The following is a 132,252-nucleotide window of genomic DNA, read 5'->3' as shown; positions in this document are numbered from 1 at the left end:
TGAAAAGCAATCTACACATCAGAAATCAACTAACTCCAAGTAAGTTAAACTCAAAGAGATCCACACACAGATAAATCATAGTAAAAGTCCTGAAAGGCAAAGACAAAATCTTATAAGCGGCAAGAGAAAGATAACTTGTCACATGTAAGGGAACTCCAATGAGATTATTTGCTGACTTCTCATTAGAAACTGTGGATGCCATAAGGCTATGAGATAACATTATCTGAAGTGCCAAAAAGTAGGGGGAACTGTCAACCAAAAACCTTATATCCAGCAAAATGATTTTTAAAATGAAGGTGAAATAAAGTCGCTCCCAGATAAACAAAATCTGAGATAATTCGTTTACAGCAGAACCACAAGAATAAAGGAAGTTCTTCAGGCTGAAAGCAAGTGACTCCAGGCAGTGATTCAAAACTCACAATAAAAAAAAAAAAAAAGAGCACCAATAAAGGCATTAATGCAAAAGACAATATAAGTGAGTATTTTTTACTCTTTATTCTCTGGATTGATTTTAAAAACAATTGTATAAAACATTATGTATATAATAATCATGTGTTGAGCCTGTACCATAGAAATGTAATATAAATATATAAATATGAATATAAATAAATATATATATATATATATATAATAGCACAAAGGAGGTTGGAATGGAGGAAAAATTGTATGGAATAAGAAAATGACACCAGATAGTAACTTGAATCCACAGGAACAAATGAAGAAAATTAAAAATGGCATATGAAAAAGTTAATATAACAAACTCCATAAATATATACTTGCTCTTCTTCCTCTCTCAGCTTCTTTAAACACATAAAATTGTAAGAAGTAGCAATTATACTGCTGGGTTTGTAACAGTATAGACGTAATATGTACAACAATGTCATAAAATGGAGAAGAGGGAATAGAATTATATATGACTAACATTTGTATATCTCACTGGAATGAAGTTAGTATAAATCTGAAGTGTATTCTGATAAGATATATATGTTAATCTCTAGGGCAACTGCCAAGGAAATATCTCAAAAAATATGGTGAAAAAATGTATTAAAATGCTATGTTAGAAAATACTCAGTGTAGAAGAAAGCAGTTAAAAGAAGACTACAGGAATAAAAAAGACATGCGATATTGAAAACAAAATTAAAATAGCAGACATAAGCTCAACTGTATCTATAATAACATTAAATAAGAATGGGTAAAATTCCAATCAAAAGAAAGAAATTGCCAGAGATAGATGATAAAGAATACAATCCAACTGTGTGCTGTTTACAGGAGACACACCTTAGATTCAAAATACAAATAGGTTGGAAGCAAAAGGATGGAAAAAGATATGTCAATCAAACAGCAACCACAAGAAAGCTGTAGTGGCTATACTAGTATCAGATAAAATCGAATATAATATGCAACATTATTAGAGAAAAACAGAAACATTTTATAATGATGAATGTGTTAGTCCACAAAGAAAATATAACAGTTGTAAGCATTCATGCACCTAACAACAGAGCCCCCACAATACTTGAAGCAAAAGCTGACAGAATTAGAGGGAGAAATAGGTAATCCACCAGTAAGAGTAGGAGATTTCAGTGCCTCACGTTCAATAATGGATTAAGCAGTAGTCAGAACATTGACAAGAGAATAGAAGACTTGAACAACATTATAAACCAGCTGGACCAACAGACATCTGTAGAACAGTCCACCCAATACGAGCAGAACACACATCCATCTGAGTGCATATGGAGCGTTCTCCAGGATAGACCATATGTTAGGCCATATAAAAGCCTCAGTAAACTTGCAGAAACTGACAAGCTAATCCGAAAATTTATATGGAAATTCAAGGATCTTTGAAGTCAATAAGCCTCTAGCGAAGTTATAAATAAAAGAAATGACACAAATTACTCATATCAGAAATGAAAAAGGGGCATTACTACAGATTCTTTCTAATGGACATTAAAAGTACAATTTAAAAAATACTATGAACAACTCTTATGACCACAAACTTCATAACCTAAATGAAATGGACCAATTCCTTGAAAGACGCAATCTGTCAAAAGTCACCCAAGAGGAAACAGATGTTCTTAATAGGCCTATATCTATTAAAGAAATTGAATCAATAATTAATAACCTTCCGAATAGAAAGCACCATGCCCAAATGGGTTTGCTGGTGAATTCTACCAAACATTTAAGAAAGATGTTATACCAGTTCATAGAAATAGAACCTTAAATAGATCAATGGAACAGGATAGAGAGTCCAGAAATAGACCCACATAAATATAGTCAATTGATCTTTGACAAAGGCGCAAAGGCAATACAATAGAGCAAAGATAGTCTCTTCAACAAATGGTGCTGGAACAACTGGACGACCACATACAAAATAATGAATATAGACACACACCTTACACACTACAAAAATTAACTCAAAATGGATCATGTAAATGTAAAATGCGAAACTATAAAACTCTTACAAGATAGCATAGGGGAAAACCTAAATGACCTTGGGTATGGTGATGTCTTTTTGACAACAGTAAGGACACAATCCATGAAGGAAAAAATTGATAAACTAGACTTCATTATAATTCAAAACTTCTGCTCTGTGAAAGACAACATCAAGAGAATGAGAAGACAAGCTACAGACTGGGTCAAAATATTTGCAAAAGACACACCTGATAAAGGACTGTTACCTAAAGTACACAAAGAAGTCTTAAAACTCAACAACAGGAGTATAAATAACCTGATTTTAAAATGGGTGAAAGACCTTAACAGACGCCTCATCAAAGAAGATATACAGGTGGCAAATAAGTATATGAAAATGTGCTCTGCATCATATGTCATCAGAGAAATACAAAGTAAAACAACAGTGAGATACCACTGCATACTTATCAGAATGACCCAAATCTGGAATACTGACAACACCAAATGCTATCAAGGATGTGGACCAACAGGCATTGTCATACATTGCTGGTGGGAATGCAAAATGGTACAGCCTCTTTGGAAGACAGTGTGGCAGTTTCTAACAAAACTAAATCTATGCTTACCATATGACCCAGCAGTAGTGCTCACTGGTATTTACCCAGAGGAGCTGAAAACTTATGTCTACCTGCACTTGGATCTTTATAGCAGCTTTATTTATAATTGTAAAAACTTGGAAGCAACCAAGATATCCTTCATGAGGTAAATGGATAAATAAACTGTGGTGCATGCAGACAGTGGAATATTATTCAGTGCTAAAATGAAATGAGCCAGCAAACCATAAAAAGTCACGGAGGAATCTTAAATGCATGTTACTAAGTGAAAGAAGCCAATTTGAAAAGGCCAAATACGATATGATTCCAACTATATGACATTGTGGAAAAGGCAAACCTATGGAGACAGTAAAAAGTGTTTGCCTGGGGTTTGGAGAGGGGGAATGGATGAATATGTGGTGCTCAGAGGATTTGTAAGGCAGTGATAATATGCTGTATGATATTATAATGATGAATATATGTCATTATACCTTTGTCCAAACCCATAAAATGTATAACACCAAGAGTGAACCCTAATGTAAACTATGGACTTTGGGTGATTATGATGAGTCACTATAGGTTCATCCTTAGCAACAAATATACCACTCTGGTGAGTGACGTTGATAATAGGGGAGCCTATGCTTGTGTGGAGGCAGGGCATGTATGGGAAATCTCTGTACCTTCCTCTCAATTTTGTTGTGAACCTAAAACTGCTAAATATATATATATATAAAGTTTGTTTTTAAATTCAAGACACCCAAAATATCCAAAACAATCTTGGAAAAGAAGAACAACCTTGGAAGACTCTCACTTCCTGATTTCAAAATTTACAACAAAAGTACAGTAACTATGCCAGTGTAGTACTGGCATAAAGGTAGAGGTATAGATCAGTGGAAGAGATTTGAGAGTCCAGAAATAAACCCTCATATTCACAGTCCATTTATTTTAGATGAAGGTTCCCAGGCAATTCAGTTGGGGAAAGAGTAATCTTTTCAACAGATGGTGTTGGAAGAACTGGATATCCACATTCAAAAGAATGAAGTTATATTCTGTACCTTATAGTATACGTAAAATTTAATTCAAATGGATCAAAGACCTAATATAAGAGCTGAAAATATAAAAGTCTTAGAAGAAAATATAGGAGTAAATCTTCAAGACCTTGGATTAGACAGTGGTTTCTTAGATGTGATACCAAAAGCACAAGCAACAAAAGAAAAACTAGATAACTTGGACTACATCAAAATTGAAAACTTTTGTGCTTCAGAGAGCACCATCAAGAAAGCAAAAAGATATCTACAAAATAGGAGAAAATATTCGCATATCATATATCTGATAAAGTACTTTTCTCTAGAATATACAAAGAACTCTTACAACTCAGTAATCAAAGACAAATGACCCAACTAAAAATGGGCAATGGATCTGAATAGACAGGTCTCCAAAGAAGATTCAAAAATGGGCAATACACGTGTGAAAAGATGCTCAATATCATTAGTCATCAGGGAAATGCAATCAAAACCACATTGAGGGGCTTCCCTGGTGGCGCAGTGGTTGAGAGTCCGCCTGCCAATGCAGGGGACACGGGTTCAAGCCCTGGTCCGGGAAGACCCCACATGCCATGGAGCAACTAAGCCCGCGAGCCACAACTACTGAGCCTGCTCTCTAAAGCCCATGAGCCAAAACTACTGAGCCCGCGTGCCACAACTACTGAAGCCCACACGCCTAGAACCCGTGCTCCGCAACAAGAGAAGCCACCGCAGTGAGAAGCCCGCGCACCGCAACAAAGAGTAGCCCTGCTCGCCGCAACTAGAGAAAACCCATGCGCAGCAACGAAGACCCAACGCAGCCAAAAATAAATTAAAAAATAAGTTAATTAATTTTTAAAAAATGCATTGAGATGCCACTTCACACTACTAGGATGGCTTTAAACAAAAAGACATAGTAACAAGTGTTAGCAAGGATGTGGAAAAATTGGAACCCTCATGCACTACTAGTAGGAATGTAAAATGGTGTGGCTGCTTTGGAAAACAGTCTGCCACTTCCCCAAAAGATTAAACATAGAGTTACCATATGACCCAGCAAGTCTACTCCTAGATAATGGAGAGAAATGAAAACACATGTACACAAATATTCATAGCAACATGATTCATAAGAGCCAAAAGATAAAAGATGGAAGCAACCCAAACATCCATCAACTGTTGACTGGATGAATAAAATGTAGTATATTCATACAATGGAGTAATATGTTGCTGTAAATAGGAATGAAGTACTGATACAAGCTACAACACTGGGTGTGCTTTGAAAACACTACGCAAAGTGAAAGGAGCCATTCAAAAAAGGACATATATTCTATGATCTTATTTATATGAAATCTCCTAAGTAGGCAAATCTATTTATAGAGATAGAAAGTAGATTAACAATGGAGAAAAGACAGCCTCTTCAATAAGTGGTGCTGGGAAAACTGGACAGCTACATGTAAAAGAATGAAATTTGAACACTCCCTAACACCATACACAAAAATAAACTCAAAATGGATTAATGACCTAAATGTAAGGCCAGACACTATCAAACTCTTAGAGGAAAACATAGGGAGAACACTGTATGACATACATCACAGCAAGATCCTTTTTGACCCACCTCCTAGAGAAATGGAAATAAAAACAGAAATAAACAAATGGGACCTAATGAAACTTAAAAGCTTTTGCATAGCAAAGGAAGCCATAAACAAGACGAAAAGACAACCCTCAGAATGGGAGAAAATATTTGCAAACAAAGCAACTGACAAAGGATTAATCTCCAAAATTTACAAGCAGCTCATGCAGCTCAGTATCAAAAAAAACAAACAACTCAATCCAAAAATGGGTGGAAGACCTAAACAGACATTTCTCCAAAGAAGATGTACAGATAGCCAACAAACACAAGAAAGGATGCTCAACATCACTAATCATTAGAGAAATGCAAATCAAATATACAATGAGGTATCACCTCACAACGGTCAGAATGGCTATCATCAAAAAATCTACAAACAATAAATGCTGAAGAGGGTGTAGAGAAAGGGGAACTCTCTTGCACTGTTGGTGGGAATGTAAATTGGTACAGCCACTATGGAAAACAGTGTGGAGGTTCCTTAAAAAACTAAAAAAAAAAACTATCATACGGCCCAGCAATCCCACTACTGGGCGTATACCCTGAGAAAACCATAACTCAAAAAGAGTCATGTACCACAATGTTCATTGCAGTTCTATTTACAATAGCCAGGACATGGAAGCAACCTAAGTGTCCATCGACAGATGAATGGATAAAGAAGATGTGGCACATATATACAGTGGAATATTACCCAGCCATAAAAAGAAATGAAACTGAGTTATTTGTAGTGAGGTGGATGGACCTAGAGACTGTCATAGAGTGAAGTAAGTCAGAAAGAGAAAAATAAATACCGTATGCTAACACATATATATGGAATCTAAAAAAAAAAAAAAACGTTCTGAAGAACCTAGGAGCAGGACAGGAATAAAGACGCAGATGTAGAGAACGGACCTGAGGACACAGGGAGGGGGGAAGCGTAAGCTGGGACGAAGTGAGAGAGTGGCATGGACATATATACACTACCAAATGTAAAATAGATAGCTAGTGGGAAACAGCTGCATAGCACAGGGAGATCAGCTTCGTGCTTTGTGACCACCTAGAGGGGTGGGATAGGGAGACACAAGAGGGAGGAGATATGGGGATATATGAATACTACAGCTGATTCACTTTGTTATAAAGCAGAAACTAACACACCATTGTAAAGAAATTATACTCCAATAAAGATGTTAAAAAAAAGAAAAGAAAAAAAGAAAGTAGATTAGTACTTGCCTAGGGCTACAGGTTGGGCGAAATGGGGAGTGACTGCTAGTGGGTACAGAATTTCTTTTTGAGGTGCTGAAGATGCTCTAAATTTAGATTCTGATGGTGGTTGCACACCTCTGTGAATATACTAAAAACCACTGAATTGTTTACTATGAATGGGTGAATTCTCTGATGTGTAAATTATGTTTCAATAAAGATATTAAGAGAGGATAAAAGCATGGTCTCTAATAACTCTATCATAAAAATCGTGGTGTATATTTTGACTGGCCCCTCATGGTTCATGTTCTTGTCCCTGAACAATTACTGTGGCCAGGAAAATAGGATACTCTGATTAGCCCAACTTAAGTCACATTCTCTCCTTTGGACGACAGGGACCAATTGCATCGGAACCATATGGATTCAGTTTTTCCACAGGAGAGAGGGTAGATATAATGTTTATATATATATATATAGAGAGAGAGAGAGAGAGAGAGAAGTAACTTTTCTTTGCCTCAATTTACTTATCTGTAAAATGGGAATAAGAATTTTACTAACTCATAGTGTGGTGAACACTTAAATTAGTTAATAAATGTAACACCCTTAGGAATAATGCACAGTACATAATAAGTGTTATCTGTAATTCTTATTATTATTGCTGTTATTATGAGTACTGATAAGTAGCATCAAACTACTGAGATCATTAACTGTTTTCCCCAAAGGACCTTATCTTGCTTAACAGCAGCAAAAGTTTTTTCCGTCTAGTTGGCCAAGTCATAACCAGCACAGAACAATTACAACATGCCCCAGCAGAGGATGCTCCTATTTTGATATCAGACACATCGTAGTCTTTTTGACCAACGTGATTACCATCTTAGTAATTCTGGAATTACCGTGTTTGTTATGAAGCATAGTACAAGAATCGTGACTAATATTTGTTGATTACTTACTGTTACATAATTCTTTGATTGCAAGCAATTATAATTGACTTAGGCTGAGTTAATCAGAAGAGGACTTGATTGGAAGGATGTTAGGGACTCTCAGAATGGAAAAGAAGTTTAGCACACTAGGCTTGTGTCTGATTAGAGACTGCAAGCGAAACATCTGATTTATATTCGTTCTTTCCCCAAACTATACTAAAATGGATAATTAATTTTTTAAGTAGCATAAACCTTCTATTCTAGGATAGAAAGTACAGAAGAGGAGGCAATTAAAGCTTGAAGTAGATTTTACCACTAAGTTGGTGGTAACCAACTTGGTCTGCTTGAGACATCTGTATCATTAACCAGCAATGGAGAAAGCCCAGGAGCAAATAACTCACATGACACAATCCCAAAAGGCCAGTGAACTGGTGGCATCAGCCGGAATTGGCAGTGAAAATATGCCTAAAATCAGTGGTTTCATTGCAAGATTCTTTGAGAAACACTTAGACCCCCAGATTGCCAATTTTACATCATGTAACTGGGATTCCGCCTCTCTCTTTCCCTGGGCAAAAGATTGGCGGTTCCATTTCTAGAGAAGATAAAATAGATTATTTCTGGACTATAGGAATCCAGGCACAGTAGTGGGCATCATGTTGAAACATGAGGTTCAGTCTAAAATTTAAATATGAATGCTGAGACCACAGACCTTTCCTCCCATATAGCTCTCAGAACCTTGCAAGGAAAATTATGTCTTCCAAACAGGGATTTGAAAGAAATATCTTTGGGGATTTAAGGGCACTGACATCAGGAGTTTCCCCATTAAGGTGGCCCAGCCAGAGCTTCCTACGCTGAAGCATACAGCTGACAAGTTCCCTCCACATACTTCCAAACTCCTCTTAAATCTCAATGGAAATCCAGAAATCACTAGATATTTGGAGAAACTCTCTACTAGGAAAGAGAGAAGTCAAGACAAATAAAGAGAAAAACATCAATATAGAGAACATCATCTAAGAAGGATGAATGAAACTTCTAAAAAAATTATCATCAGTATTCTCAGAGAAATAAAAGAAGGTATTACATGAAGAAGCATAGGACTCTATTTTAAAAATGAAACATTTAGGGACTTCCCTGGTGGTGCAGTGGTTAAGAATCCGCCTGCCAATGAAGGGGGCACGGGTTCGAGCCCTGGTCCGGGAGGATCCCACATGCCGCGGAGCAGCTGAGCCCGTGCGCCACAACTGCTGAGCCTGCGCTCTAGAGCCCGCGAGCCACAAGTAGAGAAAGCCTGCACACAGCAACAAAGACCCAACACAGCCAAATATAAATAAAATAAATAAATTTATTTAAAAAAAACATTTAGAGGATTTTAAAAACCTCATAAATTCAAACTGTGGTAGTAGAAATGAACAAATCAATAGAAGAATTGGGAGAAAAAGGTTTTTATTCAGAAAGTAGAATAAAAAAACAATAAAAACCAATGATATGGAGGATAGCAATACAATGTTTAGAAAATTAGAGGATAGATCAAACATCTAAAGAACAGGAGCCCTGGAAAGAGAACATAGAACAGAAAGGATAGGAAATCAGCAGTGAAACTAATTCAAGAAAATTTCGGGACTTCCCTGGTGGTCCAGCGGGTAAGATGCCACGCTTCCAGTGCAGGACACCTGGGTTCGATACCTAGTCAGGGAACTAGATCCTGCACACATGCCACAACTAAGAAGGCTGCAGGGCGCAATGAAGATCCCGAGTACTGCAGCTAAATTCTCTTCCAGGACAAGAAGTCAGTAGATGAGGCGTATGTGACATGAGAAATATATATTTCGTCTCTGGTCCCGGTTCCTGACACAGAGTTCCTAAAACCCTTGTAATTTCTTGAATAATGGGTGTGATAGAGGCATCTTACATAGAGCTTCTCAGTCCCTTGGGATTTCCTGGTTAATAGGCATGTCTTTTTTTTCTAATGAGGTGACTCTTGGTGGGCTTCTGGATGGGGGCCGGTCACTAGAAAGACCAAGACATGATTGGAACTTTCAGCCCTACTCCCCATCCTCTAGGAGGGGAGAGGGAGATTGGAGATTGAGTTAATGACTGATCATGCCTACGTGATGAAGCCTCCATTAAAATCTGTAAACGATGAGGTCCAGAGAGATTTTGGATTGGTGAACGCATCCATGTGCTGGGAGGGTGGTGCAAACGTTATGGAGACAGAAGCTCCTGGGCTCAGGACCCTTCTGGACCTCACCCTACGTAGTCAGTGTCATAACTGAATTGTAGGACAGCCAGTTGGTGTCTGGAGTGTTGGCGAATTGGTTGGTGTGGGGGAAAGCCCCACACATTTGGTGCCAGAAGTTGTGAGTTCAGAGAATTGTTTTTCTTTTAGCGTGTTATTTAGAGATGTGGAGGTACCTACCCAAAGAATCAGTTTTAAAGGATTGGAATTGGTTGTTTTTGGTGAGAGAGGGAAATGTGGTGGGAGATGTTGAGGACATTTTTTATGTATTTGTTCATATGTCTGTTTGTCTGTCTATCTACATTAAATTATTTACCAAGCCTTTGTTAACGGTTCGACCCTTGTGTTTCTCAAATACTAGAAAATTACTCACTGGTAACTCTTGAAATCAGTTTAGTGGCTAATGATCAGTTCTTTAAAAAATTAAATAACTAAAGTAGTATCAAATAAGGGATATGCGTTACTATAGTAAGGACAAATATATATTTGAAAATGTTTCTGTTTTATATATTTATGTGTGCACGTACTACTAGTATCATGATATAAATGCATGTCTTACTGTGGGGTGCAGTTGAAAACAGCGTGAGAAATGAGGCTTTAAGACAGGTCTTCAGGACATACAACTGAAAGGAGAGATCTGAATGGTTGGTGGTCAATGACCAGACAGTGACTGTCACACTAGTACATTCTGGGATCCTCAGGTTCATGATTTCATCAACTCTTCACTTTTTGAGGAATGTACCGATTGGTACCATTTTTTTCTAACAAGGAAACTGAAGTCGAGGGAAGTTAATCATTTTCCTGGAGTAAATCTTAGAGCCTGGATTGGAGCCCAAGTTTCTCCCATAGTATAGTCTTTCTGCCCTGCTTCTTGTAGTTTCTAAATGCCAGAATTTTCTCCTGTATTTGTAGAAAAGATTCCCAAAATTTTCCAAAATACCTCCTTTGGAAGATTCCCTGGAACCTTCCATCCTTATCTGTTAAATGGGTATAAAAATAGTACACATGTCTTTGTTCACACTCACTTGTTCAGTGAAGCTATTGTATTTAAAATTGCTCCCCTCCCTCGCTTTATTTTTTCCTCTATGCTACTATCTTTAAAGTTAGAATACTACATACTTTACTTATTCGTTTTATTTTTGGGTTTCTCTCACTAACATGTAAGCCCTATCATGGGAAAGGTTTTTGGTCTCCAATAAGTAGAGTAGTGCACTGCACATATTAGCGGAAGGCACTCAGTAAAACTATTGGGATGTTTGGATGAGAAGGAAGGAAGGCAAGGAAGGATGGAAGGGTGGGAAAGAGGGAGGGAGGACGGACATCGGATGCATGAATGAATGGACTTAAAATAAGGGCTTTACCAAGTTCATCAAAGGGTCGTAGAGAGGATTTGAAGATTTAACACTTATAACTTGCTAGACTTGAACCCAGTATATATTCAGTACACGTTAGTTGGATTTGATTTCAAATACAAGGAAAATGAAAACATTTGTTGAAAACCAGTCCAATTCGAGGGAAGAGCTACAGTTCCTTGTGACCCAGTGATCCTGTTTCCAGCAACTCCCTAGCAGACAGCATATTCTCTGGGACGGCATCATCTGACTAAGAAACTGGTCTCTGCTTTAAATGACAGTTGCCAGGGCTAACAGGATGTCTACAGCCTGCAGGAGAAGATAGTGTGTACTTGCTGGCCGGGATTGCAACACCTGATAAGAGGAGGAAGCAAGCCAAAGGGATGGAAGCAGATGGAAGATCTGAGAGAGCCATTATCTCAGAGCATGCCAGAGAAACCAGACACCTTCAGTAACGCAAGGCCTGTGGAAAACGTCCTGCATGCAGTTATAACAGCTGACCCAACAGCTGAGATGATGAAATCAAAGACCAAACACAAGCTTGACGAGCCAGACTTTTAGGAGAAGCGTCCTGAACAAAGCCATCATTGATTTGCTCAACTCAGAGGCAATCTGAATCTTGTTTGCATGGAGATCAGAGATTAAACTGATCAGAAGAGTCTACTGCGTTGATGGGAACATGTGTGAATGTAGTAGCCAGGACATGGGTACAATCTGCTCTTTGTTAAAACTTCACAAAAATGAGTATGTAAGTTATATATCATTCCACAAGAGGGCACAATAGAGGCAAAAATAAAAATGGATGTAATTTTTCTCCTGGGCCACTGCATTTTTTTTTAAAATTATTTATTTAATTAATTTATTTTTGGCCGTGTTGGGTCTTCATTGCTGCGCACGGGCTTTCTCTAGCTGTGGTGAGCGGGGGGCTGCTCTTCGTTGCAGTGTGTCGGCTTCTCATTGCGGTGGCTTCCCTTGTTGCAGAGCACAGGCTCTAGGCGCGCGGGCTTCAGTAGTTGTGGCGCACGGGCTTAGTTGCTCCGCGGCATGTGGGATCTTCCCGGACCAGGGATCAAACCCATGTCCCCTGCATTGGCAGGCGGATTCTCAACCACTGCACCACCAGGGAAGCCCCCACTGCATTTTAAGCTAGCCATTTAGTGACCCTGAAAAATCTCAAAACAGTTTAAGTGGTGCGTCACTATTTAATCAAGAGTGGGTATTTATTTTTGTACAAGTTCCCAATGGAACAGGGAAGAAAACACTATATGGGAATGATACATTTCAAGTGTTCATAATTCCCTCCCCTGCCTTAAACTATTTTCACATTATAAAGGATGTTTGAGAATATGTAGAATCAAACAGAAAGTTTTTTGTTCTCTGCACATCCAAAACAAAAGGGAAATATCTCAAAAGAGAAAATTAGAAAGTATGTATAGAGTGAATCCATTGGTATTTTTAAAAATCCAAAAGTATGTGTTAGTGGGAACATAAATTGGTGCAGCCACTATGGAAAACAGTAGGGAGGTTCCTTAAAAACTAAAACTAGAGTTACCATATGATCCAGGAATCCCAGTCCTGGGCATATACTGGAGAAAAGTCTAATTCAAAAAGATACATGCACCCCAATGTTCATAGCAGCACTATTTATAATAGCCAAGACGTGGAAGCAACCTCAGTGTCCATTGCCAGATGAATGGATAAAGAAAATGTGATACATATATACAATGGAATATTACTCAGCCATAAAAAAAGAATGAAATAATGCCATTTGCAGCAACATGGATAGACCTAGAGATTATCATACTAAATGAAGTAAGTCAGAGAAAGACAAATATATGATAGCACTTATATGTGGAATCTAAAAAATGATACAGATGAACTTATTTACAAAACAGAGACAGACTCACAGACATAGAAAACAAACTTATGGTTACGAAAGGAGAAAAGAGTGGGGAGGGATAAATTAGGAGTTTGGGATTAGCGGATACAAACTACTATATGTAAAATAGGTAAACAACAACATCCTACTATATATAGCACTGGAAACTATATTCAATATTTTGTAATAAACTATAATGGAAAAGAATATGAAAAAGAATATATATATGTATATATTTGAATCACTGTACTGTACACCAATAAAACACAACATTGTAAATCAACTGTACCTCAATTTAAAAAAATCCAAAAGTATGTGCATTTGTGTGTGTGTATATATACACACAAACGTTCATATATACAAACATTCATTCAGTAATACTTATTCAGCCCCAACTATGTGACTGGCCCTAGAAATATGACTGTGAGCAAGTTATCCAAATGTCCTGCTTTCACGGAGCTTACATCCTAGTCAGGGAAGAATGACAAAAACAATTAAAGTTCATTTCAGGTAGTAATAAGAATAATGGGGGAAAATTAAAGTGTTTAGAGAGTGATGGGGAGTGGGGCTCTCTGAGGAGGTAACAGTTGAGTTGAGATCTGAATTCCTGGCCTTGCAAAGGTCACATATATAGATAAATGTGTAGAAACTGTCTGGGGTGATATTCACTGAACCGTTATGGTTAGTTAATGCAAAAAAGAGGAGAGAGGGTTGCAGGGGCATGGAGTGATGGTGTGGTGGGGATAGGCAGAAAAAGAAAAATTTGAATTTCTTATTCTGTGGATTGCTAAATTGTCCATACTTTTATAACACACAAGCATGAATTTGTATATTGTATAATTTAGACAATTTTTTAAAATGGCAAACCAGTCAGAAAAAAAAAAAGAGCATCAAAGCTTTTCGTAATGTATAGAAACTTTTTGTTCACATTTGCAAATACATACAGGCATGCCAGAATTACAGAAGGTGCTGGCCTCTTTCTGGCCAGGTGTTCTGGTTCTGGGTATATTTACATTAATACAAACAGTAAGTGTGGCAATGATAACAGAGAAAATGATGATGGTACTGATCTATTTGTCTCCCTGCCATCTGAGTCCCTTCCCTCCTGCATGCCACTCCTGGATTTTGGTTTCTGAATGATATTCCCATGTGGATTCTCAGCCCAGAGCCTTCCCAGAGTCTCTGTAGGATCAATTCGCACCCCCTCAGCCTGGTGTTCAGGGCCCTTTGAATTCTGACCGAGTGCACCTATTAACTTTTCAGCATTATTCCAAATCATGAATTCCCATTCCAGCCAGGCTGCTCTGCCATTGTCTTTCCGAGACGCTGTGTGTATTACCCCCCTCCATACTGTTGCTTGGGGACCACGCCTCTCCACTCTTCCACCTCCAGCCTCGCTTATTAAAATCATGCCCAGTAATTCAAAACTCAGCCCAATACCCTGATAATCTAAGCTCAAAATTTTCTGTTTCTTTAACAGATTATTTTTCAAAGGCACATACAGGCTCGTGAGATCAGGTATCAATGTGAATTCATGTTTTTTTTAATAGATAGATAGGTAGTCAACTAGATAGATAGAGATATGTATGTATACCTTGGGTAGTATACATACATGTACTTCCTAGAGATCCACTGAGAGAGGCTAGAAGCAGTGACACCCCAGTAGCAATGAGCAAACCTTGCACCCAAATCTTGGTTTCTAAATTCCATCCTCCAATAATAGGAACCAGGGCTCCTTGTAGAACTTGTTGATTCTAGAACAGAGGGCAGGGAAAGTGCAAGACCAGCCTGGAGTGTCTTGTGGTGCTAGAAGGTAAGGATGTGGAAAAAAAGGAAGGGCGTGCATATTGAAAGCGCACAGGAGCCAATCTGAAAGAGCTCCAAATGACCAAAGTTGAAACAGCTTGAGCAACAAAATAAATAATTATTTATTTAAGAATATATATCTGGGGCTTCCCTGGTGGCGCAGTGGTTGAGAGTCTGCCTGCCGATGCAGAGGACACGGGTTCGTGACCCGGTCCGGGAAGATCCCACATGCCGCGGAGTGGCTGGGCCCGTGAGCCATGGCCGCTGAGCCTGCGCGTCCGGAGCCTGTGCTCCACAACGGGAGAGGCCGCAACAGTGAGAGGCCCGTGTACCGCAAAAAAAAAAAAAAAAAAGAATATATATCTGGGCTTCTCTGGTGGCGCAGTGGTTGAGAGTCCGCCTGCCGATGCAGGGGACACGGGTTCGTGCCCTGGTCCGGGAAGATCCCACATGCCGTGGAGCGGCTGGGCCTGTGAGCCAAGATCCAACTCCGCAACGGGAGAGGCCACAACAGTGAGAGGCCCGCATACCACAAAAAAAAAAAAAAAAAGAATATATATCAAATTTTAACCCCCAAATAAAATAATTTTCATAAGTCCATACTAATACAAATAAATAACTGAACAAATAACTGGATGGGGAGAAATGACAACTCTTTCTTACAGAAGAATTCAATTAATGTAGAAAGAAATGAGGGAAATAGAAAATCACCATTAGAATACTACAGTACTAATTACTGCAGGTAAGATCTGCCAGTGAATACTAAAATTAGGGGGTGTAAGTTGAACCAGAAACAGGATATTTTCATGGTTTCAAAGTGTCTCCTTTACAATATTTAGTAATTACCAAGGAGAAATAGTAAGTTTACTGTGAAGAATACTGATAGACAGAACCTTAGCCAGCCAAGGGATCAAGGCTTACGTCACCAGTAACATATTGATATATCAACATCATGTACACCCAGAGACGGGCACACACAGAGAAAGGACACTTCACCTCTGTAGTATTTTTCCTGACAGTGCATACCCTCAGTCTAATCCTGAGAAAACACCCTAATTGAGAGACTTTGTGCAAAATAGCTGAGCAGTATTCTTCAAAGCTGTCAAGCTCATGAATAGACAAGGAAAGACTGAAGAACTGTCACAGACTGGAGAAGAGAAAGTACTCCTAACAGCTCAAGGCACTGTGAGATACCAATTGGATTTTGGAACAGAAAGAAGACATTAGTGGAAAAACTGGTAAAATCAGAGTAACTCTGTGGTTAATAGAATTGTACCAAGGTTAATTTCTTAGTCTTAACAAATGTTGGGCGCTTATGTGAGATATTAACACAGGAGAAGCTCAGTGAAGAGTACCTGGGAGCTCTCTGGAGTTTTTGCAACTCTTCCGTAAGTCTGAAATGATCTCAAAATTAAAAATTAAAAAAACACACACATACATACATACAGGCACATTCTAGGGGTCCAGGTCAGACCTAATAATTCAGAATCTGGAGGTAGGGCCTAGGAATCTGCATTTCAACCCAGCTTCTTAAATGAATCTCATGTACGCTGAGGTTTAAGAACAATTGTTCTAGCACTAGTCACATCCATCATTCCCGTTGTGAACAAGCACAATTACTGCTTTGTGGTGGATGAAAAACAACATGGTAGAGCACAAGGAGTGTGAGCTTTGGTGTCAGAGAGCCCTGGTTTCATCCAGGTGCTGCCATTTACTACTGCTAACCTTAGGTAAGTTATTTAAGCTCATCTATTAAATGAGAGTAATAATACCACACTGGCAGGGTTGTTGAGGCACTGGAAACAAGGTACTATGTATAGGAAATGGCTGGAATGATGCTTAGCACATAACACGTGCTAAAAAAAAACAGAGGGATCATTATTCCTTTATGTTTGTAAGTTACTTTATTGACAAAAATATCTACCGATTGAATATTTTCTATAGCTGTGTGACCTTGGGAAAGGAACTTAACCTCTCTCTGTCTCAGTCTCCTCATCCATAAAATGGGGGTCATAATAGTACTACCCCATTAGGTTGTCGTGAGGATGAAATGAGGATTAAATTACCATGATTTTTGCATCTTTCAGATTTCCACTCTGTTTACTAGAGGATCTCTGAGAGGTTACCCAGCCATCAGTGGACATGTCTGTCATTACCTGACCTTCTCCCTTTCCTCAATAATTATTTTCTCTGTAGTAGCTTCAAGATAGGTCCAGTGTGCGTTTTTTGAAAAGGAATGTGACATGATGGTAGAGGAAAAGGGAATTTATTTTGATCAATTTGCAAATATGTATTGAAACGTAGAATTTCCTTTTTGTTCTGATTTTGATTTGGAGACTTGGGAATTTTGGTCCCAGAGGAGAAAGTCCAAGAAGCTTGAGAAATTCTATCCCATTCAATTTATCTTTCTGTAGAATGAGAAGGGGCACGGGACCCCAAAAATTTTCCCCGGAATCTACCCCCTTAGGGGAAGGTTCTCTGTTAGAGAGAGGAGGCAGGTGGCAGGGGACGTTGCCCAGGCTCCTTCATTGGCAAAGGTGGGCTCTCGGTCAGCTTTGAAGGACATCTCACCTGGAGAGGTGTGTGCTCTAGGAACGAATTACTCTTCAAAACAGGAAAAGAAGAAAATATAAAGGACAGGAACCTGATAGAATTGTGGAAATTAAAGATCGTCTTAGAATAACTCCTGGAGGGTTTCCCTGGTGGCGCAGTGGTTGAGAGTCCGCCTGCCGATGCAGGGGATACGGGTTCGTGCCCCAGTCCGGGAAGATCCCACATGCCGCGGAGCGGCTAGGCCCGTGAGCCATGGCCACTGAGCCTGCGCGTCCGGAGCCTGTGCTCCGCAACGGGAGAGGCCGCAACAGTGAGAGGCCCACGTACCGTAAAAAAAAAAAAAAAAAAAGAATAACTCCTAAAATGAATAACTCCTAGAATACATTTTGTTTAGGGAAATAAAAATTCACAAAGGTAGAAATAGGTGAGTAAACACCATTGAGTACATTGTTTAAAGCCAACTTTATTTGAATTGAAAAAATGTAAGAGTGGTATCTGTATTTCGTTTTTTCCCATTTTTATTGTGGTAAGATATGCATAACATAAAATGTTTTAATTAATCATTTTTAAGTGTACAGGTCAGTGGCATTCAGTACATTGTTGGGCAAACCACTACCACCGTCCATCTCCAGAGCTGCTTCATCTTCCCAGACTGAAACAGTGGCTGCATTTCTTGGGCCTTTCCATGGAGACCTTCGTTTCTTTAGTCATGACCTGACTTAGTGTATATGGAGACTGTGGCTTTCAGACCGTACGGATAAATTGTTGCTATTTTAGTTATATTCAACTCTCTATTTTTCATAAATGTAGGAGATGTTTCCCCTTGGTAAGAAAACAAACAAAAAAATACGTGTTTCTTTTTTACTTCCTCTTGAAACTTGTCCTTTCCTCCTCTCTGTTTCCACTTCCTGCTTTAACCCTCTTTGAATATTTTTTCCTTCTCCTAATTATCACTAACATCATTTAACAAAGATTCCCTCCTCTGGAATTCAGTCCTACTTGAATCTAAATGGCGTTTTTGTCTTTGCTTCTGTTCTGTCCTTTGCCTCCTGCAGCTCCCTTTCCATTCCTTTAGCTTTTAGGGTCTTTTAAAAATGCTAGTGAGGAACCTAAGTGTTCACCAGCAGATGAAGGGATAAAGAAGATGTGGCACATATACACAATGGAATATTACTCAACCATAAAAAGAAACGTTATTGAGTTATTTGTAGTGAGGTGGATGGACCTAGAGACTGTCATACAGAGTGAAGTAAGTCAGAAAGAGAAAAACAAATACCGTATGCTAACACATATATATGGAATCTAAGAAAAAAAAAAAAGGTCATGAAGAACCTAGGGGTAAGATGGGAATAAAGACACAGACCTACTAAAGCATGGACTTGAGGATACAGGGAGGGGGAAGGGTAAAGCCGTGACAAAGTGAGAGAGTGGCATGGACATATATACACTACCAAACGTAAAATAGATAGCTAGTGGGAAGCAGCCGCATAGCACAGGGAGATCAGCTCGGTGGTTTGTGACCACCTAGAGGGGTGGGATGAGACGCAAGAGGGAAGAGATATGGGAACATATGTATAACTGATTCACTTCGTTATAAAGCAGAAATTAACACACCATTGTAAAGCAATTATACTCCAATAAAGATGTTAAAAAAAATGCTAGCAAGGTAAGGAAATGGGATGATATACATACGAAGTGACTTAGCTGTACCATCAACAGAGGCCTGAAGGGTGACGCACTGGACCACACCCGCAAAAGAATGATATTCAGCATGGTAGGTGTTATGTTAGTTTTCTCTTCAGGAACTTAGGTCTTCTATTCTTCAACTATTCACAGACCTTCTTATTTCTCAGGACCTGTCCTTTCTTCTGCAATCAGCCTTGAAACATACTTAAAGTTACAATGTTTCTGAGACAGTTCAGCAGTTGAATTCCTTACTTTGTGTAAATATTTATTGGATGCCTAATATAGCTATTAGGCATTGCGTTAGGCACATAAACTTTTAGGAGTTAACTAGACCCAGAAGGTCTCTGTCTTCATGGAACTTCTATTGTAATTGGAGGAGGCAAGCAACAGATGAGAAAATAATTTAACAAAAGGCCACTGGTTGCAGACAGAGGTACGTAGAGTGGTGTGATGGGGAGCCTGGAGGCAGAGAGGAAGGAGGCTCTTGGGTAAGCCTTTCTGAGGAGGTCACACCTGAGCTCAGACCTACAGCGTGAGTTAGAGCTGGCCATTCGAGAATGGTAACTGGAAAGCTCTGCCTCACATCCCGGAGGCAGAGGCTGGGGAAGATGCTTATCCTAGATCACAGGAGCTCCCTAGAGCTTAATCTCAGACCCAAGGAAAGGGGGAGAAATGTGAAGTTACTGCTAATTGATTTACATCAACAGATACAATTTGGGGACATCATTAATTTTCACCCTAATCACAGTTTTGATACTTTAGGCAATTATCTAAGAGGAGAACTCACAAACAATGAAACTGAATAAAGCATCAGGGCTGCACAAGTATTTCATAATTGATAGTGTTTTTCAGCAAATTTGAGTACAGTATCTTCTTTACCTTGGGTGCATTGAATTTCCGGAATGAAGTGAGAAGGAACATTCCAAAAGATGATTCCATTGTTAAATGAGATAGTTTCTACTTTATGTTTTCTTTCCGAAAGGGGGAAACTAACTGTGTTACTTTCTATCTAAAGAAAGACTTAAGAGCATCTCCCACAGAGGAAACCCTGGCTGTAGGCAAGAAGAGAAGTAGGAGCTCGTTAACTTCCCATTAAGTCCATTTTCCTCCTCACCCTCTGTTGATTTTGACAGTAACTGAGCCATAATGAAAAGTTGTGCTAGGAGGTGAAAGATCACCACTGATAGGAACTCGGTCCCCTGTAGGGACAGAGTGTGTCCATCCTGCAGAGCCTTTTAGGGACCATGGTTCATGTGTAATGAAAGCACAGTGAAAAGTCTTGAAGGGGTTTAAAGATGAAAGTGACATCCTCTAATGTAAGGTTTTTTAAGAAGCCCTCTGGATCTTTCATAACAATCAGGCTCAGTCCATCAGGAAGGTGTATCTACCCTAAATGAGTATGCACCTAACAACAGAGCTTCCAAATCTACAAAGCAAAACCTTGCTTAGAGAAATAGACAAATCCACAATCAGAGGAGAGACTTCAACACTCCTCTTTTGATAATTGTCTGTTAGTGTGAAAATAAATGATGGCTCGCAAATCATATCTGTTTTTTGTGTGTTTGTTTGTTTTTGCCTGTGCCACGTGGCTTGTGGGATCTCAGTTCCCCACCCAGGGATTGAACCCAGGCCATGGCAGTGAAAGTCCGGAATCCTAAACACTAGGCCACCAGGGAACTCTCCCAAATCATATCTGTTGATGTTAATGAATTTGCAGTAACTTCCTATTTCTCCCCTCTTTCTTTGTGTCTGAAGATAAAACTCCATAGAGCTCCTGTGGTTATAATAAGCAAACAGAAAATCAGTTAGCACCTAGAAATGCTTGACAACACTATCAACCAACTGACCTAATTGGCAGCTACAGAATTTACAGAATGCTCCACCCAACAACTGCAGAATAATAAACCTTCAGCATTCACCAGGATACACCATATGTGGGCCATAAAACAAGTCTCAGTGAATTTGAGAGGATTGAAATCATGCAGAGTGTGCTCCCTGACCACAAGGAAATTAGATTAGAAATGAATAATAAAAAGATATCTGGAAAATCCCAAATATTTGGAAATTAAACAACCACCCTTGTAAATAACCCATGGGTCAAAGAAGAAATGACACTGGAGATTAAAAATCCCTCTGGCCGCTCTGTGAGGAACAGATTGAAGGGGAAAGTGTGTACACAGGGAGGCCAGTGAATGGACCCTTCCGGAATTCTAGGGGAGCTGTAATGGTGCCTTGAACTCAGGGTAAGGCAGTGGAAAGGGAGAGAAATGGGCAGATTCAGATGTATTTTGGAGGAAGAGCATATGGGACTTGCTGAGGATTGGATGTGGGCAATGGGGATAGGAGAGGAAACATCAGACCTCAAGGTTTCTGGTTCATGTCATTTCACATCTCCCCATGGCTCTTAGGATCACGTCCAAATTTGTCAGCATAGCTCCTGATTGGGCCCCTGCCCACTTAGACAGCCTAATCTCTCCCCACCCCTGGCTCCTGGCTCTCCCACTGTAAGCTCCAGCCCCGCCAACCAATTTGCTATCCTCCCTGGTGTGTTGCTCCCTCCTGGTCTCTGGGCCTTTTCACATGCTGTTCTATTTATCTTCAGTACTGTGTTTTGTTTTGTTTTTTTGTGGTTTTTTTTAGCGGTACGCGGGCCTCTCACTGTTGTGGCCTCTCCCGTTGCAGAGCACAGGCTCCGGACGCACAGGCTCAGCGGCCATGGCTCACGGGCCCAGCCGCTCCGCGGCATGTGGGATCTTCCCAGACCGGGGCACGAACCTGCGTCCCCCGTATCGGCAGGCGGACTCTCAACCACTGTGCCACCAGGGAAGCCCTATCTTCAGTACTCTTTGCCCTGCTCTTCACTTGCCTATCTCTCAGCTTAGTTGTCACTTCTGTCATTTTTTTCAATCCAGAATGGTTTAGTAGCCCTGCCAAGTGCTTCTGTGCTACTCCTACCATTAGCCACATCTTATTTTGCTTTGCCTCTTATCTGTCTCCCCCACTAAAGCTCTTTGAGAACAGAGCACATGCCTCATTCTTTTACTACCACCACTACTGCAGCCAGTTACTGGGCTAGGGATCAAGGAACTAGCCATCCTGAGAGTGAGCCCATAAGAATGTCACATAGCATTTACTGAGTCCTTACTGTGTGTATGTCAGGGGCTTCACATGCATTACCTCTTTTAATCATCCCGGAAGCACTCTGAAGTGAGTGACCAATCCCATCTACAAGATGAGGAAACAGGGAGTTCCCTGGTGGTCCAGTGGTTAAGACTCCGTGCTTCCACTGCAGGTGGCACGCGTTCGATCCCTGGTCGGGGAACTAAGATTCTGCATGCCGCACAGCACGGCCAAAAAAAAGATAAGGAAACTAAGGCTTAGAAGGCTTAAAGCAGCTTGCCCAAGACCGCAGTTTGTAGTAGAAACAGAATCCAAACACAAATGGTTAGATTTCAAACCCCGAACTTTCAACCACAAAGTTGTACTGTCAAAGTCAGAACAAGGTTGCAGCAAAATGAACTTGAAGGAGTGCCAGTGGCCCCTGATAATCTTGCTGCTGGTGGCCAGAGCCAGCTGCCCAGGTTGGGGTGGTGAATGGAGGCAGAGCAGCATTGTATACAAATAGCTATTGTCTGTCCTCTATTTGCTCTTCTCTGAGAAAACAGAGGCCTCATTTCTAGTGCTAATTTCCATAAGGGAATTAGAATGGCTAATTTTATATCCTTTCGGTAAATATTCCTCTGCCCATTATAAAGTGGCCACAGTGATCCTCTTCAAATTAATACCACCAATAATTGCTGCAGAATTAGCCTCCAGAGACGCAATGTTATAAGAAGAGTGGAGTTTTTCTCCTGGTCTTTTATTTTTTCAGATAAAGAGTAAAAAGCCCTGGTGCTCTTGTTTTCAGTCGAGGTAATATGTGGATTATGATATTAGAGATGTTCGAAAACTTCAACTTTTCTCAGCTTAACTTTGTTTATATAAAAGACACTTTGTGGTCGACACATGCTTTGAAGTGCTGTGAGCATTGATGTGCATGGTAACTAATTACACGTGAGATTTAAAAGAAAAAAACACGGAGACTTCTTATAGTAGCAACACCGCTATTTACTGAGTACTTACTACGTACCAGCCACTGTACCGAGTTCCCTGTGTGTGTTTTATTTCACTGGATGTTAGTGACAACCCAAAGACAGGGGACGTGGTGGAGGTCTTGCTTTCCACTTTTTATGCATGGGGAACTGAGGAACTTGTCCAGAGTCACAGGGCACATGATGCCAGGATTTGAACTCAGGAATGCCAGACTCAGTATTCCTAAGGACTATCTTCCATTCCGTCTCTGAGATGTACCATTAGGGCTACTTTTGTGTGTCAGTTTTGAAATATGATCTACCTACCACAAAGAGCCCACCAAAACACTTTATGCTTAATTTACCACACTCACACCTCTGTAACCACGACTGTGGTCAAGAACTAGAGAAACGACCATCACCCCAGAAATCCGCCATCAATGCATCCCTTCCTAGGACCACTACTATTTTCTTTATATTTCAGGAAGGGCAGATGCAGAGGAGGAGGCAGGGAGCGAGGCTTTAGCATCTGCCAACTCCAGTACATATGTGCCAGGGCCAGGCAGGTACTTCGGGAGTGACACACATCAGGTGCAATCTCAGTTAAAGGCGATTCCATCATACCTGTTGCTCAGGTTAAAATCCATGGAGTTGCCCTTGACTTTTCTCTTAGTCTCACATTCCACATCCAATCTGTTGCGGAAATCCTGTTGGCTCCATTTCAAACTGTGTTATGGATTCAGCCACTTCTCACTCCCTGGGTTGTTACCACCTGAGCCAAGCCGCCATCGCATCTCACTTGAATTATTAAAATAGCATCCTAACTGGTCTCCCCGCTTCCCCTGTGTGCCCTAATTGTCTTTTCTCCGTGTAGCATCCAAAGTGATCCTTAATCTAAGTCAGACCATGGCACTCCTCTGGTAAAAGCCCTTCAATGGCTTCCATCTCACTGACAGTGAAAGAACAAGTTCTTTCAAAGGCAAACAAAGCCCTAAGTGAAGTGACCGGCCCCCGCTCAGCCCCCGCTCTGCTCCATCCTCATCCCTGGCTCTTCGTTGCCCACTGTGGTCCAGCCGCCCTGGCTCCCTGCTGTTCTAAGAGTGGTCCAGCCTCCGCTATTTGTACTTGCCCTCTTTCTTCTCAGTGAGTCCTTCCCAATATCCCTAATTAAAATTGCAAGCCCCTTCCTACCTGGGACCCCCGCCCCTCTCCCTGCTTTATTTTTAACCAGCTTCTATACTGTATAATCAATATATTTATCTTGCTTATTATTTCACGATGGAATGCCTCCATCCTGAAGGGTTTTTTAGTTTTCCTTTTCCAAACCTTTTTTCAAGTCTTTTTGTTTTCTTTTTTGTTTTGATGAAAGATGGTAACACTTTTATTTTATTGAAGAAAGTGATGATAACTTTAACAATAGTATTGATTTAAGACTGAGAAAAAAATTAATCAAGTCAGTGAGCTTGAATTTAGGGACTAGATGTCTGCATAACCCTTAATTGATTAAAACATTAATATTAATACAGTTTTATTTAGGCCTTATTAGATAATCAGCCATAAAGAGAAATCTGTTCTCTTTCACATGGGTTGAAATAGCTTTCTCGTCCTCTGATTCTCTAATTCTAAATTAGCTTTTTAGTGAAACACTGTGCAGTCTCTCATTTCCTTAAACACATTCTAGAAAGCGACTTTACCGTGTTGCAACTTTATTAGCTCCAAATCCAGCAATTGTTAGCATTATTTGACACATTAACTTGGACAGAACACTTTTCTGTGCATTAGTTTTCCTTCCCAGTAAAATAGGATTGGCAGGATGTTGAGTTCTTATGGGTGGTCTTGAACATCAAAATTGTATTTACATGTGATAAGTAACTTGTATCATGATTGTATAATTTATTATTACTTTTGTAGAGAGTTTGCCCTTCTTCCACAGTACTCTGGAGTTGTGATTTAAAAAAAAAAAAACAACTCAGCAGGCTAGTGCTAATCCGTGGCAAAGTTTTTACCTGTCCATGGTTAAATAAGAAAAAATAAGTGTAGTGTGGTAGATGTTTGTTTAAGTTTGTGTATTCATTTTAAAGAATTCATCCTAATTCTGGAATTAGGATCTTTAAACTGTTAAGACGGATGTCTTCTTTTATGACATGGTAGATGATCATTATTTTTTTTATTTCATTTTATTGATTTGTCAATTCTATTCCTCTAGTAGATGAGGAAGGAAAGATAAATCCTGCAGTTAATCATGTAAGTTTTGAAATTATTCAAGACTGAAATCTCCATGATGCCTGTGCCATACAGTGCCCATGTTCATCAGTTTCAAATATTAGGATCTCAGTGGAGTGGTGTCTTAACTTGCCATAACGAAATACCGTAACTGGATGGCTTAAACCACAGAAATTTATTTTCTTATAGTTCTGGAGGCTAGAAGTCTGAGATTGGTGCTGACATGGTTGGGTTCTGGTGAGGACACTCTCCCTGGCATGCAGACTGCTGCCTTCTCACTATGTTCTAATGTAGCAGAGAGAGAGAGAGAAAGAGAGCAAGCTGTCTGGTGTCTCTTTTAATGAGGACATGAATCCCATCTTGAGGGTTCCACCGTCAGGACCTCATCTAACCCTAATTACTTCCCAAAGACCCCATCTCCAAATACCCTCACATTGGGGAGTTAGGACTTCAACATACGCATTTTGTAAAGACACATTCAGTCCATAACAAGTGTTGTTGTAGTTTTAGGATGATGATCCTTCTTTGGTTAAGCTACCTCTCAATTGGGGGAACAATGGCAAAACAAGGCAAAGAACTCTATTACTAACTATGACTTTAAAGTCTCAAACCCCAGGGCAAAATTCTGGTAAACTAAGCATCTAGCATAGCAAAACTTATTTACTTAAGGTGGCTGACTTGAACGATCTACAACAGAGGTTGACAAACCACAGCCTTTGAGTCAAGAATGGCTTTTACATTTCAGATGGTTGAAAAAAATCAAAAGAAGAAGGCTTTGTGACATCTGAAGATTAAACGAAATTCCAATTTTATTGTCTCTAAATAGTTCTATTGGAAACACCCATGCTCATTTGTTTATATATTGTCCTTGGCTGCTTTTATGCTAACAGCAGTTTAGTAGCTACAACAGAGCCTAAAATATTTACTCTCTGGCCCTTTAGAAAAAGACGTTCGGCCAATCCTTGCAGACAAAGCTGGCCAATGACTTGTTTTGCCTGTTTCCAAGTCTAAATCTTAGCTGAAAATACTATTTCAAAAAGATGCAGAGCCATGTCCATCAACACTAAAAGAAATGGATCCAGAAACAGAGTATTTACCCTAAAGCTTGGCATGAGCTAATCTACGGATTGTCCACTTCAAGTAGTCTAATGCTAGCCCTAGCTTTTCCAGGAAAAAACTGAGAAAGACAGATGGCCTTATTGGAGGATGGAGGAGAAGAAAGCCACAGTCATTTGCTAATGTTTTCATTCCTTGTGACGTTCAACCCTTACCAGATGTAATCCAGGATCCTGGAACTGGACCAATCTGGATCAAGATGGATCTTCCTTTGAGTCTCTACCCTTTGACTGACCCTTATCCCTGAAGTCCAAGGAGAAGGGAGGAATGGAAGCTAAGAGTGGGACCCTTTCTAGCATTAACATTAATCAACAAAATCATTGGCAGTGTTGACTTATCAGGCCGCTTCCTTTGTTTCTTGTTTTCTCCCTCCTCACCCAATACACACAAAGGTGATTTTAAAGGATGTGGACTCCCTTCTCTACGTGGACACCGATGTTCTCTTTCTGAGACCTGTTGATGACATCTGGAAGCTTCTGAGGCAATTTAATTCCACGCAGCTTGCGGCCATGGCCCCCGAGCATGAAATCCCCAAGATCGGCTGGTACAGCCGCTTTGCTCGGCACCCTTTCTATGGCTCTGCGGGAGTTAACTCAGGAGTCATGCTGATGAACTTAACTCGAATAAGAAGTGCCCAGTTCAAGGTAAGGAAGTATGTTATATATCCTTGTTTAAATATCGGGATTTTGTCTCCTCAACGGTGGCGTTCCAGGAGTGTCAGTGTATTGATTTTGGAAGTAGCTGGCTTGCAGGTGAGAATGGAAGAAGCCAGGGAAGAGAAAAGTATTTGGAGAGTTATGGAATATTTGCTGGCTTAGGAGAATTCCAGGTGATTATGGAATTTAAACTGTTCAGCAGAGTTACTATTGGGGAATATTATGTTGCATTTCTGAATTCCATGTTTAAACACTCTGTGTATCCCAGGCTTCAAAAACCCTGGAAAACTTTTTGGAGTTACCCTAGGGATATATTTATGTAAATGTACAGAGATAAACATACAAGGCTGTTCATGGCCTTGTCTTTTATCCTAGCAAAAAACTGGAAGAACCTAAGTGAACATCAGTAGAGAACAAGTCAAAAAAATTATCCTCCTATTGAAAAGAATTAGATCAAATCTATAAGTGAGATAAGAGCTGTAAAAAATATTAAGTGAAAAAATTAAAATGCAACAGAGCATGATGCCATAGAGGTGATCCCTTTTATGCCTTAGAAACTTCCAAAAGAATATCTAAGAGACTGTTCATTAATTGTGGATACATCTAGGGAAGGTGGGAATGGGAATTGCAGGAGGCAGGAGGAAAAATATTTTTACTTTTTACATCTTTTTGTGCTGGTTGAATATTTAGTCTGAATATGTTGCTTTTGTCTTAAAAGTAAATAATTTTTAAAAAAATTTTTTTGGAGTGTAGCTGATTTACTATGTTGTGTTAGTTTCAGATGTACAGCAAAGTGAATCAGTTGTACATATATGTATATCCACTCTTTTTCAGATTCTTTTCCCATACAGGCCATTAACAGAATACTGAGTAGAGTTCCCTGTGGTCTGCAGTAGGTCTTTGTTGGTTATCTATCTTATATACACTAGTGTGTGTATGTTCATCCCAAGCTCCTGATTTATGCCTCCACCACATGGGGCGTGATTTTCTGAGCAGAAGCCATAGGCCCAACTGCCAGTTTCTGGTCCATCTACCATCCATGTGTACACCTGTAATCGTCAGCCCTAGTTCTGCTTTGTCCTATGCCTTGAGGCCAACAGGTCCCCTCCTCTGCTGATTTCATTTTCATTCTGGGGAGCGGGGCGGTGAAGGGGAGAACCCGTCCCTGTACATTGATTCTCAGCGGGTGAGATGTATTTGCCGTGCTTTAGCCACTCTGATGGTTTTCTCTTTTCCAGAACAGCATGATTCCAACAGGCTTGGCTTGGGAGGACATGCTATACCCTCTGTACCAGAAGTACAAGAATGCCATCACGTGGGGAGACCAGGACTTATTAAATATTATTTTTTATTTCAACCCAGGTAGGTTCTCTTTCAAGAATGCAGTTCTCGGAGGATTCCGCCCACCTCGCCCCACAGAGCACATTCCAGCCCGGGCTGTATTGGCGAAGCCTGAATTGTGCCTGTGTCCCCTGCAAAGGGTGCCTTTTCATTGCCCACCCCACCCCCTCCCCGGGGTCTTACGCGGGCGGTCCTTGCGCTGCTGACACAAAAGGCCAAATGTTGAAACCCCCAACACTGGGCTCCGTTCTTCAAGAATATCTTTTAGGTTTTGCCACGCCATTCTTCCAAGAAGTACAGGCAAAATCAATGGGTGGCACAGAACTAAATGAAAACATTATAATCTAGGCACAAGGCCCGCCGTAGCCTGAACAATTGCTAGATTGAAGGGAATTGATTCTTGGGATCCTTACAATAAAGTGACTTGTTCAGGGTTAAAAGGGTCTAGAAGAAGGACTTGGATTCCCACATCCCTCTTTCTTTTCACCTAGGGCTAAAGAAATTCCTCTTATATTGTTAAGTCAGTGTTTGGGTAGTTGGGGAAGGAAAGGAGATGTAAATTTCTGGTCTGTGTTTTTGTATTGACACCTAAAGCTAAAAATTTTCCTTCTTTTCTTTCATCTTTGCTACAACCTTATTTAATGGTATTAAAACCAAAAGCATGTTTTCTCTTTGAGAAAGATCTCTAGGGAAAAAAAGCACTCTTCACCCCAACCTCCTCAGGCCTCTCCTGTGTCTTTAAAAATCCTGAACTAGAGAATCCTGTTTATACAGACTTCTGTGTATGTACCTTTTTTTTGTTTTTTAACAAAATTCTGAAATGGAACCTAATCTCACATGCCCTTGGATCAAAAAGTAGCAAATCCTGGAAAAGAAAGCGAGCAGATTGATATGGAACGGGGTGCATTTCTGGCAAAGGGTCCCAATACGAATTCATTTGATGAAGGGGATGTGTTGGCTGTTCGTTTGTGGCATGTTTTAATCCATTTCACTTTGATAGCAACAGGGATCAACGGGGATTTGAAAGTCTGCCCCTCCTTTTTCTTCTAAAGCGGATTTCATCTTTTTTTCTAGGTGTAGTTATACTGAGTAGGACTCTTGGCTACAAATAAAAGGTCCCTGGAGCTAGTCTAAGCACAAAGGATACTTTTTTTTTAATAAGCAAACTGGTGTCCTGTAGAAACCTAGGGCAGAAAGGCCAGCAGGCTGGGCCCAGGACCTAAAGCAGGAGAGGCAAAAGGTAGAGGAACCCAGGTTGGACTTTCCTTCTCCTGGTGAGACTGTGTATTCCTCTCTTTGAAGGTTCTCATTCTGTGCTCAAAGCAAAGTACCAAGGTTTCATGCTCCACATCCAGCCATATGGAAAGAATAACTTCATCCCAGTTCCAAATTCCTGGGGGAGAAATCACATGTTGGCAGTGTGGGTCCCCTAGGCCAGGAGCGTGGAGCTAAGGAATCATGGCTGACATTGATTATTTACTGAGTGTCAGGTGCTCTTCTGAGCATTTTCTTATTTAATCCTCGCAACAACCCTGAGAATAGAATCCCCGTATTATAGACAAAGGTACCAAGGGAAAGAGAGTTAAATAATTTGTGGTGTAGCTAATGAGTGCCAGAGCAGGAGCACAAACCCAGGCCACTCCAACTCCGGCCCCGTGTATTTGGGGGTGAGGGGAAGGTCCCAGAGGAGGGTGGATTCTAGAGAGCTGGGCAGGTTTCCCCAAATGCGTCTCTCTCTCCCGCATTATTTCTGCCCTTTAAATATGGCATTTTTTCCTCTGTGTTGTGTGGCTTAAACTCTCTTCCATGAGCCTATCTGTCCATATTCCCAAACTGAGGAATTCAAAACATTTGCATAGTTGCCTCCGCAGAAATCCTCTTAGCCTGTTGCAGATTATTTGAGGACGTGATCAGTGAGTAAATAACACTCAAAGACGGTCGCAAGCAGCTCTGCCATTAGATGCGAGCCCCTTGTCTTTAATCAGGCCTGAAAACCAGCTGAGTTTAATGGTGTCACACTGCCCGTCTCAGGTCCACTGAGTACAAGGATATTATAAAATAATTAGGAAGTTGTTCTGAATCTTGGGTCTGAGCAGTAGCAAGTAAATAACGGCGCTTCCTAACTTTGGATCAGTGAGTATTAGGGAATTCCTGGATTGTTCTTTGTATGGTCTGCCTTTGATCTTGCATACTTTATCCAGGTACTTTATCAAACATGAGCTCTTTGACCTGAAATCCAGTGATATCCATCACATTGAAAGGTTTTTCTTTGTTTATATTCATTGGGATCATTTTCTATAAACCAGAACTAACTATATTTGAAAAAAAAAAAAAGTGTGTCACTTTTATCCCTGGAAAGGAGAGAGAGAGAATTGGCCATGACTCAGGAGATAAACATGCTTATTGTTATGATTCTTTGGGTTGCCATTGGCGAAGCAATACACACAAAACCCAAGCCCGTATCTAGAATGTTTTTACTATTATAGCCTCTCGTAGCCAATCCCATCGCTTTTAAAATGTGTTTAAAAGCCATTAGCTTAAAAATGTTTTAAAACTCTTGCTATATAATTAGATAGTAAATGCCTGTGGGTGTGTAATTGCCGTGCTGGGTACTAGACTGACTCACAAGAAGACAGCTGAAGCCCATGGGGGACATGCAGGTAGCTCATCCCACAGGACATTTCCTGGCAGGTGAGCCAAGGCAGCTTCTTCAAGGGGTGAAAGACTGAACTCACATATTTACAGGTGAATTTGAGTCAAGAGCAGACTTCTGTAGAAAGGGTAGATTTGACAAGGGCTAAAAGAGAAGCCTGTGTAGAAAGATATGCTTGGATTCATGCGCTTAGGTTGCAGGGAATACAACTTAACTCAGACCAGCTAAGTAAAGGTCCAGGTGCCAGTCTCATGAACACATGGGTCAGATCATGCCAGGCCTCATGAGAACCATCTCTGGGCGGCTGCTCAGGATCAAAGCTCATTTCTTCATCCCTCAGAGTCCTCACGGTGTATGTTGTGTTGCTTGTCTTCATGCCCATCTGATTCCATTCCATCTGTCCGGCAATAATGTCTGCTTGTACATGGCCCAACCCCAAGTCAGCACAACCTTACAAGCCCATGCCAGTGATGATGGGTTGTCTAGGTTTCTTAATTCGGATTCTTGAAGGTAAGAGAGAGAGGGGGATGGGGGGTTGGCCTGTCCCAGCCTATTAACTGATTCCCAGCCCAGCTATGAACTGGTTCTCTTTCGATGGGGAGACCACCCTTGATCCGGTCATCAGGGGCCAGGAGAGCAAGAGCACATGGCATTTTCCTCTCTCAAACATGAACACCGAGGTCTGTCCCTTCTTTCAGAGCAATTTCTAGAAAAGTGGGGGTGGCCAGGGGAAGAAATGAAACCAGCCAAGTTTAGATGACAAGGCAGGGCATCCAGCCAGATGAGAAGCGCTAGGGCTCTGTCCACGAAGAGAGAGAAGAGCTGAAAGGCGCATGGAATGTACATAGATCGTCCATGAGTTGACACTAGGGAGTCGGGAGGGTTTGCTGGGGCCACAGAGAGCAGGACACACAGTCACATGGAACAGGCCTCTTCAGAGGCCCTGTCAGGCCTTGCTCTCATCCTGCCTGGGTGTGCAACCACACTATATACTCACCTCACCAAAAGCTTCCAGCAGCTGGTAGTTGTGAATGTGTTTTGGGGTGGACAGGCCCAATTATTTGGTTTTAGGACTGTCCTGGAAAACCGGAAACAGATCATTGTTTTGGGAGTCTGAGAAGTTCATGAGCTCTGATACGAAGCTCAAGAATGAAGATCGTAGGGCCCTTGTGAGAAGGGGTTACGTCTACTTTGTCTTCATTGAGTGATTCCAGTGGGAGGGTTAGTGCCTTAACTGGAGTTGATCTTCAGAGGTGTTGGCTGGTTGGAGGAATGGGATTAAGAGACTGGAATGGAAGAAGGAAGGAAATGGAAGAGAAAGAGCACAGCCAGGAAAGTGAGAGGAAGGGATGTTGGGGAGAGAAAGGAGAGGGAGAAAGCGGAAAGATACAGAGGGTAAAGGAACGTATACGCTTCGATTCTCCCATTCATTCAGTGGATATCTTTTGAGCACCTACCTACAAGGTGCCAGCCACAGGGCTAGGCAGAGGGGATGCGGCGGCATGCAGAGGAGACAGAGTCTCTACTTTTACAAAACCTACCTTGTTTTGGGAGAGGTCAGCTTCCAAAGAGTAACAATGAGTCATTCAAAATCACAAACTGTGATCAGTGCTATGAAGGAAACAAACGAGAGGTTGAGAGAGCCACTGTCAAGGCTGGGGAGAGAGGGTTCCATCTTTAAATTGTGTGATCAGAGACATCTTCTTGGAGGAATGAATTGCCCTTTTCTGGAACACGGTACATTCTGGAAGAAGGAAGAAGAGGAGGCTGGGAAAGCTCAGTTGCAGAATGAGACATTAAAACACAAAGCAGAACAAACAAAACGCTATGAGTCGTGCAAACAGCCTCCATTCTGTTGATATAGTGTAGTAAGTAAGTAGCAAGCCTATTCCACCAGGAAGTTAAAATGATCAGACATAAACTATTCCATAATCTTAGAGACCCCAAGAGTAGGAAATGATCAGAAATGTAAGGAGCAATCAATTCACACAGTACTTTGCAAGTAGTTAGGAGGCTCTGGAAATAAACGTAGACTCCGGAAAAGGATCGCTAAGGGATTTCAGACTCATAAATAATCAATTACTGAGCTTCTTTATCTACATAAAATGGAGAGGAAAAATAGCAAAGACCCAGGGTTTGAAGAGAGATTGGCTTGAAAAAAATGTTTTTAATAAATTGCAGTGTTTTGAGGCTTTGGAATTTAAAAACCGTTCACTGTATTATTTCCTCAGCAGCAGAAAAAAATAACCCGCACATTTCACCATGCTGTCATTTTTAAACATTAGATTTTGACAGCCATGATAATCTTGCTTAAACTCGATTCGTTTCGGTATAGTTATTCATCGTGTGCCAAATAACCATCATTAATCCACGCTCCGTGTTCATCAGCTGCTCTACAGAGGTTTTCCATCTTCAGCCCAGCCCAGGGTGCTGGTGTAGCCCCTCTCCTCCTCCTTGCCCCCGTGGAGAAGGAGATTTCACAATGTAACCCACGCCAAATGTATCTGTGAATAAAAAGGCACATCTGTTATTTTTACCTATGCACTCTTTTTTTTTTTAATTGGAGTATAATTGCTTTACAATGTCGTGTTAGTTTCTGCTGTACAGTGAAGTGAATCGGCTATATGTATACAGACATCCCCCAGCCTTGGGCCTCCCTCCCCCGCCCATCCCACCCATCTAGGTCATTACAGAGCACGGAGCTGAGCTCCCTGTGCTACACAGCAGGTTCCCACTAGCTATCTGTTTTACACATGGTAGTGTATTTATGTCAAACTTTATCTCCCACTTCATCCCACCCTAACCCTTCCCCTCTGTGTCTACACGTCCATTGTCTACGTCTGCGGCTCTATTCCTGCCCTGCAAATAGGTTCATCTAAATGTCCACCTGTGCACTCTTGATTGCCCTTTCTTTTAGTAACAGCACGCAGTTCTCTCAGGGGAATTACTCTTCCCCCATTGCATGCAGTCTTAGAGCCCTGCCCGCCCCTGACTCGCACTTAACTAGTCAGACCATCTCCTGGGAACCTGAGTCTGGGAATCCAAGAGCAGAAAGTGGGCAAGGCTGGTCCATCCTGGCAGCAATGCCGAGAAGCTGACATTAATTAGTCCCCACACCCAGATCCCAGGAGCCACCCCACTTCCTGCCCCAATTCAGCTTTCCCTCTGATTTTTTGAGCTACCTCCTCTCTTTCCAAAGGAAAAAAAATATTTTTTGCCTCACATGCTAGAATCAAAGTTGATTACTTGCAACCTAATAAAGATTTATATATCTTGAATATTTTAGGACAAAGCAGTCTATTTATATAACAACTTTCCTACCATTATCTTACCTCTTTGAAGAAATCGAGTTTGCCCCCCCCCAAAAAAATTAAATGCTTTATCTTTTCTAAAACACACTCTGATTTCCAAACTCTTCGCCATGATCAGGCCATTTTCTCCTCCTCAAATGCTCTTCCAGGCTTCTATTTCTAACTGTCAGAATCCTATCCTTACTATATAAGTCTAAGTTTAAGTAAAGCTTTACCAAAATGCCTTCCTTTTATAAACTCTGATAAAAAATGTTCATTTCTAAAAAAAAAAAATGTTCATTTCTGTACTATCTCCCTTAGAAGAGTATAAATTCCCGAAGGGCAGGGGCAGTGCCATATCACCCAGTGACACCAGTGCCTTGCATTGTGGTGAACAAATACTTGTTTCAGTTCTATTCTCACGGTATTTCACGTTTCTTCCTCTGGAAAATTCTGAAGGGAAGGTAAACACGTGAATTGAATTCTGTCTGGGACCGAATTTCACATGTGATGTTCAGTAGCTGTGGTTCCTAGCTGATCTTCGGGAAATCTACAAACCCCTAAATTTGTAAGCAGATATTCTTCATATATTTTTCCAAAGACAGAGTCTAAAGCTTTCATTAGATTCTCAGAGAGATCTGTGACTCATAAAAGGTTAAGAAAGTCTGGCCACCTGCATGTCTAGAGGCAATTGGTGTAAAACATTTACCACCAATGTGCTATGTGTCTAGAAGGATGCCAGGCTCATTCCATTTAAGTTACCTTGTTTTATCCTTCTAGTAGCCTAATGCAATAGTTCTTGTTATGGCAATAGCAATGATAATAGTAACGATCACAGCTCACATTTACGGGGTGTACCTTCTGTGTGCAGTGAGCACTGTTCCAAGTACTTCTATATATGAACTCCTTTAATACTTCCCCAAATCCTACGAGTGATATTTACAATTCTTCCCCTTTTACAGATAATGAAACTGAGGCCCAGAAAAATCATGCCATTTGCTTGAGTTCATGCAACTAATGGCAGAGTTTTGTACTGAAACCCAACAGCTTGACTCGAAAGCTTGCTTCTTAGCCACTCTGCTGTTAGGTCACAGCTAACACATGGTAGAGCTGGGATTCAAATCTGCATCATTTAACTTCTCTTCAGTGCTTCTAAACTGAGGCCAAGGGTTTCAGCAACTCACCCAAGTTTTTAGCACTAGGAGGTGGTAGAAGCTAACTTTGAACCTACCTGTTTTATTACAAAGCCTTTCAGAAGAATTTCAGTAAAGTAGGTGTTAACTCTTCACTAAACGTTGGACAGAATTCGCCTGTGAAGCCATCTGGTCCTGGACTTTTGTTTGTTGGAAGATTTTTTAATCACAGTTTCAATTTCAGTGCTTGTGATTGGTCTGTTCATAGTTTCTGTTTCTTCCTGGTTCAGTCTTGGAAGAATTTGTCCTTTCTAAGAATTTGTCCATTTCTTCCAGGTTATCCACTAATTGGCATGTAGTTGCTTGCAGTAGTCTCTTAGAATCCTTTGTATTTCTGTGGTGTCCATTGTACCTTCTCCTTTTTCATTTCTAATTTTATTGATTTGAGTCCTCTCCCTTTTTTTCTTGATGAGTCTGGCTCAGGGTTTATCGATTTTGTTTATTTTCTCAAAGAACCAGCTTTTAGTTTCAGTGATCTTTGCTCTTGTTTTCTTCATCTCTATTTCATTTATTTCTGCTCTGATCTTTATGACTTCTTTCCTTCTACTACCTTTGGGTTTTGTTTGCTCTTCTTTCTCTAGTTCCTTTAGGTGTAAGGTTAGGTCATTTATTTGAGATTTTTCTTGTTTCTTTAGGTAAAATTGTATTGCTATAAACTTCCCTCTTAGAACTGCTTTTGCTGCATCCCATAGGTTTTGGATTGTCATATTTTCGTTGTTATTTGTCTCTAGGTATTTTTTGATTTCCTATTTGATTTCTTCAGTGATCCATCAGTTATTTAGTAACATATTGTTTAGACTCTATGTCTTTGTGTTTTGCCTTTGAGTGATGCCCTCATTGGGCTCGGTCCTCTAAGGAGGCTGCAAAGAGAGGAAAAGTTTTCTTTTTGTAGTAGAGTCCTTAAACTACTTAGGAAGAGGCAAAAAACCTTCATCACCAATCTTAAACTCCATGAAGGCAGGACCTGTACACATAGCAGGCATTTGATAAATATTTGTTCATTCCATCAATCCGTGCGTTTACAAAAACAGAGGTAGTGTCTAGGGCAATTCATTCAGGAGAGAATACTGGCAGGTGCTTAAGCAGGGACTGCAAATCCAAATGGCCGGGCAGGTATCAGAAAGGAGTGAGGTGACTCATGGGATTAAAAAAAAGGCAGCTATTGGGCTGGGGTCAGGTCACAGTTCAGATGCACAAAAGCATGTTTAGATATTTTCACTCCCACTATCCTCACATCCACCCTCTTCACGGAAGTGCAGCAAAGTCACACAACTAATAGAGGAGTTGGAATTCAGACCTTGATAGTATAACTTCATGATGAGCACCACTCTCTCCCAGCTGTGGATTATGTATGCGCAAGCGTGGAGGTGAATGCAGGTAAGGGAAACATCCTGGTGGAATGGAGTTCTCCCAAGAGAAGGAAAATCTCATAGTGTGTTGTGAACAGTTAGGAATTAGAGGGTGCTTGGATGTCACAGCAGTCTGTGAGTTTTATGTTTTGTTTTGTTTTGTGGCCGCGCCACGCGGCTTGCGAGATCTTAGTTCCACAACCAGGGATTGAACCTGCGCCCTCGGCAGTGAAAGCTCCAAGTCCTAATCCCTGGACTGCCGGGGAATTCCCCAGTGGCATGTGATTTCTGAATGGTAGAAATATTACACACCATCTGCCAGAGGGGATGTGCGATGACGTCTTCATTCTTTGCTTTCCATCTCGAAGGTTTCTGTAAATAACCTCTAAGCAGGGGTCCTTTCCATGAGAAGGGAATGACATCAACCCAACCAACAAGCACATCTTTATGACGCTCTTCTGACACTGGTAATTGATTTGCTCTAAGCCTTCTGTGCTGTCACTCGGGGCCTCTCTTATGGTCAGTGGCACACGTTTGCAGAGAACTTTGATCCATCCTCCTCTAGCCCCAGCCCTTAAAGGCACCAGGAAGGAGGAGCCAGGAAGCTCAGGGGTTATGAGCTTATTGCTGATTTTATAATCCCTCGTCACCAAGAAGAAATTTACTGAGTGCATCAGGATTAGAGCAGAGTTTCTTGACCTTGGCACGACTACAGTGGTGGGGCTTGCTGTTCACTGAGGATATTTATAGCATCCTGGCCTCTACCCACTAGATGCCAGTAGCAGCCTCGTCATGTATGACGAACAATGTCGCCCTCCAAACACTGCCAGGTGGTCCCGGGAGACTGCAGCGTAGCATCACCCCTGGCTAAGAACCACAGGCTTAGAGATGCAAACACGCACAAGGACACATGTGCACATGCTCACACACAGTGTATATAGTCACCTTGACAGGGGGACTTCTTTTTGTGTTGCTTTTTGTTGTTGTTTTCCTATTGTAATATTTTGTTTCTTGTTTTTTTCCTTCACTTTGTTTCTGTTGGTTGGTTGCTTTTTTTTTTTTTTTTTTTTTTTTTGTGGTACGCGGGCCTCTCACCGTTGTGCCCTCTCCCGTTGCAGAGCACAGGCTCCGGACGCACAGGCCCAGCGGCCACGGCTCACGGGCCCAGCAGCTCCGCGGCATGTGGGATCCTCCCAGACTGGGGCACAAATCCGTGTCCCCTGGATCGTCAGGCAGACTCTCAACCACCGCGCCACCAGGGAAGCCCTGGTTGGTTGCTTTTTAATCTGAAGAAGAACCTTTGCTTCAATCTTGACTCTAATTTTTCAAGTTGGTCCATTTCACAAAACCTTTTCAAAGAGTTGATTGTAACTGCTAATGCTATGGACCACCGCCGTGTGCTTGTCAGTCTGCTATGCATTTTACATGAGCTTTTTAAAAATTGAATCATCAAAATAACAGGGCAATCCTGTTACATCCATCTTGCGGATGAGGAAATTGAAACACAGGCCGGTTAAGTCACTGGACCCAGGTTGCACTGATTTTGAGTGACAGAGTTGGGATTCTGATCCAGGCTGTCTGCTGCCCTCATTTGCCTTCTTGTCTAAGATGCTATATTGCCCTCCTCTTTGGGGTGAAATCTCCAACATCACTAATGTGTGCTCCTTCAGTTCCTGATCTCAGAATATCGACAAACGTGGTAAAATCTGAGCTACAAGTCACAATCACAGTCACGCACTTTGAAATCCCGTGTGGTGTGCAGTTTATGGAAACGTTGGTTTCATCGCTGACACTGATTGTACACACATATCTTTCTCTTGTCACCACCAGAGTGTCTGTACGTGTTCCCCTGCCAGTGGAACTACCGTCCTGATCACTGCATGTACGGAAGCAATTGCAGAGCGGCCGAGCGGGAAGGCGTGTCTGTCCTGCATGGGAACCGAGGCGTCTACCATGATGAGAAGCAGCCAACTTTCAAAGCGCTCTATGAAGCAATCCGAGATGTAAGTGTGTTCTCACCCCCCATTCAGCAGACATGTACTTATCAGCATGAAGCAGTGCAGGTGCTGTGGTCACCCGTCCCTTTGAAGGCCAAATAATTCCCAGAAGCATTGAGTTCTACCGCTTTTCCCCAACCTCACTCACGCTATGTCACTCCATCCACTTGCCACCTGGTACTATACTTTGTCCACTCTTGACTTAATATTTCCAAGAAAGTCACTCATTTCTTTTTCTCTGAAATAAATTCGCTGAAGGAGGAAGTGTCCTATCAGACAGAGAAACCCTTGGTAACTGACTATACTGCTGAACTGAACGAATAAGCATTTTCAGAACTCTAATGGAAAACTCATGAATTCATAAAAGTGCTAACAAAAGATCAAGATGAAAACAAAAATTAATTACATGGGACTGAGTGAACTGATGAGGATGATTATAATTTTTGTGACTTTCTGTTTGAATTAAAAAAAAAATCCCCCCCAAAAAAGAAGAGAACAGTAAGCAAAAAAAAAAAAAAAAGAAAGAGAAACTCTGTGCTATTTGCCATAATAAAGGGTCAGAGGTTAGGATATAGGTAATACAATAAAAATAAAATATTATGCAGCTCAAGCTAAGTGTGTTGCCTGGTTGCCAGCTCCACCCTATTGACCAAGCAGGTGTCGAGGTGGTCATTTAGGACAGCGGTCCCCAACCTTTTTGGCACCAGGGACGCATTACAAGGAAGACGATTTTTCCACGGATTGGGTGGGAGGCTGGGAGGGCGTGGGGGATGGTTCAGGCTGTAATGCCAGCGACGGGGAGCGGCACACGAAGCTTCGCTTGCTTGCCCACCGCTCACCTCCTGCTGTGCAGCCCGGCTCCTAACAGGCCGCGGACCGGTACCAGTCCAAGGACCAGGAGTTGGGGACTCCTGAGTTAGGACCAGGAGCCAAACCAAAGTGACAATCAAGTCTTTATTTATGGACTGCCACAGTGCAAGCAAGAGGCAAGAAGAGGCACCAGCTCTCGGTGGTCCATTTTTATCCACCAAAGGATGCTGGCTGAGGGTCAAGTGGCTGCAGCACGGAGGCAGGAATATCTCCTGAATAAAAGGCTTTTGCATCTTTACGGACCCAGGAATCTTGGGGAAGAGGAGAGGGAAGGAAGAGGGGAGGAGGAGAAAGGTACCCCCCCACACACCTCCCAAAGGAGGCCTCCACATGGAGGTGCTTGGGGCAGGGATGCAAACGTGCGTATAAGCCAGGGTGGCTTATACACACAAAGAAAACTGCAGCTCGCTGCCATGCACCAAGTCTGGGAGGGCAGCTTTCCCCCGAGACATGCCAGACAGCCTTGTAATTGCCTCTGGCCGAGTGTGAAGATCACACCAACTATCCTGGCCTGGAGCTGAGGCCCCCTCTTACTCCCTTGAAGAGGTTGATTTTAGCAGGAGCAGTTAAGACCTATGTGAACTACCTTCTTGCAGTAACTGGGAAGGTCGAAAGGACCTTGCTTTGTGGTTCACCACCTAATATCACGTCAAGTACTGCCTGCTGGTACCTGCATCCCTCACTTTGGGAAACACTGCTTTCCACATTGCCTTTCACCTTGAAGTTGGTGGGGCAGAACCAGCAACAGCTACTTTCAGAGATTTCCCTTTTGAAACTTTCATTCCAAAACGTAGAGTGTAGGGGTCGGCCAACTTGGGCCAAATATTGGGCCAAATCTGGCCCGTTTTTGTAAGACATGTGGGGTAAGAATGGTTTCTTAAACAGTTGGGGAAAAAATGAACAGAAGAATATTTCGTTAACACAGGAAAGTTTTATGAAATTCAAATTTCTCTGTTCGTATAGTCTTATCGGGACACAGCAACAACTGTTCATGTTACGTATTGTCTGTGGCCACCGATATGCTACAAAGGCAAAGATGAGTAGCTGTGACAGACTGTACGGCCCACAGAGTCTGAAATATTTACTATCTAGCCCTTTACCGAAAAAATTTGCCAACCCCTGACAGAAGGCATGTAGATTTTATTAGAGGGTTTTTTCCTTGGGGATCTGGGAACCCTCATGATTCATGAAAAGGATTGGGCAGGAGTGAGGTGAGGGTGAATCCTGCAACACAGCAATGCATTTTTGCACATATGAAAGTATGCCTTTTGCTAAGGAGAATCCCAGAGAATTCCAATTCTGGAATCCCCAGAATTGTCTTCTGTGGAGGGAAAGAATTTCATGTGCCAATAAACTAACACCTCTTTTTTCTCCTGGGATTCCTGCTGTTGTTTCTCCAAAGCCAGGTGATTTAATTACACAGAAAATTTGTTCTGTACTTAGTGATATCACATTTAGATATTCAAACACTGACTCCAGGTGCACATCCATTCAGGAGTACAAATGGAAGGTACATAAGAATGCAGCAGACGTGGACATCAGAGCCATGCCCCAGGTTGTTCTGTACTCTGTCAGCCCTGGCCTGGGATTGAGCAACTATGGTTCTAGAGTTACAATCGGTCTTGTTTGTTTTCTGGGTGGATCAGAAAGAGGGCCAAATAACTGTTTCATAAATGATTCTGCATAATACACTCACTGATTTTCCTCAGTTGGGACTAAAAAGACAATTTTCGTTCACGCATTTCAATCAGGACAGTCACTAACCCCATCCTGAAATTCAAGTAAATATAGACAGACTTCATCATAAAAGACCTATTTCTCCACTTGCCACTGTGCACCCCAGTGCAGTGGAGTCAGGGCTTGGCTTTAGGCATCGACAGACCTGGGTTCAGGTCCCAATTTTGTCCCTTTCTGGTGATTAGTCATTAACTCTGTGCTCTTGACTTACTGAGCCTCAGTTTCCTCATCTGTGAAATGGGGATAATAATATTATCTACCTCATAAAACGTGTTGTGAGAATTCAACAAAATGATTGTTTTTACACTTTTAGTACAGCACCCGACATAGAGTTGTTCTCAATAATTAGAAGTTTCACACTCTTTTCTTTTCTTATCTTGTCCACATTTTCTCACTTGCTCTCTCCCTTCCCCTCTATAAATACTTTTCCTCTCTCTCTCTTTCGCTGTATGTCTCTTTCTTCCTTCATCTCTCTCTGAAAATATTCCTCCTGTCCCTCCCTCTTCCTTCTCTTCCCTCCCCTTCTCTCTCTCTCTCTCTCTCTCTCTCCCTCTCACACACACACACAAACACACATACTCACATACCCTAACTCTGTGTGTATGTTTGTGTGAAGGGTAAGTGTGATCTTCCCCCATCATGACCCAAGGAAAATTATATACGAGGCAGACGTTCTGCCAGTAATTCTTTCAACAATCATCTCTGAAGAGCCTATTTTATGCAGGAACAATTCTAGGTTCTGGGAACTCAGAAGTCAACAAGACTGACAAAGCCCACTCCTCATGAAACGTATATTTTGGGTGAGGAAGCCAGACAGTACTCACATAAACGAAGAAATCAATAAAACTCTTATCAGATAGTGGAAGGTTAAGGCAGGGTGCTGGGCATCCAGGATGGGCAGCCAGGATGGAGAGGAAGGTTCACAAGCTCGGGTCCTCAGGGAGGCTTCTGCCAGCCTGAGCCTTGATCCCTGGGACAATCTGGGGAGAGATCCTGCCAAGTAGAAGAAATAACCTGGGAAAAGTCCCTGAGTCAGGAGTAAGTTTGTGTGCCCACCGACAGGGAAGAGGCCACAGTAACCAGAATGAACAGAAAAGGGAAGCGAGGAGGAGATGAGCAGGGAGAGTTCCGGGTCACATTGAACCTTTGGGGACAGGAGAGGGGTTGGAATCTTACTCTAATTGCAGCGGGAAGCCCCTGCAGGAAAACGACGTGCTCTGATTTATGCTTTAAAAATATCTCCGTGGTAACTTGGTGCAGGGGGTGCAAGAGTGAAAACAAAAAGGCTATCTATGAGACTTACTGCAGCCTTCCAGGTGAGAGATGGGGCTGGCGTGCACTTGGGTGGTGTCGGGAAGATGAGAGGCCGGACTCGGGATGTGCTGTAGAGGTAGAGTTTATGGTACTTGCTGTTGCACCAGGTGAAGGATGTGGGGGAAAGAGAGGAATCAAGCAGGGCTCCACGGTTTTGACCTATTCTGTTCCTGTCACTGGGGATACAGTGATGAAAAGGAGTTTATCAATGGTCTAAATTGTGCTGTGAAAGAAAAAGTGTTCCAAGCATGGTCTCGGACAGAACCCTCTTTTTTTGCATTACATAATGTGTAATCTCCTTCTGGGAAGAAATTCACATTTCTGATAAACATGCTTAAGCAATATTTCTGATGAACTTTAAGGGATTAAGACTTGTTCTAGGAAACTAGACACCCACCCACTCTGCTGTCAGGCAATAGTATCTGACTTTTCATCATTCTTATTTCCCTTTTGCTTTTTTCTCTAGTCTTTTTGTTTAGAATGTCCTTGCCAACAATGAATCTTTGACTTGACCTACTAGAGGCCTTTTCCCTTTCGACAAGACTGTAATAAAACTTCGACTCTTGTTCATAATTAGGTGGTCTGAAAGATTTATTTTGGGAAATACAGACACATTCCATAGGAAAACAAGACAATTTCTTTTTAAAGTCCAATATTAAGTGGGAAAAAACCAACAACCAATATTTGGTACCTGAATTACTAAAATAAAGTTCACTGATGATACATTTCACTAGTAGTTGTTAAACTCTGAACTTCGTGAGATTACCATAGTTCCTTCGTTAAGATTGCTGCAAAGGCAAGATATATGAACAATTCAGTGTTGGTTTTTTGTTTTTTTTTTTGCGGTACGCGGCCCTCTCACCGCTGTGGCCTCTCCCGTTGCGGGGCACAGGCTCCGGACGTGCAGGCTCAGCGGCCATGGCTCACGGTCCCAGCCGCTCCGCAGCATGTGGGATCTTCCCGGACCGGGGCACGAACCCGTGTCCCCTGCATCGGCAGGCGGACTCTCAACCACTGCGCCACCAGGGAAGCCCCAATTCAGTGTTTTATTGTAGTAGATTTCAAGTATCTACTTGAGTCTTTTTAAAAAATTTTATTGAAGTATAGTTGATTTATAATGTTGTGTTAATTTCTTCTGTACACCAAAGTAACTCAGTTATACATATATGTATTCTTTTTCATATTCTTTTCCATTTTGGGGTTTGTCACAGGATATTGAACATAGTTTCCTGCGCTATACAGTAGGACCTTTTTGTTTATACTTGAGTCTTGCTTCTACTCAGCAAGAGCATGCTATAGAATATCCTGTCCTGGGAAATATACTTCACTCAGATTTTAAGAGCTTTTAAAACCCAAATAAATCATCTTTTTTTTTTTTTTTTTTTAAGAGGTAAAGAAACAGGCCCCAAAAGGGTAAGTGATTGCCTGGGGTTGCACAGGACTGAATCAGGATTTGAACCTTGAATCAGGATTTGAACCTCGGTCCTCGGAGGTCCCTTCCTCTGTATCTAAAAACGTACCAAGCTGTGCCTGCATGTTTATATTAATTCCTTGTGTCATTTCTCAGTAAGTTATTTGCGTGTTAAATGGCATTTCAGTAACTAAAATACACTTTTCTTTTTTTTTATTTTTAACTCATCTTTCAGTTTCCCTTTCAAGACAATCTCTTTCAATCCATGTATTACCCTCTTCAGCTGAAGTTTTTGGAGACTGTGCACACTTTATGTGGACGAATCCCACAAGTTTTTCTGAAGCAAATTGAGAAAACCATGAAAAGGGCTTATGAGAAACATGTCATCATCCATGTTGGCCCGAACCAGAGGCGCTGAGTATTTCCCATTGTCTCGAGTCAATTAGGCATCTCATGAACGAGGAAATACTCATCTGCAAGCTGCCTGGATCTCTTTTATGTGAATATTTCATGGTGCTCTATGACAACTAAGTTTAAAAAGACTTGTTAAATGTTGCTAAATCAGTTGCCCCTAAATGGAAATATGCTTTAATTTTTTTCTAAAGTGCTATTTATCTCTCTGTTTTTTAAAAAAAATGATATTTTTGCTCACTTAACACTGTTGAAGTAGGTCGAGCTAGCTGTGAAAAGGAACTCTTGTGAGCCTTCTGATTCCCAAGTGTCTGAGGCAATGTCAGTGGCATCTGATGTGGCACATTTTATCCACTTCTCTTGAGACTCTCTCTATGCAATGGGTTCGCCCCACCCCTTGTTATGAAAGTGATACATGCTTGTTGTAAAACAAATTTTTAAAACTTATAGAGAATATATAGGTCATTGGACCAAAATCAAGATGAGATTAGCCATAATCCTATTAACCAGGGAAAAAGATTTTTATTTTAGTGTAGTCCCTTCTAGCCTTTTTTCCCCTACTTTTATATTTACTTGCGGTTGTCTTTTCCATCGTATAAACATGTATCTAAAACAGGTAGTCTAAGTGAAAGTGGGACCCTATGCTGAGATTTTTATGTAGGAGACTAAAAATTTAGACAAAGGATGATGCCTGCAACCCTTTATTTAAAACACGTCTGGGACAGAGATCAGGGTTAGGAGACCGACCACCTGAGATGAGATTAAGGGAGCACAAGCCCTGCTCACACCCTAATCTTGTCAGAGGTCCCACCTCACCATTGTTATAAAACCCCTCATCAAATCCTCTGGTGGGGGGACACATAGTTTTTCAAGGCAGGAGTCTGCTGTATCCCCCCTTTGCCTGGCAAAGCAATAAAGCTATCCTTTTCTACTTCAAAACAATACATCGGGGAGAAGCATTCGGATTTTAGCTAATTGGGCAGTGATAAAGGATGAAGCATATCTGGGGCTGTTTTTTAAGAAAAATTGTTCAGATTTTTCCAAATCGTAAGACATGTCTATGCAACAGCTTCTGAAAGGAAATTCAGTAATTGTGTTAAATCTAAACGGTCTATTTAGCAGAGATGTGATTTTGTGTTGACCCAGAGACAAAAGCATTTTATCTCTTACTTCGGTAGGTGTGGCCTTCTCTCTTTAAACTCTTGGGCAATACGTGGAAATTAAAGGCCGACTTGGAATGTAATGTGTACAAATAAATAGTTCAGTGGATTCCACTGGCCAGAAAATTCATCTTCCCACCAGCCTTAGAAAGGTCTCTCAAATTTTTTTTTTCTTCTCGAGGGTGTTCTGGCTGTTAGCCAAGGTGTGTCTTATCACCTAGCTACAGTAGAGGAAGTTCGGTATTCTTTCCCCAAAGGAATCAAAGTTAATCCCTAGTTGCTCCTGTAGCTGCTATTAGCATAAGGGCATTTTGCATAATGCTTTATTTATCTCAAAAAACGTGTGCTTAAATGATCTCCTTGATGTTTGCAACAACTTAGTGAACTTAGTAGGGGCCTGTATCATCTCCACTGGGCAAATAAGGAAATTGTAATACAAAGAAACAAATATATTCCATACTGTTCTGTAAGACACACAGATGTGTATAGGATACATCCCGTTTCACAGAGAAATTTTTGAAAACAAAAATATTAAATATTGTTCATCACATATAGACAATGATCTGAAAGTATAAAATGAAAATTTTTGTTTTGGTAATGCAAATATGGTATCCGATATATTGGAATCCAGTAGGATATCATAGGTTCTGTAACAGCAGAAAAGGTCTTACCCTGAAAAAAATATATGCAAGTCTCAGCACTACCGAAGAATATATAGGTATCAGTCAACATTAGTATGCAGCACCATTATGGTAGTAACAAATTTAAATCTAAAATGGTTGAGTAATAACCCATACTTTCCTTTTGATAAGTTGGGTGACCTGTGGTTTGTTATTTTTGTTAAGGGAAATTACCATTATGATGTGAAACTCTTATCTTTGCTGTTGTATTTTATGTTTCCTCATTTTACCACTGAAGGTGACATCATTCATTATTTGATTTCTAAAGCATGTGGGGGGAATTTCGGGATTGTGTTTTGGACGGGGAAAATGCATTCTGTATCCCACAAATAGTATTTTGGTGAAAGAGCCAGGATGTGGAGATGATTCCCTGACTTCCATTCCAGTTTTCTTTCTCCTTGTTCAGCACAGCCAGCAAACCCCACAGATGTCACTCAGATTTGCTGGTGGCTCACAGACCTAAAGAAGTTCCTTTCCTCCTTTGGCAAGTCCCACAAAAAATCTGCAGATAAAGACATGGCATACAGCAATTCCTTTTCTTTTATGAGAGTCAGGTTTACCCACAACTCTCAATTGTGGGTTCTAGTCTGAAGATGCACAATAGGATTTCCAGCAAAGGTCAGTGATAGAACTCTAGAACATTCTAGAATGATGCATTATGAGACTGTGAAGCCTTAGAATTTGGTGTGGTTTTCTGCCTGGGAATTCTTTTGCTGTATCCTGAAATGTTAGGTGAGTTCGGTGGAGAATTTAGAAAAACTCTGATCTTCTAATCCCCATGCCAAAAAGTGCTAATTATTTCTTATAGTTAGGACGTTGCCATGAGGCAGTATTTTCTCTGCCTGTGATAATTTCCAGAAAGCTACGACATTAGCGCCTTTGAAATATGATAACCACAATTTGAATTCAGTGGACTCCTGAAACATGCAGCCTGTGGTCTGAAGTTTGCCAAAGGTTACATTGCCCCCTTTGGCACATCGAATCTGTGGGATGACCATGAGACGGGGTCTCTTCTGTCCTCCTATCTTCTCCTGTCCTCTCCTTGTTTCCTTTAAAATTCTGTTTAAGGCATGACTACAGAGTTCCACTGGAGAATGAAAGAACACTTTCTAATAGCAAAGTGTAGTTTTTTGGGTTTTGTTCTTTTGTTTTTTTTTTTGCGGTACGCGAGCCTCTCACTGTTGTGGCCTCTCCCGCTGCGGAGCACAGGCTCCGGAAGCGCAGGCTCAGCGGCCATGGCTCACGGGCCCAGCCACTCCGCGGCATGTGGGATCTTCCCGGACCGGGGCACGAACCCGTGTCCCCTGCATCGGCAGGCGGACTCCCAACCACTGCGCCACCAGGGAAGCCCAAAGTGTAGTATTTTTGTGTGCATGGATATTAGAACTTTCAATAACAGGGTCACTAGAAATGCTGACCATGTTTTTCTTGCTGAGTTTTTCTTTTCCCAATATAAATCTCTGAAATTGTGACTTACATCAGAAATTCCAGTATTTGAAATATTAACTGGCTAGAAAATCTAAGTTTTCTTTCAACTTCCAAGACAATTTAGCATTTAGGATATATTGCTCCAAGCTTAACTATTTATTTGAAACGTTTATTCCATATTCAGTGTTTCCACTGCAAATTGTTGTGACTTTTACTGAATTTATTATTGAAATGGATATTTATACAGACTTATAGAAGTTTGTGAGTATTTATTTCATTGCAGTTATGGTGTTTATAAAACAAGCAAACTGTACAAAACCTTACTCACAGTCACAAAATAGTGATCCAATAATGGAATAATCACTCCAACCCACCCTGAAGATGCCGCAACATACGTACAGATTTAGGGTTATGTATAAATATTGCCTGATACTTATACAAAAAAGATAAATCGCATGTATTGGATAAACCAAAATGAATATGATTTCATGACTGAATTCAGAAATATGTTGAATTCAGAAATATGTTGAATGCCATGAGAGTACAAATCATTATATCCTCATTTATTAGTATGGTAAGCAAGCTTTTTTATGTCTTTCTGCTTCTCTCCTACTTTTTCGTCTTCCTCTTTTTCATTTTTTCCTTTCCCTTCCTGTCTTTGATGTTAGCTTCTCAGTGGTACCAAGATGCTTGGCATTAGTGGCAGAGCCAGAGCACTTGGGGATCCCTGTGCAGGCAGAACTAACTTCTAATCCTGAAATCAGATCTTTATGATGAGAATTTTCCAAAAATTAAAAAAAAAATGTACACAATACGTACAGACAGACAGACACACACACACACACACACACACACACCCTCAAATGTTTTTAAAGAAAGACCCAGCATCTATTGTGCTCTGTGAACTGAAGAATCATAGATGGTGACACCTTAGGTGATATCATTTCACAATTGCCATGCTGGCGTTTAAAAAGCTGATGAGATTTCTCTGGCAAACAGAGAACTTTTCACAGGTCAGAACTGGAAATATTCTCTTGTGTCTTCAAGATAAAGCACTTTGTTTGTATCACCATATGCATGAACATATAAGAATCAGGTGCAATTTCTGCTTCATCAGTTTTACATGTTTGTGTTGTCACTGAAAAGTGCACCAATTGTTTATAGCTCCCAAGGAGAACCTGAATGCATTTTTTATGTTGGAAAACTTATTTTTTAGTGATTTTTGTTTGGGACGAAATGAGCGTATGAAAGAACACTCCAAAGAAAAGGAATTATTACAGCAAATTAAAAGGAACATAAGTATTGTGATTTAATTACTATCTTGTCTTTATAAATGCCATCTCCTGTTTTACTTTTTTTTAATTAAAAGCTTTTAAAAAATCTTGTCTTTTGGTGTTATTTTGGAAGTGTGTTACTTTTCTTTTGGAAGATTTCAAGTTTAAGATTTTATAATATGAAATAGTAATATTTAAGTCCTTCCAGCTATTAAAAGAGATATTTGGTTTAGCAAGTAGTTTAGCCTGTTTTAAAAAAATCATTAAAAATCTTCTTTGTTTATAAAATACCACACTATACATTATGTTATTTGGTTGTAAAGGTGTCTGGTGTTTGAGATACAGTGAAGAAAATTTGGAAAATGTGAAATTAGTTCTTGCGTTCTTATATTTTATTTAGCAAAATTGAACCTGACTTGTTAGCTACTAACATAATCAAAAATAACATACCAAGGGTTTTGAGTCTACGTAAAGGTTTTTTCCCCCCAATACCTAGACTCTTAAAAATCAGCACAAGGTATTCTGTTCATCTACTGAGTTTCCTCCTCATATTTTAAAACTTTTTAAAATGCTAAGGTATTTGGATATGGTTTTCTGGAATAACTGGGAACCCACATCAAATTATTTTGTGAGATATGAGTCAGGTACTATATTTAGACAACATTAACTTTAAATCCTAGTTCCACCATTTTCTGCCTACATGTGACCTAGGCAACTGTTTTGACCATCTTTGTGCTTCAGACTTCCCACTTACTAGAACAGGACAAGGATTCCTCATAGATTGTTGTGAGGAATAAACACAAAAACATGAAATTCCAAGATTCTAAAAATTCCTTGTTTGTGGCCCCCTTACCTCCAGTAAATAAATGCCTGATGGATTTCTTAAAGAGTATCATATTGAAAAATTGCCATTTTTATTTATTAGTCTGCCATGGGGTCAGATGTTTACTTACCAGAGGGTCCACATGCTGAAGTTCTGCCTTCCTTGTCTTTTTAGAGGAACATAGGTGGAAAAGTTTGAAAATCTCTGGCTTCAGTAGTTTTACGATTCCCAAAGCTATCCTGTTCCTGTTTGGTTCCTATCACACCCTTTAGCTCTTCATAGCTTATAAGTAGCCCTCCTGTCCTTGATCATGATCTCATAATGTTCCCCCTTCTTCTCCTCTTTCGTGGTTCCCTAAGTCAGTCAGTGTCACCAGTCCACCCCCTGCCTTATCCTAGAAACCTGCTCATTACTTGTTTCGCCCTCTGTCACATTTCACATCACCCTCATCACTAAATCATCACATCCCCATTGACGCACCCCACTCCTGATACCGATTTCTGTACATCTCTTCAAATTGCAAGTGACAGCACAAACAACTCAAACTAGTACCAAAAAAAAAGTGTATTGCTTCTACCTCCAGAATATTCACTGAGTCAGTCAGAAATTCCTCTATTTTCACTGTTGTCTCCACTCAAACCATTACTCCCTGGATTCCTCTCCTCTCTGACCTGGATTGTTGTTCTAATGCCTTTCTTATTTCTCTGCATTCAGTCTGGTCCCCTCCAAACCCTAACCCATCCCCACCCTGTGTAAAGCTCCTCCGTGTTTCCCCTTTGCTCCTAGAATAGCGTCCAAAGTTCTCAGGAAATCCCTGCGTATCTACCTCCTGCCCATCTCCCTGGCTTCATTTGAGTTCTTCTTCCTCACTCCGCTAATGTTCACTTATGCTAGTTTGTTTTTCTGTTCCTTTAGGAAGCCGAGCTCTTTCCCATCAGGGGCTTTGCACATGCTTGGAATCAGTTACCCTAGAAATTCACCTGGCAAATTCTACTATCCTTCAGGTATCGATTTAAATATCCTTTCCTTGTGGAAGGCTCCTTGGATCCCCTACATAAAGGCAGTTCTGCCTCTTATATTCCCTCATATAATCCTGGACTTTTTCTTTGCGGTATGTATTATCACAGCAACAATACTTATTTGCGTGAAACTCTGAGTTAATTGACTGCCTTTCCCACTAGATACAAAGTTCTTTGAGGGTACAGTCCTTGCTGTTCTTTTCCCCTGCTCAATGTGCATCACCTAACTCAATGGCTAATACATTTCTGGTGCTCCAAAAGTATTTACTGAAAAGAAGTAAAGTGATTCTGCTGCACCATGAACTGGGACCAGTTCCTGTCAGTGAAGCTTCGTAACACGCTATACTTACTTTGCGTGTTGTTTCCAAAACCTATTTCTCCTACAAATGTTCAGGGTGCTGGGTTATGATAACCCATTCTCTAAAGTATCATTAACTAAAAGTATATTGATTTATTTAATTTCTTGGAGATTTATTTACTTGCCCATAAAATGACTTGGTTGGGTCAGACGGTGCTTAAGTTCCTTTCTACCTGAATGCTCTGTGTTCACGTAATCTCTCTTCTATGTCTCTGTTGTGGACATTTGTGGGATTTTGGCTGCCTGGAAACAACCCCACGCCTGGTGCCAATTTCTGTATTAGTTAAAAATTTTTTAAATTGCAAGTGACAGCAAATACAACTCAAATTGATACAGAGGGAGAGAGGGAGAGAGAATGTATTGGCTCATGTAAGTGAAAAATTCAGAAATAGCTCTGGATTCAGAGGCTTAATTGATGTCAAGGGAAATGTGTTACTCTAACAATGCTTTTTTTCATTAATATTTTACTGAAAACCACACATCCTTCTAGGATTCCAGCCATAAAATTTTCATGTCATTTCAATAGAATCATTCCATCTTTGGAAAAGTACATCGTCTCTGAGTGCAGCCAAAAAATGGCATCGTCAACTTGGGTCAAAACATCAAGGGGACTTTCCTGGTGGTCCAGTGGGTAAGACTCCAGTCCCAGTGCAGAGCCCCAGGTTATACACCCGGTCGGGGAACTAAATCCCGCATGCGTGCTTCAACTAAGAGTTTGCATGTTGCAGCTAAGAAGTCTGCATGTCACCCGCATGCCACATCTAAAAAGATCCCGCATGCTGCAACGAAGATCTTGAGTGCTGCAACTAAGACCCGGTGCAGCCAAAATAAATAAAATAAATACATAAATAAATATTTTTAAAAATCAAGTTTAAAACTTGATAGCTATTTATCATGATTCCCCTGATATTCTGCTGTTCTTTGCATGTGCATGGTGATTTAGGAGAAAGTCAACATAAAATTAAGAGGTTGTGTTCAGTTGAGATGAAATTTAGATAAAGTCAAGAACTAATTAGGAAAATAGTTGGTGTATTACATGTTGAAATGTAAGCTTCTTAAGGTTGCTGTCTATTTAAATACCACCGTATGTGGCGTGTAATGGTTGACCAGCACAGCATGCCCTGCCTTATTTCCTTAACACGCATTATTTCCATGCATGCCAGCTTAGAATCTCATTTCCAGCCCCTGTGACTCTCTGCCTGAAGACTCTCCTTTTCCACTGCAGCCTGCTCTACTTGCCTATGGGCAGGCTGGAAGTGTTGGGAAATTAACACATCTGGAAGTAGCTCTCAACCCTTGACTGGCGGGAATTGGTGGATAAATACCCCAGCTCCTTTGCCTCTCAACTCTTAGCTGTCTGTTCTGGGGTTCCATCCCAGAATGCTACACTGGGAGCAAGCTCAGACTGCCTGCACTAGTAACTTCCTTGATAATGTATTCTTCACTGGCTTCCTTCTCTTCTCTGTCTCACTTCCCCACTCTTCTACCAGCCTTTCCTTGGATTTGGGACCCACTGTACTGAAATCTGTGTTTCATCATCTGCAACTGATAATTATTTTATATGAGTAAAGTAACTGAATTTCAATACTTATGATCTTATTTTACTTATTATGAGAATTCTTCTTCTTCCTTGTCCTCCTCCCTCTCCCCCAGCTTAGATCCCCAAATGCTTTGAATTCTATTATCCATTATTTTCCTTTTTAAGATATGCATTTTAAATGCATCGTATTTTAGACTAGGATTTTTGTTTTGTTTTTGCATTTATGACTTGTGTTTAGCTAGTCATTAATATTTTTCTACAACTTTGTTAGGGTATAATTGAAATGCAATAAAATACTTATATTTAAAAGGTACAACTTGATTGATTGTAACTTATGTATGCTCCCTTGAAACCATCTTCACAATCAAGATAACAAATAGTTCCATCACCCCTAATAGTCTTTTCATACCCCTTTCAATCCATCCGTTCCTCCACCCCTGTTCCCAGCTAACTGTTGATCTAATTCTTGTTACTATACATGAGTTTGCATGTTCTAGGATTTTACATAAAAGGAATCATGCATCATGTACTCTTTTTGCTTGGCTTTTTTCACTCAACATCATTGAGATTCATCCATATTATTGCATGTATCCATAGTTATTCCTTTTTATTTCATCCTCCTATTGATGGATTTTCTTGTCTCCAGTTTTTGGCTATTACAAGTAAAGCTGTTATGGACATTCTTGAACATGTCTTTCGACATATTTTTCCATTTCTGTTGGGTAAAATATAGGATTGAAATGTCTGAGCTCTATGGTAAATGTATGTTTAACTTTTCAAGAAACTGCTAAACTGTTTTCCAAGTTAGTTGTACCACTTACATTTTCACTAGCCGTTCCTGTTTCTCCACGTGCTTGCCAAGATTATGTGGACAATCTTTTTAATTTTCACCAGTCTAGTGAGTATGAAGTGGTATCTCATTGTGGTTTTCAGTTTCATTCTCCTAGTGACTAATGATGTTTAGCATCCTTTCATGTGTTTATTTGACACTCATATGTTTTCACTGGTAAAAAGTCTGTTCAAACCTTTTGTCCATTTTACATTTTTATTATTTATTTATTTATGTATGGCTGCGTTGGGTCTTTGTTGCTGTGCGTGGGCTTTCTCCAGTTGCCTTGAGCAGGGGCTACTCTTTGTTGCGGTGCGCGGGCTTCTCATTGTAGTGGCTTCTCTTGTTGTGGAGCACGGGCTCTAGGCACGTGGGCTTCAGTAGTTGTGGCACACGGGCTTAGTTGCTCTGTGGCATGTGGGATCTTCCCGGACCAAGGATCGAACCCGTGTCCCCTGCATTGGCAGGCGGATTCTTAACCACTGAGCCAGGGAAGCCCCCAAAGCTGTGTGTTTCATACCACAATCAATTTAAAAAGTTACAGCCAGCTTTAAAAAAAAGTAGAATAGCAGCGTGCATGTTAAGGTAAGTATTATTTTATAAAATCGTATGTTAATTTTATGTAATATATCAGTATATGTTTATTGGGTTGCAATATAAAATGAATTTTTTCTACTGGTTTTGGTCAAAAAAGTTTTCATGCTCTTATGTTAGAGATATGTGCAAAGTGTCAGGCAATCCAATGAAAGGAGCAACAAATGTCTAGCAGAGAGATGAGGAACACTCCACACAGAAGGGATAACATTTGAGCAGGGTCTAAAGGGAATGCTTGGGGGAAGGGCATTACAAGGAGAAGGAACAGCATGTGCAAAGGCCAGCAAGTGCACAGTCATGACGAGTTCTAGCAATGATGAGAACTTTTCTGTGCCAAGAGCAAAGAATGCTAGGGGTTGGCCTAGTGCAGAGAGTGGGTGGGCCAAGATGAGGCCAGAGAGTCTGGGAGATATTAGGAAGAACACTTATGGAATACTAGCAAGATTAGCTTTAGTCCCTGGGCCTGTGTTTCTCAAAGTGTGGTCCCAGGGATCACCTTTATTAGACTCACCCTGGACCGTGGTTCTTAAAACATGGTCCCTGGACCAGTAGCATCAATATTACTTGGGAACTTGTTAGAAATGAAGATTCGGGGGGGGGGGGGCTTCCTTGGTGCGCAGTGGTTAAGAATTCACCTGCCAATGCAGGGGACATGGGTTTGATCCCTGGTCCAGGAAGAGCCCGCGTGCCACGGTGCAACGAAGCCCACGTGCCACAACTACTGAGCCTGCGCTCTAGGGCCCACATGCTGCAACTACTGAGCCCACATGCTGCAACTACTGAAGCCTGCGTGCCTAGAGCCCATGCTCTGCAACAAGAGAAGCCACCGCAATGAGAAGCCCGCGCACCGCAATGAAGAGTAGCCCGCGCTCACTGCAGCTAGAGAAAGCCCACATGCAGCACCGAAGACCCAACGCAGACAAAAATAAAAATTAAACAAACAGGGCTTCCCTGGTGGTGCAGTGGTTGAGAATCTGCCTGCCAGTGCAAGGGACACGGGTTCGAGCCCTGGTCTGGGAAGATCCCACATGCCGCGGAGCAACTGGGCCCGTGAGCCACAACTACTGAGCCTGCGTGTCTGGAGCCTGTGCTCCGCAATGGGAGAGGCCCGTGCACCGCGATGAAGAGTGGCCCCTGCTTACAACTAGAGAAAGCCCTCGCACAGAAACGAAGACCCCACACAGCCCAAAATAAATAAATAAATTTATATTAAAAAAAATTAAACAAAGAAGTGTCAAAGATTCTGGGGCTCCACCCCAGGCCTACTGAATCAGAAACTTTAGAAGTGGGGCCCAGTAATCTGTGTTTTCATAAGCCTTCCAGGTAGTTTTGATGCAGACTGATTTGAGAACCACTGACCTGGGAGTTTGATGAAATGGATATTTCTGGCTCCTACCTCCAGCCTACTAAGTCAGGATCTCTGGGGTAAGGGCCTAGAATGCCCATTTTTATCAAGCTCCCCGAGTAATGCTAACTCACTCCAAACCATGAGAATGACAGTCTAGGTGGTGTGTCATCAGTAATAGATTTTAGGATGCTAGAGGAGATGACAGGAACTGGAAATCCCTGAAAGAAGAGAAGGCACTGGGCACTCCTAGAAAGGAAGATGAGACAAGAAACTATGGTGATTTTGACAAACACACATTGGAGCATGCCATTTCCTTGCTTAAAACATCCTACTTTTTATCACCCTAAAGATGAGAACCAGTCTCGTTAACATGGCTTAGAAGGAATCACAGTTTCCAGCTTCCGGCTTCCTTATCCTTGCTCTGCTCTCCCTCACCCACCATCCTCCCACCCTCCTCCAGTTTCCCTGAACACATCTTTCCCCCTGCTGTCTGAAGCCTCTGCATCTTTAATTTCCTCAGCTCTTTCCCAACATGAATCATTTTCAAGTCTCAACCCAAACATCACCTTTTCAGAGAGATCTCCCCTGACCACCCCACCCGAAGCGGCTTCCCCCACATGGCTTTCATACCATATTATCCTGTATATTTCCTTCTTCTTTTTTTTTTTTTTTTTTGCGGTACGTGGGCCTCTCACTGTTGTGGCCTCTCCCGTTGCGGAGCACAGGCTCCGGACGCGCAGGCTCAGCGGCCATGGCTCACGGGCCCAGCCGCTCCGCAGCATGCGGGATCCTCCCGGACCGGGGCACGAACCCGCGTCCCCCGCATCGGCAGGCGGACTCCCAACCACTGCGCCACCAGGGAAGCCCTATTTCCTTCTTAGAACTTGCTACAATCTATAAATCCTGGGCCATTACTTAGTTGTCTACTTCCTTTACGTTTCTCTGTCCCACTAGACTGTAAGATCCAGGAGACTGTGCCTTACTCACCACAGTCTCCACAGACCAGCGTCTGGCATAAAATACACACTCTCAGAATTTCCTGGGCTCAGCTTTATGTTCTAAGTCTGCGACTTTGCTGATCGAGGCTGACTCCTTCCCCGCTTTCCTACTCCACACTTCTGGGTGGTGACACTAACAAAATCTACATATAGTTAGGCCATTGCAGAAGTGGCATAGCTTGTGACAACCCAGAAGATAGATCCCATCAATGTGATTTGTGGTTGTCTGGAAAGTCTTTAGGGACTGAGTTGGAATAAAAGATGAAATTACACTCTTGGCAGAAAAAAAAAAAAGGAAAAAATATTCCAACTAACAGATACATCTTGGAAACAAAAAACAACACAGAGGAATTATTTTTCATACTCATCAGATTGACAAAAATTAGTGAGTCCACAAGTGGGTGTACAGTGACATACTTTCGGAAGGTGACAGCTCTGTTTGAGGAAGTTCATAGGCACTGCTGATTAAAAACGTGCCTCTCCAACAATTAGTGTCCTGGAGAAATGGTCATGAGGAGGCTTGCAGTAGCACAGGTAATAATAACAGCATAAAAATGCAATAAAAGATTTGCCAAGTCCTGTGCTTCCCTGGTGGTGCAGTGGTGAAGAATCCGCCTGCCAATGCGGGGGACACAGGTTCGAGCCCTGGTCTGGGAAGATCCCACCTGCCGCGGAGCAACTAAGCTCGTGTGCCACAACTACAGAGGCTGCGCTCTAGAGCCCGCGAGCCACAACTACTGAGCCTGTGTGCCACAACTACTGAAGCCCACGTGCCTAGAGCCCGTGCTCCGCAACAAGAGAAGCCACCGCCATGAGAAGCCTGCGCACCACAACAGAGTAGCCCCCGCTCGCTGGAACTAGAGAAAAACTGGCGCGCAGCAATGAAGACCCAACGCAGTTAAAAAAAAAAAAAAATTTGCCAAGTCCTACCCCAGGATCTCTTTTAATCCTCAGTCTTTTATGAGGTGAATACTGTCTATTTTATAAAGGAGGACACTGAGATTTGAATTATCCAAGGCCTGGTTTTTAATAGAGAAAAACTGGAGTAGTTGTATGTGTGATTCATAGACGACTGGTTGAATAACAATACTCCATCTATACTTCAAAGTACTACACAAAATAAGATTTTAATTAGTATATCTAAAATAAAACAGAAAGATCCCAAGACATATTGTTAAGTAAAAAACCAAAACTCAAACTGCAGAAGAATGCGTTACCTTTTGAGATAAATTTAAGCCAAGAAGAACTACTTCAATAAATGTTTATGCACCAAATATTTATTTATTTATTTATTTATTATTTTATTTTTTTTTGCGGTACGCGGGCCTCTCACTGTTGTGGCCTCTCCCATTGCGGAGCACAGGCTCCGGACGCGCAGGCTCAGCGGCCATGGCCCACAGGCCCAGCCGCTCTGCGGCATGTGGGATCTTCCCAGACCGGGGCACGAACCCGTGTCCCCTGCATTGGCAGACGGACTCTCAACCACTGCGCCACCAGGGAAGCTCTGCACCAAATGTTTATTGAGCCCCTGTGGTGTTACAGACACTGCACAAAGCTTCAAGACACTTGGGACAAACCAGGGAACAAAAGAGTTTTCTGTCCTCAGGGTGTTTATGTTCTAGTGATGCAGAGACATGCAATAAACAAAATTTTAAAAGGAAATTACATAATATGAGATGAGAAGGGCTAGGAGCAAAAGAAATAGAGCGGGGGCTGGGGAGAGAGGAGCTGGTTGAAGGGTGCAGGGGAAGATGGAGGGCGCCATGGCACTTCGTGTGGCCTGAGTAGGCCTCTGTTGAGAAGGTGGTACTCAAGGGGAGGAGAGGGTCACGTGGATATCCCAGGGAAGAGGGATCCAGGCAGAAGGAAGAGCTAGGGCACCATCCTAAGTGGGGAGTGTACTCGCAGGTGAAAAGTACATCATGGAGGTCACAGAGGCCCGAGTGCTTGAAGAAGGGCTGGGGGCAGGGGACGAGGTTGGGGGAGGGAGGGGCAGACTGTGCATAGAGGTCCCAGGGCAAGGACTGTGGCTTTTCCTCTGAGTGGAATGAGGGGATTGGCGCATGATCGGATCCTCTTATTAAGAACCCTGGCTGCTGTGTTGAAAATAAATTGTAGGAAGGCGAGGACAGAAGGCAGGAGAACATTTGGAGGCTGTTGTAATACTGCAGGTGAGACACGTAAACACCTAAGAAACATCTGGAAAGATTTACCACAAACTCATAATGCTGCATCTAGCTGTGGTGGGTATTGGGTGAGGGAGAGCATCTTAAGGGATGTTTGCTTGCCCTGTAGTCTTTGAATTGCTTTATAAAACATTCTTTATCAGTTATTTGAAAAGTTTAAAATTACTATTATTATCATTATAAATACTAATAATATTTACCCTTCCTTCTGGAATAATTCAGTCTCAAACCAGTTAAGTGTGGCCAAGAAAAGTAGGAATTTGCAAGGGGGTGGGGGGAAGTAGCCTGGTGCAGGGTGTCAGAGCCCAAGACAGGTGAGAAAGGCCACTGTTAAAGGAACTGGTGATAGGTCGCTTGCATAACAGGGAGATTGATAGAATAAAAGAATATATTGAGGAGAATGGCAACACACACAAGGTTCAATGTTGGAGAGTTATGTATATGGAAAGGGAGAAAACTAGAATGAATCCTCCTGTGTTGGATTGGAATTGGAAGCTGAGAACTCATAGTTTTCACTATCTATCTGTGTATAGATAGACAGACAGATAGATAGATAGATGGATATAGCTAGATATAGAAATAAATATATATGTGGAGGGCCTAGAAGCAATGACATCCCAATGGTCATGGACACCCTAGCAGCCTCATCTAGGTTTCTAAATAGCATTCTCCACGAAAAGGAATTGGGGCTTCTTGGAGAAATGGCTAATTCCAGGGCCGGGGAAGGAAGATGCAAGATGAGCCTGGAATACCTTTTTGTACCCGACAATAAAGAAGTGTTCCAAGACTGATGGGGACATGTCAAAAGGATGCAGAAGCCAGCTTGAAGAAGGTCCCACTGGCCAAGTATAGGACAATTTAGGTATCAAAATAAATAATGATAGCAATGAATCATAACCCATTGAATAAAATAGGAATCAGTGAGTCTAAATTATTATAAATAAAACATGAATCAATGACAGGAGATGACACTTTCCTTTTGGTAGGATGCCAACTAATAAATGTAAAAGGAACGATGGAATTAGAAAACCACCATTTGGCAACCATCATAGTCATAATTAATTCAGCCAAGAAACGTCAATGGAGGCGAGAACTCAGGAGTGAACATTTGATGAGAAATGGGATATTTATAAAGTTTCAAAGGACCTTCCCACAAAAATCGTTTAATTACTATAGTGGGCTGAATGGTAGCCCCAAAATGATTATGTCTGCATTCTAATCTCTGGAACCTGTGACCGTTATCTTCCTGGGAAAAAGAGTGTTTGTACATGTAATTTAAGAATCTTGAGCTGAGGAGATCAGCCTGGATAACCAGACGGGCTCTTAATCCAATAACTAGTGTCCTTTTAAGAGTAAGGTCAAGGGAGAAGTGATAGACAGAAGAGGCAACGTGATCACAGGGGCAGAGATGGGAGGGATGCATGCAGCCACACGTCAAGGAATGCCGACAGTCAGCAGGAGCTGGGACAGGGAAAGAACAGACTCTTCCCTAGACCCTCCAGAGGGAATGTGGGCTGCCTTACATCCTGATCTCAGACTCCTGGCCTCCAGAACGGAGAGTCCCTGATCCTGTGGCGTGCCCTTCCCTCCTCATAAGTTCCCATTTCGTTCACACAGTTTGAAGTGCACCCCCATTACTGCAGTCAGACTTCATGCAGGCATCCACCCAGGCAGTACTAACTACTGTCTGCCAGCCTCCTCCCTTAACACTGGTCTTCAGCCCAGAGTGGCTGCCAGTGGCCACCACACCGTCGTGGTACCACAGAACACAACCCTGGGTCTTTCGGAGCACACCCTTTGTTGCCCTTATTTCCAATAAAGAAACAGTTAGCTTTTGAAAGTCTCTGGAAAAAAGTGAACCTTGCGGATAGGTGAAGCTATTCTCTTATTTGTTTAGAAACCTGGATTCACTCTAATTTGTCCACCTTCCAACCTCAGCTTCATCCTGGCACTCGTTGCGATATACAAATAAGGACTAGAAAGCATGGATAAAAGGCCATGAGAATCAAAGAGCCTCCAAGTCTTTCTATTCGTATTTTAACACAGCCTGTTCTGTGCCCTTCAGCCCTTGTAGACGGTGTGTGGATTTTTCTAGACTTTTCCTCAATCTCCCATTCTTGTCCCTCCCCACAGGCTCATCTCAGAGGGATGGCCCAACTCCAGTCTTTCTCCCTGGGGTTATTTGAAGATCCTTGCACATTTTTTTCGGACACAGTCCCAGCTGTTTTCTCTTTCCCGTTCTCCTGTCTCTACCTTCTACCTTCTCCTCTGTGTCATCAGGCTTTTCCCCTCTTGTGTACCCTCAGAGGAACGGGCCAGTCTTCTTGCATGTTTGCATTTAAGGGACATCTCTTCTATTACACCCTGACTCTGCGGGGGAACAGATTCCAAGCACGCGTTCTCTGCAGTACCTAGGAGGCCCTCACGGACAGCTTGCCTGGTTAATACCGTTCCCTCTGCCTTGGAAGCCTCTTCTCTTTTGGTGCAAATCCTTTCCAGTCTTTAAGTGAGGCCCTTCCAAATAGTAAAACTTCTATCTCTGCCTGAAAGAGATGTCGCAGGCCTCTGACCACCTGATTTGCATACTTGCCTTCTACTTTGCATCAGAGTCTATAATTATGTTTTTTTCTCTTCTGGTCATTTGCAAACTTCTTGAGGACAAGAAAGAGTCTGGGCCTCTGAAACCAGTCTGGCTTTGAATCATGGGTCAGTCCCTTGCCTGTGTAGTTGTGTGACCTTGGACACGTTAGTTCACTTCTTTATACCTTAGTTTGCTCTTATGTTAAGTGGCGATAATAATATCACGTATAGGGGGACTTCCCTGGTGGCGCAGTGGTTAAGAATCCGCCTGCCAATGCAGGGGACATGGGTTTGAGCCCTGGTGCCACAACTACTGAAGCCCACACGCCTAGAGCCCGTGCTCCGCAAGAAGAGAAGCCACCGCCCCGAGGAGCCCGTGCTCCACAACGAAGAGTAGCCCCTGCTCTCGCCGCAACTAGAAAAAGGAGAAAGCCTGCGTGCAGCAAGGAAGAGCCAATGTAGCCAAAAATAAATAAATAAATATTTTTTAAAATAGATCACTTATAGGATTTTTGCAAGGATTAAATTAAATACTTTTATACAGCGCTTAGAAGAATGCTAGACACATAGAGAATACTTAATATTAGCTGTTACTATTAATATTCTCCTTTGTGCATTGTTTATCTAGTGCTGTGTAACAAATTACCTCAGAATTTAGAAGCTGAGAACAATTATAAACATTTGTCATCTTTCTTAGTTTCTGTGGGTCAGGACTTGAGGTGCAGCTTAGATGGGTGGTTCTGACTTGGGATCCCTTATAAGGTTGCAGTCCAGATGCCAGCTGGGGCTGCAGTCATCGGAAGGATTTCCTGGGACTGGAGGACCCACGTTAAAGCCATCAATCCTTTCCATTTGGGCGTTTTCACAGGGCTGCTCTGATGTTCTTGTGACATGGCAGCTGGCTTCCTCTAGAAAGAGCAATCCAAGTGCCCAGAGCAGAAGCCTCAGCACCTTTTATGACCTAGCTTCAGAAGTCAAGTACCATCCCTTCCGCCACGCTATTGTTCACACGGACCCGCTCTCCCTGATTCACCTGGGAGAAGACTACACTGGGGCATGAACCCCAGGAGGCTAGGATCTTCAGGGTCATTCGTGGAGGCTGGACGTCACATTTTATTCTGTTTTGCTCTAAGGGAGTTAGTACCAATAGGAGGCTCTAGCAATCGCAGACATTGGGAAGCATGCTGGCTAGAGAAAAATTCCAAGGAAGAAGGAAGAAATGAACCAAAGAAAATATTTCTTCAGCGTCATCCCTTGCTTCTTCTGCCCTTGCACTCTCACCTTAAGCCAGACTGAACCTACCTGGCTCTTCTGTCTCATTTCAGCGCCCGTGCACCTAGTTTTTCTCTTTGAAAGCGTCTCCTCTCCACTTCACTTGGCTTCCTTCCTCTCAGAATTCAGCTCTCAAGCTTAAACGCTTCTACTTCCTCTAGGGAAACTTTCCCTGATTCCCTTCGGCTGACACTGCTGTGTGTACTTTGTCTCCTTCCATGGACCTTATCCAGTTTTTGGAAGTTGAGGCATCTCCAAGTGAGGAGAACAGCTGATGAAAAGGGACAGAGCAAGGTGGGAGAAATTAGCATGGTACGGTCTCTAACAGAAAGTTCCAGAAGAACTTTTGGCGATCATGGAACCTTCTCTCAGTGCAAAAGTCACTAGCCACATGGGCCTATTGAACACATGTAATGTGGCTAGTGTGACTGAGGAACTGAATTTCATTGACAAACTCAGGAACTGAATTTTAAATTTTATTTAATTTTAATTAATTTAAATTTAAATACCCATACATGGCTAGTGGCAACTGTATTGTCCTGCACAGGCCATACAGGAAGACACCTGCTTAAACAGAGTACTGGCTGGCAGAGAGAGTGGCGGCTAAGCTTTGCTGTGTAGAGGGTAGGCTCCTTCAGACTGGAAGGGACCATAATAAACTAAATCCAGGGCATTGAAAGTGTTGGCCCACTGTGATGATGCCACCCTAATACATCCCCTGCAAGGCTATTTGTAACTGAGCTGGATGCTTAGAACAGTGAAAGGGTCTCAAGATACTAGGGACTGGTTCTCTGATGGCAAAATCCAGAAAAGTATTTTTTTGCGGGGGGGGGGGTTTGCCTACATCTGCCACCCAGGTTCAGGGTCAGAGCCACTATCTTTTAAGAGGGTCAACACTTGTGATGGCTGTGTCCAAATTTGCACCTTCTAACACCAGTCAAGAAATAGCTTTCTGTCCTCCCTTCCTCCCTCTCTCCCTTCCTTCCTTTCACAGATTTGTGTTAGGCTTTGAGAAGAGAAGGTGGAACAGTGCAGTATCTTTTTCTTGAAAAGCTCACAGACATGAGAGGATAATAAAAATGTCCACACACTAGCTAGTTGCCAGATGTTCTGGGTTCTGCAGCCAGACTAGCTCTCCGTGCCTCAGCTATCCCATTTGTAAAATGTCAGGGCGGGAGAGTACTTCTGAGGTCTCTGCCCTCTGTAACTTCCTGGGTGCTTATGTAATGTAATCAAAATCATAATGATAATAAAAACAGTAGCCACATTAAGTGCTTAAGTTCCAGGCACCCTGTGCGCTCAGTGCTTCATCATCGCCGTTTCACTCAAGTCTCAGGGCTGTTTTACAAACTTCCATTTTGCGGATGAGGTAACTGAGGCTACCGGAGTTTAAGTACGTCAGACAGGGAGTAAACAGTTGAGTTGGGCTCTAAATCCAGCTGGTTCCATTGCCTAAGCTTTTCATCCCTTTGCTGTGTGCCTTGCTTCTCTTCAAGGGTGGGTCATCGACGAGCTTTGGATTAAGGCAAGGAGGTATTTTTGCTACGATTACTAGTAATACCGAGTGCTTTTAAAATGCGTACTCTGACCACTAAGTGTACACACGCTCACCTGATTTTCGCAGCCACCTTATAGGGTGGTCCATACTAGTGCTTTCACCGTACAGATGGGGAAAGTGAGGCTCAGAGAGGCTCAGTAAATTGCTCAAGGTCACACAGCTAGCAAATGGCAGGGACTCACATCCAGGGGGTCTGCGTCCCACCCCCCTGCCTAGACCACTCCGTCTTCAGGTCCGCGCAGGTAGCTAGGGCCATCCCGGGGGAGAGGCGGGGCTCCCGCCCCTGCCGGGTCTGCGGGGGACTGCCAGGGGCCACACGCCTCACCGCGCACGCGCTCTCGGGTTCCGGGTCTGGGCGCGCCGCGGGCGCGAGGACGGCGGCGGGGAGCGTGCGCGCGATGACGTGCCGGGCGCCATGTTGGAGGGCTGGTGGTAGCGGCTCGGGGAGGTGCTCGCTCTCTCGGTCTCGCTCTCTCGCTCGCTTCCCCCGGCTCCCTTCGGTGCCCCCCCCGGTCGCCTGCGTGCCGGAGTGTGTGCAAGGGAGGGGGAGGGCGTCGGGGGGGTGGGGGGAGGCCTTCCAGTCCCCGGGAGATCCGCGGAAGGAGGCGGAGGCTGCGAGGGGCTCCGTGAAGCCATGGACGTCGAGAGGCTGCAGGAGGCGCTGAAAGGTGGGGGTAGCTGCCCCCTCTCCCTTCCTTCTCACCCTCAGTGGTCCTATCTCCCTTCGGGGCAAGTGGTTCCGCGGGGCCGGGCCGGGCTAGGGGGGGAGGGTGCGCTTCCCCGGCTCCCATCCCCCTCCCGCTTCCCCGGGGGCGGGGAGCCCCGTGGGCAGCTCCCTCCCGCCCTGCTCTGGGCTTTGTGTCGGCCGCCGGCGTCTGGGCTGGGGGAGGGGAGCCGGGAAGCTCTCGCGGGGGCCCCGGCCCCTCTCCCACTCCCGGGGCACGGGTCTTGGGCCCGCAGCGCCTTCCCAGGCTGGCTTCGTTCTCCATCAGGCCCCCGCACGCCGGGCCACGGCGGGGAGAAGAAAAGTGAAAGGTTTGGGGGGGGGAGAGGGGGCGGCAAAGCAACTTTCAAGTGTCTCAAGGAGCCTTTTTCAGGGCTTCTGAAGTCATCTTTCCACGCGCCCTCATTCTCAGGTGGTCGCCTTCCCGGCTCTGAATTGCTCGCCTTCCAAGCAACAGGCTTGAGAACAGTGGTTCTCAAACTTGGGAGAGCATGATTTCAGCGTTCTGAGAATTAGGCTTTGATACCCAGGATCATTGGGGGACGGCTACGAGAGGGAGCTGGTGTTTTCTTAAAACGCAGATTTATGAACTTCACGTAAATAAACAGTCTGTGGGGTCGGGATCTGGGGTTTTTGTGTTTTAGCCGGTCTCTGAGATGAATGTGGTCCTGGTGTTCCCCCGGACCACAGTTTGAGAAGCACTGCGTTAGGGCTGGTTTGTGGCGAAGTTGAGTGCCCCCTTTAGGAGGGCTCTCGTTACCTGTGAAGAGTGACATTTGAAATTGGAGAGTAAGAGGTGGATATTTCGTTGAGAGGCTTTTTTAAATTAAAAAAAATTTTTTTTAATTGCTGCTTAATATGAGGAAGGAGTGAGAGGAAAGTTTGTTGTTAGAAGGCATTGGAAATGGTTGGTGGACTTTTAGAAATACTAATAACTTTTCTTTCTTCCCTTATCTAGATTTTGAGAAGAGGGGGAAAAAGGAAGTTTGTCCGGTCCTGGATCAGTTTCTTTGTCATGTAGCCAAGACTGGAGAAACAATGTGAGTTGAAAACATGTAATCGTTGTTATAGATCTGTGTATCCTTCAGAATTGCTCAGGAAAGGGACAGAAGTGTATTTCAGAAGCAGTGAATACTCCATCTGTCTAAACTGCACAAGCTCCAGTAATTTAAAGCATTTACTAAGTGTATATGCTTTATTTACTTCATATGTGCTCTGTAACGAATTTTAGAGCTTTGTTAAGATTTTCTTTATGCTTTTGCGCATTTAGAATGTGTTAGTCTAGAAGAGCCAGAGAAAAAGAAGAATGCATATTCCATTATGGCTGTTTTTGGCCATAACAAACAGGCTTATTTCCCAAATTCTGTGGCTTTGATTCTGTTTCAGATTCTTTTATTGGTGGTATTTTCTCCTATTGTCCTGTATCCAACCTTTTGTTGTCATATTTATATATGTGGGTGCTTGAAGTGTCACTTATATTTATTCTCTTGAGCACTCTGGGTGATTATCTGACAAATTCCAGATGCTAATCTTGACTGTCCTGTAAACTTTCTAGGATAGCTAACTTGTTAACATACGCTCAGCATTTTATTAGGCTTGTTTGCAAATGCTGTGAATCTGAAACTTATACTATGAAGTTAGCACTGTTTTCAGAGGAACATTTCAGTTCATTGTTGTGTGTGTAGTTTAGGAGTTGTTTTCACACTCAGGCTAACTTTATTTGTAGAGAGCAGTGCAGATTTGGTGCCTTGTAGCCTTTGTGTAGGAGGCAGTGAACAGGAAGGGGAGAGGTTTTTTTGGGGGGTAGTTTTAAAAAGTGGGCTTTCTTTTGGCCCCTCTACTTCATGTCTAGTTTTAAAATTCTTTTTGAGGCCTAATAAAAGAGTGTAAGCTTCAGCAAATGATGTATACTTTCTTTGGCTTTATTAGCAAATGTTCATTTCTCACAAGATTTGCTTATGGTTGCAGCGTAGCCTTCTAATAACTGGCCTGATTTTAGAAAGGGGAAAAAAAAACCCTCTTTAATGGTCTTGCAGACGAGCTGAAACTCTCTGGTGCTTATTAAAATTACCAGTCACCTTAGGAATGTGACTGTGATGTGTTCAATCTTAAATTTCTATTTAGTGCTTTTAAAAAATAGAACCCTTCAGGAAAGAAAGGTAATTTTTGCCTTTGAATTATAGTCTCCTAGAACATCTTGATTTTAAAAACTTGATGCAGAATAATTTGTATTTATATTGATTGGTAGTTGGTCCGAACTAATACCTCTCTACAGTATCAAGAGGAAAAGCATTTTACTTCATAGTTTTGATAAACAAGATTATTTGGAGTTAAATACTTAACGCCTCTTACCAGGTGTGTACAGACTGCCGTCCCTTTTTTTTGGTGTGTGCGGTACGCGGGCCTCTCACTGCTGTGGCCTCTCCCATCGCGGAGCACAGGCTCCGGACGCGCAGGCTCAGCGGCCATGGCTCACGGGCCCAGCCGCTCCGCGGCCTGTGGGATCTTCCCGGACCGGGGCACGAACCCGTGTCCCCTGCATCGGCAGGCAGACTCTAAAGCACTGCGCCACCAGGGAAGCCCCTGCCGTCCCGTTTTGATAAAATACTTTGGCTGTAAATGTATAAACAGTTGAAAGTTTCTACAAGAAAGCTCTTTAATATCCTGTTTGACTGGATCACTAAGTGGCTAGGGAAATTCAACCTGATTTTTCTGGACAATTATTTGTCCTGAGAGAGGACTTGAAAAGGTCATCAGTTGTCCCATCCCTGTCCACCCCTCCAACCCCCCCAAATCTTTAGGTCTTTGTACATTTACTGAGAGTATTTTGTATTAAAGTGATTGGTGGTGTTAGATTCTTTATGGAGTTTGGAAAATATTTTTTAATTTATGATTCAAACAGCTGGTGTTTTTACATTTAGCTTTATTTAGTCTTTTTTGGTTTTTTGTTTTTTTAAATCAATATGGGCATTCCGTAACTTTTTTTTTTTTTTTTTTTGCGGTACGCGGGCCTCTCACGGTTGTGGCCTCCCCTTGCGGAGCACAAGCTCTGGACGCGCAGGCTCAGCGGCCATGGCTCACGGGCCCAGCTGCTCCGCGGCATGAACCCGTGTCCCCTGCATTGGCAGGCAGACTCTCAACCACTGCGCCACCAGGGAAGCCCATGCCTTAACTTTTGATACTGAAATTTGCAGTTTCTGTCATCATTTATGGCTAAACTGAGCTTTGTCTAACTTCTAAGACTGTAAATATGAGAATGAAAATCTAAAAGGTAGCAGTTCAGATCTCTTTGATGTTTTAGGATGGATGAGTTTCTTAAGGTAAGAATTCCTGGATTTTTTTCCTCATTTCTGTTTTTAGAAAATAGCTTTACTTAATAATGCTTATTTTAAAAAACTTCAATTATTGAAAATAGTAAGTTTAGTTTACTAAAAATATATAGTTTGGTAAATTTTGACATCTACACTCATGAAACTAACACCACACCCCAGATGGAGAATATACCCATTACTCGCAGAAGTTTCCTCTTTCCCTTTGTAATCTCCCCTCCCTGTGTGTGCTCTCCTCCCCTCAGGCAACTAAAGATCTGCTTTTTGTCACTGTAGATTAGTTAGCATGTTCTGGAATTTTATGTAAATGGAATCATACAGTATATTCTTTGCCTTTTTTTACTCCGCATAATTTGAGATTGATCCACGTTGTTCAGAAATCAACAATTCATTCCTTTTTATTTCTGAGTTGTATTCATTACATGGATATCCTACAGTTCTTGCTTCATTCACTGGTTGATGGGCATTTGGGTTATTTCCAGTTTTTTTAAAAAAATTTATTTATTTATTTTTGGCTGCATTGGGTCTTCATTGCTGCGCACAGGCATTCTCTAGTTGCGGCGAGTGGGGGTGACTTCATTGACGTGCACAGACTTCTCATCACAGCGGCTTCTCTTGTTGCGGGGCATGGTCTCTAGGCATGGGCTTCAGTAGTTGTGGCTCGTGGGCTCTAGAGCGCAGGCTCAGTAGTTGTGGCGCATGGGCTTAGTTGCTCCACAGCATGTGGCATCTTCCCGGACCAGGGCTCCAACCTGTGTCCCGTGCATTGGCAGGTGGATTCTTAACCACTGTGCCACCCTGGAAGCCCCAGTTTTTTCTTTATTAAATAAAGCTACCGTGAACGTTTGTGTATGTGTCTTTGTATGCATTCTTTTTTTCTTGGGTAAAAATACATCCAGGAGTGGAATGGTTGGATCATATGGTACATGTATGTTTAACTTTAGAAACTACTGAACAGTTTTCTTGAGTGATTGTGCCAATTTGCTTTTCCACCAGTATCATGGGAGTTGAGATCAGTTTCTCCATATCCTTTCCAACACAGTACGGTCGATCTTTCTCACATTAGATATTCTAATAGGTGCCTATTGTATAGTGGTTTTAATTCGTATTTGCCTAATGACTAATGATGTTGAGCATCTTTTCATCTATTTATTTGCTGTTTGTATATCTCCTTTAGTAAATTGATTCTTCGCATTTTTGCCCATGTTAAAATGGGGTTTGTTTGATTTGTTATTGGGTTTTGAGAGTTCCTTATATGTTATGGATACAAATTCTTTATTAATGTGGTTTACAAATACTTGCTACCACTGTGTGGCTTGTCGTTTTATTCTCTTAACAGTGTCTTTTAAAGTGAAATTTTAAATTTAATTCCATTTTGATTTTTCAAAATTTCCTCTTTTGAAGGATTCTTACTGCATTGTGTGTTGTGATCATTTGTTCTTGTGTGCTTTTTAGTTTAGTCTTTATTTCCTGAAGTAATTCTTTTCTCATTCTTTGCTGTATTCTATTGCTTCATTTTCTGAGTTTCTCTAATTCTGACTTGTATCATTTTTCTCAATATGTTTAGCTCATTTTGAAAATAGTATAAGGTTGTGATCTGTTTCTGAGCAAGTCTTTCTAGCTTCCCTTTGCTGTCTTGAGGGATGTTATTTTGCTCCTTATTCTCCTTTTTTCTTACAACAATTTCATATTAGATTTGACCTTGATATTTTTCTGTTTTGCATTTTTATGTGAAAATAGTTTTTCTGCACTTTGAGGAGGAGGCATGGTTCAGAGTAGCTGTCCTTAACTTCACAGAGTTTGCTCATTATTTTTGTGAAGTATTAGAATATGGAGTGTTCTTTCTGAAATTTCTAGGCTCTGTTCTATCAATACTTTTATTTGGACCTTGTCTTTCCTTCATCTCTCTTGTCTCTTTCTCTTGTCTTTGGGGGTCTCCTCTGGATGGGAGGTCTGGTGGGTCACTTTCAAGAGCTCATGAAGCAAGACTTTGTCCCTTTCAGCCCTTACTGGAGGTCCTTTCTCTTCACTTATTACTGTGAGTGGGCAAAACCTATCTCAGTTTCAGCTACTGTTCTCACATTGACCTGCCATGATTTCTTGTGAACACCTGTTGGCAGTTTTGTGGTTCTCCTGTTTGTAGGCCCTTCCGGTTCACTACGACTTCTGTTTTCTCTTGTACAGATTCTGATAATGATACTGGTCATGTGACCATAAGTTTTTCCTCATTAACTTACATTTTGGGGTTTGTGAGGTAACCTTGTCAGGGAGTTTTGTTGTAAATGTTTTTGCTTATTGGTTTTGGGTTTGCTGTTAGTTACGTTTGACATAAGAGGTTTTGGAGAGATGAAAAATTGTAGCACCTCTGCCATCCTCTCAGAGTTACACTATTTAGGAGAACTTTTTCTTTTTTTTTTTTTAATTTATTTTTGGCTGCATTGGGTCTTCATTGCTGCATGCAGGCTTTCTCTAGTTGTGGCGAGCAGGGCTACTCTTTGTTGTGGTGCGCAGGCTTCTCATTGCAGTGGCTTCTCTTGCTGTGGAGCACAGGCTCTAGGCGCGCGGGCTTCAGTAGTTGTGGCGCACGGGCTTAGTTGCTCTGTGACATGTGGGATCTTCCCGGACCAGGGCTCGAATCCGTGTCCCGTGCATTGGCAGGCAGACTGTTAACCACTGCGCCACCAGGGAAGTCCCTAAGAGAACTTTTTAAGTCAGTCCCTGTTAAGTTAGTTTCCTCATCTATAAAAGGGAATAGTAATAGTACCTCATAGCATGAGTACATAATACACGGAAATACACTGCTTCATAAACAGTGTTAACATTATTTATTTACTCAATAAATAGTAGTTGTTATCGTGTTGATAATGCTTATATTGAGTCTACTTCTTTTCCCTCCCTGCAGTTTCTAACTCTTTGTGTTCAGCAATTTTGAAATACTACTAAGAAAATAAAAGTTACTTAAAAAGTAGTAGTAATCAACAACTGAGATCTGCATTATTATAAATAAAATCTCCTTAAGTCCATGTGACTGTTAGATCCTTCTTCTGTGGCTTTCTTTAGGGAGGGAATTTTGTTTTGTCTAACATAGTATCAAACGCTTGAACATTATTTCTAAAATGTCAGTTTCACATACTACCTTTGGGATTTTTTGCCACATCCTTGCAGCATCTGTACAATTATTTACTTAATGTTCTTTTTGAGGTCAGCTTACTTTTCTTCAGATTTTTTTAAGATGGAAGAATACTACAGATAGAGATTAAGCCCTCATTTGACCCCTCCCCAGAAGTATAATCAACATGTTAATTTCTTCCTCTTAGTCTTGTGAGAAGTAAGGAGGTCTGAAACCAGTGGTTTGTTGCATTAGTTATATTTTTCTGTCATTTTAAAATCTGTAAATACTAAAATATTAATATGAATTACCCATGTGCCACCTAAATTCCTATCATGTACCATTATCACAGTGGTACACAGAGGAAGCACAGTAGATTTTCAGTAGGTATTAGTTAAATGTTGCCCTTTTGCATCTAAATATTTTAGTAACTGCAGTGATTAAATAGGAACATGAAGAAAATTGTAGTTTTCATTTGTTTCATCACATCAAACCTGTAAATCTGATGTGTCATATACGCTGTACAAAATCTACTGCGTGATGCACTGGAAGCTAGATGTGTCAACACAGTTTTCTGACTGGAATTAACTTCAAATCGTCAATCTTTTTGGTGTGCAGGTGAGTTCATATTTTCCATGTTCAGTCCAGTTTTTACTAGTAGTTGGCTAGTCCTCTAATTTCATGAGAATTAGCGTGTGGTAACGTCATTCTGGGAAGGAGCATGGCTTGATTCTGAAATTAGCTTGTCAGAATTAGCTGTGTGAATTAGGGCAAATAATTTGTGAGCTTGTTTCCTCACTTCAGAGATGGGGTTTATACCATGAGGTTGCCTCAGCTTGTGTGAGGACTTGAATAAATGAAAATATGTAGCTATAGATACTAAAATTTGGGAGAGGGTAAAAGTTAGAATTGTCTGTGCGTTGGGCATAAATAGAGTGCATTTGGCTCATGAAACAAGTGTGAGGTGCTTAATCTTGTGGAAAGAGCTCTGGTTGGAGAGTCACGAGAGCACAAGACAGACCTGGGTTTGAATTCCCAGCTCTACCACTTAGTTACTCTGTCACCAAGGCCAGCTTCTCTGTGCCTTAATTTCCTTATCGTAAGATATGGGAAATAAAGTAAATCCATCTCAAGGGATGTTATGGGAATTCACTGAGTTCTTACTTTATGAGTGCTTAACGCTGTGACTAGTGCATAGTGACAACTCCCTCCTCCCCATAGCTACTATTTTAGTCTCCAGTAAGTCACTTAAATTACTGTGGGCCACACTTCCCTCAGGTACTGAATGAGGAGCTTATAAAAGATGATTTCCAAGTTTCCTTCCATTTCAGAAGCCTGTGGGAGTCTGTGTTGTGGCAGTAGTTACCAGGGGTGGTATTGCAGTAACAGTGGTAAAGGGTGGGGCACAGGCACAGTGGTTGTCATTAAATGTCTGCTGAAGGTGAAGATGTTATCTCTTGGGAGTATGTTACATAGGTTAGTGGTTTGGAGACAGTAAAAAAATTGAGAATCACTTGGATGAGAGAGACCAGTCAGTGTTACCACTAACTCATGAGAGCCACAGAGCGGTTCCCAGAGTGTCTGTTTTAGTGTTACCTACATGTGTGCCTTTTTATCTATATCCAGAGATCCTCTTTGTGCCTGCCAATAAATTGGAGTTCATAATGCTTATGGACTATTACTGGAAGCCTGTCACCAACTTCATGTGGCTTCAGAACATCTTATTAGTAAGAAGATGAGGAATTTATGGTCCAGATTTACAGTCGTTTCCCTCTGTTCTGTGGACTGTAGGTCTTTTACCTTTCTGATATGGGAGTTTATTATTGGGGGGCTGGGGGGGTGAGTGAGTGTGTGTGTATGTTTGTGTCTGTCTACCTAAATCAGTATGATAGCAAAAAAACTTAAATCACTTACTAAAACAGAGTATAGACAGTTGAAGGGGAGAACGTTGACTGTTATTTCATTTAATACATATGCCTGTGAAAGCATTGTACTTTAAAATACCTGATGGATGTGAGAAATGTGTTTTAGATCTTCATTTTTGCTAGGCCTTCATATGTGTTCAGTTGCTCATCTTTGTTCTCTCTGGTTTCACCCACAGCGATCCTTTTCGTGTATCAGGCTGCCTGGGTTTGGCACTCCTTGTAACCACCCTCCAAACTCCATTCCTACCAAAATAGATTGAATATTATTGAGAACGTACACCATTGACTGTAAAGTGTATAAGAGCTAATTTAAGTCTCAATAAAAATGTAAAATAATAGTAATAGTGACCCATTGCTTTTAAAAAATGTGCCATATATGTGGTAGTTCAAGTAGAGCTTTTTTGTTACCACTTACCAGTTTGACTTTGTTGGGGGGGGGGCGAGGGAGATAGCTTTATTGTAGTGAAGACACACTTGGAGCTGTGTATGTCAAGGTATCTCTTGTCTCTCTGCTTATAATCTGCTTGGCTCTAGGTTAGCAGGCTGTCCTGGTTAAAATTCTAGTTTCATTGTAACCTACTTGAATGACCATGATGGAACAAGTTAGTCACCTACGCCCTCTTTTCCTCTGTTGCCCAGCTGAAAATATGAATAACAACACTTAGGTTGCAGAGTTTTTGTGAAATAGCAGGCATTCAACAAATCTTAGATGCCTTGTTTATATACTGTGATATAAAACATAAAAATTCATAGTAAAAATAACACGTATTTGATACCAGTGTTGATACTTAAAAGTTTTTGCAGCTTACTGAAATGAAATCCTAAGAATGAAAACATACTGACGAGTAACAGTGATCTGTTTTCAGGTCCAAGACTTCCCTAATCTCATCAAGTTTCTTTATACTTGTGACTGAGCTAGCTGTTCATTTTACTTGCCAAAACTTTACTTCAGCTATTATCGTTTCCTTCTTTCCTGTAGCCAGGTCTGACTTAGATGTGCATACCTGTACTTGTGCATACCTGTACTTGTACTATCTCCCTATGATTTGTCTGGGCTCCCTTCAGGGGGTGGAGCCTCTTGAGTATTTTGACTCTTTAAATCTTATTCTCCTAATGTTATTTTTTGTAGTATGTGGTGCTTGTGAGTACTCCTACCTAGTTAGAGTCTTTGATTGATTTTAAAGTGGTGAATCAGAAATCTTTAAGGGACTAGGATTTTCACATAAGAACTTCTGTTTTGGGTTATCAGGTTTTTTTCTTCCTAAAAGGCAAACTTTTAATGAACATTTCTTTTGTGCCAGAAACTATCAGATGTTTCATATGCCTACCCTAATTTAATCTTCACTAGTACTCTTTGAAGTAGGTGTCTCCTTTTTAAAACTAAGGATACTGAGGCTTGCAGAACTTAAATAATTTTGATTGTGCAGCTGGTGAGTGACAGAATTGGGATTTAAACTCAGCCATTCTGACTTCAGATTCTCCCATAACCAGTACTTTATACCACTTCTCACTTGTTCATTTGTCTTCTCACATCTTTCCTGTTTACTGTAGCTATCTTAGAATCCTTACGAAACTACTTAGAATTTGAAGCTATGCATTTGGTAGGAATCTATTACCACTGTTATTTTTGTAAATTCTAAGACTTTCATGCTGCTTACCTAAGCCAGATCCCACGTACCTGGCCACCCCTCCTTTCCTTGTGCTACGGTATAATGTGACCTTCTAGGCACTGACACCACAGGTGGTTTCCTGGGGGAGGGATTGTGGCAAGTATGGGGAGGTGGGGTGTGGTGGTTTGTGGTTTAAGAAAAACTATGTTAGGGGATATTTATTGAAAGGGTCAGTAGGGTAGGTGAGTTGATGTACCCTAACATTTGTGATTTTGATCATTTTCTGGTGACCCCCAATGCTGAAACCTTTCAATAATTGTAATTTTGCAGTATACATATGAAGCATATAGGTGATGAACTGATGTATGTATTTTAGGTAGAATGTGTAAGCCTCTTTAACACATGCATCTTGGATTTGTTATTCTGTCACCCCCAAATCTTACCTTTGCAGTATTGGGAGATAGGTTGATAATATTTACAGGTGATGAAACAAGAAACTACATATTATAGAAGGATTTGAAATTTGAGATACGTAAGAGGTCTTACAGGTGTATTGGTAATTTTTGCACTGTTGTGTACTGCTGGGAAGGCGGGTGAGGTAGCTTTTTTATTAACAACAAAATATTTCTATTCAGAATTGTTTGTGCTAAAGTGAATTTAGTATTTCTGGAGATAGTTTTATTCTGGTCTTATTTTAGGGATATTATTCATGAGGACTCCAGGGTAACTTTTGAGATTGTGGGTATTTTTTTTCTCAAAGTGGTTCTTTAAGTGGGGACTAGTCTGCCTTTTCTAGGGCCTTTGCACATTAAGAGTATTTCTGCAAGGAGTAATCTTAAATGTGGATAGAATGTGGCCTGGTTTTCTTTTTTCCCCAGTGAAGACTGTTGGTGAACCATGGGTTTTCCTGTTAATCTGTTGTAAGACAAGTTGTCTTTCTCTTGCTCCTGTATAGCTATTAATACCTCTCTAATCTTGTCCTAACTGTTCATACTAGAGGGTTCATGGGGATAATACCTTGTTACCTTGTCATCCACTTTTCTTGTAAATATTGTCTGTGGCATTTGATTTTGCTATCTTAGTTGCTGTAGCATATGGCAGAAGTGAATGCCACAGCTAGGATTTGGCCACTTTAAAAAATTCCAAAATATTGATATTAGGTGAGTATATGGACAGGTGGTAAATATAAATGCAGAACTTTCAGTGTTTCTGAAAGTATCTTAAATATGGAGAATATCATATATATGCTTTTAAAATTCACATCTCCATATTGGTTAACAAGAAGTTTGGTGAGAATAATTGCATTTTGAGTTTAATGGATCACATAAATTAAATAATTATTATTGTGCCCATAATATGAAAAAACTCATGTACAAAGATTATGGAAATTAATACTCCTTTAGATAAGCCTGTCTAGTTTTAAAAGTTTTTTATTACAAAGTACTCACAGGAAAAAAGAAAAATCAAACTAGACTGTTGTTAACCTGTTTCGTGTGTATTCTTAATAGAATTTTTCTATGCATATATGTGTATATATGTTAATTCTTTTAAAAAATATTATATCATACTTCTGCAATTTGTGTATGTCTTATTGAAGCACATCATTTTTTGGGTTGCATAGTATTCCATCATTTTGTCTGTATTGTAATTCATTTAACCTGTCCACTTTGATGGTCTTAAAGATTGTTTACAGTTAAAACAATGCTTAAGTGAGCATAATTATGTTGGCACAGATGCACGAATGGGATTTATGGGTTGGACTTTATGTGCATTATTATCTGGCCTTCAGAAATCTTTTTGTTTCAACATATGCCTATAGAAACAGTGTATCAAAGTTACCTGTCCAGTATCAGTACTGAACATTATTAGGCTTTTAAGTCTGAAAATCAGATAGATGAAAAATGGTATCTCATTTTAATTTGCTTTTTTAAATTTTATGCCAGCATCCTTCCATTTGTTTATTGCTATTTGTAGTTTTCTGTCTCCCTCATTTATTAAGCTATGATTTGTTTCTTAATTTTTTTGGCTAGATTTTTATTGATAAAATAATAGAGTACCTTGATAAAGTTAACTTCTAAATAAGTTATACTTTTGTTGTGTTAGGAATAATTTGAGTTTAAGACAGTCTCAAGGACTTCACTGGTGGCACAGTGGTTAAGAATTCACCTGCCAGTGCAGGGAACACGGGTTCGATCCCTGGTCCGGGAAGATCCCACATGCTGCGGAGCAAGTAAGCCCACAAGCCGAAACTACTGAGCCCGCGTGCCTAGAGCCCGTGCTCCGCAACAAGAGAAGCCACCACAATGAGAAGCCTGCGCACCGCAAGGAAGAGTAGCCCCCGCTCGCCGCTACTAGAGGAAGCCCGCGCACAGCAACAAAGACCCAACACAGCCAAAAATAAAATTAAATCAAAAAAAAATTCTCATTCTAAAAAGAAAAAGACAGTCTCAAGCAGCAAGTTGTTTAAAAAGGATGGTCTAGACATTATAGCAAAGGATAGTCTTTGTTATCATGGGTGGGTTGAATTGTTATTTCTGGCATGTATCTGTCTTTTTATTCACATTCCAAAGACAGGTAGGCATATTTATCAGTAAAGGAAACTTCAAATACAAAGTATGAGCAATGTCTTTCATTTTTATGACTGTATTTGAAATTTTGTCCTGGTAAATCCCCCACACACACACATGTGGTCCTGGTCTATTTATTTGTAAATAGGCCAAAACAACCAGTTAGTTTGAGAGAAAAAAAAACAAAACAAAACTACATTCTGTCCTTAGGTTGGCTGAATACTGAGAACACGCTGAGATCTCAAAAGTGTCATAAAGTCCTAGTCAAGCAGAAGAAATGAAAATACTACCCCAAAAAAGGGACGTATCTTAAGATTGTTTCCTACTATCTTAAAATTAGTTTTGAATAAATACACACTTTTATTTAAATGTACGTAAAATACTAATGGTGTCTAAGTAAAAGTAATTGAAGATGTGTGAGATTTTTGAGATGTGGGATTTTTCTTCAAATTTGCATTTAATTCTGTAATATTTATTTCACTTTCTGTTTCAATAATTCTTAACAGTGGTTCTCAACCAGGGGTGACAACGTCTGGAGACATTTTTGGTTGTTACAAGTGGGGGACGCAACTGGCATATAGTGTGAAGCCAAGAATGCTACATTGCACAGGGTAACACCCAACAACAAAGCGTTATCAGACCCAGAATCTCAGTGCTGAGGTTGAAAGATTCTGCTTCATAGGAAAAAGCATATGTTAATCTTTAAAAAGTGTCTAATAGTTTTGTTCTGTGACCTGTGAAATAAAAATAGTGATGGGTATTATAAGACCATCAAGGTCTTTAACCAAGGCTTCTAGTTTTATTGATACCTTTCAGGCTTCTATTTGACAAACTTAGAAAAGTCTGATTTTGGGAAATAAATACTACTTATTGAAGATTTGATAGTTTAATTAAAGTGTTGTCTTTCCTGACTTTCAGTTAAGATGAAAGTCCCAAATGTTTTGCCTTTTATCTGATCAGATATTGTCTAGAACTCTTTCTGCTTGCTGGTCATACTGACAACGCTTTTGACGTTAGATATGTGGCAATTCTGTGATACCACCTGAGTCTCCGACAATTCAGTAGTGCCATTTTCTACTTGGAGTTAGCATCAGATCTCACATGTTAAGGGCTTAGTCCCACAATACTGCCACCTACCTATCCCCTTCAGACACCAGTCAGAAGTCCAGGCTGTTATACCTGTGTTTCTGACCAGCAGGCTAAAAATTAGAGGGTTCTATGACCCCTTCCTCAGGTTCTGTTAATTTGCTAGAGTGGCTCGCAAAACTCAGGAAGTTTACTATCTAGATTATTCGTTTATTAATATTGCACAGGATGTTAAAGGTTATGAAGGAGTAGCCAGATGAAGAGATACATAGGGGGAGGTCCAGAAGGGTCCTGAGCACAGATACCTGTGGAGTTTGCGTGCACCACCCTCCCGGCAGGTGGATACATTCTTGCTCACCAACCCAGAACCTCTCTGATCCCCATAGTTGATAGATGTCTATGGAGGCTTCATCAGGTGGGCATAATCGATGATTAATTCCACTTTTAGCCCCTCTCCAAAGAATGACAGTGGGAAGTGCGGTTGAAAGTACCAAGCTTCTAATCATGACTCCATCTTTCTGGTGACCAGCCCCCATCTAGGAGCCTACCAAGAGTCAGAGTTGCCTCGTTAGAATAAAAGACATTTCTATCACCCAGGAAATTCCAAGGGATTTAGTAGCTCTGTGTCAGGAACTGGGGCCAGAGACTAAATTTTACAACAGAAGATTCTCTTAGCACCTTTATTTTCAAGGGTTTTAGGAACTCTGTTAGGATCTGGGAGCAGACAGCAGTATGCATAGTTCCTTTTTTTTTTAAACATCTTTATTGGAGTATAATTGCTTTTCAATGGTGTGTTAGTTTCTGCTGTATAACAAAGTGAATCAGTTATACATATGTTCCCATATCTCTTCCCTCTTGCGTCTCCCTCCCACCCTCCCTATCCCACCCCTCTAGGTGGTCACAAAGCACCAAGCTGATCTCCCTGTGCTATGCGGCTGCTTCCCACTAGCTATCTCTTTTACGTTTGGTAGTGTATATATGTCCACGCCACTCTCTCTCTTTGTCACAGCTTACCCTTCCCCCTCCCCATATCCTCAAGTCCATTCTCTAGTAGGTCTGTGTCTTTATTCCCATCTTGCCCCTAGGTTCTTCATGACTTTTTTTTCTCTTAGATTCCATATATATGTGTTAGCATACAGTATTTGTTTTTCTCTTTCTGACTTACTTCACTCTGTATGACAGACTCTAGGTCCATCCACCTCACTACAAATATAGCTCAATAACGTTTCTTTTTATGGCTGAGTAATATTCCATTGTATATATGTGCCACATCTTCTTATCCATTCATCTGTCGATGGACAGTTAGGTTGCTTCCATGTCCTGGCTATTGTAAACAGTGCTGCACTGAACATTTTGGTACATGACTCTTTTTGAATTATGGTTTCCTCAGGGTATATGCCCAGTAGTGGGATTGCTGGATCACATGGTAGTTCTATTTTTAGTTTTTTTAAGGAACCTCCATACTGTTCTCCATAGTGGCTGTATCAATTTACATTCCCACCAACAGTGCAAGAGGGTTCCCTTTTCTCCACACCCTCTCCAGCATTTATTGTTTCTAGATTTTTTGATGATGGCTACTCTGACCGGTGTGAGATGATGTCTCTTTGTAGTTTTGATTTGCACATGGTTCTTATTACTGCACAAATATGTCCATTAGCTTCATTGGACCATTCTTATATGTGTAGGGGAGAGAGAGAACCTTGAATTTCTCACTTCGTTGGTGGATTGCTAGCTTTGTGTCTTAATTAACTGCTCTGCATATACCTAATCTGTAATTACCCATGAACTCTGCTGACTGATAGCCTGGCAGCTATGTGTATCTCACAAAGTCACAGATTACTACACACCTGGTCAGTACACCAATGGGACATTAGTGGCAGCAGTGTTGACCACTTCTCCCAGCTCCAAAGGAGTTAGCAGCCATAGCCACCCGCTGCATACTGTCTTTGAAAGGGAAGGGTTAAGTTGAGCCTGGAACAGGTGAGAAAGATTTCTGTCATTTTTCAGATTTAACTGTGTTAAAGTGAGGACTCTCTTCATTACTCATGCATTTCAAAAACAGTCTGACAAGGTGAGAGAAATTGGAGGTACAAAGTAGAGAGGTCTACCAAACCTGCATATTTTAATGTAATTATTATTATTTTAAAATTTATTTATTTATTTTGGCTGGATTGGGTCTTCATTGCTGCACACGGGCCCTCTCTAGTTGCGGGGAGCGGGGGCCACTCTTAGCTGTGTTGTGGGGGCCTCTCATTGCAGTGGCCTCTCTTGCTGTGGAGCACGGGTTCTAGGCACGTGGGCTCAGTAGTTGTGGCACACTGGCTTAGGTGCTCCGCGGCATGTGGGATCTTCCCAGAAGAGGGCTCGAACCCATGTCCCCTGCATCGGCAGGCAGATTCTTAGCCACTGCGCCACCAGGCAAGTCCCTAGTGTAATTATTAATAATACTTCATTAAATATGATACACATGGTAAACTGGGCAGAACACCAGGTGTAGACTAGGACTGTTCTAACTAGGATGTATTGTCTCTCTGTTTCCTTTGAATTCTCCCTTGTATAGCATTACTAGTTTGTATCATTCATTCTTATACTTTTATCCTATTAGTTAGGCAAATACTGTTTTATTCTTTATACTGGTTTCTTGATCTGGGCTTTTTTTACCTCTCCAATTTGTCTCTTGCCACTGTATGTAACTTTGCCAAGTGACTTGCAGTTCACTGAGTATGCAGTGCTCTGTTTTGCTAGTATTAAATTCTAATAGCATCTGTTTTTTAAAAAAATTTATTTATTTATTTTTGGCTGCGTTGGGTCCTCGTTGCTGCACGCGGGCCCTTTCTAGCTGCGGCAAGCAGGGGCCACCCCTCGCTGCGGTGCGCGGACCTCTCACCGCAGTGGCCTGTCCCTGTTGTGGAGCAGGGGCTCTAGGTTCCCGGACTTCAGTAGTTGTGGCGAAAGGGCTCAGCTGCTCCCCGGCACGTGGGATCCTCCCGGACCAGGGCCCTAACCCATGTCCCCTGCATTAGCAGGCGGACTCCCAACCACTGCGCCACCAGGGAAGTCCCTCTAATAGCATCTTTCTGTTTGTTGCCTCTGACATTCTTCCTCATGGGATAACTTCAACTTGTCTTTTAAGACTGTTCAGACAGCTCCATTCAAATACATACAGATCGCCTGAGAAGCTCTCTTGGATTTCCTTTTCTCCATAGAAACTACCATATTTATGACATGCATTGATCATATTTTCTGTTAGTCTGTTTCCACTTGTGGTTCTGTAGGCTTTGAGCGCGCTGAAATTGCCTCGCTTAAAACGTGTCGCAGAGTTAGGAGCTGGATTAAATATCTAAATGGGAGAAAAATAAGACTCTTGTCTTCATCTATTAAAGAAATATTCTTTTCTTTAGAAAAAAATAGAAAATATTATTGGTATCAGAATTTTGAGCTTTGTGTATGTGTGAAAATTCTGAGTTTGCTTGCTTTCTCTCTTCCCTTTTTTTCCTGTGTGCAGATTCTATTTATCCTTTGTCAGTTTTGCTTGTTTTTACGCCTCCCTAGATTTTAAAACAAGATAGTAATCTTGCCTTTCTAAAGTCTGCATTTTACCATTTTCTACTCTGTATGGGGACTTTTTTTTTTAATGGTTTCATCAATTGGCTTTTTTTAAAGTAAATTTATTCATTTTTGGCCACGTTGGGTCTTCGTTGCTGTGCGTGGGCTTTAGTTGCGGCAAGTGGGGGTACTCTTCGTTGCGGTGCGCGGGCTTCTCGTTGTGGTGGCTTCTCTTGTTGTGGAGCACGGGCTCTAGGCACATGGGCTTCAGTAGTTGCAGCATGCGGGCTCCATAGTTGTGGGTCGCTAGCTCTAGAGCGCAGACTCAGTAGTTGTGGCGCACGGGATTAGTTGCTCTGTGCATGTGGGATCTGCCCAGACTGGGGATTAAACTCGTGTCCCCTGCATTGGCAGGCGGATTCTTTTTTTTTTTTTTTTGCGGTACGCGGGCCTCTCACTGCTGTGGCCCCTCCCGCCGCGGAGCACAGGCTCCGGATGCCCAGGCTCAGCGGCCATGGCTCACGGGCCCAGCCGCTCTGTGGCATGTGGGATCTTCCCGGACCGAGGCACAAACTCGTGTCCCCTGCATCGACAGGCGGACTCTCAACCACTGCGCCACCAGGGAAGCCCCCGCTGGCGGATTCTTAACCGCTGCGCCACCAGGGAAGTCCCTGTATGGGTACTTTAATATAAGTATTATTTCTTCTACCAAGCTAGGCCCTTAGAGGCCATAATTTGTTTTTTGATCATTATATGCTTCTGTATCATATGTCACTGTTCCTTCAAAGTAGTAGACTTGCTGTCTTAGCTTGGGCTACTGTAGGAAAATACCGTAGACTGGGTGGCTCAAACAACAGAAATTATCTTCTTACAGTTATGGAGGCTGGAAGTCTGAGCTCACAGTGCTGGCATGGTTGGGTTCTGGTGAGAACTCTTCCTGGCTTGCCCAAGGTCACCTTCTTTTTGTGGCCACACATGGAGGGGATGGGGCCTGGGGGACTGCTCTCCTGCCTGCCCTCCACACCCCCCATTTTTTCTACTAAAAGTAGTAGTCCCATCAGGAGGGTGTTACTCTCAGGACCTCACTCATACCTAATTGTCTCCCGAAGGCCTTATCCTCAAATGCTATCACACTGGGCTAGGGCCTTCAACAAAAGAAATTTGGGTGGATACAAACACAGTCTGTAACATTCGTCAATGATTTGTATGTCTTTTTATTTTTACTGATTACATTCAGATATGGATTGTTTTATGCAGATGTATTCTTAAAGGTTTTGATGTTAATTGAGTTTTATGCAGTAAACATTTTAGGTGTACACTGTTAAAAAGAAAGTGGAAGGAAAAGGGGCTGGGATTTATTGAATGCATAGTGTGTGATAGTAAATGCATATTATGTGACATTTTATGTAAAAAATGCTGGTGTGAAGTTTTCTGGCTTTGTTATATACTGTTCTTCAAGTTAGTTTTTGTGTAATTTCTGTGTATCAAGTTTGCTTAAATTCCTTCAAATCTTTATTGAGATGTCAACAAATGATTATTGAGCATATATTCTATCTGGGTACTGTGCTAGGTACCTTGGGATGCACTGGTGAGCACACAAACCACAGTCCGTTATAGTGTTTATTATTTTAAAAGTGTTATATTTCATTTAATATTTTGCTCAACTGCTTTTATCAGTATTTGCCAGTATCAACTATGTGTTAAGTTTATCTTTAAAATTAGGACTTGGGAAACTTAAATGTGTAGTTCCTTAAGAGTAATTTTTTTCAGTTGCTCCTTAAGTCAGCATATGCTGTAAGAGTAATCTGATTCAGTAATTATCATTTTTGATATACATTTCTATTTTTAAGTTTTGGGTGGGGAGGTGAAAGCTTTAGTGTCAATACTAGCTTAATAATGTGTGAAGTGCAGTAGAGCTTGGTCAGATTAGATGGGAATAAAATTGAAATTGCTTTAAGATTTTGCTTTTTGAATTTTTTTATGCTATGTATATAAATTCCAGATATACCTCAAAATTTTGACATAATTACAAATTTTATTAAATTAACAGTTTAATCCTAGACTCTCTTTGCTACCCAGAAAGACATTTTAAAATTAATTTTCTGTAAATATTCCTCATCAGCGTGTGTTTTTTCCACATTTTTATATCTTTGAAACTGAATGTCTTTCAAACGTCAATAGTGTCCCAGTTTTCTTAAAATAATGGAGAGTCTTACAGTTTCTCCTGATTTAGATTTGATTAATACAGTGTTGTTAGCTCTTTGAAGGTTTAGGAAAAGTACATATTTAAGTGTTTTGGATGGGTGGTACAGACAGTTTGGAAGAATTATTTTAAAAAAAAGGCTTCTGAGTTTACAGTGTAAGTAGATTGATTTAAGTGTTGGTATGTTTCAAATAAGAAAAGGTTTTAAACATTTTAAAAGTATATTCCTTTTATATTTAGTTGGTAGTCTTTAAAAGTTGTTGGTATGAGGATTTGTGGATAAAATCATATTCTTGTTTGTGATTGTTTGAAGGTTTTGCTTTTTGAAACATTTGTAGTTGAACTGTACAAAAACTTCAAATTATAGAATCACATTAATGGAATGAAGTTTTCTAAATGTGGTAATTTTTAAAATTATTGAATTTGGTGTTGGTGTGAGGCGTAGTGTTGAGAAATGTGGCCGAGTATTTAAAATGTTTTTTTTTTTTTAATTATAAGATCAGGATAGGGTACCTTATTTAAAACAATTTGAACAGTGCAGTATTTCATAAAAGAAGTGAAAGTCACTCCCATTTCTGTGCCCCCAAATATGCTTAATATTTATATACTTCAGTAAAATAAAAAAGAAGGAGAATTTAATAGTAGCTTTAAAAAAAGTCATCAGAAAAAACTATAGCATACTTGAGCAAACCTTTGTGTTCTGAGGAATTAAATTCAGGCATATGTGAAAAAGAAATGCCAGTAGCCCTTTACAAATGTAATTGGATCAACTTTGCTTTTTAGTTTTCAGTTTGAATGGTTTTATTAGAAAGTTTCTTTTTTTTTTTTTTTTTTTTTGCTGTATGCGAGCCTCTCACTGTTGTGGCCTCTCCCGTTGCGGAGCACAGGCTCCGGATGCGCAGGCTCAGCGGCCATGGCTCACGGGCCCAGCCGCTCCGCGGCATGTGGGATCTTCCCGGACCGGGGCACGAACCCGTGTCCCCTGCATCGGCAGGCGGACTCTCAACCACTGCGCCACCAGGGAAGCCCGAAGAGGTAGTTGTACTTTTAAATAAGGTGGTCAGAGTAAGCCTCATTTTGAAGGTGACAGTTGAGCGAGACAAGAAGTTGGCCATGCATATATTTAGTAGCAGAGCATTCCAGGCAGAGGACTTCCAGTGCAAAGGCCCTTAAGAAGGAGTGTGTCTCACTTTTTTGCAGACTAACAAAGGTGGCCACTGTGGCTGGAGTAGACTGACCAAGCAGAGGAAATCAGAGAGGTTAAAGGAGATTGGGGTCAAATCATGTAGGCAATGTGGACCATGGTAAGGACTTCTTAGACTTTACTCTGAGTGAAATCAGCAGCCAGTGTGGGGTTTTGCGTTGAGAAGTGACATCGTCAGACTTAAGTGTTAAGAGAGTTGTATGAACGGCCGTGCTGATAATAGACTTTAGGTAAAGTAAACTAGAAGCAGCAGTTATTGAAAATAATAGTGTTTTTGAAGAGGTGGATTAAGTGGTAGGAGGTGGTGAGAATTAGTCAACATTTTTAATACATTTTGAAGGTGCAGCTGGCAGGATTTCCTGAAGATAGGGTGTGGTGTGTGAGAGAAAAAATGGAGTCAGGAATGACTCCGGTTTGCCATAGCAGCTAGAAGGATGGAATTTCTTCACACCTGAAATGGGAAAAGGTGTGTGAGGAGCAATTTGTGGGAAAGACCAGCAGTTCACTGTTGGACATGCTGAATGCTATTTTGATGTGGAGCAGGTGGTTGAATGGGTGAATGTGGAGATCAGGAGATTTCATGGGCAAATAGTATTTAAAACTTCCAGACTTGACAGTATCACCAGGTGTAGACAGAGAATTGATTGGTTGAGCTTTGGATTACTCCAGCATGGAGCATTTTGTGAAACCAGAAAAGGACAATGAGTAGGAAAGATCAGCAAGTTAAAAGACAGTATCAGAAAGTAATTGAGGAAAAAGGATCAACTAACTGTGTGAAGTACTCTTTATATGCTGTTAAGATGAGGTGTGAGAAATGATCATTGGATTTAGCAATATGGAGGTAATTGATGACCTTGATAAGAGCAGATTAATTTTAGTGGTGGGAGTGAAAACTTGTTTGGAGTGGGTTTGAGGGATAATGGGAGGGAGACAACTATTTCAAGGAGTTTTCCTTCAAAGGAGAGCAAATAAATGATGGGAGAGCTAGGAGGGTAAGTGGAAGGAAGAACAAAATTTTGAGATGGGAGAAATATAGATGTATTTGTAAGGTAGTGGAAATGATCCATTAGAGATTTTAAAAGTTGATATGGTTGATAGAAGAAAGGGGAGAATTACACAAGTGATGCTCTTGAGCAGGTGTGCAAATGGAGAATCTGGCATGTAAGTAGATGAGAACATGGGTAGTTTATAACAGGTGGGAATTCGGGGTGTGCATGAGCCTACTAGTAGGTGGATAAATGTGGTGGGACTCTGGAAATTCAAGGTCATTAATTGTGAGAGTGAGGGAGAACTCAGTAGGGGTTTGAGGAGAGAGAAGATATGAAATAGTTACCTAGAATAGTCTGGAAGTGGATAAACTAGGGAAATAAAATATTAATCTGGTAGTGTACTTGAAACAAGCCAGCATGGTGATTCATTTTTCTTTAACTTTGTGTTTGTGCCCATGTGTGCTGCTGTATAGGCACAGATTTGGTGGGGATTGCATTTTAACCTACTAGTAAAGTTGACTTTGTGAGTACAGTGAAGCCGGAGAGGGCGGCTGTATGCAAGGAGATGACTAATGGTTAATGATTAATTATAATTTAATCTTGATAATGAAGGTGGTGAGGGACAGTAAAAAGGTGGTAGGATCAATGGATTGGAGGTACTGGTAGAGTCAAAGAACTTTTGCAGTAAGTGCAATATATTTAAATATCCTCTAGTTTAGAACTATTAAAAATATGACTAGCTAAGGTTTGACAAAGCTGGGTGAAGTGTAGGTTTTTTTTCCCTGTTCTAAATTCTTACATTAGCTAAAGTATTATGTTTACTTTTTAAAAGGAAATAATTTTGTGAATGGATGAAGAAGGAATATTGGGTAAATTTTCTCCTTTCTCTAATAGAAGGGAATAATTAAAGAGGCTCTAGAAGTGCTCTTAGGCTGGAGAGATGGCCTCAATTTGTTATATATCTGTTATGTGAGAGTATATAAGATAAGCTCAACCATCTTATGCCCTAAAAGAGGTCTTTCTCACTGTCCCAATCCATTTTTACACCTGGAAAGCCGTCTGGAAAACTCTGCATATTTCTGCAGTATTACTCAGATGTTCTCCACATCCTGAGTTTCTTGAGGACAAACAGCCATTGATTGAGTACTTACTAGGTGTCAGCCACTTTGCTAAGCAGTCTGCTTACACTAATGTAATCCTCACAGCAGTTCTGTGAAGTAGATACTGTTACCTCCATTTTAGAGAAGGGAAACAAAGGGAGTCTGGAGTTATCTCTCTTAGGTCATACAAATGAAAAAGTGGCTGAACTAAAATTTGAACCCAACCAAACTTTCAGACTCTAGCACCAATGCTTTTTAATTTTTTTTTTTTACCATGTGATTTTTACTTTCATCGAAGTTTTACATGCACAGGATTTAGTGAGTTTATTAATATGACAAAGGGAACAGAAAAAAGTCTTCTGTGTTCTTTCCTTTTTTTCCCCTATTCCCTGGAGATAACCACTTTAAAATCATTGTTTTCTTGGGGGAATGGGTGTTAATCTGCCTATTTCTAAGTTACAGTCTTAGAAAATCCCTTTTTTCTTTAAATTTTTAGAATTAATTATTGATTTCATAATAATCACAGTGAGGATTTAGTTTTTTTTACTTCCTCTCCTTCACTCCATACATACATACTTCTCACTTCCATTGCCCAATGTCTTCAGTATAATTATATTGAAAATTTGGTCAGTTCAGCATGTGTTACACACATTGTCTTAGTGAATGCTATGTTTTCCATTTAATTTTCTGTATACTTATGGCTAATTCCACCCCAAACTTTAGTTGTTTAGATCTCATTGCAAAATATGACATATTAGGTCTTCTACCAATTTTATATTTTTTTAAAAATCTCTTGTGGAGCCTTCTTAACTGCTCCATTCTGGAGTGGTTGCTCTTAGACCTGCCCTATTCCTCCGCTCTTGGAATCTGCCTTTATCATTATTCTGAAATTCACTTTCTCCTCTTGGGTCTTTAGTTTCCTTGATAGCATGTCACATTCTCTTTCTTGGTTTACTTCATTGTTTTGGTGGACTGAGAGAAAGCATGATAGGAAATACATCTTTTTTTGTACTTTCAACGAAAATGTTTTTTTTTTTCCTACCCATTTACTTAAATGGATAGTTGGAGTACAAAATTCTAGGTTGAAAAGAGTTTTTTTTTTGAATTTTGAAGGCATTTTCCTGTTGCTTTCTTCCTGCACTGTTGTTAAGTCTGAAGCCCTGTATGTAATCTGTTTTGTATCGCTGGAGTTTTGCAGAGTCTTTTGTTTCCAGAATTATGCAATTTTACTATGATGTCTGACCCCCTAATCTATTTGTCAGCCTTTATGAGGCTCTCTCAGTTTGAAAAGTAGTATCTTTTAAATATGGCAATTTAAATTTATATTCTGTTTTACTACGGTGAAACATACATAATATAAAATTTACCTGGCTTCCCTGGTGGCGCAGTGGTTGAGAGTCCGCCTGCCGATGCAGGGGACATGGGTTCATGCCCCGGTCCGGGAAGATCCCACACGCCGCAGAGCGGCTGGGCCCGTGAGCCATGGCCGCTGAGCCTGCGTGTCCGGAGCCTGTGCTCCGCAACGGGAGAGGCCGCAAGAGTGAGAGGCCCGCGTACCGCAAAAAAAGAAAAAAGAAAAATTACCATTTTAATCATTTTCCACTAGCTTTATTGAGATATAATTGACATATAGTCATTTTTAAGTGTACAGTTCAGCATTAGTGATGTTGAGCACTTTTTCCTGTACTTCTTGGCCATTTGAATGTCTTGTTTGCAGAAATCTCTGTTCATATCCTCTGCCCATTTAAAATAAGGTTTTTTGTGGGTTTTTTTTGCTATTGAGTTGTATGAATTCCTTGTATATCTTGGATGTTAACCTTATCAGCTATCTGCTTTGCAAATATTTTCTGCCATTTCATAGGTTGCCTTTTAATTTTATTGATGGTTTCCTCCACTGTGCAGAAGCTTTTTAGTTTGATGTGGTCCCATTTCTTTATTTTTGCATTTTTCGCCTTTGCTTTTAGAGTCAGGTCCAAAAAATCATGTTTAAGAGTTTTACGGTTTTGGGTCTTATGATCAAGTCTTTAATCCATTTTGAGTTGATTTTTGTGTAGGTGTAAGATAGTGATCCAGTTTCATTCTTCTGCATGTGGCTATTCAGTTTTCCCAGCACCACTAATTGAAGAGACTATCCTTTCCCCGTTGTATAGTCTTTGTTCCTTTTCCAAAAATTAATTGACTGTATTTATACATGCATGGGTTTATTTTTGGACCCTCTGTTCTGTTCCACTGATGTTTGTTTTTATGCCACTACCATACTGTTTTGATTACTATAGCTTTGTTATATAGTTGAAATCAGATTGTGTGAGGCCTCCATCTTTATTCTTGTTTCTCAAGATTGCTTTGGCAGTCCAGAGTCTTTTGTGGTTCCATACGAATTTAGGATTTTTTTTTTCCTGTTTCTCTGAAAGATGCCATTGGCATTTTGGTAGGGATTGCATTGAATCTGTAGATTGCTTTGGGTAGTATTTGGCCATTTTAACAATATTATTCCATTCCATGAGCATGGAATATCTTTGCATTTGAAAGTGTCTTCACTTTCTTTCATCAGTGTCTTAAAATCTTCAGTGTACTGATCTTTCACCTCCTTGCTTAAATTCATTCCTAAGTATATCATTGTTTTTGATGCTGTTGTAAATGGGATAGTTCTGTTTCCAATAGTGAATTATTAGTGTGTAGAAACACACTTGAGTTTTCTATCTTGAGTTTGTATTCTGCAACTTTACTGAATTCATTTGTTTTAACAGTCTTTTGGTTGTGTCTTTGGACTTTTCTATACATAATATAATGTTACCTGCAAATAGAGATAGTTTTACTCTTCCTTTTGGACTTGGTTGCCTTTTATTTCTTTTTCTTGCCTAATTGCTGTGGCTAGGACTACCAGTACTATGTTGAGTAAAACTGGTGAGAGTGCACATTCTTGTCTTGTTCTTGATCTTAGAGGAGAAGCTTTCAGCTAATTACCACTGAGCATGATGTTAGCTTTGGGCTTGTCAGTTACTTGTTTTAAAAACATTTCCCTGAAAAAAAAATTTCCAGTTAATTTTCTTAGTTTCGTCTTACGTAGATGGAGATTCTCAGGAAGGGTTATCCATTTCAGTGTTGTTGTGTTCATTTTTCACATGTTCAGACAGTTCTTAGACTAGAGTACAAATTGTTTTCTCAGTAGATACTATGCTTTTAGTGGTTATTATTTTTTCTTTGTTTTGAGAGTGTGTAGATAGAGAAAAATGCTTTCTAAATAATTATATTTTATTAGTAATTGTAAGGTAGCATAACTCCGGGTCATACTTCAAAACACTAATAAAAATAATCTGTAAATGGAATAGCACAAAATAGATACATACCACACTATAAAAAGCCAATATTGCAAACACTATAAAGACACTTTGAGCTTCACCTTCAGACTCTAAAAGGATTCTCCAGGATGAAACCGGTGTACTAAAGTGTACAGTAATCTGCCACCACTGCTGTGTTAACTCATTTTATATTTCGTTAACAAATTATAAAACCATTTATGTATGTTCATTCAATCTCCTTTAAAAACTTGAGTATTTAAAACTTCCTTTGCTTTGCACCGCATGAATTGATATCTGGGTCCAGGTGGAAGGACTTTTTGCTGTTGTTTGTTGTGTTTTTTCCTTCACCTTTCTCAATGAACAGAAGACTACACCCTAGGAAAAATAAATTCTAGATCATATCTCCACAGCTCATTTTCCTGTACGACTAGAAGTGATTCATGAGATAGATTTTAATGCTAATGAGCATTTTTTGAATGACTCATGTACATTTTAGAATTTCTCCTCTGTCTCTTAAAATATATATATTCGTGCTGTTTTATTCTTCAGATTTTTTGAGAGTTTGGTGTTGCACCTCTGATTTTGCCAGCCTTACTGTTTTTCAGGAACCAGTGTAATTCTCAACAAAAGAGATTGTGTATTGCAGTGCTTTTCAACTGGGAGCAAGCCTCCCTTTCCCCCAACCCCAGGGTTCATTTGTCAGGTTCTAGAGACAGTTTTGATTGTCACCATTTGTGATGGGGATTACTGGCATCACAGTGTAGGGGTCGCAGATGTTGCTGAACATCCTACAATGCACAGGACAGCCTACCACAATACAGAGCTCTGCAGCCTAACTGTCAATAGTGCTGAGTTTGAAAAAGTCATTTGTCCATATTAAACTCCTTCTATGTTTAAGTCCTATACTTTCCCACTTCCTTTTTCATACTCTACTCATGCTTTTCAGGTTCACCTTTTAAAGTCCCACTTTGTCCTGAGGCTTTTCTTGATGGCTCTAAACCTACATTTCATCTCCGTTTTCTTTGTTCTATTATACCATCACTGAAATCTTTGCATCTGATAGTCTATGCTGTTTTATTTCTATTTGTTTATTGTTTATGTATCTTGTTTTTCAAACTAATTTTGTGAAGGATCAACGTCTTACATTGTTTCTGGGCTTTCTAACTGCTGTTGACACTGACATTACATTGTGAGTTTGTAGAATGAAAAAAGGGCCCATGGCCTACCTAGGCTCTGGCAGATGTGGTAAAAGAATGGACTCATCTCTGTTGATGGCAGTTTGGCATTAGTATCAAATGGATTATGGAAGAAGTGATAGCATCGGTGGTGAATGGAATGAGAAGAGTGACTCTCCAGTAGCAGGGAGGAGGGTAGATCCACTGCAGCCATTAAACTAGTGCTATTTAAAAAAAACTAGTACCCTCTGAATTCTAAATTGGCTGTCTTCAGCCTGAGTCATACTGTTAGAGGAGATCTATCTTTGGTTCATACTTGTTTGGTTCAGCTGTCTTGTGGAAGGGAAGGATCCGTGTTGATCTGTTAATAAATTTGAGAAAGATTTTCAAAAAAGGGTCAAAGGTTAGCTAAGAGTTAAGCATAAATCAAGCTAATCAGAACACACTGTTTCTTGAACTTTTTGTTTTAATTGGTAGAGAGAGATGGGTGAGTAGAGGAGTGTAACTTGAATCTTTAGACATGTTAGAGTCCTTATCATGAATATACAAGTTGCCAAAGAAGAAACCCAAGTTTGCACTAAGGTATTACCTGAACGTTAGCGTTACCTGCTGAAGCTTTCTTTTCCATCTGATTGGATCCTTTTTGTGTACAATTATCGTTAGATATTTAGCACTCTTAATTTGAAAACTTCACTTCTAGTGCCAAATACTTTCCCTTCAGAATTTGTGTCATAATTCTATTGCTTTGGAGCAGGTACCATTCCATCTTCAGGTGTGAGTTTCTGAGCAAAGAAATGTATGGCATTTCAAAGATAATTTCAACATAGGAACAATTAGATAAATATTTTAGTGTCACTTCAACATTTATATGAAAACAACAATTTTTATTTTTGCAGCAGTTGGTACAAAATGAGAACGCAAAAGTTTTGTTCATACTTGTGTTACATAGTAATTTTACTTTTTCTGTAATAACATGAGAGTAAGAAAAAGACAATTTTAAAGGGGTGGAGTAGGCAGTGGTTTTTAACTGGGGATACTTTTTGTCTCCCAGGAAACACTTGGCAATATTTATAGACATTTATTATTGTCAAAATTTGGGGGGCAGTTGAAGGTTGGGTGCTAATGACTTCTAGTGGGTAGAGATCAAGGATTGCTGCTCACCATTCTACAGTTCACAGGACATCCCTTTGACAAAGAATTATCAGGCTTACAGTGTCAGTGGTGCCAAAATTGAGGGACTGCAGGATGAGGAATTGCAAAGGACCTACTCAGACCCAAAAGAAATGTTTTGTGGGTAGTAAACATAGGTAAAAATACTCAGTTTCACTTGCAGTGAATGAAAGGCAAATTAAAGTGTTTTTCTACTATTAAATATACAGAGTTTTGAAAGCGTGTAATACTGGAATAAAATAGGTGTTTCTATACTGATGGCACTATAAAGTGGTACAGCATTTCTGAGGGGCTTTTGAATATATGTATCAAAAGTTCTTGCATTTCATACTTTTGACTCAGTAATTCCACTTACAGGAATTTATCCTAAGGTAATAAACAGATGCCTACAAAGTTTATTCTTGGGATATTAAACACAGTTATTTTTAATTGTAATGAGCTGGAAGCAAACCTAAATTCTTTGTTTAAAATGGTGGTTATTAAATAATGGTACTACCATATGTGATATATATTAAAAATCTTACTTTTCAGACTACTGGTCCCGTGACAATACCCACAGTGAATGAGGTAGGGAAACAAAGGGATATTAATCAAGGATACCCAATTTAAATAAATAAATATTAGTGAAAAAATACACTAAACATGTACTTTAGTAATAATTACTGGGCACATTACGGACAATTTTCATTGTTTCTATGTTTTGTAATTTTTTCCAATGACTGTCCTATTTATATAATCAGAAAGAGGGGGAAACAGATATCTTTTAAATTTTTAAACTCTAGTAAAATTTTGTAGTAGCTCTGTCATTTCTCAGACTATTTGCTGAAAAATCTGTCCTTTCCCATATACTGAGTTTCCATTTATGTATGGGTCTGTTTCTGGTCTCTCTGTTCCACTGATATTTTAATGCTTGCTCAATTAATTGATAAAGTATAATATATTTTAAAGGTATAATTATGCAAAAGAAATTATGCAAGGAATGTTCTCTTGGTTTGGACCCCACTTGTAGGTTTTCTGAGCTAGTGATTTGTATTTTAAAGGAAGTTCTTAAAAACGTTGTCAAGATTTTGTGTGAGCAGTTGTGTTCTGATTTTTGCCCATCTTTATCACTCATGTAATTCAGTATTCAGATTAAATTTACTTGTCTTTGTTTGCTCCAGTCAGATAGTTACGACTAAATTCTGTGGCACTTTTAAGTCTCCTGATTCAAAGCCTGTCACCTTGTGTCAGTGATCAGCCCTATTAATTTTCTTTTTGTTTTCATTCATTCATTTTTTTCCATATTCCCCTTTGTTTACAAATGGTACAGTATCTGCTCTCCCTTGGAGATAGTGTAGGGCTCTCCTGTGCTCTCTTCTCTTAGCTTCCCACACAGATTTTGTGTGGAAAGCAATTAGTCTGAGTAGGAAGTAATCTTAATAGAATTTGGAACTGTAAGGGGCAACAAATTAAGATGTTGCTGCTGGCCACTAAAATGTTCTAGAACTAGCTGGGAAATAAGAGATGGATTTTCGGCTCTTGAGTCTCTGAAAGATACCTTTAACCTGAGAATTGTGAGGGAAACACGTTTGTTTTAGTACTTGAGAGTTCCTGTGGAAGAAAAAGGTCAGTGTGGTGTTTGGAAGGAGGCTGCATTTATTAGTGATATGAGTTGTTTTGCCTTCGTAGAGGAGAAACTGCATAAAGGGAAAAATGGAAGGGAAAGAGAAGAAAAGGAAGTGAAGGGAGGTGAAGTTACTTTAAAAAATTAATGAGTAATGAAATTCAGTAAATTCTCGAGTTAATTTTAGCAAAGTAGATTTAAATTCTGAGTATGTATTTTATTTTTGGAGGAAATTTTTATGTGGAGGAGTTGATTTTAAAGTTGAAAGCATGTTTATGTTTCATGAGCATCTGTTTAGAATAATTTTATTTTCATGTGAAAAATAAGGGTTTTTTTTGTTTGTTTTGTAGTTTCTTGTCCTGTGAGTACATTCCTAAGAAAATTATTTCTGTTGCCAAATTTTTAGTTGATTTACTCTTGGCCTATTTTTGTGCTCAAATTACATAATTTTCAGGGAAGCATTTTTTGCTTTTGTTTTTATCAGTTGTGTTACATCAAAAAGCGTTATCTTTCACATTTTATAGAAGCATTTTTTCAATTATATATGGCATAGGCATTTGACTTGCATCTATTGGATCTGATTTAGAGTAACTGTGCTTGATACATTTGGAACTTAAAACACAAATTGTACATAATTCATTTCAGTTTATGGGACAATTCTACCGTCTAGAATTGGTGACCTAGAGTCTTTGAAGCTCCTCATAGTTTGCTTTACTTGGTCTCTATCACTCCTTGTCTGCCTATTGCCATTAATGTGTTGCTGCTGTTGTTTGGATGCCATGGGTGGATTCTCAAGCAGTTCGTGGAAAGGTAGGTTAAAAAACCCATGTGATATGGAAATTCTAATTCATGAAACACGTTATGACTTAGTGGGTGATTATTAAAACTACAAAAAGATTCTTAATTTAAGAAATGAAAAGTGTAAGACTCCTATTTCAGTACCCTCCCCTGGTGTGTTTAAGTATTAGTTAAATGACTGTAGGGAGTCTAGTGAAATTTAAAGATAAATTTTAGTAACCATTGACAATTGTATACTACTCAGAAATTAATATTAGGCATGTTAGAGATTATAATATGCTGCCTCTGCTTGTTAAACCTCTAATTCCCCTTCCCAAAGAAGACTAGGGAAAGGAGGGAAAACGTAGTCATGCAGATAGCTTTAGATAATCACCCTCACCATATTTTAAAAATAATAGTAGTAAAATTTACCTACCGTATAATTCACTGATTTAACAGAGTAAGTTGTCAGGTCACACATCAACTCTCTTTTTTGAGGAACTGCCAAGCCAAACTGTTTTCCAAAAAGGCTACACCATTTTGCATTCCCATTAACAATTGCCCTGCATCCATCAACAATGTGTAGGTTGCATTCCCATCAACACCATTTTGCGTTTCCCGTCAACAGTTGCCCTGCATCCTTCCCAACACTTGTTTGTTTTTTAATTTATTATTTATTTACTTATTTTTGGCTGCGTTGGGTCTTCATTGCTGTGCGTGGGCTTTCTCCAGTTTTGGCGAGCGGGGGCTACTATTTGTTGCGGTGCGCGGGCTTCTCATTGCGGTGGCTTCGCTTGTTGCGGAGCTTGGGCTCTAGGCGTGTGGGCTTCGGTAGTTGTAGTGCTTGGGCTCAGTAGTTGTGGCTCACGTGCTCTAGAGCGCAGACTCAGTAGTTGTGGTTCACGTGCTCTAGAGCGCAGACTCAGTAGTTGTGGTTCACGGGCTTAGTTGCTCCGCGGCATGTGGGATCTTCCCGGACCAGGGATCGAACCCGTGTCCCCTGCATTGGCAGGCGGATTCTTAACCACTGCGCCACCAGGGAAGTCCCCCAACACTTGTTTATTGTCCATCATTTTCTTTTTAGAAGTATTTGCATATACCTTTATTGGTAATATAAATTGGTATGCACAAGAACGTTTACCAGAATATAGGTTTTAGTTCATTAATTGTGAAAGATAAACGAAATACACGCCCACACACATATATATATGTCAGTAAGAGATTGTCATACATCTATTCAGTGGACTGAGCCATTAGAATAACGAAAGTTAGTATATTTCGAAAATGGAAATGTGAACGACACATTGTTGAGTGGAAAAAAGTACATAATTCAAACTTCATTTACATAAAATGAAAGAAGTAGTGCATATGAAAATTCATAAATACTCTCTGGAGGATCTTAATAATATTATTGATGGTCATGTTGAGGTGAGATTGCAGATGATTTTATATTTTTCCTGTTTTGCTTGACGTATCTACAATGAGCTTTATTACTTTTATAATCAGAAAAAAACCCTGTAGTTTTGTATTTCATTTTTTAATACACCAGGTTCTTATTAGTTATCTATTTTGTGCATGTTGGTGTATATATGTCAATCCCAATCTCCCAGTTCATCCCCCCCCCCCGCCCCACTTCCCCCCCTTGGTGTCAATACATTTGTTCTCTACATCTGTGTCTCTGTTTCTGCTTTGCAAACCGGTTTATCTGTACCATTTTTCTAGATTCCACATACATGCGTTAATATACGATATTTGTTTTTCTCTTTCTGACTTACTTCACTCTGTATGGCAGTCTCTAGGTCCATCCACGAAAAATATGGAACGCTTCACGAATTCGCATGTCATCCTTGCACAGGGGCCATGCTAATCCTGTTCTGTATCGCTCCAGTTTTAGTATATGTGCTGCTGAAGCGAGCACTGTCTGTCATTTTTATTATAACAACTTTAGTGGGTGTGAAATGGTGTCGTGTGGTTTTGATGTGCATTTCCTTAATGACTAATAATGTCAAGCATCTTTTCATGTGCTTATTGGCCATTTATTGATCTTCTGTAATTATGTACCCCTTTAAACAGTAACATCTCACCCACCCCTTCTTCAAGACCCTGGCATATGCCTTTCTGCTGTCTCTTTGAATTTGACTATTCTGGATACCTTTGAAAAGTAGAATCAGAATACTTGTTCTTTTGTGTCTGGCTTATCTCACTTAGCATAATGTGTTCAAGATTAATCATTGTTTTAGTATGTGTCAGAATTTTCTTCTTCTTTAAGGCTATATCCTATTGTATATACCACATTTTGGTTATCTCTTCATTTGTTGAGGGACACTTGGGTAGTTTCTGCCATTGTGTATAAGTGAGTTTCATGTGATTGAGTTTCTGTTTTCACCTCTTTTGGATGTCCAGAAATGGAATTGTTGGATAATATGGTAATTCTTTGATTTTTTTGAGGAACCGGCATGCTATTTTCCACAGGGACCCCACCATTTTACATTCCCACAAGCAATGCACATGGGTTTCAGTTTCTCTACATACTTGCCAGGCAGTCGTTATTTTTTTTGTGTGGGGTTGGTTGGTTTGTTTTTTTGGATAACGATCAATCTGATGGATGTGGAGTTCTGTCTTACTGTGATTTTTGATATTCATTTCCCTGAATAGTTACGTTGAGCATCTTTCTATTTGCTTTTTGGCCATTTCTGTATCTTTAAAGAAATGCTTATTCATGCACATTTACTTTTTATTTATTTATTTTTGGTTGCGTTGGTTCTTCGTTGCAGCGCGCGGGCTTTCTCTAGTTGCGGCGCGCGGGCTTTCTCTAGTTGCGGCGACCGGGGGCTACTCTTCATTGCGGTGCGTGGGCTTCTCATTGCGGTCGCTTCTCTTGTTGCAGAGCACAGGCTCTAGGTGTGCAGATGTGTCAGTTGTGGCAAATGGGTTCAGTAGTTGCGGCGCACGGCTTTAGTTGCTCCGTGGCATGTGGGATCTTACCAGACCAGGGCTCGAACCCGTGTCCCCTGCATTGGCAGACGGATCCTTAACCACTGTGCCACCAGGCAAGCCCTGCCCGTTTTTTTTTGTTTGTTTGTTTTTGTTTTTTTTGTTTTTTTGTGTTTTTTTTTTGCGGTACGAGGGCCTCGCACTGCTGTGGCCTCTCCCGTTACGGAGCAACAGGCTCCGGATGCGCAGGCTCAGCGGCCATGGCTCACGGGCACAGCCGCTCCGCGGCATGTGGGCTCTTCCCGGACCGGGGCCACGAACCCGTGTCCCCTGCATCGGCAGGCGGACTCTCAACCACTGTGCCACCAGGGAAGCCCCCTGCCCGTTTTTAAAATAGAGTTGTCTGTTTATTTGGTGCTGAGTTGTGGGAGTTCTTTATATGTCCTGGATATTAAAACCTTATCAGATAGATGATTTGCAAATAGTTGCTCCCATTCTGTGGGTTGCCTTTTCACTCTTTGCTGATAGTGTCCTTTGATACACAGCTTTTTGACTTTGATACAGCTCAATTTATTTCTCTTGTTGCTTGTACTTTGGGGCGGGGCGTGTCACAATATTTTTTATATCAACAGTGGTAGGTTTTGAAATGTCTTGGGAATGTATCAGGAACCTTTGAAGCTCACAGTGAAGAACAAACATTTTCTAGATCTTACATTTTTTATTTTGAAGTTGAAATTTTATCAGTGGCCACCAGTATTGCAGTTGATTTTCTTCAAGTGATAGACTCACATGTTCATTTTTGAGGTGATGTCTAGCAATTTCTCTTGGTCTGAATAAGCATTGTTTGTTTGACATTCCTTTCAAGTAAAAATGGCTTTCATTCAACCGGCAGCAGTATTTAACTTTTTGTGACTTGAGATGTCCATAATGTTTTGTTATGCAACAGAAGTCCTTTATGTATACTTCTTATCTTGTTACATGGGATATTAAAAAGGTGTGTGTGTTTTCAAAGGTTCAGATTTAATTAAGTTAGTAAATTTGTTTTATTAAACTTTCCAGTGAAACAGGTTTTTTTGTTTTGTTTTAAACTGTGAGTCTGGTGATAAAGAAGGTAACGACTACTTCTAGTATGGTTGGGTACTGCTGCCTTGATTTGTGCTGAAGTGTTGTCCATTTTACCCACTGCTGCTTTTGCACCTACTGTCATTGCAAATGTCAACTCAGTGAAAAAGTCAACTCTATTCTTATGAAAATAGCTTTGACCTCTTGGGCCTCGCTTTGAGAACTGCTGCCTTAATTTGTAGGGTTGCTGGATGGGATGGAAGAGTGGTTGCAGACTAGCAGTCTTGTCTCGCTTAAGTCATCTCCTGTGTAAGAGATCTATCTGCTGCCAGTAATGGTTATAGTGTTTGGAGGAATGGTTGGCATTCCTGACTCTTGCATCTCCTAGACTTTAGGCTATTTAGGCAGGTATCACAAAATATCCTTATATTAGTGGTAAAATGTGAGGGAGCAGGGGTAAAAGGATGTTTATATTAAAAGTTCATGAACAGATGTGAAGATTACACAAGGATATTATGTATTTTTTTACATTGCAGGCTACATCTTGAATAGAACCTATGATATATACCTTTTAAATGACAAAATACTAAAAAGTTTTGTTGAAAGCAAAAGAAAAAGGAGAAATTGAAGTTTATTTTGCTATTTAAGAGATAAAAAACAAGAAACATTTACTAGTCTATATAAGCATTATACCTTGGATGTTAAGAGCTTAGGGTATGGAGTCATTTGTCCACTTAAATTTATAAATGTAAGGTTGGGCCAATTTCCAATAGCCGCTTTTAAATGGGGGCAGTAACACCTCCTGGGTTAGGTTTGTTATGAGGGATAGATAGAGACAGAACAAGATAATGTTTTAAAAATGTGGAGAGGGGGACTTAGACAATAAGCTTTCAGCCAGAAGTAGTTAATTTTAAAGATTTTAATCTGATTTAGGTTTTGTTTGGGAGAATTGGATGGAACCCAGTTGGACCTTGTGAGTCAGATTGATCAGGCTTGGTGCAGACTACTGAACGAAGACATTTTCACGACTACTTTTCCAGATCTTAATTTTGTTAGCATTAGTGTCATGGTAAATTTTGTATTTGTGCTTTTTTTCAAGAATTGTGACCCTACATGGTATTATATATTTTTTTAATTTTTTGCTTATAGGATTCAGTGGTCCCAGTTTAAAGGCTATTTTATTTTCAAACTGGAGAAAGTGATGGATGATTTCAGAACTTCAGCTCCTGAACCAAGAGGTCCTCCCAACCCTAATGTCGAATATATTCCCTTTGATGAAATGAAGGAAAGGATACTGAAAATTGTCACTGGATTTAATGGGTATGCATTTAATTCTACTTAATTTAGGTTTAATTTTTAGGAGAACATCAGATTTTTTCTCTTAAGTTTTGATGTGTCTGGTTGATAACTGATTATCCATTAGAACAAGTTCTGTGTCTTGTGATCTATATAGTAGTTATTGATTTCCAGCTTACAAGTATTTAAAATATTGACAGCTTTTTTTAAAAAAAACTTGAACCACGTTTATATGGGTCAGTGGCATTTAGACTTTAAATGTGTAAGACAGTGGAAACATTAATCAAATATTTTAAAATTTTTTCTTTCTGTTTTATATTTGATATTATAAATCCTTATACTTTGTCTAGAACCTATCACTGAAATAAGTAACATTTCTTTTAAAATGAAAAGCAACGGTTTATGAAAAGATTCTACTTAGTGATTTTTTATTTTAAAACATTTTTTTAGAGTCCCTCTTTTCCCTCCAGTAAGTAACCATTTTCAGCCCTTTGTAAAACATTGTACTGAAAAGTTACTCTCCACTAAAATGAAGTTGACCTTTAAATTGTGTGTCATACTCTGTGTTATTTTAAATACTTCCTTTTCAGGACTTTGTATTTTTAGGGTTCCCTTTATTGAAGGGAAGAAGTATTTGTTAAGTTGAATTGTTCAGTATTTAATTAATTTATTTTTATTTTTGGCTGCGTTGGATCCCTGCTGCTGTGCTTCCCCCCCCCCCCCAACCAGCTGCAGCGAGCAGGGGCCACTCACCTGCCGTGGAGCGTAGGGGGGCGCCCCGTGGTGGCCTCTCCCACCGCGGAGCACAGGCTCCAGGCACGCAGGCCCGGCAGCTGTGGCTTGCAGGCTCAGTTGTAGCGCATGGGCTCAGCTGCTCCGTGGCATGCGGGATCCTCCCCGACCAGGGATCCAACCCGTGTCGTGTCCCCCCCCCCCCGCACTGGCAGGTGGATTCTTAGCCACTGCACCACCAGGGAAGCACGAATTGTTCCGTATTTAAATTGGCATTAACAATTTGGAGTGTGGAATGACAATACCTAATTTAATGAATTGTGGGTATGTTAACCATGAATTCATATTTAGGGGCAGTTTTCATTTGATCACATTTCATTTGTGAGTAGTTTTAGGTAGCATAAATGGTCTCATTTTTTTCTTCAGTCACTTAATCCCATGGGATTTGCAACAAGATAGTGTAATCACCTAACCCTTTATTATATGCTATGTTCTCCTGCTTAGCAGTTTGGCTTAAAATATCAAATTCTTAAGCTTTGGTTTTAAGTATGTTGCCAAAATACTTCTCTTTTGGGAGAAATTAAAGCTTTATCATTGAGCTGCTCTTGGGGGTTTGGGATTGGAGGGAGACTTTATTTTCACTGTGTACCCTATTGTACTGTTGACAATTATTTTAACTGTATGTATATATTTACTTACCAATACTGATTTTTTTTTTAAAGCACATGCCAAGATGAAGACATGCAATGTATTAGAAGTATACGTAAGATTTACTGTTGAATTGAATGTGGTTAAGAATACTTCTTGGGGGTGTTTATAAATAGTGCAGAGGTAGTTAGTACTTAGACATTATGGTAACTCATCTTTTACTTCAATAAGTTATGGCTCTCATTTAAAATTACGAGTTATGGTCAAACAGGTTAAGTTATACCACTGCTTTGTGAATGTGAAGCTACTTGTGATTCTGAATTTAGTAATACCATTTTCAATTCTTTCAAATTAAATTGGATGAAATACATATATGTAGGTATTAAATTAATCTAAATATTTGTAATGTCTTAATTTGCTAAATAGGTAGTCGACCTACCTCAGAAAATGACTTGAACAGTCATTAAATGCCTAAGCATACATAAATATAATTACTTTTAAAATATTTTTCATCTTTGAACCATAAATACTTTGAATTTATGTTTTTTTCTCTGATTTTTCAGAAAGGTGGTTTACGAATTATTTTTCTTAATCAGGCAGAATCCAAGTCTTTTTTTTTTTTTAATTTTATTTTTTGGCCACACCATGTGGCATGTGGAACTTCCCTGACTAGGGATTGAACCTGTGCCCCTTGCAGTGGAAGTATTGAGTCTTAACCACTGGACCACCAGGGAAGTTCAGAGTTCAAGTGTTAATCAGTGATACATTAATATTTTTCATTTCAGCCATTTTTGTCTGTATCATACTGTATTGGTACATGGTACATAAAAACATGTCTGTAATATTTTTCAATTTTACTTTTGTGTTTGAATAGACATAGACAAGCTGTTGCTTTTAAAAAAATTTTTGCTAAGAGTGGTGGGTAGAAGTAGCATTTTGTTCTTTTTTAGCTAGTTTGAGAGTATGTCCTTGCCGGTATGCCTCTCCTGCTATTTGTAATAGATCATCTTTTAAATTATAAAAGTGACATAAGTATGTTCATAGTTATAAAAAGATCCCCAGTCGCCCTAGGAATATATAAAGAAAATAGGAACATGTTATATGCCAGTTTTATTTTACTTTTAGAAGAGCTTTGAAATCTTCTTTATATCAGTACATTTACAGCTGTGTCTTCTATTTGTCTGTTTATTTGAAATAGCAGCATTGTTTTCTGTTACATGAACAGATTATATAGTTCATTTTCTCTGTTCCCACTGGTGATGGGCATTTATTTTTTTGGCTGTTACAAGTAGTGCTTGTAGTGAGCCTCCTTGTAAATACGTTTTTGTGTTGATGAATGTCATATGTTGAATATATGTATAGATTTATTGTTGCTTTTTTTTTAATTTGTAGAAAAGGAGTTGCTAGGTCATGGTGTATGCACACTTAAAATTTTTATTAATATTGCCAAATTCACCTCACAAAATGTTTTCATTTATGCTTCTATGTTTATATAAATGCAGATAGTTTATTTCTTCAGTATTTTTGTGGGTATGTACGTGAATTTGTGTCTCTGACTGCAAGTGAAATTGAACATCCATGTCCTTAATGACTCTTTTATGAATTGTGGTTTCATATGTCTTTTTTTGGTTTTTTTAATCTTTTGGTGATTTTCTTATTGGTAACTTCATTTTGTTGTTTTTGTTTTTTGCTTTTAATTAGTGAAAGCTCTGTGTTAAATGCTTCAATATATTTTGGCATGGGGACTTCCCTCGCGGTCCAGTGGTTAAGACTCCATGCTCCCACTGCAGGGTGCACAGGTTCAATCCCTGGTCAGGGAACTAAGATCCCATGTGCCGCAGGGTGCGTATATCTTAAAATATATATATTGGCATGAAAAGATTAACTGTTTTCTAAAATTAGTATTGTCAGTATATAAATTTTCCCTCTTTGAAGCGGAAATTGTCCATTCACTTGTTTGCTTGACTTCCTGAACTGTAAGATTCTGGACACCAGGGAGGACTATCTTTTCCATATAAGGCCTAGCACAGTGAATGCCTGAACATAGTAGGTTTTCAAACAAACAGGTATGGAATGAGTGAGTGAAAGGAATAAAAGCATGTTTCTGTATCTGTATTTTGTTTAATGGGGCAGGGTAGATAGAATTACATAGTTGAATGCTTAAAGTTCTTTAAAAAATTTTTTTAGTCATATTTTCTTGTCCTTTTAAAATTACTTTTGAACTTTAAAATTTTATAGGGGAAGATGGATTATAGCTACTCTCCAGAACTGAAGTTACAGTTTCTTAGGTGAGAAACACCAAAAATTAAAAGTTAACGAAATTAGAAACTTCAATGAATGGTCGGTTAAAAGACAGTTGCCTTTTTTTTTTTTCTTTTTTTCCCCTGTGGTACGCGGGCCTCTCACTGTTGTGGCCTCTCCTGTTGCGGAGCACAGGCTCCTGACGCGCAGGCTCAGTGGCCATGGCTCACGGGCCCAGCCGCTCCGCGGCATGTGGGATCCTCCTGGACTGCGGCACGAACACGTGTCCCCTGCATCGGCAGGGGGACTCTCAACCACTGCGCCACCAGGGAAGCCCGACAGTTGCCATTTTATGCCCTCTATGTGGGTTTATAATCAACAAGAGTATATGTAGGCTTACTCAAACTGAGGCCATTTATGAAAATTCTCTTCCTATCTCAGATGCCATGAATATAATTTAGAAATTGCTTGTAGCTAGTAGTTCATTCCTATAATGGTACCCAGAGAGATTTCGAGAGGTAGAGAATAACTTACATTCCTAGAAGTTTTTAAAAGATTATTTTAAATCCTAATTATTGAAATGGAAGAATAATGAATGTAAATTAATTACTTAAGTCTTCCTCCACCTTTGACAGTCTGTTAGAGCTAAGACCTCTCTAAAATAAGCAGTAAATTTCACTTACTATGGGTAGTTGACTAAAACAGCATGGCTATGTATTTATGAGGGGTTCTAGGCACACTGCACAACTGCTTGATACCTAAAAATCTTTGTTACATCATCTCTAAGGCGTCCAATGCATATCTTTTGGCATGATTATAGTCTGACTATAGAATTTCTTCTCTAAAGTTATTTTATTAAAAAAATTTTTTTAACATCTTTATTGAAGTACAGTTGCTTTACAATGGTGTGTTAGTTTCTGCTTTATAGCAAAGTAAATCAGCTATACATATACATATATCCCCATATCTCCTCCCTCTTGTGTCTCCCTCCCACCCTCCCTATCCCACCCCTCTAGGTGGTCACAAAGCACTGAGCTGATCTCCCTGTGCTATGTGGCTGCTTCCCACTAGCTGTTTTACATTTGGTAGTGTATATGTGTCCATGCCACTCTCTCACTTAGTCCCAGCTTATCCTTCCCCCTCCCCGTGTCCTCAAGTCCATTCTCTACGTGTGGGTCTTCTAAAGTTATTTTAATGTACATAATTAACTAGATTTTGCTTAGTCCTGAAAACTTTCACGTGATTGTTTTATATGCATGTGCACACAAACGGAGATATCTTGTAAGTTTCTGCACCTGAGAGTTTGCCTGTTCATACTTTTTTTTCTTAAAGGTTCATATACAAGGTTTTTAATACTTCAAAACCTAGATTGTAGATATAAAACATTTACTCCTTTTTTGATTTTGTATTGTTTGCTTTACAGTTAGCTCAGATTATTCAGGGATGAAAGAATGGGTTCCAGCCTTTTGTTACTTTGTTCTTTTACTCCTTTTACCTATTTTATTGCTTGCTGGAATTTCTGCTCCTCTGTTGAGAAAAATAGAATTATTGCATTTTTTATTAGTTATTTGTGCCAGTATTTGTTGAGCATATTGAATCCTTTAGCTGAAATTTGTTTATTTCTTTTTCTTTACTCCCTTTCTTAGCATAACTAGTTGAGAATCAGAATTATTTAGTAACCTTCCCTCCTTATTCTCCTTCCTGCCTTACCTTGTCTGGTGGTAATAGGGTTTGATATGATGCTCTCTCTAATAAAATTTTATAATTGAAAGGAAATAAACCTGCTGTATTAAAAAAGAGAGAGGAAATAGCAGAAACCTAATTAATTTTTCTTAACATTTTTATTTGAGGCAAGTAAAGTAATTCAGGCACTGTAGAAGATGGTAAACTTGATTAAAAGTGTTGACAATTGCTATAGATTTGTTTTTTAATGGGGAATGGTATAGATACTAGTTTATGGTTATTTACCATTATTGTAAGAGGCTAATTCTTCATTTTCTTAATTTTCTATACTTGCCATTTTACAGTGCTGTTTTCAATAAATCTCAATTACTAACATTTGATTTGAGTTGTAAAATATATGCAAATGAATATTTATGTTGTGTATATTTATACAGATGTTAAATAAATCCTGATCCAGAAAGAGCGTATTGTTTCAGGTCAGATAATATCACAAGATTCCAGTGGTGATTTCTGACTTCTATAGGACTTAAGAGTAAACAAAACTTAACCCATTTAACCTTTGATATCTAAGAGATATATAAGTTAATTTCTACTTAAATAGTTGAGGTCAAACGAGTAATTCTGTTAACTAAGACACAGTATAAATGTGGTCATTAATAGAAAATAAAGATGTGGTAAAAATCACCTTTATACATAAAACAGAAGTGATTGGTTGTTTTAGCAGTTTTTAAATAGGATGTCTGGTTTTGTGGTTATCTCTTTAGCCTTTTACTTTAATGGCCTCTGTGTTTTATACTCCTTTATCTTTTTTTATGAGGAACGTTGCTTATATAATGACATAGAGGCAAGATATAGGTTATCTGATTTTTAAAATCTTAGACTCTGACTGAAATGTGCATTTCTTCTTTTTGGATGCCTTCTTAATACCTTGGTATATATCCAGAATATTGGCACATCTTGATGATCAAACCCTTAAACAGACTAAGATAAATTAAAAACAAAACATAAATTTTAGTTACTTAGAGTCTTTCTCAAGTTAAAATACAGGATAGGAAATTCTATCTTTAGGGCTTAGTGTTAGTGTTTAAAATTTCTAATTCGAGCTTAGATGTCTTTCTCTGATGTTCAGCAGCTTTCTTGGTATATTTTCCAAAGTTAGAATAAACTATCTTGTGTGCTTATGTGTAATGGAAGAGTAACAGAAAGCAGAACTTTCATATAGTTGTACCAGGTGTTCATTGGGGATTTATCTGGTTTATTCTTATACCTCCTTTTAAAGACGCACCTTAAATTAAGTGTTCCCACGTTTATCCTCGATTCCCTGGCAGTTTATTCTGTCTCCGTAGCACTGTATACGCGATTTTATTAGCATTTCTTGTTGTAATTGGGTTGTTTTTAATTGTAATTGTTTACATTACGTGTCTATCGGGTCTGCTATTGAGTATATGTTAATATTTCTGCTTCATAGTTGGCTCTCATGTTTACTTAAAAGGTTAAAAAGTACAAACTTTATGAAGAGACCTTCAGTGCAGTTGTCAGAATTATAATATTGTTTCCAGTGGATACTTGGATTTACAAGAAATGTTTGTATTTTAAGCCTGTTCACTTGAGGGAGAGTTGTGTAACATTTTAGTGCCATCTATTGGACAGTTGGTAAAATGACTTCAAAAGCTTCTGAAAGTGTCTAAGAATGTAAACTCATTTTGTCATAGGCTGACATCGTTATGCAAACATAATACATTTTTCCTCATAAAGCAGTATTAATATTCACCCACGCATACAGTGTTAATAATTGACTAACATTTTACCTACCTTCCTAGAGAAAATTAGCCAAAACATTTAGTGTAAAAACATTGTTAAGCAGGGAGTTGGAAGATGCTCATCTTTTAAAGTTAATTTTAAAAGAAAGTACTAGTATCAGTGTGTGAAAGAAATTTAGTTGGAGGAATAGACCTAACTAGACAATGTCTGTTTAAGTATTTGCTGGTTAAATAGTATTCGAATGTTCTTAACACTGGGTGCTATTTTGCTAGTTTTTGAAAAATGGGTAAAAACTCCTTTTTAGTATCACTCTGACGTCATTAGTGAGGGAATAGCATTTGGAAGTGTGTGTGTGTTTAGGATTTGGAAGGTAGTGAACTCAAAGAGGGGCTAAGGTACAGGTATACCAGTAATATTCTGAAATCCATGATGGTACTGCATTTCAGATATATATGTATATAAATAAATTATATATTGACTATCTTGTATGTGAAGATATCCTGCCCTTAAGAAGCTTTCAGTCAAATATGAAGAAAGACAGTTTGGAAAAACAAAGATAATTAGTTTTGACAGTGTACTCTACTATGAATTTTAAGAAGAAAAAAACATTACTTTTTCTCAGAAACCAAAGAACTTTCCTATAGCAGTCTTGATGAATATCAGAAGTTGTCCTGTATTTCTGTCTGCCTCTGAATATTTGTGATAATGAGACAAATGTTTCGCCTCTTAGTGCCCAATCTTTTGGCAGAATGATAGTTTTCTGACTTTTAGGCTTTGATATACGACTTGAGAGAAGATTGATACTTGGTCTCTCGCATAACTAAAATACTTGTTTTCATATGAATAATATTTATTTTAAACGTTTTCAAAATTTGTCATAGGTCATATATTGAATTTTGTTTTTGAATTTTTAAAAGAACATAAGAATAGTGTTGATGCTAAGAATACGAGAACTAAACATTGTTTGTCCAACTAGAAAATAAACATTTACGATTTTACGTATGTGCAGTGTAGTGGAAGGGACAACATGGGATTTGAAGTTAGACTGGGTTTTTGAGTCCTGCGGTATTAATCACTAGTGGCCTTACTTTGTGGGTGGGAGGGAATTTTGTGTTGATCTGCCTGTCAACAAGAAATAACTTTGTGGGTAATAACTGTTAATCTGAGGCTTTGTAATCGTCTTTATAAGGAGAATAAATAGATTTGTGTGGCAAATAACTGAAGTCTAAAGTTTACGTTTACACTTTTTAGCTGCATTTGTCATCTCTCTGCTCACATGTTTGCTGTTCATATTGTAACACTCAGGAATGCTAATAGTGTGTGAGATAAACACTGCTGTTTATAACATGATTTTAGGTCCAATTTATGTTTCAGTTTTGTATTTTCTGTGGTCAAGTGAAAATTTGATTGTGGTTGAAGTATTTGTCAAACAGTAAGGTACCTACCAAAATATTGAGTGTATTTGTATGTATTTTAAGTTTGATGAAACATGTAGGTTGTACATAAAATTTTAATTATGGAGCATAACTATGTTTATAATACTTTTTCATTGGAATCACTTGTCTTATTCTGATAACAAAACATTTGTAGTTTTATTTGAACACTAAAAAAATCTTTGTGTGCAAAAGAATACTTGAGAAAGTTTCTGTATTTAAATAAACTCTGACTTGATTATTATTTGTGTTGCCTCTCTTGTAAACTTAAAATTGAATTGTCAGAATTAAGAATGTTAAAATTTTTTCTCAGTTTTGAAGCTTTCCGTTAATTTTGAATGTTCTTTATTGCTTTTTAAGGCAAGGGAGGGAACATTGTTTTCTTTTTAAATAAGAGGACAGGTGTGCTTATTGCCCTGCCTGTTTTTAAGTGACTCATCCATTCATTTGTAGCGTTTTCTTTTGTAGCTTAACACAGGGGTGACTAGATAAAGCTTGAAATAGCAGGAGTAATAATGTTCCTAATTTTCTTAATAATTAATGACCCCAAACTATAAAACTATATTCTTTTGCAGTATACCTTTTACTATTCAGCGACTATGTGAATTGCTCACAGATCCAAGGAGAAACTATACAGGAACAGACAAATTTCTCAGAGGAGTAGAAAAGGTATTTATTTTATTATTGGAATTATATTAAACTGTAGCATAATAGATTTCAGAAAAGAACTTTGAGTAGGCCCTGTTTCAGGCACCTTTTCTTGAAATAGGTTTCTCAGTCTATCTGAAGTTTTTCCCAATTTGTTTTCCAAATTATGTCCTAAGTTTCAGAGGAAGATTTAATAGGAGGGAGGTGGAGGAATGCTTGAGGTCAGTTAAGCTTGGGAAAAGCAGTTTATTATTGTCTCGTGGGAATTCTTAGTATACCTTAACATATTAATAGCTCCAAGAAGTTCTATAATTGATATTTTAATAATAGAGCGTTTTGCAAACTTGTTTATCTGCAGAATTCATTTCTTTAGTTCTAGAGTTCAGAGGTACACAACTTGGAAAATCTCTGATACAAAGCATTTAAGTTAGATATTGAGAAGGATATATATCATGTGTAAGAATGAGAGAAGCATTAGGTTTTTAGTGGGTGAGGGGATGTTAAAGGAGCAGGGCATTCTGGACAAAGGAAACAGTCTGAGAGAATGAAAAGCAAGACACATAGACTTGTCTGGAAAGAATGAATGAAGGAGCCCCATGGGAACCAAGATTGTGGACCAGTGGTTTTGTTAAAACCATTGGTTTTTAGTGATTGATCCTAAAACATAGTCTAGTGTTATTTTAAGGTTCTAATTGAAGTTCAATTTATTTTACCCTTGGAGCAGGAATCCAAAATCATTACCTAGTGATTTATAATAGCTCTTAGGGCCTTACTGGATTAATGTGTTTTGTTGAGCTTCTACACCTTCGATTTAGTAAGATTCCTGAAGGGCAGGAAACTGAGATGGTTCTTCAGTATTATTTTCAGTTCAGAGACTTTCAGTAATTCCACTTGGGCGATCTTTGGATAACGAGGCAGTGTCACAGTAATCATAGTTGTGTGACCATGGACCAGGTACATAACCTAAGTCTCACTTTCCTCATCTGTATAGTGTGGATCATAATGCGGCTGTGAGGAGGATTAAATGTAAAAGCTCTTACTTTGGCTCAGCAAACTTGCAATGAGTATTGACTATTAATAAAGTTATTGTTACCAGAAAGATTATATTATAAAAAAGGTTTGAGTCTCTTTCCTTGAGGTATATTGTGCTACACATCAAGCTTTTGATTGGGTACTGCTTTAAAAGGAAGTTCGTTATAGTAGGCCTAAATACTTCAAACTCTAAATATCTTGGTGAGATTCTATCTCAAATAAGAGACGGTGGTTCTGTTCTATTATCTGTAATACATAATGTCAGGGCTCTAAAGTAACTAGAGTAGAGTAAAAAAAAAAAAAAATGAGGCTGGCAAAAAAATAGTTTAGTGGGATATTAGATTTTGGGCTTTTGCTATTGTTTTAGTTTTCGTTGCTTGATTAGAGATTTTTCTTTATCCTTTATCTTTTTTTTTTTTTTTTTTTTTTTTTGCGGTACGCAGGCCTCTCACTGTTGTGGTCTCTCCCGTTGCGGAGCACAGGCTCCGGACGCGCAGGCTCAGCGGCCATGGCTCACGGGCCCAGCCGTTCCGCGGCATGTGGGATTTTCCCGGACCGGGGCACGAACCCGGGTCCCCTGCATCGGCAGGCGGACTCTCAACCACTGCACCACCACGGAAGCCCCTAGAGATTTTTATTTTTAGCCATTTCTTTTATTAGTAAAAATGTAATAAAATGGAAACTTAATACCAGGGGAGATTCTGAGAAATTAAAAACAAATAAATAAACTTTATTTTGTGGTACTTTTCCTCGTATTAATCACCAATTTTGTTATTGCAGAATGTGATGGTGGTTAGCTGTGTTTATCCTTCTTCAGAGTAAGTATAGATATTTTTCTTTTTCTAGTATATTCTAATTATTAAATCATTTCTAATGTATTAGTCTTAAAAATAGGTTGCATTTATTTTATATGTAATTAAGCATGATAATATTTGTAAATGCTTATGAAACTACCATCCAGTACTCAAAGTAGAATATTACCAGTAACATTACCTATATGTTTTTCCAGTGAACAGAGTTGTATTAAAGAGATTCATGATTTACTGCAGTCTTAACACTGTTGGATTTATGTACTGTCTGGACCCTGGGATCCCATCCGAGACAGGCCATTTCTAGGAAATAATTCTTAGGTTTGTAATAGCTACTTGATGACATCGCTCTTCATGATGGAAAATTATTTCCAGTTGCTAAGATTTATATAGTAAATTAAGGTTGCAATTTAGGGCACACTCCTTGGCACCACTGGTATTTTATTATGAGTGGATGTCCTGGGATTGCAGGAGATTTAGCACTGCCCATGGCTTCCACTGAATGCCAGTAGTGTCCACCACTTCCCGTGAAAAATTTCTTTAGACGTTGCTAAATGTCCCCTGGGGATGCAGAGTGAGGGAAGGGGGATTGTTGGAAGATGTTGCCCCCTGTTGAGAAACACTGGTTTAATGGTTAAAATATCTGATTTCATACAGACCAATAACAGTGAATTTGTTAGAACTCTTGAAGAATGTACCTGTATGTTGTTAAATAACATACTAAGATAATCCCATAGCTGTTTTTCTTAGAAGTCTTTCATTTGGTTCTGTGACAGTGAGATCTTACAAAAGATCTTTTAGACCCATGATTCTCATCAAAATTAAAGAATTAAACTATCCATAAAAGCGTTTTTTTCTTTTCTTGTAGGAAGAACAGTTCCAATAGTTTAAATCGAATGAATGGTGTTATGTTTCCTGGAAATTCACCAAGTTACACTGAAAGGTCAGATTATTGATTTTTATTATTCAAAGAGTTACAGTTTCTTAATTTTGGTTAGGAAATTCAATATACTTATTAAGAATTGGGAATTTTACGGCAGGTTAGGATATACCAAACAGAATTAGTTAATTTGGTAATCCATGGTTCTGAAAGTCAAAATTAAAGAAAATGTTTCTGTGATATGTTCATATAAACAAACCTTGGGAGGGATGACTTTTTAACAAAAATGGGAAAATGATGTTCATTTATTTTACTGTAGGTCTAATATAAATGGACCTGGAACACCCAGGCCACTTAATCGACCAAAGGTTTCTTTGTCAGTCCCCATGACAACAAATGGCTTACCTGAGAGCACAGACAGCAAAGAGTCAAACTTAAAGCAAAATGAGGATAAAAATCACAGGTTTGTATGTGATTTATATTTAAAAGAAAAAATGTTTTCCAAAAGAGTTAACATTTATTGATGGTTTTTCAGCCCTCATTATTTATTATTTAGAATTTACTGTTGTTTTGAGGGGTAGAAAAGGTTTTAATGCAGTTAAAAGGGGCTGCAGCTTTTTGCAGCATTATCACATGCTGACGATGGGCAGAGAAAAGACTTAAACTGCTAATTTGGGGAGATTTTATTTATAATAGGGTGTTAAGAAAGTGGTCATGGTACATTTTTTACTTCTTTTTGAAAGTTACTTGAAAAGAGAAGATATTTATAAATGAGTTGAAATTTTGTGAATTATTTCTCATTGTAGATCATAAAAGGAAACCTTTTTATTTATATCCCATCTCAAATTTTCTACATCACATTAAGGGAAGGAAGACTGAATGAGTGAGAGGAATTAAAGAGTATTGGCCTGCCTGGACAGAAGGGTCTTATCAGAACTGATTTCTTAAATTGGTGATGACGCAGAAAGGTGTCTTTGTTCTGACTTACTCTGGAATAATGAGCATCTTATCTACAGCTTACTCTCAGATGGTTCAGAAAATTACTAATGACAATAAGAATAAACAGAGATGGAGACAGGGTGATGGAGCAAATGCAGTGAGTTGCTAATTAAGGGGATCTGCTTTAGGGGGATATGATAGTTCTTTTTCTGTGAGTTTAAAAATATTTCACAATAACTTACTTAAGGAAAAGAAAAGAGTATGTCCCTGTGGAAGACTCGTAGTTTTATTATAGGAGGACATTTAACTTACTGGAGAATTGAACAGAAAGGTCATGTAACTTATTGACAAGTTGCTAGTGGGAAATATTTATTAAACAGTTTAGGTGTCCTCGAAATTATTCTCTTGTGTTTTTCTTTGCCCGGATGTTATAATTTAACTTTGACACTGAAATACAGTTAAACATTATTAGACCTTAAAAATGAGAATGTAAACGATGAAGAAACAGTCTTACTAATGACACTTTAAAACAATATTTACAGTGACTCTTCGACATCTGAATCAGAAGGTTCCTCAGTGAGCCCTATAAAAAATAAACATCCAGATGAAGATGCTGTGGAAGCTGAGGGGCGTGAGGTAAAAAGACTCAGGTTTGACAAAGAAAGCGACGTCAGAGAGATGGCCAGTCAGACATCTTCCAGTGAAATTTCTTCAGTTATGGTAGAAGAAACAGAAGCTCCATCTTCATCTCAGAACAACGACAAAGAAATTAGTTGTACCAGGCAGCACTGTACAGAAGAGGATGAAGAAGAGGATGAAGAGGAAGAAGGTATTTAGAGACCATCTGTAAAAGGGTGGAGTAAGGAGATCCTCAAATTCTTGTACTTCATTTTTGCGTGAAAGAATGTCACATAATGGAACTCCTTATAATGCTGATGTTGGGCTTTTCTCCCACCTTTATGTGTTCTGTAGTTGCTGCTGAGTTTCAGGGATATGATTTGAACTGTAGAGTATCAGAATTCATGAAACTTAACTGTGGAGGTATTTTGAAAATGAAATTTAACTACAACAACATTTGCTTATTTTTAGAGTCTTTTATGACATCAAGAGAAATGATCCCAGAAAGGAAAAATCAAGAAAAAGAATCTGATGATGCCTTAACTGTGAGTGAAGAGACTTCTGAGGAAAACAATCAAATGGAGGAATCTGATCTGACTCAAGTTGAGAGAGGTTTACATTCTGAAGGTAGTGAAAATACCGGCCCTGTAAGTAGTTCCAGTTGCCATGAAACGGAAGAATTAATAGGATCCAATTCCAGTAAAACTGGAGAGATTCTCTCAGAATCTTCCACGGAAGCCACAGAAGTCACAGATGAACCAATGGAACAAGACTAACTATTTAGAAATATTTAGATGCAGTATTTTCCATACAGTTCTGGTTTCACACTGTATAAAACTTTTATGTAATAAAGTGGACCTTTAGTTTTACAAGAGAAGCAGGTTGTAAAATAAAGTACTGTATGGGATCAATCCTGAAAGAGTCGCACATGTAAGAACTGTGAGTACCAGCTCCTCGGGGTCCTGCTTACTGCTGACTTCTTTTGCTCTGGTCAGATCAGTGGTTTGTGTATAGATTGTTTTTTTTTTAAATTTAGAGTTAAAAATTTTAAACTGGAAGATAATAATTATAATTTTGAAAACTTTTGGAGATTATCACATTTAGTTTATACATATGCAAGAAAGCTTTTTGTCTTGTCTCTTTCTGACAGCTCTAGCAGTTTTCATATTTTGGTCATAGTTTCAACATTTTAACATGAATTATAGGGTTTCATGTTGGTTTCCAGATTTTATTGTTTGACTATGTACTATGGAACTTTAAGTCATATATACATATATATATATATATTATTCTAAGGGGGGAAATGTTATATTTTTCTTTTTCTATAAGAGATGAATACAGTGGATACTTTTTCTATTGGTAATGATTGAGTTCACCTCTTTCAGAAGACAGTTTCTTTCTCTTCTGAGTAATTCAAATAAAATCTGGCCCTTGTGGAACCCTGGAAATCTTAAGTCTGTTGAAATGCCAGGTTAAACACATTCCAAGAGATCTGTTCAAACTAAAATTCTTTTGTATACTTCTGAGGTGCCTGAGAAAAAGACTTCATTATTTATGAGAAAATGTGCTTTATCTTGGAAATTGTGTTCAAACATTAGCTTACTGTTTTGTAGAATGAGTGCTTATAAAGCTGACATGAAACCATCTCAGAAGAACCAGGCAGGTTTCTTTACCTTTTGCTTGCTTTTCTGAACAGTGTGAATACTACACATTTCTTTCTAAATTATTCTAGAGTATACAGATGTCAATGGTATGAAACACCACTGTACTGGAAGAATTAATATATTACTTTAGTAATGTACCAGAGCTAAATGACTGAAGCTTTAGGGGTACATAAAAACCACCGTAATTTGTATGACATTTTGAAGTGAATTAAATATTTTTGAACATGCTTCTTCGACAGCCAGTGTTATATTTTTCAGATCAACACAAAGCACAATGGTTACTCTAAACTCAATATTTTCAAATTCACATAACTTAAAGTCATGCAAGCTGCAATTTCCCTGTCTAAATTACTGGCTGCCAAATTTATACCTGTTTCTTCAGCTGTACCTTTTGATATTTAGAATTTTTAAATTTCTGTAAAGTAGATTTTGTAGAATGTAATGTGTTCACTGCCTTTGTGAAGCGGTATATAATTGTATAATTTCTGTGTGTAAACTGAATGCTTGGGCTTTCAATACAGTATTCATATAAAGCAATAAATATTAATGTTATGAAATATTTGAGTACATTTTTATCAAAATATATAAGAATCCCTTTTTTTAATTTCAGATACCTGAAGTACACAGATGAACTTATAAAACTGATGCAAACATTTTCTGACACTGTATCATATGCTCTGGGGTGATTTGGGCGGCAACCACAAGTTTTGCATTTTGCCTACTTCAGTTGCTATGACTAAAAATACCAAAATGAGTTGGCTCCGTTTATGTCTGTAGGATATTATACTACTGACTGACTTGACTGTCAGGTTTACAGCAGCTAGATGATATATTTGTGAATATGTCTCATAGTTGAAATAAAAACTGAGTATTGATTTATTTACTGTTATTCAAGAGGGGAGGAAAAAAATCACACGTTGTAAATTTTTAAAAAAATTTTGCAAAAATGTTAATGAAGCAGATTTTAAATGTGACATTCATTTGTAGTGACCTAGTCTTTATTTTCTTGAGGGATATTTTGCCAATGAGAGCAGATTTTAAACATTTTAAGTTTAGAAATTTTGAAATTTTCTTTAGAATATTTATGAAATTATTGTCAATAAACCTATTCTTTAAGATTCTGTGACCTTTTGATATTTTTTATTTTAATTGTGCCATGGACCACTTGTAAACTGATTTACTTTTGTTAAATATAAGTTGAAGATTTAGCGTCATGACTTTGAGGTCTGTGGTTTTATTTGTAAACTTGCAGTTGCTGTTTTGGCAAGGGCAAATGTATTTCTTTATTAAATAAAGTACAATAATGGTGAATGTACCAAAATGCCATCACTCAACTCTATGAGAGATCTGCATTTTAATCTATAGTTTAATAGTTTTAATATTTATTAGATATTCTTATGTTGATCATAGATCAAACTTGTTGCTGTTTATACAGATAGTTGTAGAATGCTCATGGAATATTTTCTTTAGGATAGATGGAATACTTAGGTAGTTAAACTGGGAAACCTTGTTCAGCTGGTTGGAGATACGATGTCCATTGGGAAGTAAATTTCCTCGAGTATATGGATAGGTGCACTTACACAGACTTTGCTTCATGGAAATGTCAGTTCTAATAGTAACTGATTCAGATGTGTATTTTTAGAAGGCTAATTTTAGGCACATTTTCTTAACACACATCAGCAAAGTCATATTAAAAGATCTAAATGAAGAATTAGGACTTTGGTGATTAAAATATTATTTTCTGTTTTGGCCTTGAGCAGATCGTTTACCTTTTAGACTCTAGACTCTGAACCCAACATGTAAAAAGAATTTAAAATGTTGATGAGGAGAGCGAGAATATACATGGAATACACTTTCAGCACTTTTCCCTTTTAAGAAAGTGAAAACATTATCCCAGTACATTTTTTAAAATATATCTTCAGTTCTGAAAATGTTGGCAGACAGAAATGAGTAGTGGAAAATGTCATATTTTATATGTTTGATTATCAGATACATTTAATCCACTTAGGGTTTATTGTAACTACACCTTTCAGAAGTGTGGATGGAGCAATGAAATTGCCTGTCAGAGCTATAAAACCCTCTGGCTTGGAAAGGCATCCCCAGAAACCCTGGGTAAGAAGGCGTGGCCTGTTAAAGCATGGAGGTTCAGAGTGTTTTATTTTGCTGGTGTAGATAGGCATGTACTTATGCATTTTTGCATTTGTAAAGTCAGCAATTTTTCAAATAATGTAATTGTAATATACTAGTTTACTTATAAAGATACTTGGGGCAGAATCTAAAGCTACGATGTTTGAGTATGAGAAATGTAACGTGTGGTAAGGACAAAAATGCAATTTGTAGAACCAAAGGAAATAAAAATTTTGGATAGTGTTTCACAATGTCTTCTGAACAGGAGTTTCTTAAATACATTGGTTTTGATCAGATGAAGCTTAGTTCTCTCGAGATTTGTGCTAATCATAAAATGGATGAATGCAAAAACACCTTGTAATTTCATATGGAATTATTATAATTAGGTTTATTGGACTATTGGCCTAGCAAGAATGCTAGTATGTATTGGTTAGAATACATCTAATATTTCACATTTTAAAAATAATTAGTACACTTTCTTCAGAATTTTATTTCATCAACTTGGAGCCTAGATTACTTTGCCAAATAAATGTATTATTTTCATAATGCAATAAAATATAAACTAGAAGAATATCTTTATGTGTGGAATTACTTTATTTGCCATTAATAGTTTACACTCCCTCCCTCCAGTGCCCCCTTTTCTCTCACCTTAGGTACGTTAAGATGCACAAGCATTTCCTGATCCATAGGGAGAGGAGCCGCATGACTTCATTACAGCTCTGTTGCTTAAGTGATAACAGGGTGTTTCCACAGAGATGGTGCATCTGAGTTGAATGGACGATTGTTCTCTGCTAGGCAACTCGTACCTGGGATCAGTAAAATCAAGATTTACCATGTAAAAATTTCTCTTGGCATAATTTGGCACTAGTTGTCATGCACAGATCTACGCTATTTGTATTAGAATCATTTTAGAAATGGCAGTTTCAGACAACTACATGGTTAAAAGTGTAGAGTTGCCCTCAATGGAGAGGGTGGATTCCATTTTCAGTTCTGGGTTCTCATTTCTTCATATGTATTACTGCACAGTAGGTGATAGTAAGTGGTGACATCTGTGGCTCTCGACTCAGAAGATAGTATTAATCAGCATGTTTCTGAATTTAAATATTGAGTTTCAGCTTCTCATCTTTGATTTCTAACTTCTCCCCACTTTATTATTTACTAAATGCTATAGCTAGTATAGAGTTTTGGGTTAACTGATACGAAGACTGATTCTTCTATTGATTAGGAATAAGAAGCATGATCTCTGACCACTTGCCCATCTAGAATGAAGAGTACACTACTGTTGTATTTTAACAGATTTTTTTTTTTCCAGTGTAAAATTCAGTTGAGTCTGGGGTCTTTGGATTTATTTGTACGCTTTCAGAGTTTTTCTTCCCAAAGGCAATGCATTTTTTTTAACTAAACATAATGACAAATACACAAAAATGCCAGTAATTCCCAGTGTCCTAGTCAGAAGACTCCACTGGTTTACTGATTTTTATAATCTTGCGAGCTAGTCCTATGCTTGGCAAGTGGTAACAGTTGAAATTAAGTGGGCTTTGTGGATACTGGCTACACAAACACTTGATTCCTGGGACTATTTCTCCCTGCTTTAAAAGGGTTCCAAGTTCATCCCTGAAGCCTTTCATTTTTGCAAAGTTTGTGGATTTGGGAGCAGTATACGCCATTGGATGTTCCTAAATCCAGGGGCAGATAGACTGAATCGCCAGAAAATGCGTCCAAATAACAAAGTTCTGTGACTGTGTGACCAGCTCCCCTGACCTATAGAAAGTCACCACACTACACCCTTGCCTGATTGGGGACAGGTGTTTCTGGAAGTGGTAAGTTGTGTCATTAAACGCGCAAAGTCCTGCTTTAATGTGCTATTAACGGGACTTGCTATTTGGCCGATAATGCTTTGCTTCAAGAAATCTTGGCGGTTGAATACGTTTGCAAGGCCTTTAATGGTGCCTATGTTTGCTGAGACTTTGAGGGGTAAATCCATGGTTAGTGTTTGGCCGTCTTCATTTTGGATCATTGTTTTTCTTTCCATTGCTTGCAGTGCTGCAGAATGGGAGGTTAAGCTTAATTGTCACCACCAGAATTCACATGCATTTAGGAATGCATATAATCTCCCACTTTCCATCTGGGAACCTAAAATTTTTAGGTGGCAACTTGTATGAATTGTGTATTTGGGGGGCTAGAGGAGTAAACTCAGTCCATTCAGTCATGCTTGGAGAACAATAACTAGGCAAGTTTTTAGCAAAAGGCAGCTTGCGACTTGCACAGGACAGACATTAGTGCTGTTGTGGCAGTCTGGGAAGGTGTCTCAGATGAGGTGGGGTGCAGTTTGGCCTTGAGAGGTGAGCAGGACAGCCAAGGAGGTAGCACGGTATCAATGGGCAGAGTACAGAGATGTGGGTTAAGTCACAGCTTCAGAGTCCCCACCTGAGGTTCCTTGGGAAAGTTACAGTTCATCATTCGTAAAGTGGGGGAAATAACTTTTCCTGGTAGGGTTGTTGGGAGCATTGAAGGTAATTATGGGCATAAAGCTAGATCTAGTCCAGGACCTGGTATTTCTTTTAAGGAGGAGAGTCATGGAGGGGGGAGATAGGGTTTGTCCCTGGGGAATACAACAATTTTGCTGGAATCAAAGTCGAGGTTTCAATCCTGGTCAGTACCTGGTAATAATGGCAAGCACCAGCTGAGCGCTGACGTTATGCTCTATGTATCCTTAGCAAGTGTAGCATTATCTCATTTAACCTTCCCATCAACCCTATGAGATGCTTAATATTATCTCATTTTACAGACGGGGTTCTTGATGTAAAGAAAGGCAACTTGCCCTGGGACCCTTCGAAAGTGGAAGGTGAGAACTCCAAAGCCCAATGATTTTTACCTATTGTGCTTAGGTGCTGTCTAGTCGTAGGAGACCTGTAGACTTAGTAGAGCAGCAGAGAGGAAGCCATTCCGGTATCTGAAGGTTCTCAGAGACACTCAGACCTGCCCAAGTTCAGGTACATCAAAAGGCTTCGTCAGTCAGAAACCCAAGCACTTGGTTTCACACTCCATGAACTTCACAATCTAGCTTCACATCTTTTTTTTATCACCCGTGTTTTTCCAGCTAGACATTTTGAGTATATCATCTGTTTTTAAAAATTTATTTAAAAAATTAGATAATGCATACCTGGCAAAAATTCAAATAGAGCAGAGCAATATATACCAGACTGTTGTTGTCTTACTAGTGTTCCTTCAAATCCCTCAGTTTCACCCTCCTCCTGAACCCCAAGGGAGGTGCCCTTACCAGCCGGGCTTAGTGCCTGACAGTCAAGATCCTGGGGCAGGTTCTCTGGGTTTCAGTCCCAGCTCTGCCACTTGCTGGCTGTGTGACCTGTGACTGTAAGATGTGGAGGAGGTCCCAACCTCACGGGGCTGTTATGAGGATTAACCATTAGAAAAGAGTCGGGCATGTAGTAAGCGCTGCTTGCATATGAGTTCAAAAAAACAGCATTTTGAAGAAATTGTATCTTTCCAAAGATAACCTAATTCCATTGCAAACCACCGTGGTGGTCCCTACCTCTCCCCTGGCTTTCCTTTCCGTAGTGAATGTACATTACACACATTGAGATACCCTTAGCCTTTTTTCTTCCCTGTATATTTTTGTGATACTTCTTTGACATCAGCACCTGGAAAGCTACCCCAGTCATTTTAACGGCTGCATAGTATTTCAGTGGTAGATGAACCATAATTTATTTAACAACAGGCCTCCTTTAAGGGACCTCATGATATTTTGACTTGTGGCCATTGTTTGCTCGGTGTGAGCAGTTTGACACTGAGACATGTAAAATCAGCCCCTCCAACCACCCTCTCCGGAAAACAACAACAACTAAACAAGCCTCTGGATTTTAAGGAATCCTTAAAGAATTATTGTGTGTGAAATAGATGTCCTTGCCCCTGGGGAAGTGGTGGAGGGAAGGATGAATTATCTGTCAGGCAAACCACATACTATATTTCAAGCCATCTCCATTGTAAGATACACCGCTACTTTATGTAAAGTAAGAAAACAAGCCGCCCATGGAAGTATGAGACAGGCTGAGTGCTCTTCCTGCACAGACCTTTCGCAGGTCACAGCAGCCTCCCTGTCTCCTGGCAAATTTTGCAGTTTGTCTGCCCTGCTGTGGCCTGTGATGGTGCTGCAATGAAACAAAACACAGCTTCACTTCTTTGTGGGTATTTTTTTCTTTCTTAGACTCTGCAAAACTCTTGGTTGTTGCTTGGCAAGAAAATATGTAATTTCAGTCGTTTTCCCAATAACGAATACTTGCTTTTCTAATGTCAAAGATTTACTCCTTGCTGTTCTGTTTCTGTGACTTTCAGGACATGGTCACACACACACACACACACACACATTTTGGTTGGGGGACATGCTAACTTGTGGTCTCAATGCGGGATCACAGCATAAGCCTTTTAAAGACGTTTCCAGGGCTTCCCTGGTGGCGCAGTGGTTGAGAGTCCGCCTGCTGATGCAGGGGATACAGGTTCGTGCCCTGGTCCGGGAGGATCCCACATGCCGCAGAGCGGCTGGGCCCGTGAGCCATGGCCACTGAGCCTGCGCGTCCGGAGCCTGTGCTCCGCAGCGGGAGAGGCCACAACAGTGAGAGGCCCGCGTACAGCAAAAAATAAAAATAAAAAATAAAGACGTTTCCAGTGGCGATTAATTTCGACACACATGGTGCGCATCACTCGATTGGAGGGACAAGAGTATGAAAAGGGACGGCCACTTTGCACATGCCCTCACTGTGGCCACTGCCACGACTCCCGCTGGCTCTCCGTGATTGAGATGCATCCAGATTTCTGAGAGGATAAAACCAGGATGCTAGAATCCAGCGTCTCAGAAAGAGGCATCAGTCAATCCAGGCAGTGATTTGCTACTTCGTTCATCCAGACGTATTTATTAAGGGGTTACTTGTGAACCTGGGCCTGGAGACACAGCAATTAATGAAGACAGACAAGGTAAGTAGAAATGTATGTAAGACAGTTATTACCTCTAAGGACCCAGGTGAAACAAGGGAGGAAGATGGGCAGTGGGGGGATGGGAGGAGCAGTAGCTCTATCTTAAATCGGGTGTCAGAAACTGACATTTTGGGCTCCCCTGGCGGCGCAGTGGTTGAGAGTCCACCTGCCGATGCAGGGGACACGGGTTCGTGCCCCGGTCCGGGAAGATCCCACGTGCCGCGGAGCGGCTGGGCCCGTGAGCCATGGCCGCTGAGCCTGCGCGTCTGGAGCCTGTGCTCCGCAACGGGAGAGGCCACAGCAGTGAGAGGCCCGCGTACCGCAAAAAAAAAAAAAAGACATTTTGTGTTGAGTGTGTTGGTTGTGCCCCATAGAGGGGCTCAGCTCCCTGGAGGGCAGCCACTGTCTGTCTCTGAGAATTCAGGGGGGTCTCTCTGATTCTTTGTTCTTTCTTATACTCATGCCCTTCCAATTAATAACCAGATTTGGCTTCTTAATAATGGGACTTAATTGTTTTCCATGTGCACCAAAGAAGATACTCAGATTACTTTTTGAATATGTGAAAATAGACGTATTTATGACCATGCATCACATACTCCACCTACCCCCGCACTCTTCACCCCCACCCACATACTCATAGGGGCCTGAGACATTGTTCAATCAAAGTTTTAAAAAATGAACAAGTGAAGTCCTTATTTATTTATTTATTTATTTTATTTATTTTTGGCTGTGTTGGGTCTTCGTTGCTGCGTGCAGGCTTTTTCTCTAGTTGCGGCGAGCGGGGGCTACTCTTCCTTGCGGTGCACGGGCTCTAGGCGTGCGGGCTTCAGTAGCTGTGGCACACGGGCTCAGTAGTTGTGGCGCACAGGTTTAGTTGCTCCGCAGCATGTGGGATCTTCCCAAACCGGGGCTCGAACCCGTGTCCCCTGCATTGGCAGGCAGATTCTCAACCACTGTGCCACCAGGGAAGGAAGTCGTTTTTTAAATTAGATTTTTCGAATACCTAAAATGTCAAGATGACATAAAGCTCTCTCCCACCCTTGTCTCCATCTACCTTTCCCCCAACTCTCTATAGGTAACCATTTTTTATTAATATCTTGCTTTTTCTTTCAGTGTTTCCTGACGTAAATACAAGCGAATTAAATATATATAGTCTTATGTCTCTGTCCTTCCCGAAGGTATCTTGCTGAGTACAGTTGTGCTCCTTGCTTTTTTCAGTTAATAGGTCCTGGTGCTCACCCCACGCCCAACCTAGGGACCGTCCTCATTCTCTCTGCTGTATCCCATAGGGCGATAGACACTTGTTTCCAATCTTCGCTGCTACGATAGTGCCTCCATGAATAACCTTGCCAGTATATCATCTGATTCATGCACAGCACTGTCTGTTGGGTGGATTCCCAGAAGTGGGATCTTGAGTCGAAAGGTAACTTTGCAATCATTTGGGTGGTTCCCAGAAATTGCCCTCCACAGGGTGATGCTATTCCGTCCTCTTACCAGCTGTGAGGGTGGGTGCCTGCTTCCATGGCCTCATCACCAACCCTGTGGGGCTCTCATGTGTTTAAGGGCTGTTGCTATTTCCCTCCCACACCCACTTGCCCATTTTCCTACTGGGTTGTTGGTTTTTCTCTTTAGAATTTCCAGGAGCTCTTTATATATTATGGGAATTAACCCTTACTCTATGACATGGGTTACAATCATCTTTTTTCCCCAAGTTGGTCTTTTTCCTATGGTTTTTGCTTAAAAAAAAAAATCATAAGCCAAACATTACTTTTATGTAGCTGAATTTGAGTTTTTTCTTTTAATCTTTTCTGGATTTAATTTTTTTTAGAATTTATTTTTATTTTTTATTTATTTTGTGGTACGCGGGCCTCTCACTGCTGTGGCCTCTCCCATTGCGGAGCACAGGCCCCGGACGCGCAGGCTCAGTGGCCATGGCTCATGCGCCCAGCTGCTCCGTGGCATGTGGGATCCTCCCGGACCGGGGCACGAACCCGTGTCCCCTGCATCAGCAGGCGGACTCTGAACCACTGCACCACCAGGGAAGCCCTTTAGAATTTATTTTTAGAAAGCCTTCCCCTGTTTAAAGTTCCATAGTTTCATTTCTCACATGGAATATTTGGTCCATCAGGAGTTTATCCTGATGTGTAGTGTGTCTTTATGGCCCAACATCATTTATTTAAAAGCTCATCTTTATCACAATGATTTGATAGGCCACCTTTAACACATCGTAAATTCCTGGGTGCATTTGGGTATACTTCTGTATTTTTTAATATATATATATATATAATTTTAATTTTTTTGGATCTTTATTGGAGCATAATTACTTCACAATGCTGTGTTAGTTTCTGTTGCACAAGAAAGCGAATCAGCCCTATGCATACACATGTCCCCATATCCCCTCCCTCTTGAGCCTCCCTCCCACCCTCCCTATCCCACCCCTCTAGGTCATCGCAAAGCACCAAGACGATTTCCCTGTGCTATGCTGCTGCTTGTGGGTGTATTTCTGGATTTTCACTTTGTTCTGTTGCTCTGTCCATATGCGGGCTGATTCCACGTTGGTTTCAGTGCTGATGTTCGTAGTGTATTTTACTTTCTAGTACAGCTGGTTCCTCCTCACTGCTCTTTTTTTTCTGGGTTTTCCAGACCTAATCTTGCTTGTTTGTTTTTTCATGTGAACTTAATTTTTTTCCACTTTTATTGAGATATCATTAACGTATAACCTTGTGTACGTTTAAGGGGTACAGCGTGTTGATTTGATACATTTACGTATTGCAAAATGATTATAACCAATAGTGTTAGCCAAGACCTCATTACCATGTGTTTTTTTGTGGTAAGAACATTCAAGATCTACTCTCTTACCAACTTTACAATATATAACACAGTATTTTTAGCTATATCATATGAACTTTAGAATCAGCTTGTATGATTCCAGAAAAATCATCTGTTGGTACTTTAATTTGATCATAATACATCTTTTAAAAAATTTATTCAAGTATAGCTAATTTACAATGTTGTGTTAATTTCTGCTATACAGCAAAGTGATTTGGGTATACATATATATATTCTTTTTCATATTCTTTTCTATTTTGGTTTATCATAGGATATTAAATATAGTTCCCTGTGCTATCAGATGCCTTGTTGTTTATCAATCATAAACATTTTAAAGGTCCACAATTTAAAATTAACTGGAAAAATGGGCATCTTTATGATGTTGAGTCTTTCTAACCAAGTATGTGATATCTTTCTGTTTAAGTTTACTTTTAAAAAATTTCATTAATTAATTTTAGTTTTGGCTGCGTTGGGTCTTTGTTGCCGCACGTGGGCTTTCTCTAGTTGCAGCGAGTGAGGGCTGCTCTTCATTGCGGTGCACGGGCTTCTCATTGCGGTGGCTTCTCTAGTTGCGGAGCACGGGCTCTAGGCATGCGGGCTTCAGTAGTTGTGGCGCACGGGCTCTAGAGCGCAGGCTCAGTAGTTGTGGCGCACAGGCTTAGTTGCTCCGCTACATGTGGGGTCTTCCCAGACCAGGGCTCAAGCCCGTGTCCCCTGCATTGGCAGGTGGATTCTTGACCACTGTGCCACCAGGGAAGTCCCAAGTTTACTTTTTTTGACTTCAAAATTTTTTTTAATTTCCTCATGTAGGTTTTGCATGTTTTTCTTGTTAAGTTTGCTCCTGAATGCATTATCTGTTTTATTTCTCTAACTCATGGGTGGGCAAACAGCAGGGCCACTGCCTGTTTTTGTATGGCCCTTGAGGTAAAAAATAGTTTTTTACTTTTAAATGGTTGGGAAAAAAAATGGGAAGAAAAGAAAAATTTGTGATGCATGAAAATTATTTGAAATACAATAAAGTGCCATAAAAACACACTTAGTGTTTTTATTCGGTGTCTGTAATAAAGTGTTATTGGCATGCACCACACCTGTTCTCTGATGTACTGGCTACAGATCTTTTCTTGCTATGAGGGCGGAGTTGAGTAGTTGCTACTAAGGTCATAGGGTGCACTGAGCCTAAAATATTTACTCTTTGACCCTTTACAGAAGAAGTCTGCTAACCTCTGTTCTAAGGGGTTGTTGTTCTAATGTGTACTGCTGTCCTCCTGGTGTGTAATCACTCATGGCTAGCTATGTCCTACATTTAAGACAATTTAGAAACTAACCAAGGTTGAGGAAAAATTAGCAGAAAAACAGGCTTGAAGGGTTACTACCAATAATTGAAACACCTATAAGTTATCCAGTGGAGAAATAATTTATAAAACCATTGACAAAAGGTTGAAAGTTTTTTTTTTTTCTCTTCCAGGTGAAATTTGCTTTCCTCCTTTACATAGGATGGTTTCTTGTGAGAGGTGCAGTCTTCTTTGGGGAAAGGAGGGAAAGTGTCAAACTATGTCTTCACAGAAGAGAAATGACAACTCACCCCCTTGGAGCTACTGTCCCACCGTGGTTGTCATTGCCAGTTGTGGTCCCAGCGGTGGTGGAGCCATTGAGTTGGCATCAGATGCCTCGAGTCAGGGGTCCCAGCCTGGGAGGACTGGCTCCCTAGGTCCACTTGGTCAGGACTTGGCCCAGACCGCTCTCCCCTTCATGAAGTTCTTTGCATTTGACTGACGGACGCCTGGCTGCTCCCTTGTCATTCTTCTCATTCAGAAGCTGGAACCACAGGTCCCAGCCTGGTTTCTAATAATAGAATATTAGTCATGCTCTGGAACAGAAACAGACAGATGTGTGAGTTTGGCCCAATATGGTACATCTTCATTTACGACAGCTCATAGAAGTTTGTGCCCAGACTTAATTCCACTAGGATTTGTTCCATGGTCATGAGGATGAACACATCCGGAAAAAAAAAAAAGGGATTTTTCTGTGTTGTGTCTCCAAAAACCATAGGCTCCTTGGTGTCGTGTCTTACAGGGTCTCCCTGCCGATGAGAAGGGCAGCCCGTCCTCACACCGTTTCCAGAGTGGGTTTTGAAGAAATGCAGAAACCAAGGACGATGTGGAGAATCTCTCACTTAACTAAATGGATGTGAGGTATAGAACACATCATTATTCTGAGATTGTCTTTGCTCTTTGAAGCGTTAAGATCTCTTTTTTATGAAATGATGGAGGTAGCAGGGGAGATGGTGCTGTGTTAGTGTCTTTAGTTGGTAAGATAAAACAGTGAGAACCCTCGGCCCCGCGGCAGACTATTGACAGATACACTCAAAGCCATGATCGTCCCCTTTCCCTTTGCCTGCCTTGACTGTAGAGGCTGCAGAGGTGACTAGTGGCCCTTAGGTCCCAGGAGCAGCCATGTCGTACAGCTCTGGCCAGTGATGTGAAGGCAGAGTTCCACAGGGAGTGCTTCTTCACTGGGAGAAAGGGCTTTGTTCTTTGCCTCTGTATCCTTTGCCCTTTGCCTTTTGCCCTTTCTCTTCCCTCCCCTGAGCATCACATATTAGATCCTCTTCTTACATGTAACTCAGACCCAAGTCTTGAAGGGAACAGCCATCTTCTCCTTTGAGGAGACCCAGATGAGGGTAAAAACCAATATGTGATGCTTTGCTGAGCAGAAATCAGAAGTGTCCTAGTTAATAAAACCCCAAAGTTTGGGAACCACATCTTGGTGTATCAAGAGATGAATTTGCCAAGTAGCATCTCACCAGCCTTGGTTACAAACTCTTGTGATCGCTAGACACCTGAAATTACATTTTGCTGATGTGATCTTCCAGTGAATGCTTGAGGTAATTCTTGTTGTTGAAACTCCTGTCATTTTTATGGAGAGAGACTCCTTCACAGCAGAGTGTGGGCTTTCTGAGTCCCCCTCTTCCCAGCTCCTCTCCTCTCCTCCCTGAAATTTGAACTAAGCAGGCTTTGGATGCTCTGTGAAACCCGTGTCATTCAAATGCTTCCTAAAGTATTTTGAAGATGTTCTTATTTCAGCCATTGACCGGCTGTTGATGTCAACATCTAAAGGTAGGTCCTTAAATCTCTCTCTGTCTGCTGTGGTAGGAAGGTCTGAAGCAAATGGCATTTATCAAGCAGTGATAATTTTCATGAATTTATTTGAATTTAAAACTCCTGAAATCTTTGCTGGCATCTCTTGTGGAATTTCAAAAGGGGACCTAAGTCATACTCCACAGCAACACAGAGACATTTCTTTTATGGACACCCAGAGGTGTCATTTTTCCAGTCATGTGACCTGTCCAGCCTGAGCATGTGAGATAAATGATAATTTAGCTTAGCCCTTTCAAAGCATCCGTCATGCCTCAGATGATTTAGATTTGCTTTTCCTGACACTCCCAATCTGGAAATAGGTACTCTTATTATCCTAGTGTAGAAATTTGTTTAAAAGTTGACTCAGAGAGGCTAACTAATCTCTCTAATGACACACAGCTAGTTAAACATCCAAAGGGGTTCTCTGATGTCAGTTTTCCCTTTGGCCTCAACCTTATGTCAGGGCAACTGATAACATGTACTTGCATGTTTAAAACCTTTTCCTATCCCACCCACCCCAATTCTTTCCAATGCATCCATCAAACCATCCTGTTTACAGTATTACTGAAGGTCAAAAGTTCCCTCTGAGGGTGTTACTATCTAAGAAGTTGATGGAGTAGCAATGGCCCTTTTTGTGACAAGAGTGCCTAAGTCCGCTTTATCCCTTTCAACTTCTCCATCAGTCTTGTCTGGAGATTCTATCATGGAGGAAGTTTTCCCAGAGGCTGTAATTTACAGGATCTTCAGATTTATTTGGTTTATGCTTATAGCTGTTGATCTATACACTGTCACTCAACCCTGATAAAAGAACGTAGAAAGAAGCATATTTGAATAAATACGGTACTTTTGTTAAATTCCCACTAACCGGACAAAGTTCTGCAGCTTGTTATTTAGTGCTGTTGTTGTTATTATTAATGTTCTCTTCCAAGCCTGCTCCCCGAAGGGTGTACTAACCCCTGAGAGATGCAGATCTTGGAATGAAGAATGATTAAGGGTCCCAGGGCTTTGCACCATCCCCAGCATCTCTAAATTTTCCATCCATTTTACACGGAGGAAAGCACGGCCTCAGGGTGCCCTCTTGTGGTCCTGTTTTTAGTTGCAAGACGGTGATGGAGTTCTTAAAAATTAAAATAAAGGAAAAAGAGAAGAAAAAAAAGTCGTGCATATGTTTTTAGTCAGCAATAAGTTTCGAGATGTGACAGTCCTGTCAAAACAAAACAATTCAACAAACTTCAAAGTAACCACAACAGAAGATATGCAGACACATATGGAGGCTTGGCGACAGAGCCTTGCCGTGAAATGTGCCAAAAGCATTTTGAAGGACAAACCATAGGATCTGAAAGGGGATCGGGGTGAAACACTCTCAGGTGTGTGCGAATTAGGACAGGGACCCACAAGAACACTCACTGAGAAACAGAGGCAGAACAGCACTCCCATTGCCAATTTTCTGGTGCTAGAAGCCAAGCTTTCTGCCCATTTCTTAAGAACACAGGTTCTCTGGTTCCTTTATTTCTTCATCTGTCCATGTGAGAACAAGACAATGTCCTTGTGTTCTTTGAGCTTACATTCATGGGAGGGGGGGAGACAAAATAAACACACAAGGAAACAAATAAACAAGATAATTTCAGAAAGTGCGAAGTCCTTTGGAGGAAATAAAACCGCATGATGAGACGGAGATAGAAATTGACAGCGATGAAAAGAAATGGGAGAGAGAGAGGGAGAGAAAAGGTCTCAGTGAAAGAAGGGGTGCATTTCTGGGTACGTTCTGAAGGTGGACCTGACAAGGTTTGTTGATAGATGGGCTGTGGACGGTGAGAAAAAGTGAGGCAGCGTGATGTCGAGATTTTTGACTCGGGCAACTTCCATCCACTGAGATGGGGAGAGTCCAGACAGGGCCACCTGGGGAGTCAGGTCCTGAAGACGCCGAGTTTGCCTGGAGCTGTTGAGCAGAGCACGGGATACAGTGATGACCCGGGCCGCTCCCCGCCCTCTGGCTCACCTGTGCACACTGAGTGGCAAAATCGAAACTTCACGGAGCTAAATCCTTCCTGTCCAAGGAGAGACTTGAGAAGGCCCGGTCTCCAGGGCAGGCAGAGGTGACAGACAATAGCCCATTAAAGAGCTTCATGGAAAACATCACATGGGTTTAGACCGAGTCCCTTCAGGGGACTGAGCTTTGAGACTGAAGACCTTGGAGCCAGAGGCCAATTGGCAGGAGGGGCTGAGGGAGGTCCCCAGGGTCAGTGCGGGCAGTAGCGGGAGGTGATGGGGCAGCGGGGGAGGGACACAGGGGGAGTTCTGCATGGCCACCTCGGCCTTTTCAGAGCAAGGCTCCTGCTCTCTGCTCTGCCTTCTCCAAAGGGCCACACACCTGCTGGGGGGATTGCTGTGTAGCTGACACAGAGTCCGCTCTGCAGACCCTCTCCAAGGACACACAGGGGGAAAGAGCACCTCCTTCTGGAAGCCATGTTCACTGGCACCTACTGGGTGCCAGGCCCTGTGCTGGGCCCTGGGAGGCGAGGTGTGCATGGCAGGTTCTACTGGTTTCCAAGAGAGGCTTAACACTTCAGTCTGTTGTATCGAGTTGGATTTTTAATTGCACTGAATTGGATTAATTAAAGATCTACTCTGCACCCGCCGCTGTGCGTGGTCCCGAGTGAAAATGGGGTGCAAAGCCAGAGCGCTGCCCTCAGGGCGCCCACGTTCTCAAGACGAAGAGCACCAGAGCGGAGTCTGCTGTGCCGTTTAGCAGCTGTGTGCACTTGGGCAGGTCTCTCACGTCTCCAAGCCTCAGTTTCCCAGTCTCTAAGATGGGTAGAGAAACTGGACCTACTGTTGAAAGGATT

At 40.3% G+C, this 132,252-nt stretch overlaps 1 protein-coding gene and 1 non-coding gene across 4 annotated transcripts; one reads left to right on the top strand and one right to left on the bottom strand.

The window, feature by feature from the left end:
- The first annotated feature begins 28,591 nt into the window (after positions 1–28,591).
- On the top strand, positions 28,592–117,541 carry PPP4R2 (protein phosphatase 4 regulatory subunit 2). Of its 3 annotated transcripts, XM_049715565.1 has the most exons (11): positions 28,592–28,677; positions 38,972–39,144; positions 51,162–51,250; positions 66,211–66,292; positions 101,090–101,260; positions 110,310–110,403; positions 112,195–112,232; positions 113,092–113,166; positions 113,423–113,566; positions 114,585–114,871; positions 115,132–117,541. In XM_049715565.1, the coding sequence occupies exons 2-11, from the start codon at positions 39,074–39,076 to the stop codon at positions 115,434–115,436; spliced, it is 1,356 nt and encodes a 451-aa protein (XP_049571522.1). In that variant the 5' UTR covers positions 28,592–28,677; positions 38,972–39,073; the 3' UTR covers positions 115,437–117,541. The 3 variants fall into 3 exon arrangements, with proteins under 3 accessions (XP_049571522.1, XP_004268072.1, XP_033280705.1); XM_004268024.4 differs by lacking the exons at positions 28,592–28,677; positions 38,972–39,144; positions 51,162–51,250 and adding an exon at positions 64,937–65,196; XM_033424814.2 differs by lacking the exons at positions 28,592–28,677; positions 38,972–39,144; positions 51,162–51,250; positions 66,211–66,292; positions 101,090–101,260 and adding exons at positions 104,432–104,458; positions 104,855–104,904.
- Positions 97,755–97,862, bottom strand: LOC117200732 (U6 spliceosomal RNA). Its single transcript, XR_004482394.1, has one exon. It is a non-coding gene; the product is annotated as a U6 spliceosomal RNA (small nuclear RNA).
- Positions 117,542–132,252: the final 14,711 nt, after the last annotated feature.

Source organism: Orcinus orca, chromosome 10, assembly GCF_937001465.1.
Source record: "Orcinus orca chromosome 10, mOrcOrc1.1, whole genome shotgun sequence".
Taxonomy (NCBI): Eukaryota; Metazoa; Chordata; class Mammalia; order Artiodactyla; family Delphinidae; genus Orcinus; species Orcinus orca.
This window is presented reverse-complemented; position numbering and strand designations above follow the sequence as displayed.

What these genes read in the sequence shown, in the direction of transcription:
- PPP4R2 (XM_049715565.1), top strand. Translation starts at nt 39,074, where the DNA reads ATGGGAACCGAGGCGTCTACCATGATGAGAAGCAGCCAACTTTCAAAG. An exon ending in TCTATGAAGCAATCCGAGAT is followed by an intron (nt 39,145 to 51,161) that starts GTAAGTGTGTTC and finishes CTGTTCCTTTAG; the next exon opens with GAAGCCGAGCTCTTTCCCAT. An exon ending in AATGAGGATAAAAATCACAG is followed by an intron (nt 113,567 to 114,584) that starts GTTTGTATGTGA and finishes CAATATTTACAG; the next exon opens with TGACTCTTCGACATCTGAAT.